Source organism: Haliotis rufescens, unplaced genomic scaffold (assembly GCF_023055435.1).
Source record: "Haliotis rufescens isolate VD_foot unplaced genomic scaffold, xgHalRufe1.0.p SCAF_6, whole genome shotgun sequence".
In the NCBI taxonomy this organism is placed as follows: Eukaryota; Metazoa; Mollusca; class Gastropoda; order Lepetellida; family Haliotidae; genus Haliotis; species Haliotis rufescens.
The window spans coordinates 49,899,773-50,007,622 of NW_025964334.1; the positions used below are offsets into that span (position 1 = coordinate 49,899,773).

Here is a 107,850-nt window from a genome sequence, read left to right on the forward strand (position 1 = left end):
ATGGGAAATAGTCAAAAACATTTTTGCTTGTTTTTATATTGGTTGGCTGGTTGGTTTGTTGTTTAACACCGCACTCAGCAATATTCCAGCTATATGACGGCGATCTGTAAATAATCGAGTCTGGACCAGACAATCCAGTGACTGATATCATGAGCATCGACCCACACAATTGGGATCGATGACATGCATCAACGCCTTTTACGGCAAGCATGGGTTGCTGAAGACCTATTCCGGAAGATAAAGATCGGAATCTCCACGGGAATCATCCAGCAGGGAATGGCTACTGTGGCTGTTAACCTTCTAGCACCTCAAAGACAGCTTGGTTTAAATACTCCCCAGGGAGCTGAGAAATAAAATCGACTGTCCACAGGTGATAACAGTGTTAGAACATACACCGAAACGTCGCTCTTAATTGTAATAAAGAAGTTGTTCATCAGTAAATTCTTATCCTTACTTAGTACTCCAACTTCTAAATGCCTATCAAAGACGTTGCCCACAGGTCGATTGACCACGGTAATAATTTAACACAATGTGCATCCCTTAGGGCATGGATTCGGCGCATTATAAACATTCGTATGTGCACACTATTCCTAGTGTAGTGCGTTTGGTTGTTTGTTGTTTAACGCCGCACTCAGCAATATTCCAGCTTTATGACGGCGATTTGTAAGTAATCAAGTCTTGACCAGACAATCCAGTGATTGACATCATGAACATCGATCCAAGCAATTGGGATACGATGACATGCATCAACCAAGTCAGCGAGTCTGACCACCCGATCCCGTTAGTCGCCTCCTAGATTAGTAGTTGTAGTAGTAGTAGTAGTAGTAGTAGTAGTAGTAGTAGTGACTAAACTGATGTTTTGATCAGATAAACGTTAATTTTTCAACATGTTTTCAAGATCAGAAAAAGCAACCAGCAGTTATCTATTCCTCATGAAATAATGAGCAAAGGCCATTGCCAACATTCAAAATTTATTTACTCGAGAGAGATTATCCGTTTTTCTTTGTTGATGGTAGTTCAATCTTTTTTTCCGTAATGCAAGAGGTTGCGGAGAAACATATTCAACCAGAATCAAGTGCTACACCCATTAACGAACCTACGTGCGTCATGTGTAACCCCTACATATACTCACAAAATGTGAGTATTTCGAAACCCTATCATTACTAAGTGTAAAGAGAACCTGGTAATCTATTGATCATGTGTTTGTGTCGAACTTGCTGAAGTCTTAAGCGCATGTCACACAAAGGACACTAGTGTATAGCAATGTTTAATTCCCAAATACGGTCGTGCACAACACTATCTGGCTGTTGCCACAAACAAACCAAACGACGTTGATTTCCCCGAATTGATCCTGATAACACATGCGCTACAACAGGCTTGACTTCCGCATTGAGCTGCCTTTGCTTTGAACCCGAATCACCCACACGTTTTTGTTTTTCATTTTAACTTGTTCAAAGTGCAAAATTGTGACAGATGTAATCCAACCTAAAGGTAGTCAATACTAATGATGTATACATATTGAATTTGTTACGTTACGCAAACACAACCTTAGACCAGGCGCGGGACGTTGCCTTTGAGAAGCGCCAAATACGTTCTAAATGTATACAAATGTTTAATTCCTTTTATAATAGGGCTGTACATAAAGCTGTCAAGTACGAAAGCCTATTGGGGTCAAAATTGAAATATGGAAAAGACACGAAACGAAATTCGTTATAACGGCAAAAAGATTCGTTATTACGAAATGAAATTCGTTATTACAGCAATAAATTCGTTATTACGAAAAAAAGATTGGTTATAATGAAAGTGAATTCGTTTAATGCCGTTATTAGGAAAAAAAGATTCGTTATAACGAAATTATTTCCGAATTAACGAATCTTTTCCCGTTATAACAAATTTAGTTGCCTAATAATGAATCTTTGTTCGTAAAAACGAATATTTTTTCCGTTATAACGAATTTGTTTCCGTAATAAAGAATTTTTTTCCTTTATAACGAATTTCTTTTCGTGTCTTTTCCATATTTCAATTTTGATCCCAATAGGCTTTCGTAGTCAAGCTTTTATCGCGAACGTGAGACAAAACATTTTAATGTAAAGTATTGCTGGTTAGAGAGTCGACATATATAGATGGTAGCTGGTTCCAGGCAACGAACTTTGTAAGTGTTAGTTACAAATGGCAAAACAACCTGATTCGCAAATATGCATATAGGTTTTAGAGATTACGTACCACCACGTCGTAAATACAGTGTGTTTGGATTCACAAAGCAATCGTTGCGCTATGACTGTCAAAACTCTACGTTTAACTTTATGAGTTGTGAAATTAGCCCCAGGGCTATGAGAAGAAAGTAACCATCATATACCAAACTAACACAAAGCAGAATTGCACTATTGAAAATTACTAGCCGCCATAAAAATGTCATGTGCTATTAGCAGATAAACCCAAATATTGTCAGATTTATGTTACAAGTACTAGTATTTAATTTGTCAGGATTGTAAACGTTAAACTCCCTGCTTTCAACATTCGAGAAAACCGACACATGTTACACATTGAATTATATGTTCTTAAAATACTTTGATCTGACATAATTATTAAGAATTAAGAGTAGAATACACAAGTGCAGGTTCTACAAGGACAGGCGGCTACGGGAGTGAGTGAGCGAGTGAGTTGGGTTTTACGCCGCTTTTAACAGTATTCCAGTTATATCACGGCGTGTCAGCTTAATGTGGGAGGAAAGCCCGAAGTGATGCATGTCTCAGACGTTTACCACTTCGGTGAAACCAACGAGCACGGGTATGGTGCTGACAAACCTTCAAACATAATCGGGGCGAACCGGGATTCGAACCCACAATCATAGGTTTCTGGCGTGCCCAAGGGACGCAACTTAGCACAGCGAATCGCGGCGCCTTAGACGACTGGGCCACCCGTGCCCCCGGCGGCTACGGGAAGAGTATATTCATCATGATGATATTTTTGATAGAACATGTAAGGTTTTCTGTCTTGCAGTTTCACACAAGAAGTTATCCATAATAAATTTGAGAAGCACGAAAACCCTAAACTCGGGCAAGAGGATTTCACCGAATTGATATATGGTTGCGACCTGCGTCACAAAATGCTATTCTTCCTAATAAACTGCCATGGCACTTAAACCAAGTCCTCCCAAGAAAACACACACACTATTTCAACTGGGTCCTTGTGATAGATCTTATTCAAATAGAACAAAGTAGAGACTAATTAGGTATGGATATAGAATGCGTCACGTTACGCAAACACTACCTTACACCAGGTAGGGTAGATTGCCTGGAGTAACGTCACATAGCTTCGTATGTACATGCATTTCAACGAAGAATACAAGCATGGGTATATGCGCACTGTAACTGTTGTTGGGGCCAATTTGGAAAAGAAGGCTATCAATTTGAAACGAATTATTTTTTGCATTTAAAAAATAGGTACTTGAAAATCTATTTGAAACAAAATAATCGTAAAAATGGGTACTTGAAAGTTCCGCTTTGGCAAATTTTATTGAACCACTCTGCTTGTGTCAGCTTGATTACCTTGAGAAATAGTATTTGTGTTTTGTATTTCCTTAAGGCAATACTTTGAAGGAAGACTGTAATCGCCTACTCGTAGGGATATCAGGAGAAAAGCTGAACCGACCGCTGAAGATGCAGAGTTGGTTTGTTTGTTTGTTTGTTTGTTTGTTGTTTGACCCCACACTCAGCAGTATTCCAGCTGTGACGACGGTCTGTAAATAATCAAGTCTGGACCAGACAATCCAGTGACTAACGTCGTTAGCATCGACCTGAATATCATTGATGACAGCAGGTGTTCGCGAAAAGGGTAGGCATGTCCTGCCCGACCTGCAGAACCCGCAGAACGCATTGTGCATAACAAAGTTAGTGATTTTTGCCATGCGACGACGGCCTCCAAACAAAATAGAAAATCAAGTGACGAATCAGTAAACCAATTGACACGATAGTGCCTAGAAAGCGTCAACATGAACTAATTCCCAAAATGATTTGAGAGAGCTATGCAAGAAACACTTGAGAATATTGGCTGCTTAACATATTTCCATATCATGTCGGAACAAAGCCAAGACAGAGTCTCTCGGAGAACACATTTGCTGACACATAAGGGTTTCCACTTCACGCACGCATACGCACTTGAGGATTGTTCGGTTATATGAGGTGCAACTACTCTCTCTGTTATTTGTTTTATTGCCATTGTAAACATAATCTTGTTCGCAAATACAGAATCAAATATTAAGGGTTCCTCGTAAAAGGTATTTATTTTTAGTTTGAAATATCCTTTACCACATGGAATCATGTCTTGTTTGATTTGGGCATATAAGGAGGCAGAAGTTGGTGTCTTTTTGGTTTTGGTTTGTTGTCTTACATCGCACTCAGCAATATTCCAGCTATGAGACGGACAAGACAATCCAGTGATTAATATCAGGAGCATCGATCCACGCAAATGGGATCGATGACATGCATCAACCAAGTCAGCGAGCCTGACCACCCGATCCCGTTCGTCGCCTTTTACGACGAGCATAGTCGCCTTTTACGGCAAGCATAGGTTTCTGAAGACCTATTCTACTCCGGATCTGTACGGGTCGTTCCCGTTAGTCGCCTCTTACGTCAAGCATGGGTTACTGAAGGCCATGTCTAACCCGGATCTTCACGGATCTGTGGGTTTACTGACAGTTCACAATATTCGTCACTGCTTTCAGTAACAGTAAGACACCACATTTATCGGCAGAGTGAGTGAGTGAGTTAAAATTTATCGTCATATCGGCAGTATTTCAGCCATATCGTGACTACCAAAAGTTATACATAACATATACATATAAACAATAAAAGCCTGTCAACAAAGGACAGTAAAACAACTAGAAGATCACAGAATATTATTTAAAACTAGTATACAGCCATTAAAAGATTTCACTATACCTAACGATGCAATATAAAAAAGGTTATAGATCGCCAGCAACTGAAGATAGATCGCCTCCCTTGGGACCATGGGGACTTACAGTACCCAAGCATGGACCCAAGCAGGATTTACACCATCCCTCCAGGTGTTGGCGATGGCTGACACAATTAGCCGAACATTAAAACAACACATATTCTACGATTAAAAACGCGGTAGCAATAAATACACTTTGAAAGCCATTAGTATGTTGCACAGGGGATCCTGACATGACGCCGTCGCTGAACACTATGGTCTGGTAACAATCTCCAGGTTGCCGTCACGATACTGTCCAACAGCGCAGACCACGCGTCGCCGCACTCAACGAAGATCGTTATGATCAGGAAAAGACGGCTTGTGCTTGTAATTAATGAACGCTAATGTCACAGCACAAACTTAAGCGACGAGGTAATGCGTTCAGTTGTGGTATCCCGCCGTGATATCGGATTATTGCTAAAAGCTGCATAAAAACATACTCACTCACTTCATTTCTGGTTACTTTCCTACAACAGACCCCACGGATCTTGTTTCAACACTACCACAAACACAACGTATCATCAGTCGCTTTCTGTAGGTTTAACTCTCATACAAGAAATAAACGATGCCGTTATTTTGAAATACCCCTGATAATTTGGATCCCATTTCTGAGTTTCATAGCTTGATATTTAATCATGTCATGTAATAATGTCATTTCAGTAGACCTATCATATTAAAATTAACATTTGATTTATAAATAAACCCCATTTTCCAATTGCATGTTTTTTCTATACTATCGGCTATCATGTGGAATGAACAAGAAGATAAAGTCATCAATATCATTAGTGATATAGAACCACACATACTACCTGACTAAGACTCTCTGAAATAAAGATCAATAACCTTCATCCCTGCCTCTGATGGTGCCCATGATATACAGCAATCAGTGTTTCCCATTTGGCATGTCTTGTGTCTGGGGTAATTTTTCATTCCAAGATTGTGTTATAAATCCAGGTCTGATGTTGCAAAACGCCATCTGACAAAGGATTAACCGATAATACGTTGATTGATTATTCTATGTTATCTTGCGCGGTTACTTTGTCAAAAATAAATAGGTTAACTCAAGCAGACGGATTACCACCACATCCGGGTGTGAAGTCCTACGCAAAAACAACAAACTTAATTTTATAAATTAAATTGTTACAAAGACACGTTACATTGAACAAGTTTCTTTGCACATATTCAGATGTCTGGATAGTATTCCTTTCTGTGGTTATTTACGAATACATTCCTCGAACAAGGTAAAACTGCCTGCTATTTTACGTAAAACGTCTGTCGGTTGTAATTACGATGTTCTTTTTGTTTTGTTTTGATTTTTGTTTTGTTTTTCGTTTTTGTGTTTTTTGTTGTTGTTTTGTTGTTTTTGTTTTGTTTGTTGTTGTTTTGTTTTTGTTTGTTTGTTTGTTTGTTTGGGTTTTTTTGGGTTTTTTTGGGGTGGGGGCGTGAAGATCCGGAGTAGAATAAGCCAACAGCCAACAGTATTTATCAATTTTCCTTTGCCTTTGGAGAGGCCCATGACATAATGCACTAATTCCACTCGAAACAGCTCTCCTTAGGCGTCACCATAAACACGATGCCATAAACGACCGTTGCTAGACAAGGAAACATTCCCGCAATAAATGACTTATGTTGACCATAGAATGATAGATTACACACGTTCAACGTGGTGATTTAAAGTACGCTTGCGTATAAGAGTTTTTTGTAAGCGCAAAGTTGCTATGAATCTTATCTTTGGACTTCCTTGTACAACTTTGAGAGGTCAAGGCGGTCATTGCACTACACATCGTAATTAACAATTCGAAATAAAATATAAGTTACTGAGAAAGTCAAAATACATACTTTCAGTGACAAAAACAGTAAGGCATAGGCAATTCAGTGCAAACTGTATTGGTGTCAGTTTAATAGCGAAAGCCTTTTATTATCTATGACATGCTGAATCAGTATGGCAAATAATTAGTATAGCAATGTTATTTTATATTTTATTGATATGGTGCATTATCTTTCATGGACAGGCGTCCAATATCAGGGACATACACTGAGAAAATGTAAAAATTGTAATTATTTGAGTTTGTTTGTTGTTTAACGCCGCACTCAGCAATATTCCAGTTATATGACGGCGGTCTGTAAGTAATCGAGTCAAGACAATCCAGTGATTGACAACATAAGCATCGATCCACGCAATTGGGATCGATGACATGCATCAACCAAGACAGCGAGCCTGACCACCCGATCCCGTTAGTCGCCTCTTACGACAAGCATAGTCGCCTTTTTCGGCAAGCATGGGTTGCTGAAGACCTATTCTATCCTGGATCTTCACGGGTCTGGAGCACACAATACTGTACTATCTTTTGTTGACTACCCTTTTAGATGAAACAAAAATTATTAACGATGAGCCAATTTTCTTTGTACACGCCAATTGACACGGCGTTTCCAGCTACATGTGTATAAGTGAACACATGAGTTAGTGAGTGTGGTTTTACGCCGCTTTAAGCAATATTCCAACAACACCACGGCAGGGAGAGGGGTAGCAGAAATGGGATGCACACATTGTACTTATACGGGGAATCGAACACGGGTATTGGGCGTGACGAGCGAACACTTATCCACTCACTATGTTACAAATGTAATCTGCTTGTTTTTTGACATTCGTGTTGTTCGTTGTTCTCATTAAAGGCAGAGCATTTTTTTAAGTACTGAACTTACGTATGAAAGAGTCTAGTAATAGCTTTTGTTTAATTGTTCCATAAAAAAATGTTTGCAACAATAAACTTACATGTCATACAAAGTAATACTTATATGACAATGAAAATAGCTTGGTTACTTGTTACTTCCATATAAACAACAGACGCGTTTTGTTTGTTTCTTGTTTAACGCCGCATTCAGCAATATTGCAGCTATATGACGGCGGTTTGTAAATAATCGAGTCTGGATCAGACAAACCAGTGATTAACATCATGAGCATCGATCCGTGCATTTAGGATACGGATCATGCATCAACCAAATTCAGCGAGCCTTACCACCCGACCCCGTTAGTCGCCTCTTTCGACAAGCATAGACGCCTCTCACGGCAAGCATGGGTTGCTGAAGACCTATTCTCTACCCGGACCTTGGGCGGTGGGGTAGCCTAGTGGTTAAAGCTTTCGCTCGTCACGCCGAAGGACCGGATTCGATTGTGAAGCCCTTTTCTGGTGTCCCACGCCGTGATATTACTGGAATATTAAGAAGTTAAAAACAATAATCACTCACTTCACGGGATCACGGATTCACCTATCTTCAGACACGTGAAGATCAGGGGTACAATAGGTCTTCAGCAACCCATGCTTGCCCTAAAAGGCGACTATGCTTGTCGTGAAAGGCGACTAACGGGATCGGGTGGTCTGGGCCGCTGTCTTGGTTGATGCACGTCATCGATCCCAATTGCGTGGAGCGATGGTCATGATACCAATCACTGGATTGTCTGGTCCAGACTCGATTATTTACAGACCGCCGTCATATAGCTGGAATATTGCTGAGTGCGGCGTTAAACAACAAACCAACCAAACAACCAAATCGAATTACGTTTTAAAGTCCCCTGACCTGCAACACTTCGTGCTTCCTCCCAGCATTAGGTTGGTGCGCGAGAATATACCGGAAATAAACTTTAAAGCATCGTTAAACCTTACTCAATACCCTACCCTAAAACTTATTGCCTTGGGTAATATGCGTCCCAGGAGAATTGGTACAAAATGTCGTGTGCTCTTGCGAGCTTATTTATGATCGCTTCTGGGAAAAATCCACTGGGAGTGGACTGTGGAAACGTTATCTCTCCAACTGTACAAGTGTTCCTGATTGCAACATGTGACATAGCAAATTACCTTTATCGTTACTTAGTTGGTATAAATTGTTAGCACCGCAAGGCCGGCACTGTCGCACCCCAGACTCTCGTCCTCTCTGCTAGCCTCGAGAGAAGTAATTTTCTTCTTCATCAAAACGGGTATGTGGTTAGTTTTCCGTTGTTGACATGGTATTATGGTTAACTTCGAGTAAATAGAGGAAAATATTGAATTTTATCACCTAACATTGATAATCGTTTCATTACATTTGAAATAAGACTAAGATTCTAAAGCAGATTAAAACGCCGAACTGGTTAATTGCATATAATATATGCATACAATCATTAGCATAACAGAAACATAACTATCCACTCAAAGTCATTCAAACTTATGTGTCATTCAAAACTGATTTTTTTTTTGAATTGATGATCCATATGACTCATATGTATTCAGTCATGTATCCACAGGTTGTGACTCTTTCATCTTCACACAGAGCAAAACATGCAATTAATATGCCAACTGTCTGGGTTTACCTCCTGACGTTTCTCTTTTTCAACAATTGTTCAGAGTACGTACGTGATAGTTTAGTTACAATATGGGGGCGGTCGGGTCGCCTGGTGGTTAAAGCGTTCGCTCGGCACGCCGAAGACCCGGGTCGATTCCCGACATGGGTACAATGTGCGAAGCCCATTTCTGGTTTCCCCCGCCGTGATATTGCTGGAATATTGCTAAAAGCGGCCTAAAACCACACCCACTCAGTAACAATAGGACATCTGTCAATCGCCAAACAAATTGATTCGTTACTATTTGTGTACCTGGAATTGTGTCATGTTTGACTTATTGTACAAACACATATTATGAATGCAGCAAGACATCTTTATATCTTACGCAGGGCACCTAGAAAGACGCGTTTTATGAAGTACTCTTATATATTTTGGTGACAGTCTACTTCCATATATTATGGTGACAGTCTACTTCTACATAAATGGTGACAGTCCACTTCCATATATTGTGGACACAGTCTACTTCTGTATATTATGGTGACGGTCCACTTCTACATAAATGGTGACAGTCCACTTCCATATATTGTGGACACAGTCTACTTCTGTACATTATGGTGACAGTCCATGTCTACATAAATGGTGACAGTTCACTTTTACATATTATGGACACAGTCTACTTATGTATATTATGGTGACAGTCTACTTCTACATATGATGGTGACAGCCCACTTCTACATATTATGGACACAGTCTACTTCTGTATATTATAGTGACAGTCTACTTCTACATATGATGGTGACAGCCCACTTCTACATATGATGGTGACAGTCCACTTCTACATATGATGGTGACAGTCCACGTCTACATATTATGGACACAGTCTACTTCTGTATATTATGGTGACAGTCTACTTCTACATACAATGTCGACAGTCCACGTCTACATATTATTGACACAGTATACTTCTGTATATCATGGTGACAGTCTACTTCTACATATAATGGTTACAGTCCACGTCTACATATTATGGACACAGTATACTTCTGTATATTATGGTGACAGTCTACTTCTGTATATTATTGTGACAGTCTACTTCTACATATAATGTTGACAGTTCACTTTTACATATTATGGACACAGTATACTTCTGTATATCATGGTGACAGTCTACTTCTACATACAATGGTGACAGTCCACGTCTACATATTATGGACACAGTATACTTCTGTATATCATGGTGACAATCTACTTCTACAAATAATGGTGACAGTCCACTTTTACATATTATCGACACCCTTCTTCTGTATATTATCGTCACAGTCTACGTCTATAGATGGTAGTGACAGTCTACGTCGATATATGACGATCACAGTCTACGTCTATATATGATGGTTGCAGTCTGCTTCTACAAATATGGTCGACCCGTGAAGATGCGGGGTAGAATAGGTCTTCAGCAACCCATGCTTGCCGTAAAAGGCGACTATGCTTGTCGTAAAAGGCGACTATGCTTGCCGTAAAAGGCGACTATACTTGTCGGTATTGTGACAGTCGACGTCTTCATGCTATGGTCACAGTCGACTTCTACATAGTATGGTCACAATCTTCAGTCTACCGCTATATGCGATGATCACAGCCTACAGTCTACCGCTATATGCGATGATCACAGCCTACAGTCTACCGCTATATGCGATGATCACAGCCTACAGTCTATTGCTATATGCGATGATCACAGCCTACAGTCTACTGCTGTATGTGATGGTTGTAGACTACTTCCCCCTGTGATGATTTAAAGCAATGTGGACGAGGACAACTTGACATGTTTCAGTGAATACGACTTCCAAAGTTCTAAATCTGCTCCATGTCACAGAATGTCAAAAAATGTTGTTATGCTATTCATGAGTGAAAGATATTGGACTCAAAATTGAGCTCACTCACATGTGTAAAATGTCTACTAAACGAAGCAACTCAGGTCTTAGACATGCACCATATGGTGGCGACAAACCTAGAAACAAAATCATGGCAAACCCCAAACCCCCAATCATACTTTTCTGAGGGATGCAGCTCTAAGGGACCCGCATTGCTTCGCCTTGGACGACTGGGCCACCCGTGCCCCCTATATTCAGGTGAAACTACACACAAAAAACGCCATTAGCTGGTGCGAATTTGGTACACATATGCAACATCTGCCCTCCCGTTATCATCCGTCGTGATGAAGGTCAAGGCTGCTATTCGGGTCTCCCTCGATTTTGTCAGATCATTAATAACAACATTTAACTTATACAACCATCAATATATTTAAAAATGAAAATATGTGGATTTATCAAGTTGTCAATTGAATATATTTCTTTTTCCAGTATTACGGTAGAATAATCAATCAGTCACGTTATGTCCGCCGACGCCTATGTGGGCTCCTCTGTGCTGTGTTGCTTCAAGAACAAGCCACGAAGCTCCTCGCCAAGAGCTGAGCTAGTGTCAGTCACTTCTTCAGCACCTAACAGCAAGATATCCCGGAACCGAGTGGCGCCGCTCGCGGCTAGGTCGTGTCCAGTGACAAAAGAAGCCTCTTTGAAAAACTACGTGGATGGAACAGTTGCCGTGGACACGCTGCATCAGAAGCAGCTTCAGGTGTGTTACTAGCTGTGAAACTATTGTGATCATAGCGTGGTAGTAAAATAGTTGTAATATTCTCGGGATCATGTAGTCATAATTAATTAGTTGTAATCATGTCAGTATCATGTGGTCATAATAACCTTGTTGTAACATTGTCAGTGTCATGTACTCGTAATTGACTATCATTCAACCGTGAATGTAATGTCATTATTGGTATATGTGTGTGTGTGTGTGTGTGTGTGTGTGTGTGTGTGTGTGTGTGGCTGGGTGTGTGCGTGGGTGGCTGTGTGTGTGTGTGTGTGTGTGTGTGTGTATGTGTGTGTGTGTGGGGGGGGGGGGGGTGGGGTGGGTGGGGGGGGGGGGGGGGGGGTGGCTGTGGGTGTTATGGACCATGACAGAGAAACGATATAGTCTACAGCTAGTTGTTTAACAGTTCGCTCGTCATCCCGATGACCCAGCTTTGCTTCCGCACATTGCCATTTATTTGGAGCCCATTATCAATGTTTCCCGAGCTATGTGGCTGAAATATGTCTAGGAGCTGCGTAAACCTGCCATATTCATTCGTCATTATCCCTTGGATCTTTCAATAGTTACACGATTTGTAAATGCTTAATTTCCACATTAGGGAGTAAGCACCATAACCGTGCTCGTGTGTTTCACCCAAACTGGTATATGTATATGTCTGGTTTAATAACACAGTAAAGGAAGTCATCGACGATACCCACAGATGGGAAGACATAAAGTACCACGTGACCTGAAAACGTAACCATGAAGTCTCCTGTCTGCACTGGCCACCTGTGTTGGTATGTCAAATTGGGCTTATGTGAAGAAAAAACGTTTGCTTCTCAAAGCCACAGTAAACTAACTCATTCAATAATTTCATTTTACTTTCAGCCCGGGATCTGTACAAACAACCTATGTTTGGGTTCAACAATGTTGAACGACGACATGAAACACCCTAAGGCGCATAGATCAAAGGGGGATATGCTGACCGGTGCCAAGGACTTCTGTGACCAATATTACACTTCATTAAAAAGGTATTGTGGTAGAAGTTACAGTAGTTGTTATGACATCCATTGGTATTCAAAATACCATTGTTGATGCATGCAATGATGTTTAATATAAAAGGCCAATACAAGAGAACTACCAATCTCGATCACCCGCCAAAATCGAGTCAGTCTGGCGGTACAGACACTATAAAATGACAAAGGCTACGCAACTGGTATACGATGACATGCATCAACCAAGTCAGCGAGCCTGACCATCCGATCCCGTAAGTCGCCTCTTACCACAAGCATAGTCGTCTTTTACGACAAGCATGGGTTGCTGAAGACCTATTATACTCCGGATCTTCAAAGGTCTCAAAGCATGTCGTGAAGCAATGACCAAAAAGCTATTGTCTCAAACAAAATAAATATCTCCCAGATATCCAACCACCACCCCAAACCAAAAGAAACTCAACTGTCGGTCGTGACCATCCATTGTATCACAAGCAACATATGATCTCTACTTCTTTCTTTCCAGCTTAAACTCTGAACGTCATAAAAAGAGGTGGGCAGAAGTCAAAAATGACATATCGACATCCGGAACCTATGACATGACCTTGGAGGAGCTGACCTTCGGTGTGAAGACAGCATGGAGGAACGCACCGCGGTGTATTGGAAGAATCCAGTGGTCAAAACTGAAGGTGAGTTGTCTGCCCAGAGCAGGGAAATAACACTAGAAAATCATGTGTGTCTGCAGAAGATTTGACAGCACCGCATCAGTCGTAACAATAAGGTTCGTCTTTAGAAGGGATTTGATAACCCTGGGCCAGTTAAAACAGGAATGTGTGTCTGTAGACGGATGTGGAACAGTTTTTACCAACATGTAACTATGCTCGTGGGTTTCACCCAAACTGGTATATGTATATGTCTGGTTTAATAACACAGTAAAGGAAGTCATCGACGATACCCACAAATGGGAAGACATTAAGTAACACGTGACCTGAAAAAGTAACCATGAAGTCTCCTGTCTGCACTGGCCACCTGTGCTAGTATGTCAAATTGGGCTTATGTGAAGAAAAAACGATTGCTTCTCAAAGCCACAGTAAACTAACTCATTCAATCAATTTGATAGCACCGCATCAGTCATATCAACATTGTTCGTCTGTAGAAGGATTTGATAACCCTAGGACAGTTTAAACAGGAATATGTTTCTGTAGACGGATGTGGAACAGATTTTACCAACATGTATCTATGGAGAAGAAAATGGTAGCAGGTGGAAAGGGCTTTGTAGCAATCATTTTTGCATTGCAATATATTATATCTCAGGGTTTTCCATCAGTTAATGTATCTATTATTGTTTGTAGGTGATGGATGCTCGCCACGTGTCCACGGCTCGGGGAATGTTTGAAGCGATTTGTTCCCATCTTGAGTACGGCACCAACAACGGTAACATCAGGTAAATATATTCCCCGATATGATATTGTGCTGATGAAAGTACCAACGGCGTATGTGTATCCTCCACTGGTTGCAAGTAACACAAAATTGGATTTACTCAAACTATCTGGTCAGACGTCTTATATTTTGGCGTATATGGGTACTTTTCTTCGGATACAATAGAGGGAGATTATTTTATGACACAAATGTCAAAAGATGCTTTGAGCGCAAGCTTTTGTCCATACATCGTTGTCAGTTGCAGTGCAACGAAATACTCTCTTACCGCAAACCGTGCAGCGAAATTATCGCAGTAAAAATTACACTCTTATTATTATTGACCTACAGCGTTTATATATAATATTATTGTTTTAACTATTGTTGCTTTCCCTTTAACAATAAGAACTCCATAATGGGTTCCGGTGCTAGTTGGTTTCACTAAAATCATGAATGTCATTTTGCACTTTCCTCCCACTTTAGGGTTTACATGATTGCCATGATTCTCAAAAAATCAAATGATTTGCTTGAATTTTCCATGATGCCCTCCATCATATTTTCTGTCGTACACAGGACTACTACTACTACTACTACTCCTTTTTACTACAGGTCTACAATCACTGTGTTTCCCCAGCGTAAAGCCAGGAAGGAAGACTTCCGGGTATGGAACAATCAGCTGATCCTATACGCTGGCTACCGTCAGTCTGACGGCAGCGTCGTCGGCGACCCCGCCAACTTAGAGTTCACAGAGGTTGGTTTACGTTCAAGCTGCACAATATGGAAGACAGCCGGATGTGATTATAAAATTATTAGGTCCATTAGTATCGAGCACTGTCGAGTATTTTTTCTGCAACAAATCCAAAGACATCGGAATATCAAATGGTCAACCCCTTACAATATATCCCGTTGTTTTACCCATGAACAGATATGCGAGGCGCTGGGTTGGCGTGGGAAAGGCGGGATGTTTGATGTTCTACCACTCGTCCTGTCTGCTGGAGGCAACGACCCAGAAGTGTTTGACATTCCCGAGAAGCTTGTGCTGGAAGTGACGCTCAAACACCCAAGGTTGGAAAACACTTTCTCATGTTGACAGTGATCGTGAGAAAATCCACCAGTCAGTAATATATCAGTTGTAAGAGAGCGAGTGGGGTGGGCTTTGCACCACTTTTAGCTATATTCCAGGAACGAGTAGGAAAAAACGCGTGTTCTTTCATGGTAATAAGTTGACCCTTTTAGTTTTACATTTGTTGTTAATTTAAAAACGTTTCAGTACCATCTTTTCATAATCTAACAGGCTCGGAGAGTATATATTTTGGTAGGATATGTGACAGAACTATTCCGTTCGACGTTTTCATCATGGCATAACAAAATAGGTATTACATATTTCATATAAAATTAAAACGATTTGAAACGTAATATGCATGGTAATGCTTTTTTAAATTCATAGATCTGTTTTTAAAATAAAAAATACATACCCATCAAGTATTGAACAAACGACTCAATTTTATAGATACCAGTGGTTTGAGGAGTTTGGCTTGAAGTGGTTCGCATTTCCGGGTGTGTCCAAGATGCTGCTTGACTGTGGTGGGATTGAGTTTCCCGCAATCCCTTTCAACGGCTGGTACATGGGGACGGAGGTCGGGGCCAGGAATATATGTGACGTCGCAAGATACAACATGACTGAGGTAAGTAAAGTGCCACGTCGCTTATGTATGTTTTTCCGTGACGCGACTTCATACGTCATTCGGGAGGGTGATATACTGAGGACGTCTGTAACGCCGGTATGCACGACGTCATTCAGGTAAATGATGTTTTACGAGGACGTCTGTTAAATACAGAATCGCTCAGGTAGGTGATGTGCCGCGAAGACGTCTGTACCGCCGCAAGATACAACGACATTCAGGTAGGTGATATCTGATATGGTAGGGGACGTCTGTACCGCCACAACATACAACGTCAATCAGGTAGGTGATATCTGATATGGTAAGGGGACGTCTGTACCGCCACAAGATACAACGTCAATCAGGTAGGTGATATGTCACGGGGACGTCTGTACCGCCGCAAGATACAACGTCATTCAGGTAGGTGATGTCACGGTGACATCTGTAACGCCGCAATATACGTCACACAGGTAGGTGATGTGTCACGGGGACGTATGTACCGCCGCAAGATACAACGTCATTCAGGTAGGTGATGTCACGGTGACATCTGTAACGCCGCAATATACGACACAGAGGTAGGTGATGTGTCACGGGGACGTCTGTAACGCCGCAATATACGACACACAGGTAGGTGATGTGTCACGGGGACGTCTGTAACGCCGCAATATACGACACACAGGTAGGTGATGTGTCACGGGGACGTCTGTAACGCCGCAAAATACGTCACACAGGTAGGTGATGTGTCAAGGGGACGTCTGTACCGCCGCAATATACGACACACAGGTAGGTGATGTCACGGGGACGTCTGTAACGCCGCAATATACGACACAGAGGTAGGTGATGTGTCACGGGGACGTCTGTAACGCCGCAATATACGACACACAGGTAGGTAATGTGTCACGGGGACGTCTGTAACACCGCAATATACGTTACACAGGTAGGTGATGTGTCACGGGGACGTCTGTAACGCCGCAATATACGTCACACAGGTAGGTGATGTGTCACGGGGACGTCTGTAACGCCGCAATATACGACACACAGGTAGGTGATGTGTCACGGGGACATCTGTAACGCCGCAATATACGACACAGAGGTAGGTGATGTGTCACGGGGACGTCTGTAACGCCGCAATATACGTCACACAGGGAGGTGATATGTGACGGGGACGTCTATAACGCCGCAAAATACAACGTCATTCAGGTAGGTGATGTCACGGGGACGTCTGTACCGCCGCAAGATACAACGTCAATCAGGTAGGTGATGTCACGGGGACGTCTGTACCGCCGCAAGATACAACGTCAATCAGGTAGGTGATGTCACGGGGACGTCTGTACCGCCGCAAGATACAACGTCATTCAGGTAGGTGATGTTACGGGGACGTGTGTACCGCCGCAAGATACAACGTCATTCAGGTAGGTGATGTCACGGGGACGTCTGTACCGCCGCAAGATACAACGTCAATCAGGTAGGTGATGTCACGGGGACGTCTGTACCGCCGCAAGATACAACGTCAATCAGGTAGGTGATGTCACGGGAACGTCTGTAACGCCGCAATATACGACACAGAGGTAGGTGATGTGTCACGGGGACGTCTGTAACGCCGCAATATACGTCACACAGGTAGGTGATATGTGACGGGGACGTCTGTAACGCCGCAAGATACAACGTCATTCAGGTAGGTGATGTCACGTGGACGTCTGTAACGCCGTAAGATACGTCACACAGGTAGGTGATATGTGACGGGGACGTCTGTAACGCCGCAAGATACAACGTCATTCAGGTAGGTGATGTCACGTGGACGTCTGTAACGCCATAAGATACGTCACTCAGGTGGATGAGATCTTTCTCAGATGCTTAATTCGGTAAAATATATAGGCGAGGTACAGTATGTCTCACCTTATTATGCGCAACACAAGGTCTCATATTGTATTTGTATCTATCATTTTTCAGAAAGTTGCTATTAAGATGGGTCTGAACACTGAGAGTATCTCTTCACTATGGCGTGACCGAGCCTTAGTGGAGGTCAACATTGCTGTACTGTATAGCTTCCAGGTACGTGTGATGTTCTCAACCGACAATGACGTTCTTGGCCTGTCATCTGCAAGCGTCGGCACCCGCCGAGTCTTAAGCCTCGCTATAGTGTATATTTACCAAGTACATATTGCCTTTCCTTCAACCAGCACGTTTTATGCATAACTATAGCTTTTTAGATATATCCATTTTATGTTGTTTATATTGGTTCAAAGAAGACTCAAGTATATATAATTTTAAAAAAATCCATAATCATAAGAAATCTAGGAAAATTAAGAAAGATCTGATGAAAGCCGAGTCTATGGTACGATATTATAAGCATCATTTATGAATCACTATCAAATAGGTATGATACCAGGTGTTCGCTAAAAGGTCAGCGTATCCTGCCCCACCGTTTTCATCCATCAGAAACACATGCAATGGAAAGTCAATTGTTCACCTTAACAAACACGGGAACATGTTGTTCAAGCCAGAATCGGGAATTACAGCAGACATGATTTTGGTCACTGTTGTGACAAGTTTGAAACGTATTCCACAACTTGTTTTGAAAGTTCTACTAAGACATTGAATGTTGTTACCCTGATCAACCGGCAATACGTCCAAAGGCCACCAAATTTGTTTGACGATATCGGTATCAAATTGGCTGAGACATTTTGTTGGAAATACGTCAGGGTATTTATCTATATTTTAACCGATGGATCTTGGGGATATGCGAAAATCATTTACTGTTAAGTGTGAAATGTAGTGTTATGACATCCTAGTCGGTGACCTTTGCACTCCCCGAAATACTACCGTGAAAGTTCGTGATTCAAAGTTCATTTTATCTTCATTATGTTAAATTGAAATTTCTAATGAGACATTCTTGGACACGCTCGATTTCAATACCAGGCAATACCGTGCTTATAATATTAGTTCGTCGAAGCGTGTCAGATCATGTCTATTTCAGCTTGTCTGCTATTTACAGATTGTCTACATTGTTGATATATCGTCTTTGATGATGTCGTTCTCATTTTGCAACAGTCGACAGGTGTGACCATTTTTGATCACCACACAGCGTCCGAATCCTTCATCCAGCATTTTCAGACCGAGCAGCGTCTGCGAGGGGGGTGCCCCGCTGACTGGGTGTGGGTAGTGCCCCCGATGAGTGGGAGTCTGACAGATGTGTTTCATCAAGAGATGATGGTCTACAAGCTCAAGCCTTCATATGAGTACCAGGTAGAGTCTGGTGTCACAGCTTGATGCAAGCATTTTACTTTAAGTTGCCAGTGTCATCTGCATGGGTTCGAATTCGACAATCAAACTAGCTTTCTCGGTTTGTCTGTACCACACCTGTCTGGTATTTGAGGGATTTATCTGAATGGGAAAAGCCGATGACATTAGTGCCTTAGAAATTCTCCTACACTACAGGTGTCCAAGGATCTGTGTTAAGAGTATCTTAACTTTTTCTGGGACAGGTATTCCTAAAACTATCATGATTTATTCTCACTGACCAAATGAAAACGGAAGGGGTTAATTTAATTAATTGTGTTATAGATATAAATTTGTCTACTGGGGACTATTTAGAAATAATTCACAATGTCAACAATCCTATTTTGAAAAAGCATTATTTCAATATGTTACTGTGCTATTTATTTCGCAAATTGATCAACGCATGCGCATTTACCTTTTGTTCTCAATTCCTAACGCGTGGCACCATTCCCATGAAGACATGTAGTGCTTTGACATCAGGCAACGAGATTACAATGCAGTAAAGTCAATGTTTAAAGAAGGTTGCGACACTATTCCCATTCGTCTTTGCCGAAGGCAATGCAAGAAATGTTGTCCAAGAGGAACTCATCTTTGACGATTTGACGTCCCGTTATAGTTTCACATCCTCATATCGGCGATATAATGACTTTCATGTGCATTATAATGTTAGAACACCCTCAGACACAACAGTCACAGCCGTAGACATCCTTAAACTGACACAGTGTACTGAACCGCGTACCCCACTCAGTTTGTGTCTCAAGGATTGTTCAGTGGATTTCCTGATGGAAGTGTGTTGTGGGTCTAAAGAACGTTGTTTGGTTCTTCGTTTCAGAGAAAACAATACATGTCTTCCTGCAATGGCCGAAGAAATAGTCAGTCCCAAACAAATGACTGTAGGCTCGTGTCGCTAAGATATACGTACATGCGAATATGGCCAAATATATACATTATGACCGTCTTTGATATGACTATAAGTGTTAAACATGCGTGTGTGTGTGTGTGTGTGTGTGTGTGTGTGTGTGTGTGGCTATATATGACCCCATCGCATCGAGTGTAGGACTCTACATGCGTGCGTGTATTTGTTTCTGTCGCCCCGTCCAGTGTGAGACCCTTTACATTTGTTTGGTTTTTCGTTTGTTTGATTATGTGTGTGTCCTTATATACACTATACACCGTCCGTGTCCAGTGTAAGACCCTCTAAACGTGCATTCCAGGAGGACGCGTGGAAGGTTCATGTCTGGAAGGACAAGGGCCTGCATCAAAGGTACCTGGAGGTGCAACAAAAACGGTGGGTGGGTCTTAGACTTCCGATCACCATGTTAATCGTGAGATGGGCACTACTTCAGTAACCCGATACCAGCCAAAGGCAGGCAGTTTAACATAAACACATCATTAGGTTTCACCGTCATACACACATTATGTGACGGTTACAAAATTCATAAAGAATTTGTCGTTGGGTGAGAAGTTCTCAATTACTTGAAGCACTCGTAAAATACTACCAAGAATCTCTTTGTTTTTTTCTCATTAACAATATGTATTGTCATAGTGATGACTGTCCACACTGTCCACAGACTAAACAAATCTAAAGCAAATGCTGTGGCCAGCCACATCAACTGTGTCATCATGTACGCCACGGAGACCGGCAGATCAGAACGCTTCGCAAGGAGGTTGTGTCAGACATTCAAGCGTGCGTTTACTACCAGGGTAAGATTCTTGTGTCAGTACGCCACACGGTTGTGTCAGACATTAAGGCGTGCGTTTACTACCAGGGTAAGATTCTTGTGTCAGTACGCCACACGGTTGTGTCAGACATTCAGGCGTGCGTTTACTACCAGGGTAAGATTCTTGTGTCAGTACGCCACACGGTTGTGTCAGACATTCATGCGTGCGTTTACTACCAGGGTAAGATTCTTGTGTCAGTACGCCACACGGTTGTGTCAGACATTCAGGCGTGTATTTACTGCCAGGGTAAGATTCTTGTGTCAGTACGCAACATGGTTGTGTCAGACATTCAGGCGTGCGTTTACTACCAGGGTAAGATTCTTGTGTCAGTACGCAACATGGTTGTGTCAGACATTCAGGCGTGTATTTACTGCCAGGGTAAGATTCTTGTGTCAGTACGCCACACGGTTGTGTCAGACATTCAGGCGTGTATTTACTGCCAGGGTAAGATTCTTGTGTCAGTACGCAACATGGTTGCGTCAGACATTCAAGCGTCTATTTACTGCCAGGGTAAGATTCTTGTGTCAGTACGCAACATGGTTGTGTCAGACATTCAGGCGTGCGTTTACTACCAGGGTAAGATTCTTGTGTCAGTACGCCACATGGTTGTGTCAGACATTCAGGCGTGCGTTTACTACCAGGGTAAGATTCTTGTGTCAGTACGCCACATGGTTGTGTCAGACATTCAAGCGTCTATTTACTGCCAGGGTAAGATTCTTGTGTCAGTACGCAACATGGTTGTGTCAGACATTCAAGCGTGTATTTACTGCCAGGGTAAGATTCTTGTGTCAGTACGCCACACGGTTGTGTCAGACATTCAGGCGTGTATTTACTGCCAGGGTAAGATTCTTGTGTCAGTACGCCACATGGTTGTGTCAGACATTCAAGCGTCTATTTACTGCCAGGGTAAGATTCTTGTGTCAGTACGCCACACGGTTGTGTCAGACATTCAGGCGTCTATTTACTGCCAGGGTAAGATTCTTGTGTCAGTACGCAACATGGTTGTGTCAGACATTTAGGCGTGCGTTTACTACCAGGGGAAGATTCTTGTGTCAGTACGCCACATGGTTGTGTCAGACATTCAAGCGTGTATTTACTGCCAGGGTAAGATTCTTGTGTCAGTACGCAACATGGTTGTGTCAGACATTCAAGCGTGTATTTACTGCCAGGGTAAGATTCTTGTGTCAGTACGCAACATGGTTGTGTCAGACATTCAAGCGTGTATTTACTGCCAGGGTAAGATTCTTGTGTCAGTACGCAACATGGTTGTGTCAGACATTCAAGCGTACGTTGTTGAAAAAACGCCCCTTTGCTTTCTAAGCTAAGGCCATGACACGAGTGGTCAGTCGCCTAAGGCGCCGAAAGTCGCTGTGCAGAGTTGGGCACGCCAGAATCATGTGAGTGTGGCATCAATCTCGATCGGTTCGCCCCGAATATGTTTCTATGTTTCATATCCGTGCTTTTGAATTTCACCAAAGTGACCTGGGATTTGGGATTTCCTCCCACATGAAGCTGACACGTCTTGATATAATTAGAATACTGTTAAGAGAAGTGTTAAACCAAATTCACTCACTCACACAACAGCAAATTACATAATTGTCATCTCTGTCGATTGTCCACAGGTCGTGTGTATGGAGGACATCTGCTTCACTGAGCTGCAGGAGCAGAACCTCATCCTTGTCGTAACCAGCACTTTCGGCAACGGCGAAGGCCCCGAAAATGGAGAGGTGAGCATTGTTGGTTTGAAAAGTTTTCATAAGGGGTGGGTGAATGAGGTGGAAAAGGGAGAGGGGTGGGACAATCGCACACAAGAAAAGAAGTGGGTTGAACAGACACAGAAAGAGGGGTAGGGTGTGGAAGGGAAAGGGCGGTTTACAGATACAGATGGGAGCGGAGGCAGGATAGACAAATGCAGAAGAGAGAGTGGGGTAGACACCTTGGAGAGGAGTGGGACAGCCAGACACAGAGATAAGAAGAAGAGGCGTGGGGTAAACAGGAGATGTGAGTGGAAAAGATGGGGAGGAAGGAGGAGAAGGGAGGTCGGATAGACACGGAGATTGGGCGAGGAGTGAGACAGACACGGAAGGTGGAAAGGCCACACAAAAAGGGAGAGGAAAGGGAGAGGGGTGGTACATTCGCAGAGAGAGAAGAGATGTGAGATGACGCAGATAGGGGGAAATCAGAGAGTGCAACACACACACACACACACACACACACACACACACACACATAGAGATGGGGAAGAGAGAGAGAGTATAAGAGAGCAAGCTCCTTCCCTGTGTGTGACACTCTCGGTAGCATCGCTGCCACCAATGTGGACGCGGCTATTTGCCCTCTAACCCCAAATAATAACGTTAATACTTTTGTTTATGTCTTTGGGCATGCAAGCATAGTGGATTTTAAAAAAGGATTACGACTGACCATATTTCCTAGATGAATTTACCTATTTGTTTGATCAGATTGTTTCGACATTTCCGACGAACGGAAAATCAACAAACTTCCCCCTAACATTCTTACCATATAAGTTACATGATTGACAAAGAAAATAATTTAGCAGGGGTAAGAGTATTCGGCGTGACGGCAGCCATCACTTGTTTGTAAACATAACGGTCCGTCGGTTGCGAGTTCTCCACGTATGGTTGTAGCAGAGTTGTAAAGTAGGGGGAGAGACAAGGAGGGCGAAGAAGTTTGTGATAGAAAGAGGACGACAGAGAGATAGGGCACATATTTATGTACTAACCTGTACAGACTGTGACGTGAATTTATTTTGTCTCTTCCAGGCTTTCGCCAAGAGCCTGGAGATACTTAAACAGTCAAACAGGTTAGTATCACTTTCATAACTACTCATTTCAAAATACTATTACGTGTAAACACATAAATGAAATTGAGTGTAAATGTTTATGTGCAGAAGTGTTAGCATTTGTCCAACTACACTTTTCTTGCTGCCGACCATCTCATGTTGTCTTGTGGTCCAGAAACAAGGGGAGTGAAGCAGGAGACGATATCGAGCTTAATGGAAGACCACTAAAAAACATCAGGTACGTTTTTCTTGCTCATTTCTTCCTTTTCTTTTTAAAGATATACAACCAATATGTATCCTTTTGTAATAATCATCTTCCTTGAATTAGGACATTATACTGATAGGGAACGGCCAACATGTGTTTGGAATTAAAATCAGACTTAACGTCGTACGAACAGTATTTCAGTTCTCGTTTTGATTAAAAAGATACGGAGTGTTTGGACTGGGTTCGAGAGCATACCCCCATTTCTGCGCCTTCGGTCACTTCCTGGACTCGCTGCTGGGTGACCTCGGGGGTCAGAAGATCCTGGAGACGGGGGAGGGGGATGAACTGAGTGGGCAGGAGAACTCCTTTAAGACCTGGGCACAGCACGCCTTTAAGGTGAGATTGAGATATTAAGCATACGTACAGTATTGATAGGTTAATACAGTAGTGAGTTGGATTAGGTTTGGTGCCATTTGGAGCAGGGAAATACTCACCACTAAGGAGAGGTGCTTGTTCTTGTCCAGACTAATGTCGCTTTTATAGCACCAGCTCACTGACATACGTATAGAGTGCCGCAGTACCAAGCTCCCGATACAATTTCCTGACTCGTTTTTTATCCCCTTAATGCGGATCGCCGGGTAAGGTTAATTTACAGTAAGTACCATATTTAATTTATTTGGTATACTGTGGCCAGGGGATCGAACCACCGACATTCTGCTCCCCAGGCAGACGCTCTGCCCACAAGACCACAGAGGTGGTTTCTACCTTCATGATGAAAACCGAGTACATTTTCTGGGTGAATCTAAATTCCGAACCCACAACTAGCAGATCCTGATATATCAAAGCGACTTTACTTTGTCTCCCCTTTGTCACACTATCGTTGCCAAATTGTCACGGATTTGAAAATGAGGTCGGCCCATGATCTTCATCAATTCTTTGTCTTTCTATACTCCGAAAAGGAAAATATATAGAAGCCATCTTCAGCCTTTTCGTTGTGGCTTTGAAGGTTCTGCCACTTGATTCCTGGACAGGGATTATTCGTAAGTAGGCGGAAACCGAGTGGATGGGATGCAGGGGATGCACTGTTGTAGACACCTTACCCGTAAGACCCGCCAGCACAAATCTCCTAAACAACCCCTCTAAACTGCAGGCTTCCCTGACGGCGTTCGACGTGGACAGCGACATGGACATGACAAACCTCACCGGGGACCTGTCCACTAACGACGACACGTGGTCGGCCGACAGATTCCGTATAGCAAAACTTCCTGACGGGGATGAGGGTGACTTGTTTAAAGGTAAAGTGAAACCTTGCCAATCCAGATACGTAGCCTATATACCTGTATTACATGATGCGGCGTAACGCAATCTTAACTCACTCACTCACTCTGTCGTATCTTCCTTCAGTTCTCGGCAAGATCAGCAACAAGACTGTCGTGCCGTGTAAGGTCCTAGAGAGAAGACAGCTCCAGTCTCAAACGTCTCCGTATGTACTTTCATTTTTCCGTCATTTACCGGAACCCCCTTGTCAACATATACTCAATTTCAGAAGTATCATGTTTAAGGCAGGTTCCATCAAATAAACATGTTTTTAATTTAGAGAATGAAAGATTATTTAATACGTATATTTACATTGAAGATGTTCATATTTCAAAACGGTAAATGTATATTTCGTTTTCTTTTATTGTAAAACAAGAAACGAACAAACAAAAACACAATATTCTGAGTTAATATGTTTGGTTTAGTAGAGTACCATCATCACATTGTCCTTATGCTTAAGTTGTAAGCTAACACTTATATTCATTAATGAATATATTGCTGAGAAAATATAAATTCAGTACACTGTGAACTGCAAGATGTTTTCTCCAGCAACAACAATAGTTTAAAGCATTGAGTTTTCAGTATTTTATAACCAATATTAACAGCTCCTAAACAGTTGGGAGAAGAAGTTCGCTAGGAGCCAAATGGGACCGTGAGCGGATGACCTATAGACTGACTGTTTCCATCTTCACTTTTCTAACAGCACAGATCTGAAGAAAACATGAGCTCTAATCATGGAAGACCGCCTCCGTGGTCTAGTGGTAGAGCGTCCGCCCGGAGAGCGGAAGGTCCGGGGTTCGATCCCCGGCCGCGTCATACTAAAAGACGTTAACAGATGGTACTTGTTGTTACCCTGTCTGGCGCTCGGCATTAAGGGGCTAAAACAAGGACTGGTCGGCTGGGAGTCAGTATACTGTGTCTGAGTGGGGTAATTAAGTTAAACTGGGGCATGGTATCTCAATGAGCTAGCACTATAAATCGGCATCAGTCCGGACTAGTACAAGCAGCCACACAAACACATACACGTACATGCACGTCGCTATATAACTGCAATAATCTTGGACGCGACGTTAAACCCCATTTCATCTCTTCTCACCTCTAATCATGGACAATTGATTGGCGTCTTTGCACAATCATAAAACTTGTAAATGCCCATATATAATATGGCTTACAGCATAACTATTCCATTACTATTGTTTATTATACACTCACAAACGTCCCACAGACGTCTCCTGGTTCATATTACCCTCTTGCTATTGGTAAAGGCCCAAAAGGTCCTAATATGCCTGAATGTCTTTGACACTAATGAGACTTATGGTGTTCGTCCAGGCGGCAAACTATCCTGGTCCGGCTCGAAACTAATGCTGCCACTACCATGAAGTACAGCCCAGGTGATCACTTAGCCATATTTCCCTCAAACTCCCCGGCAATGGTGGACGCCATCTTGTCTCGCCTACACGATGCGCCCCCTGACGGACAAATCATGCGGATAGAAATGATGCAGGAGGAGACAACCACACGAGGTAAATTTAAAACCATTAATGTGCAAACTAATTTGAATGTTAGCCATTCGGTTACACTTTACCATAAGAATAAGATTACTCGGATCTTTAATCTGTCATTCACTGAACCTTAATATTCAAAGGCTCATGGGTGACCCAGTCGTCTTGGGCACATCAGTTCGCTGTGAAGATTTGCGTTCCATAGGCGTACCTGACACCATGGTCATTCTTTCGACCTGATCACATGTTATGTATCAGGTTTGTCAGCCCAATTCCCGTGCTCGTGGGTTTTCAAGGATTTTGGTTCTTGTTTAACGCCACATTCAGCTGTATGAGGGCGGTCTGTAAATAATCGAGTCTGGACCAGACGATCCAGTGATTAATATCATGAGCATTGATCACATGCATCAACCAAGTCAGCGAACCTGACCACCCGTTCCCGTCTCTTACAACAGGCATAGTCGCCATTTACGGCAAGCATTGGTTCCTGAAGACCTGTTCTACCCCGGATCTTCACTACTCACTCAGTTGTATATTTTGTTGTATTTGGCGTATTGACAATATAATATTTCAGGCACTGCGAAGAAGTGGGTGACATGGGACAAGCTGCCGGCCTGTTCTCTAAGAACAGCCTTCACCCGGTACCTTGATGTGACCACGCCCCCCACCCAGGACTTCCTGAAAGTGTTGTCCAGCTTGGCAGTACGGAACCAGGACAAGGACAGACTTGACCTTCTGACCACTGTGAGTCAAGTAACGCCGCATTCAGCAATATTCCAGCTACATGACGGTGGTCTGTAAATAATCGAGTCTAGACCAGACAATCCAGTGATTGACATGAGCATCATTCTACGCAATTGGGATAATATGACATGCATCAACCAAGTCAGCGAGCCTGACCACCCGATCCTGTTAGTCTTACGACAAGCATAGTCGCCTCTCACGGCAAACATGCACGGGTTGATGAAGACCTATTCTACCCCGCATCTTCACGGGTCATCTTATATGATAAACATAGGAACCAAATGATGCATCATTTGTGTAATTGTGGTGAACCTCTTATTTGAATGCTAAATGAAAGAAGTTGAAGTGAACAAAAAACGATTTTAATGCCCAAAAGTGTAGTAAGAGAAAATATATTATAACCTTTAGAACTGTGCTTCTTCAATATAGCCTGATCTGGAAGAGGCCGGGGTATTCGATTAATTGTTTCACCGTCTCGGGAGTACTTTACAACAGTTATTTGTACCAGGGCAACTTCATACATTGTTACTGCGATAGTTATTTGAACCACAGCGTCCATAAAGAAATTTTGTAATTTTACTTCCTCGCGTTGCAAGCATCAAACGTCACTCTCATCATAAATAAGCATTTTATTGTCAATGGCATGTACCAGACGTTCAATTCTATATTTCAGAGGATGAATAGCGTTGTATGAAACATCCCCGTGACGATGTGCCATATTTCCTCAAGGCTGTTCCGTTAATACTGTACTATTTCCAGGATTCAAGCGTTTACGAGGAATGGAGGGATACGAAGACGCCGACCCTCGTGGAAGTGTTGGGGGAATTCCCCTCCCTCCGGGTACCCGCCTCGCTGCTCGTCACGCAACTCCCCTTACTGAAACAGCGTTACTACAGCATCAGTTCTTCTCACGACGCCAACCCCAAAGAGGTCCATGCCACTGTTGCCGTGCTAAAGTACACAACGCAAGGTAATAGTTTCCAAGTCAATACGACCAGGGACTGTTTCCATTAATATTTACTTGTATATACGTTCATTGGACGATCGGGGCGGTCGGGTAGCCTAGTGGTTAAAGCGTTCACTCGTCACGCCGAAGACATGGGTTCGATTCCCGACATGGGTACAATGTGTGAAGCCCTTTTCTGGTGTCCCCCGCCGTGATATTGCTGGAAATATTGCTAAAAGCGGCGTAAAACCACACTCACTCACCCATTGGACGATCATTTTCCACTGATAGAGATTCATAATATAATGAAATATGAAATTTGTAAGTAACAACTGTAAAACGTAGAATGGTAAATCTTTAACATAATAACATTTTCCCGGTAGATGATTATCGATAAAAAATCTCTCCGAGTAGCGATGTTTAAACGGTTTATGATCATGAGACGGGCATCATCGATACATGACGGTTGGTTTGTTGGTTTGTTGTTTAACGCCGCACTCAGCAATATTCCAGCTATATGACGGCGGTCGGTATAAATAATCGAGTCCTGGCAAGACAATCCAGTGACTGACATCTTGAGCATCGATCCACGCAATTGGGATCTATGACATGCATCAACCAAGTCAGCGAGCTTGACCACCCGATCCCGTTAGTTGCCTCTTACGACAAGCATAGCTGCACACATGTAGCATACATGTAGCATACATGTAGGTTGCTGAAGACCTATTCTACCCCGGAATCTTCATGGGTTCATGACCTGACTAAAAATAAACACACGCGGCATTATAACACCGGTTGATAGAGGAACGTGGAGTGTACATACCTGTTAGGTATTCACGACGCAGTTGATTACTGATATATTTGATTGAGTGACGAAAACTTGTAAATGTAAACGCAATTCAAAAAGGGGAAATACAATAAATATTTGCCATTGCAGGTGGCGTGGAACACGAGGGTGTGTGTTCCGGTTGGCTAAACAGACTGGAGGTCGGACAGGTCATCCCGTGCGCTATCAGAGCGTGAGTCATCAAACAAATTGCATCATTTCCAATTCGTCATGATAGAGTTATCATGACAAGGTTTTTTTGTCTGTTTGTTGTGAAACGCCGCACTCAGCAATATTCCAGCTATTTGACAGCGGTTTGTAAATAATCGAGTCTGGACCAGGCAATCTAGTGATTGAAAACATGAGCATCGGTCCACGCAATTGAGGTACGATGACATGCAGCAACCAAGTCAGCGAGCCTGACCACCCGATCCCGTTAGTCGCCTTTTACGGCAAGCATGGGCTGCTGAAGACCTATTCTACCCCGGATCTTCACGGGTCTCACATGGTTTTAGCAAAATTGAAATTCAACACGACAGCGGACACATATATGAGTTTAAACAGTTATATCCATCTCTGTCTGTGACAGCGCCCCCAACTTCCGCCTACCAGAGGACAAGACGCTGCCGGTGATGATGGTGGGACCAGGGACAGGCGTCGCCCCCTTCAGAAGCTTCTGGCAACAGCGGCAGATAGAGATGGCCAGAGGACCTGCTCCGAACAGTGAGTCCATAAAATACACCTGGACAAAACTTTAGTGGCCCCTGAGATAATGAATGATGACATGTCACCATAATTAACAACTGTAATTGAAATTATGATTATGATATGAATGGTGTTCCTTCATAAGGGACCCGTGAAGATCCGGGTAGAATAGGTCTGCAGCAACCCATGCGCTTACGACAAGCATGAGGCGCCTAACGGGATCGGGTGGTCAGGCTCGCTGATTTGGTTGATGCATGTTAACGATCCCAATTGCGTGGATCGATGCTCATGATATCAATCACTGGATTGTCTGGTCCAGACTCGATTATTTACAGACCGCCGTCATTTTAGCTGGAATATTGCTGAGTGCGGCGTTAAACTACAAACAAACAAAAGTTAACTCTGCAATTGGTATTACAGCTGTCAGGCTAACTCTCCGGGGCCTGTGAAATCTTACAAAAATGGTGCTTTGTCTCAATGAGATGTGACCTACGGCACTGCTCATCCTCGCGATCAAGACACATCAAGAAAGGTCTGGTCATTTTTTTAGAGGATAAATGTGACCCTGAAAAAGTAGTTTGTCAGATGGACACAAACACCCACTCACTCTACGCACGAAGGTGCACACAGTGTGCTGCCAGGACATTCTACTCGTATATATTAAAATTCATTGTTTGGTGACATGTGCTGCATTTATTCTGTAATTTCTACGACTGGGGTATTGTTTTTAATGCACTTTGGACGCCAGTCGGTGATATTAGGGTGACTTGAGGTTGTGTTCTTTGCATGGTCTGCTATTGGACTCTTGTCTGTTCTTTTCTTCAGACTCAAGTCGACGAGGTTGGGGTGACATGACGCTGTATTTCGGCTGCCGGTCGTCGAGCCAAGATCACGTGTATGAATCTGAGCTGGCGGCCATGAAGACACAGGGAGTGCTAAGCGACTACCACGTGGCCTTGTCACGCGAACCAGGCACACCGAAGGTGATATCATCCTCTCTGTCGAATTTCGGTCATTTCCCTTTTTTACTATCAAAATGGAAGGTCACGTCAAACAATCTTTTAACCTGCCAGCACTAGCATCAAAGATTATCGTTTAGTAAGGCGAGAACATCGTTGAGCACGATCTGAAGTCCCGAACAAAGCAAGTTAATAGTGAAATGGTCCATCTCCTCCCCACCTGATAGTGAAATGGTCCATCTCCTCAACACTTGATAGTGAAATGTTCCATCTCCCCCACACATGATAGTGAAATGTTCCATCTCCTCCCAAACCGATAGGGAAATGTTCCATCTCCCCCACACGTAATAGTGAAATGTTCCATCTCCCCCACACTTGATAGTGAAATGTTCCATCTCCTCCACAATTAATAGTGAAATTTACATCTCCTTCCCACCTGATAGTCAAATGTTCCAACTCCTTCACACCTGCTAGTGAAATGTTCCATCTCCTCCCCACTTGCCAGTGAAATGGTCCATCTTCCCCACACTTGATAGTGAAATGATCCATCTCCTTCACACCTGCTAGTGAAATGTTCTGTCTCCTCCCCACCTGATAGTATAATGTTTCATCTTCTCCACAACTGACAGTGAAGTCAAATATTCTGTCTCCTCCACAGATGTACGTCCAGGACATGTTGCGACAACAAGCCAAGTACGCCTACAACACCATGGTCAATTCCGGCGGACACATCTACATATGCGGCGATGTAGCAATGGCCGAAGATGTCAAGCAGACCCTCGAGCGGATTCTGAGTGAGCACGGAAACCTGACACCAGAAGCAGCCAGAGACTATATTCGCAAAATGAGGGTACGTATAAAGACTGGAAGCAGCCAGATCCTGTTCGTCTACTGGGAGTAAATTCACACACTAACAGCAGGCACGGACCATCTTCCTAAAATGAGGGTTAATATAGTTATTATAGACTATTTTCGCCTTGAGAGAAAAAAACAGAGATTGGAATAATGTATCACGGATTTGGTATTTTATCTGTTGAAAATTCATACTGAAAACTGATAAAACTGAGGTACTGATACATATTTCAGAGTGACAAGAGATACCACGAAGATATATTCGGTGTTGCCCTGAAGAAAACGAAAGTGGAAAACAGGTCATCTGCCAAGACGAAAGAGCAGGTACGGTATGGTGCCTCTCAATGAATCATCATTAATTCCTCTGATGCCATTACACGCCATTACCTGGGACCTTTCTTCACACAATGAATTTTTGTCAGGGATCTTTTTAAAGGAAATATTTGTAACAAAACGATAAAGAGAACGTTTGAGGGACAAAAGTGTTTAGCACCTCCTGCCAGGGAAAAAAGTGCATGTCTGTAAGAAATTCCAAACCATGACTTTACAATTAATATCATCTTTCCTCGAAACATATGTTTCAATCAGAGGTGGTTATTGTGATGTGATACGTCTTACTGGCAAATCGGAATCGAGGATTTTCCCAATTCAGCATTTGAACAAATGCTGCATTTGTTACACGTCTCCATAACGAATTACGACTTGTACCTCTTGGCCTCTCGTGTCCCGCCCGGCTGAATCACGGACCTGCTGAGAATCACCTGGTGACGGCATATGCGCAGCCCGTGAAGATCCGGGGTAGAATAGGTCTTCAGCAAACCATGCTTGCCGTAAAAGGCGACTATGCTTGTCGTAAGAGGCGACTACCGGGATCGGTTCGTAGGGCTCGCTGACTTGGTTGATGCATGTCATCAATCCCAAATTGCGTGGATCGATGCTCTTGATATTAATAACTGGATTGTCTGGTCCAGACTCGATTATTTACAGATGGCCGTCATATAGCTGGAATATTGATGAGTGCGGCGTTAAACAACAAACCAAGCAACTCAACATTACTATTTCACGCCTTACATTGCTCACTTCGTTATTTTGCAGTCAGCATCTGTAGTGCTCAATACATCTCAAAGTTCACGACATGTCCCCAAAAGAAGTCAAACATCCACATAGGAATCCGTTGTGATAGTAATACAAGGTGAGTAGCAATAATTTTATGATAATTGTTCACGTTAGATTTTTCGGACGTTGACCTGTGCATGGTGAGAGACAGCATTTCATGCATATTGTAATCAATAGAAATCAATAGAAAAACATAGTGCATTTTAATAATTTATCACCCTTTTCATAGAGGACAGTAAAATGAATAATCACATATCACAGATTTATATTGGAAACTAGACAACATCAGTCTAATACATAACATAAAAATTAGGCCACCACAGGGGACTTATGGCACATCTGCCTTCTGCATGATACCCCATCAGGACCTCTGCTACCTACCCTAGCAGCACCATCCCATCACAATCACAAGTGATTGTTTGCAAGTTTAGCAAGAGATCAAAAATAACAAAATACTGCGACTTAAACAGACGATAAAAAATATACCTTGCATGGCGTGGTCTTATTACCTTCTCAGGATGTTCAGTTATGTTGTCACAAGCATGCGTCATAACGAGTTATCCATCGTCTGTACCTCCGCTAGTTGGTCCCATCATCGGTTAATTTCTTCTTCTCTGTTCATGGCGCTTAAAGAAGCAAGTTATTAAATTTGTTAAAATGTTGCTTTTTAAAATCGTTAAGAATGACTTTCTGAGAACCTTGTAGGAAGTATGACTGAAACGTTCGAGGCCTGACTATAATGTACTGCGTTGATGGAGTTAGTTGCAACATTACTTTTCAACATAACTTCCCTCAGGACATAAAGTCCACATACTTCTGACAACGATGCTGGAGTGGCTGGATCCCACTGGTGTAGAAGGCTTCCTCCTAATGATGTAAAAAGCCCTCCACAGCAGATTTGCGTAATGGATGCCAGACCGTTCTTCCTTCAAGTTTGGACAGAGGTGGAACTGACAGTGTTTAATCTGGTGAATACGGAGAAGTACAATGATTTCAAAGTCACAGTCATTATTGGCCATTGATGGTCTGACCTTACAGGTGGACGTCCACCAGCAGCAGGATGACTGGAGATCGCCATGCCAGCTGATGGAATAGACTCTGCCTTCGTCGTCTGATTAGACGTTAAATGTTTCTATTGGTTTGGCTGTTGTATACTTTCTGGCACCCAGCATGCTGAAAGCTTCTTCATGCCCAGCTCATTACTTAAAATGTTCTCATCTCTCATGACTGATGCCTACAGTATTGTTCGTTCGTTCGTTTGTTGTTTAACACCGAAGTCAGCAATATTCAAGCTATATGACGGCGGTATGTAAGTAATCGAGTCTGGACCTGGAAATCCAGTGACAGATGCTATGAGCATCGATCCACACCATTAGGATACGATGACATGCATCAACCAAGACAGCGAGACTGACCATCTGATCCCGTTGGTTGCCTCTTACGACAAACATGGAAGCATATTTTGCTGAAGACCTATTCTACCCCGGATCTCAAAGGGCCGCCTACAGTATTGGCTATGTGGCATGTGGTGGGTGGTCTCTCATCCATAATCATATGATGTATTTTATCAACACTTTCTTGCATAGTGTCAGTTGAAGGTCCTCGATGATCTCCCGAGCCCTCTTGAACTCTTCAACTCCGCTGCCCACCTTGTAACAGAGCATCATCCCCTGATTTTAACACCATGTCCGCTTAAATGGCTGCTGGCTAGATATAACATTTATGAGTTTACCTGGTGAGCAATAGGATATTGGTTCCTTCTGCATTTTTGATATTACATCTTTATTTCAGAAAGACACAACCTATATTTGAAAGGATTCTTGATATCCATGTGTAAACGATGGTTCTGAAGTACTTATGACATTCTTTCAACTTCGATGAAATAAAATAGGAAGCATGGACAGACGCCGTGATGTTAGTAGCCTTGTGATCGTTCTGTCGAAGTGCATGTTGAACGTAAAAAGGCAGAACATGTGTGATCTTCGTCGAGGTCAGATTTAAAGAGATCTTAATATGGTGATCAGGTTGTTCGTGATGTTACATCCAATCTCTTGTCTTTTGATGCAAGATATCCGACTTATCATTTTCGTACCCTCAGGATCCTGTACATGGTTCATTATTTTTTTTTATTCAGACTGGAAGACGCTCAAAGGGACATAATCGTCGGCAGATCTTCTGATGCCAACAGACTAGCTGCGAAGTGGAGATGCAAGGATTGTCAGGCACCGACTCATTGGGCGTTTGTGTCAACTGATAGCGATTCATAATACAGTGAAATATCAAGTCTATTAACGACTGTAAATCGAAGGATAGGAATGCAAATTTGTACATTTTACTGATATATTGTATTTGAATGAAGATAATGTACGTGGAAGAACGTTCATTGAAATGCAATGCAGAAACAATCAAGTACCATCAAGTACATCCACATATCCTTAAACAGTGCAACACTCCACGTGGTATTAGTGGCAATACACTAATACACTGTACCATCTCGTTTCCAAACCATATAGGCGACTAACGGGATAAGGTGGTCAGGCTCGCGGAAATCGTTGAATTCATATGGTTACAAACCATGGAGCCGTTCCATGATGCGATCTTAGGGCTGTCGTAAATCAATGCTAAAGTAGATTCGATGGGCCACCGTCAGAATGCTGTCTGGGAAATGTATATTAACAGTTCAGAATGTTCTTACTTCAGGAAAGCCCTTTCCACTCACTTGGTGGACGCCCTTATCAAATCTGTTGAACTGTGCAGTTGGTTGTGGCATATTGCAGATTGTACATGTTTCAAGAAATCCAACATGATCAAACGTAATATTAGTCACGTATAATGACAACTGTACCCTACAAAATGTAGATGTTGAACCCAAATTCCTTATTCCCTGGTCTACACACTCCACTTGTGCTCAGAGTGTCCTTTATAGGGGTGTTATTGTTTACTACTACTACCCCTACTACTACTACTACCTTGACTAAAAATAATAATAAGAAGAAGAATGATCGAAACAAGCTGCAGTATGACTGTTCCAGGATCACCGAAATCATCTTTGCTGCATTTTATATTCTAATCTGGACAAAGGACAGTAAAAGATTGGTTGATTGGTTGGTTTGTTGTCTTAACATCGCGGTCAGAAATATTCCAGCTATATGACGGCGGTCTGTAAATAATCGAGTCTGGACCAGACAATCCAGTGATTGGTATCATGACCATCGATCCACGCAATTGGGATCGATGACATCCATCAACCAAATCAGTGAGCCTGACCACCCGATCCCGTTAGTCGCTTTTACGACAAGCATAGTCACCATGGGTTGCTGAAGGACTATTCTACCCCAGAATCTTCACGGGTCGACAGTAAAAGAACTAGAGTATCACAGCTATAGATATAAAAATAGTTTGTAACTATAAAACTTTGACTAATCAGTACAATACATTATAAAAGTAGGCTAGAGATCACCAGCAACAAAAGTTAAGCCACCATACAAGGGACCACGGGGACTTACGGTACATCTGCTTCCTGCGTGGTACCCCAGCAGGATTTACACCATCCCTCTGGCAACTGATGATTGTTAGAAAGTTTAAGCCAAAGCATTTAAAACCAAACAAGCGTTCTGCGATTAAAACCATGGAAATTGACAAAATACTTTGAATGAAATGGGACTTATGTACCCTCTCAGGGGACAATTATTTTATCAGTTATATAATCATTTTTACCAAATTAAAATCTATTAATCTATCTAATAATTCAATTTCTTTAAAATAAATAAATAAATAATTAAATGAGTACTTATCTGATAAAAAAGATCCTTGATGGATGAAAAATGAAAATAATTATCCCTTATGATGGAAAAATCAATAGTCTTTCATCACAAGGGACACAGAATGGAGGATAATAATAATTCATGTGTATAATGAGAATGGCCAATATTACATCGTCGCATAATGACTTCAAACCTGGACTGACAACCCAAGTAGGTGTAACCGATAGTTGGTTTGTTTGCATGTAATTTATTAGTACCACCTTGGGTGTCCCACTTCTTTTGCATTAGAACTTTGATATAGAATCTAATGACAGGCTTGTAGTCACTGTATGGTAACAGAAGTGGTGTCACAGAGAGCCACCTTCGCTGCAGCATCAGCCATAGTGTTACCCATGATTCCAACATGACGAGGCAAACAGTAAAGGACGACGTCGTATTTGCCAGTAGCATGGTCATTGTATAGTTCTAAAATATCTAAAGTGAATAGATGACTTGTAGGGCTAGATTTTATTGCCTGTAGACACGATAATGAATCTGAAAAGATGATGAACCGTTTACGGTTGGACTGTTTTGGGATATATTCCAAAGCAGCTAATATTGCTTTGGCTTCAGCGGTGAAAATTGAGCTATGGTCTGGCAATCGGGATGGTACGGTTTTGGATCCCATGACAGCAGCACTTGAGACTGTGCTACCATCCTTGGATCCGTCTGTAAAAAATGGAACGATGGGATTCATATTTATTTCTAACTTGTAAATATTCTTGTTGATATATTAATTTATTTGTGTCTGATTTTTTAAAATGTGTAAGAGTACTGTCTTGTTCCGGTCTGATAATTTGCCAAGGAGGAGAAGACAAAAGCCTGAAAGGAGAAATATTATCCTCTTGTAAAGCATGTCAAGACTCATGATGAAAACAAGGCATTCCAAAGTTTACTCAAACGAGCCAAGGGTGTGGGACATAATCGTAGTGTCAGTGCTGATTTTGTCGATGGCTCTGTACTGTCCAGCAATGAGTGTCAACCAAGCGAAGTGCCATATCAAATCGGCCAAGACTGTTTTTCAAGGAGAGGATATCTGAACGACCACTGCATCGAGTTCATGTGCAGTGTGTTGAGCCCTGCAGAGTCCATCGCTTGGATGAGGTCGGCTGGCTTGAAAAGTGAAACGGAAGGGTTTCTTTTTGCTGCTCTGGACCAGTCACTTCCAACTCGAAACCGTCAATATGTGATTTTGCTTCAAAATGTGAATATGAAATATAGATTATGCAATGAATTTAATGAGACTGTCCAACACATTGTCATAATTTCTGAAGAATTACATCGATTCAGTAATCACGTCTTCCACCATTGAAAACTTATAAGCGATATTGAAGATGATGGTGTCTTATATGACAATCGCATAGATATGTCATGACGCCATTAGTATTGTGACGTCATTATACATAACGTCAACAATGATGTTTCTGTTACATCAAGAACAGCTCTTGCCATAAACATGAGGCATTAATTCGCTACATATTAGTACAATGTCACAGACGACGTCAGGCACAATATCATACTGGTTTGCTAAACGATGTTGTGATAAAACGTCACAGTTTAACACGCTCAATGTTTGTTTGATGTTTAACGCCACACTCAACAATATTTCAGCTATATGATGGCGATCTGTATATAATCGAGTCTGGTCCAGACAATCAAGTGATTAATAGCATGAGCATCGATCCGCGCAATTTGGATACGATGACATGCATCAACCAAGTCCCGTTAGTTGCCTCTTACGACACGCCCTATTCTACCCCGGATCTTCAATGGTCACATGTAAGCGTGGCAGTAAACAATATATATATATGGTTATTGTTACTCATCCTACATAATACATTTAAATTGAAATAAAATAAAATTATCATTGCATGATTTCGGAAACTTCAGTTTGTCGTTTGTTTGTTTGACTAATGGGATCGGGTAGTCAGGCTCGCCTACTTGGTTAATGCATGTCATCGATCCAATTTGAGTGGATCGATGCTCATGTCACTGGATTGTCTGGTCCAGACTCGATTATTTACAGACCGCCGTCATATATAGCTGGAATATTGCTGAGTGCGGCGTTAAGTGAGTGAGAGTTAAAATTTAACCAGTAATATTTAAAATGTATTATACAGACCAATTTCTTTCAAGTAATTTATGATGAGATGCCCGCTGACACGGGAAAAGAGATCTTTTAGATTTACACTTTGATAATGTGAATCCCTTGCGATTGCAAAGTCCACACAGTCAAGCAATATATGCTTGACGGTGAACCTTTCATCACAAGGTTCGTCCTCATCTGTCTTAAGAAGATATTCGTGTGTAAACCGACTGTGGCCAATACGACATCGTCGTAGAACGACCTCGCCATGTCTTGACTGACAACCCAAGTAGGTATTTTACTGTTATACTGCATTATGCCACTAGCGGCTGTGATGGTGTATAACATATTAGAGTAATCTCCCCTGGCGACCTAGCCGTCGGGACCCCCTGTTTTACCGGATGTACCACCCGCGTATGTATGGCAATAAATACAAGACGGAACACAGAATGTCGTTCTCCATTATTTACTCGTCAGAGGCAGCAACAGCCTAGGGCTTGTTCAAGTGCTGCAAATCATCCCTAAAGCGTGAGAATATTACGGGTATGACCGATTGTTGGTTTCAATTCGTGTAGTTTATTGCTTCCTACTTGGGTGTCCCACATCTTTTGCATGAGATCCCGAGTATAAGATTTGATGGTTGGTTTGAAATCACTGTACGGGGTCAGAAGTGGAGATAACGGTTTGTCAAGAGCTGCTTTAGCTGCAGCATCGGCTTTTGAGTTACCTGTTAAGCCTACACGACTTGGTAACCAGCAAAAGACGATGTCACTTTGGCCAGTAAAAAGATCATTATAGAGTTCTAAATTGTCAAAGATAATATGGTGATGTGGTGAGACACTTTTAAGTGCCTGAAGGCAAGATAACGAAACAGAGAAGATTATGAAATTTTTAGATTGGTCTTGTTGAATATAGGTCAAAGCTGTTAGGATAGCTTTAGGATAGCTTTGGCCTCAGCATTAAAATTGAACTAAAATCTGGGATTCTTGAGGAGACAGTCCTGGATCCAGTGATGGTGGGTGGCACTTGCAACTTTGCCACCATCCTTGGACCCATCTGTAAAAATGGACCTGTGAGAATTATATTTGGAGCGATATTGGTTAGAATCTATATGATTGTTGATATACCAAAGGATTGGTATCCGACTTTTTTAGATTGGTTAAAGCGAGATCTACTTCTGGCTTAACCATCTGCCAGGGAGAAGACAGAATACGGTGAGGTGATATAATATTTAAATCTATTTTAGCTGCAGTGATGTGTGGTTGAATTCTGATTCCAAGTGGTGGAACCAGCTTTGATAGATTTTGAAACAGGTTTTCATATTAAGGGTGGAAAACACAATTGTTTGCAGGATTAGATTTTTTTGAGTGCAATTTAGTGATATATTGCATTGAAAGTTTAATGCGGCGCAGTTCGAGTGAAGGTTCATCTGCCTCCACATACAAACTGTCCACGGAGAGGTCCTAAAAGCTCCAAGACAGAGTCTTAGGCCTTGATGGTGTATAGTATCCATTTTTTCTAAATTGCTTTTGCAGGCTCCACCATAGACAATGGAACCATAGTCTAGTTTGGAGCGTATTAACGATCTGTACACGTGAAGGAGGGTTGTCTGATCCCCTCCCCACTCGGAATTTGAAACTATTTTTAACAAGTCGAGAGAAATGTTGAAATCGTCTACAAAAAGTGAACCATCAACGCGGCGTTAAACAACAAACCAAACCAAAACTATAATTGACATATTACCCTATTTATTGAGCCCTGTAAACATCCTCAATAACAACATGATAACCCCCCTCCCACTATCTTGCTGAAGAACAGTTTTTGGTGTGCAGTTGATCTTGTATGTCCATAAAAAATAAGTTAGCTTGAAATATCCTTTGGAAGATTACCATACTAAGTGTCAGGGACGCTTAATAGGGCAAACATGATATTAAATATATGCTAATAAATCAGAAACATGTAGCAGGAAATTTGAAGACACGAAACGCGACTATGCTTGTCATAAAAGGCGACTAACGGGATCGGGTGGTCAGGCTCGCTGACTTCGTTGATGCATGTCATCCTTTCCACATTGCGAGAGTCGATGCTCAAAATATCAATCACTGGATTGTCTGGTCCAGAATCGATTATTTACAAGACCGCCGTATATATATATATATATATTTGGAATATTGCTGAGTGCGGCGATAAACAAAAAACAAACGAAATCCAACCTCACATTGTAATCGACAATTTTTTTTTACTAGACAAAATCAAATAATATATATTAGGTTCAATAGTGTAGTGCCAATCACCAGCATTGGCCCGACAGCGCACCGCTGCAGTTTGCCGATGCCGATATTGCCGGCGATGGCCGATGCAGGTGTGCTAGCTGGGAATTATAGCTAGAATATTGCTGAGTACGGCGTTAAACAAAAAAACATTTTACAGAACTATTTTGGATTTACAAATTTACATCAATCTTGCTCAAATGCATTTCATTCAAGAGAGCACACCGTTGATGTATTCAATTACAGTTGTATTTTATGTGAGCTTCTTTCACTCCAAATCATCAGATTTTGCTTCGCAAAAACTATATAGTTTCACTAATATATTTTACATAAATTTCATTTATCAGGATATGATGTTATTGCATGTTGATTTCAAATAATGATATGTCTCAATGCCAGGTATCATGATTTATGATCAATCTGGTAACACTGAAATTTAACAAATCCTGAACATACATTTAACAATACCCCTGCAAATTAGAATGTAAATATGTTTCCAATAGACATTTTGCAAACAGTAATACACGTGGTCAATGATATTGGTTGGTTGGTTTGTTGTTTAACGCCGCACTCAGCAAAATTCCAGCTATATGACGGCGGTCTGTAATTAATCGAGTCTGGACCAGACAATCCAGTGATTGATATCATGAGCATCGATCCACGCAATATCAACCAATTCAGCGATCCTGACCACCCGATCCCGTTAGTCGCCTTTTACGACAAGCATAGTCACCTTTTACGGCAAGTATGGGTTGCTGAAGACCTATTCTACCCAGGAATCTTCACGGACAGTCAATGATATTACCCACATGGTAAACCTCTACATAGATATATCCAGCATTACAAGATATTCTGTGACCCAAGATGAATTCTTTATCCATATCCTTAGAAATTCAGGAAAGGCTTCCCTGAAATGTGAACCATACTAAACAGATTTCTATGAATATAAGAACCTATATTTAGTGTTGCTTCAAGTTCAACACATCAAAAAGACAAAGACTAATTAAGAATTGACCTTCACTTTGTGTAAGTTCATTGGTGTGTGAAGGTTAATACTCCATGGCCAATGAACTCACACAAAGTGAAGTTCAATTTTTATATTTTTTCTTTTCAAGTGTTACGGTACACATACCTTTTATTGCAACAATCTATCAACATTGTTATACGTTCATATAGTACACGGCCGACCTCTTTCGACTTCCTGTTTACATATCCATGCACCTTAGAAAAGTAGTTCCATCAAAATAGATTCAATAAATAAACAGAACACTATTTTTGTCATTTATAAAGTTTAATACTTTGCAACAATTCATAAACTGTTAACAAAACTTTAAGAACAATTTTTGACAAACATTGGTGAAACTGTAAATCAGTTTGGCGGTGAAAATCGCGTACTTATACAGTGAAGCAAGTACTTTGCAAATCGTGAGAGCGGTCGAGACGGAATTTGTGTCGCCAGTTTATTGTTTACAAGCGAAGTTAAAGTTGAAGGGGCAGTTGTGAAAACTACTTCGGGACATAAAGTTGCCACCTGTGACGGCAGGTTTTGAAACATTGGCAAATGCTGAGCTGAATGCTGTGCATCATTGCCTTCTGACGGCGGCCTTGAAACCGTCGCAGATGGCTGCCGATAGGCGGCTTACTCCAATCCAATGTTTCGAAGTACAGAACTAACCATGTACTGTTGGCCAGAAGTGCCCTGACATAAACATGATGTGACGTAATTCAACGGTGGCGTCACTCAACGCTTGAGTAGCAGTCGCCCTGTCACTGTGGGGTGTATAGATGTGGCTCAACCAAGCTTCTTGGGAAACTGTACGGATAATGTTCCCGTATTGGCGTTTGGAGAGCGGTTTAGAGGAGAACCACACATTTGATTTTGGAATACAGAACAGACTGACTGCATCAGGATGGGATTTCTCAATGAGCAATTTTAGAGACTTTACGGGACAATTATATGTGCCTGTCGCATACACGCGTTTGTCAGCCGCATGGCTTTCACCATCATCAAGACCCCCTGGTTAGGCCTTTTTTTGGCGTGATGAATGGCTACGTCAAACGAAACTTTCTGCAAAACACGTTAGGGTATCATGATTAAGATATTCTCTGAAATTAACGATATCTCCCTTGTCAATGATCGGCTTGTGCATCGTTGCCTTGGACAAGCCAGCTCTGACATTTTGTTTCATGATCAGTTGACCATTCGACAAATCATAAGCCCTGTGAAATGCCTTATCTTTCACAATGTCAGTATCTCCTCCGATAACCCTGAGATGCCTTTTGAGTGCAGACCGAAGGTTCCACATTGTGTTTTTGTGATAAACATCATCGGACTGAGACTTTGTTCTCGGTCTAGTCTCAGCATAAAATGATCGCAGACTTCTGGCAAGCTCTTCTGGAGATATGTTAACCCAATCTGTTTGGATTTTACATGTTTGGAAGGACCAGTCTGAAATGAAAGTATGTAAATTTGATTAATGTAGATATGTGGCCATTACATCTTTTTAACTTTTATATAAGTTTTTAATGTTATAGGATTGTACGTTGGTTGGTTGGTTGGTTGAATTGGTTGGTTGGTTTGTTGTTTAACGCCGCACTGAGCAATATTCCAGCTATATGACGGCGGTCTGTAAATAATCGAGTCTGGACCAGACAATCCAGTGATTAATATCATGAGCATCGATCCACGCAATTTAGACCGATGACATGCATCAACCAAGTCAGCGAGCCTGACCCCCCGATCCCGTTAATCTTCACGGGTACGGGTTTTTTTTTTGTAGGTTGGACCTGTATCACTGTTTATCGGACCCGTGAAGATCCAGGGTAGAATAGGTCTTCAGCAACCCATGCTTACCGTAAAAGGTGACTATGTTTGTCGTAGGAGGCGACTAACGAGATCGGGTGGTCAGGCTCGCCGACTTGGTTTTTTGGCATGTCATCGTTTCCAAATGGGCGTTCTTTTTCAATTTATCTTTTCACTAACGCGCTAGGTGCGCTGATCCGGACGGTCGAACCTTAAACTGACGGCGCATGTGGTGTGCGCGGTACGAGCACTACATGTGACTATGACGCATATAGACAGTTAACCAGTATAACCAGTTAACCTTCACCTCTATCGGCAACGGTCGCGCTGGTGTGTAGACAGTATATCTTTTCGCCTTAACAATAATTTACCTATTGTCGTGTCCGGAAATAAATGTTCCGTGATTCAATGATAAATCAGGGATGACCACGACTGATTATATTGTATAGTTAACCACTAGATAGCCGTTCGAAGCGAGGTGGTGAGATCAACTGATCGTTCATTTCAGGTCGCTTTGTTGACGTTTTTCAATCGGTACTGAAAGAGTTGCCCTTGATGTTTGAATATCACACTTTTAAAAACGAAATAGATTTTCATTGTACACGTTCCCATATCTATGTTGTACTATCGCCGTGAAGGCAACATCATATGCATACATTTCAGTACAGCGATTAGGTGATGCGGTACGCGAATTGTGAAGGTTTTATGCAACGTAAAAGTTGCCAGTAGCCTAAATGTTGTGAATTTTGACAGCAACACATGTATTTATCAGGTTTTCAAGATATTGTAAAAGAAACAGGCACTGCGAAATTATGTCATCAACTAGATATCATTATATAATTTTCAATCTTAAAGAAATTGAAATCTCTGAAATCTATTTAGATATTTAAGAGTCAGTTGGTGCATGTTGTTATAAATGATTTTATGGATGAATGGTGCCAGGTTTTTGCCAAATACTACCATGATTATATTTCAATTTGATATATATTAATATGGCCTTTTTAATTTTAAAAATTAGAAAACACTTTATACATTAGTTTAAATACATATTCAAAGGTTCGTTTACAACTACAATTTTTTATCTTATAAACTGGAACAATAAATTCATACTTATTTCCAATCGCTATAATGATGATTCTATTAACATTGCAGTGTGTACATCCAGTGTGTACATTGTTTTGACAATCACCAGATGATTGTGATACAGATAGAGCTCATTCTTAATTTCATTAGGCCTTGCTTTTTGTTTCCTTAAAGTAAACTGATGTTTCGAATTCCCACATAAACAAATTATTAATGTTATTCTATTTTCTCTTTACACCAACAGATATCTGCATTGCACAATTACTGTTATTATTTTGTTTGATGTCTTGCTATACTTGTTTATGTATACTAGCATAAGATTACACATGCATGACTTTTTAGCAGTCACTATCTGTTAATGAACTGCATGTTATGTCAATAAAGATATGTGACATGAAAAAGGACTAGTATAATACATTCATGTTTGAAGAACCAATCAATTCACCGTGGGAACATTTTTAATTACTTACATAAGTTACTAAGATATTAATAAGAATAAAATAGATTGATATTAAAATAAGATTGAATTAAGGAGTCATTTCAGTAATATGTATACTGATTTAAAATGTAAGACAGTATATACATTGCTTGCGTGATTCGGTCAATATACATATGCCTGATTATAGACACTGGCTGTAACATTTATAAGTATAATCTGTTATATGCAAAAACAAATAACATTAATAATTAAATGCATTTTCGTGGAATGATTGTGGGGTTAAGTTTGCTTTTATGCCATCATCAGAATATTTTATTATAAACTTTCTAAAATCATGTTTGCTATATGATAATAATATTTAATAAATAGACTTAGTACTGTAGAAAGCTTGAAGTACTGTTGAATGAAAATCAGGATACATAGCTACAGCAGGACCGTGTATGGGTCGTAAAAAACTTATCAACATAATGATAAATATTATGTTACTAAAACTAAAAGGTACAACTATGATTTACATGTATTTATGTATCATACACGTCTTTTGGGGTAGTCAGTATGATTTGTACAAATCTCTGTAATTTACAACCATTTTAAGAGCATGAGTATCAGAATTCTGTAGGATATGATGGATCAATGAATTAACACCTGTGATGACCACTTAAAAGAGGGACACATTTTGTTCTGGGCAGAATATATGCGTAGATCTCTGAGTGAGTGAGTGAGTTAAAATTTTAAGTCACATCGGCAATATTTCAGCCATATCGTGACTATCAATAGTTAAATATAATACATATATTGAAACGGATATAAAAACCTGTCAACGAGGGACAGTAAAACAACTAGACTTATCACAGCAATAAATTTAAAACTAGTATGTAATCATAAAATCAATAGCACTAAACATATACATTACATTATAAAAACGGGCTATAGCTCGCCAGCAACTGAAGGTAGATCACCATACTAGGGACCAAGGGGACTTACAGTACCTTTGCTACCTGCATGGACCCTAGCAGGATTTACATCATCCCTTCTGTCGCTGGCGATTGTACATAATTTTAGCCACAATTAAAATGACAGAAATTCTACGTTTAAAAGCGTAGTAAATGTAAATATTCTGTGAATGATACGGACTTACGATATCAGGTAGATCTCTTATTTCAAAGTTTATAATGACTGGTATGTATATTAATAGCAACTGAGCCAGTGATTGCTTGATAGACATGTTATTTTAATTTTGACATAAAAGTAACATTTAAAATCAGTTGTTTTATTCTAAATGTTATATTTCTTCTTCCATTATTTGTAAAGGCACGGATGCATACAAACTTTAGATCAGTGGTAAAGGCCTGTCCAATATGTCTGTGTGCTGCAAATGTGGGCGTATCTCCAATTTATTTACATTGAAGTCCATGGAAGTATGATAACTATACATTGCTTGAATGCCTGGAATTGTCGTGGGAAGTAACACAAAGGCTGATAAATAAATGAGCTTGCATTTTTCATCGATGCGATATGTTAGCCCAGACTGACAGAATGCCTCGTCGTTTTCTGAAGTTGAAAATACCGTGGCAATATACCGTTTTTCATTGCTATTTCCCAGCTATCTTCTATCGTGACAATTCGTCTTTTAGCTGAAGACTTAACAAATGTTGATATTCTAAACTAATAATCACTACAAAATATGTGCTTGTTAGAAATATTCAGTTATAAACGAATGAAGTTGCAACTGGGTAACGTAGACTAGGTCTGACTCCTGTGATGGAAAAGACGAAGCTTTGCAAAGACAGCAGAATATCCTTTCGTCGACCATAAGAACAGTATATATCTTCACAAAGGTAGGTTGGTTGGTTGGTTTGTTGTTTAACGCCGCAATTCGCAGTATTCCAGCTATATGACTATATCGAGTATGGACCCGACAATCCAGTGATTAATTTCATGAGCATCGATCCATGCAATTGGGATCGATGACATGCATCAACCCAAGTCAGCGAGCCTGAAAACCCGATCCCGTTAGTCGCCTTATACGACAAGCATAGTCGCCTTTTACGGCAAGCATGCACGGAAGCGTAGTGGGGCCATGCTGATTATTTATTTTTTTGGTCTAAGTATCTCCTACGTAGGACTTAGTATCTCCTACGAAGGACTTGGTATATCTTACGTAGGACTTACTATCTCCTACGTAGGATATAGTATAGCTAGGTTTGGTTAGGTTAGTTGTTGTTTAACGCCACACTCAGCAATATTCAAGCTATATGATGGTGGTCTGTTACTAATCGAGTCTGGACCTGGCAATCCAGAGTTTGACATCATGAGCATCGATCCACGCAATTGGGTTACAATGACATGTATCAACCAAATCATATTGCCGAGTATGGCGTTAAACAAGCATCACTTATTTGTAATTGGTTTGAGAAAATTTCCATGGGGGTATGGGCCATGGGATGAGTAATAGGACTGGGACTAATAATCTGAAATAAATACAAATTAGAAACGTTGAAATTCCCATATCAATTGCCGGAAAACATTTCCATAGTCTTAATAATTTGGACGGATTTAAGCCCCTTACGTGTTATGACGTCAGAACACTATAGATGTCAACAAAGCAGACGGCGCTCTCACAGGTACAGACACTGCTACCCTTGATTTTATGGATTTTACCCTAATAGTATCTTCATCACACGTGTTCAACTTAAAATGTAACATATATATTGGAATTAAAAACCAATACTTACGCCTGGCAGTTTGAGACGGGGCATTTTGCATAAGCGATAGCGGAGGTGCTTCCTGAGAAGTTGGCTCCCTTACTCTCGTTACTTCCCTCTTCATAACGCGAGAAATTAAGAACAAACTGACCGTTCAGGTATAGGTGAGGTTCGAATATAGGTAACCCGGCGATACACGTATGTGTATGTTTCTGTGTATAAAACATTGTGGCTCTAGTTCCAGAATTAGTTGAAACCAAGAAATAATATGTATCTAATGAAACCACAATATGGATAATATTGACCGTACTAATTGCAATAGGATTATAAGGACAGAATTTAAAAAAATGTGAAACAAAAGCATTTTGAAACACTGAAAAATATGTCCAAAATACCAATAAGGAACGCCTTAGTTTCTGCATTCGCTTATTTATACGTGAAAAAAAATCACATGGTAATTTGAACTTTACAATTTATTTTATTTGCTCGAAAATCTTTGATATAAAAAATGTCTCATAAACCTTCTTGTTCTGAGAGTGTTTCAGGCCACAATTTGAAGTTTGTTGGTTTGTTGTTTAACGCCCCACTCAGCAATATTCCAGCTATATGACGGCGGTCTGTAAATAATCGAGTCTGGACCTGGCAATCCAGAGTTTGACATCACGAGCCTCGATCCACGCAATTGGGTTACAATGACATGTATCAACCAAATCATATTGCCGAGTGTGATTAATATCATGAGCATCGATCCATGCAATTGGGATCGATGACATGCATCAACCAAGTCAGCGAGCCTGACCACCCGATCCCGTTAGTCGCCTTTTACGACAAGCATAGTAACCTTTTAGGGCAAGCATCGGTTGCTGAAGACCTATTCTACCCCGGAATCTTCACGGGTCTTGAAGTTTGTAATCAAAGCAGAAGCCCGCAGAATTGATTGATCAACTTCAAGCCATGAGAATGTCGATAAGCTGTTTTCTGGTAGTTTCAAAGCCCTGTCTTGACCCTTGTAGAACATGCCCTTCAACAGTCATTTCTTGGATTAGCTAAGCTTGTATCACTGCGATAATATTGTTTGTTTGTTTGATGTTTAACGCCGCACTCAGCAATATTCCAGCTGTATGACGGCGGTCTGTAAATAATCGAGTCTAGACCAGACAATCCAGTAACTGATATCATGAGCATTGATCCATGCAATTGGGATCGATGACATGTATCAACCAAGCCAGCGAGCCTGACCACCCGATCCCGTTTGTCGCCTATTACGGCAAGCATGGGTTGCTGAAGACCTATTGTACCCCGGAATCTTCACGGCTCCACTGCGATAATGAGTAGCATTGGGAAATCCAGTCTACCATCTCTAAGTCAGGGTGCAACTATAAGCAGCGAAGCAATATTAAAGGTAAGCAAAAAAGGTAATGTTGATTTATAAGATATTTAAAGAAGTCAAACGTTTGCAGAAAGGATGTGCATGGAATCATTCCGAGGTGAGTGAATATAGTGATCTTCACGGGTGATTATTACAGTACAGGTGAACATACAGCAGTGGGTGTGAACATTTCAACAATAGAGTCACTGTCACATTACACGACTACCTATAGATTGTGACATTTGCAGAGTTAGTTTCCTGTCTCAGTCTAAACTAACTTACTACACTCTGCAGTGTAATCTTGGCAGCTTGGATTTCAGTGTGGATGTCTCCATTAGTAGGATTTCTTAACTGAACGATTCGGAGACATCAGTCGGGCAGCTGAATACAACCCAAAGGAAGAAGAGAAAGGTGATGACCCGTCTGTCAAACAGGAGGCTCTGAAAATGTATGGCGTTGTTACCGGAATGCTTCCGGCTGGAGAGGTCGTCAGGATTTTGGATCCGAAATGACATACATTTTCAGTCACACTTAATCTTCATCTGCTACAAAGTATTCAGTACAATAATTTTATGAAACTGAAATAATATATCTTGTAACTTAAAACTTTCACTAACTTCCAGACGGCGGTCTGAAAAAAAATCGAGTCTTGATCAGACAATCAAGTGATTTGACATCATGAGCATCAATTGGGATACGATGACATGCTTCCCACAAGTCAGCAAGCCTGACCACCCGATCCCGTTAGTCGCCTCTTACGACAAGCATGGGTTGCTGAAGACTTATTCTACTCAGGATAATCGCGGGTACGGGTTCTATTATCATGAGATGAATAGTGGGCAAAAGATGAATATGATTACATGAAGACTTGTTGATAAATTATATCATTTTATGGAATGTCTTTCTTATTGTTGGACTTATTGGGTGTAATGTTTATTTGAAATTGTTAACAAATAGGTGTGCTATTTGTTCTTCCTCTGGCAGAAATGGTACTGTCTGTAAACATGCAAATATATGGGATCCGGGGTAGAATAGGTCTTCAGCAACCCATGCTCACGATGAAAGGCGACTATGCTTGTCGTGAGAGGCGATTAACGGAATCGGGTGGTCAGACTCGCTTATCAATCACTGTATTGTCTTTTACAGACCGCCGGCATGTAGCTGGAATAATGTTGAGTGGTGCGTTAAACAACAAACAAAAGAAAGCAAATATATGGATTCTGTTATTGCATTCGGCACTCGGCAATATTCTAGCTATGTGACAGGTCAGTATATAGTCGTGTCTGGACCAGACAATTCAGTGGTTGACATCATGCTCGCTGACTTGGTTGATGCATGTCATCGTTTCCAATTGCGTGGATCGATGCACATGATATTAATAACTGGAATATTGCTCAGTGCGGCGTTAAACAACAACCAAGCAACTAACAGTGCTAGGAGCGTGGAACAACCCCTTTTCACGTACATGTATTTTCAGTAATTTTCAGAAGGAATTTAAATTATGGCGAGTAGTGCAGGTTTCATTGAACAGTAACAGTTACATATCTATGAATCGTAATTGTCCTTTTATTTTGTGTCTCAAATGTTTTAAAATTCAAGGTCGACCTGTTTCAAGAAAACAAACAGCACGCATGTATTCTACTCACATCCAACCCAAGTAAAGCAACCTGACTACATTTGTAGGCAGATGGCTGTGATCCGAAAATATATGCAGCCACGTCAACACAATCACTGTGACAAACCATTGCACAGATTAATCGTCACATATCCGAAACGCTTTCAAACGGGCCCGATCCGAAAGTATGCATAGCGAGTGAAATGACACAACGTTTATCAGCGAGCTGAATACCACAAACCAGCTGTAGATTCGTCATTTGCAGGGAGAACAAGTCCGCTCGGTACGACCAGTGTGTTTGTTGCTAGCAAAGGGAGGGAGGTGCGTGCGTTCCTGTTGAACATAACGGTGTAAACAATTGACTAGACTGGGGGATTGGCAAAGTTGTATTCATGAGCGACATACGGAGCACAAAGCGTCCGGTAAACTTGCCTTGCTGGTTACCATACCCCTTCAATCACAAACTGCCATGACAAACGTTAAATTCGGATCCCTCCACCATCCCCGAGATTAATCTATAATATCGGATCCCTAATGACATGGCGGATCGGCAGAGGCAAATTAACACGTTATGGAGTTGGATCATTTAGTGGCAGCATTTCTCTGTCGTGAGGCGAATAACTTGCCTATGGCAGTATCGGATCGGATCAGATGATTGGATTGGAGGAGAACGCGGACGTGTACGGCCACAAATAGTGGCTCAAACCACCAGTTTAACAGTTTTGATAGAGAGAGATGGATACCAACAACTGTAGTTGTTCATTTAAGCATGAGTGTCGTTTGAATAGGCGAGTTGAGCCAAAATCCCCTTCGATTGTCCATAAACATACTTCAGAGAGGATACTGAAACAAATGTACGATTCAGTCGGGATTTTCCGCTCTATGCTGACGGTGAAGATTTGTATATGTCATTATACTCACAAATAACAAATTCCTAACCAGCTGTTATGGGTACGGAACTTTGGGTCTTTTGCCAGATTTTGTGTGGTGAGAATAATTAGGAAGGATTCTATAATTCCAGTGTGCATATGCAATATCTCATATCCGCCTTTGACGCTTGGAAATATTTGCAGGGGTAGGCGAAACACAAATGTGTGTAATATTTGCTTTTAGAATTCCGATCTGATTTCAAACATGGCGACCAGGACAGCCATATTGAAAGTATACATAATACGTCTTCTACGCAGATTGCTGATGGACATTAAGCAAAGTTTCACTCACTCACCTTGGGAATTCTGTGTTATTCAGGTCCCCTGCAAAAAGTGTTCTATTGCTTTAGACGTTTAACACAAAATAGACAAATGTTCTTCATGAATTTGAGTAACATTAAGAACAAAAGTGCCTCCCTCATATGTATGTGATGGACAGAATTGTTCACATGTTCACAGATCGATCCAACAATGATCCTCCTGGTGGAGGGATCCGAATTTAACGTTTGGAGCGACAGCTTGTGATTGAAGAGTATGGTTAACGAGCCGGCTAGTTTACATGTCAGTTTCACATGATATATATTTATCATATGCACTAAAATACCAATCCACCGCCGAGTCAATTGTTTACACCATTATGTTCAACAGGAACTCACGCTTCTCATTTGGCGCTCGACAACTCACCACGCTACATACCACTTGCCTTGTGTCAGACAGACAGACGTACAGGGTATACGCGGCTGTTTTCCGGATACCATCCTCAGCAAGTTTCGGATCCCGTCCACAAGGAAAGAATGGGTTACGTGAAGATTAAGCTCATTGTGAGTCGACCAGCGCAGTTTTGCCGCTACGGTTGTTGATATGTTCGGATCGGGCACCTTAATGTTCTGTACGCGCAGTGCATGTACAACGCTGATGCCCAAACAGGACTTCAGTGCTGTGACGGGCAGGGTTTGACATTTAAGTAGAATCTAATGACACCAAATTGTAGTATTACCCATTTCAATGAAACTTATGTTTCGGATCGTCAACTATCTGAAGATCCGGGGTAGAGTAGGTCTTCAAAACCCGTGCTTGTAAGAGGCGACTAACGTCAGGCTCGCTGACTTGGTTGATGCATATCATCGGGTCCCAATTGCGTGGATCGATGCTCATGATGCCAATCACGGATTGTCCGGTCCAGAGTCGATTATCTCTAGGATCGAGAACTTGGTTAAGCGGGGATCTGTTTTATTTTAATTTGCTGTAGCGATAACTAATGTTTACATGATAACATGAAAAACATGACTCACCCACCCACGAAAACTCCAAACACAAACCAAAGAAGCAAGCTCACACAAAAAGATACCATTAAATTAATTAGAACACACACACACACACATGAAAATCCCAAATCGAATATAACACACCATGGAAAAAAACAATCTGTACAGCTGTTTTTTTAATCACGTACATGTATACACATTTTCATCCCCAGTATTATCCGTGCGTTCATCAGTACATATCATAAACTAACTGTTATACGAAAAGAAGTATTGCTTAACTGAAATAAGAATTAAGACCTTTAGAACGTTATTTTTATAACAATAATAGCTCTATAGTTTTTAATTGTTCATTTGAAGCATTGAATGGATCGCTGCTGAGTCTACTATTTGTACCCACCATATCCGATACTTGTCGCGTCAATTTGAATACTGCCATACACCGTGCATACTTTCGGATCGGATCGTGTGTGAGTTTCGGATTGCCGAAGATTAATCTCAAACGGAGTCGGTGAATGCAGCTGTGGGAGTGATTTGTTGGTATTTTCGGATCCCACTTTTGTATTCGCGGCTTCGGGAGGCAAGGCTCATATTTCTAAAATTGATATATCACGTAGCATGTGTAGTCGGATCTGGATGATGTATCTTAACTAAGATAGTGGACCGCTTGAATGATGTCACACACTTGGCCTGATAAACATTTGGTTGATATTGTATGTGTATGTTCATTCTCTATATTGTGTTTTAAAAACCTTAAAGCCACAATGTCGCCTATTATATTTGACTATACGAGTGGGCGAGTTCGTTTGACGGCGCTGCTATCAGTATTCCAGTTATATCATGGCGTGTCAGATGAATGTGGGGTAAAACCAACGAGCAAGGGCATGGTGCTGACGAAACTAGAAATAAAATAGAGGTGAACCGGGATTCGAACTCTCGATACTGGTTTTCTGGCGAGCCAAAGGGGCGCAACTCAGGGCATTGCGGTTCCGTAGACCTGACTACACGAAGCGATCCACATTCCAATTGTGTAGTTCAAGGAGGCTTTAAATGAATGAAATATTTCAGAAAGAATGTCTTTAAGAATACTCATTTTTATCAGTTTTGTTTTGTAAGTGTTCATTTAAGAATAAATAACATCGTTAAACGGTTAGTCAACTTGTACAACTTATTTTTTTATTGATTAACAATTAGGAATAATCCGCTACAAAATAGAAAAGACATACAAGAAGTTAAAACAACTATCATTTTAGAAGACCGTTCACATATTTATTCTGGGATAAAGATAATCATGTCATCATATGTCGAATTTTACCTAATTTACTGATAAAACGTATGCTACAATGGTATACCTCTTTTTCCATCTATGTTTTGTAAATGCTACCCAGTTTGAGAACTTGTGAAGATCCGTGTATAATAGAATTGGTCTTATGCTACCCAAGCTTGTCGTAAGAGGCGAAATGTGATGCATGTCATCGTAATCCAATTGTGCAGATGGATGGGCATGATGTCAGTCACTGAATCTTCTGGTCCAGACTCGATTATTTACAGACAGTCGTCATATCCTCTGCACATCCAAACCGGGTGCAAATGTTTTTTTCCGCCCATAATGCATTTGGAGCAGGTCACGTAAACTCTTTTGGAAACCATAACGTGTATAATAGTTATATGGAAAGCTCTTGGAATTGTGAATGCGACAGTGTCACTAAACTTTATCGACCCGTGAAGATTCCGGGGTAGAATACGTCTTCAGCAACCCATGCTTCCCGAATGCGACTATGCTTGTCGTAAAAGGCGACTTACGGGATCGGGTCGTCAGGCTCGCTGACTTGGATGATGCATGCAATGCGATCCCAATTGCGTGGATGGAAGCTCATGATATCAATCACCGGATTGTCTGGTCCAGACTCGATTATTTACAGACCGCCGTCATATAGCTGGAATATTGCTGAGTGCGGCGTTAAACAACAAACAAACAAACTAAACAAACTAAACTTTATCTGAAAGAAAATATTTGTATAGCCATTTGAAGATATGAAACTAAACTAAATTTTCAGTGACTTTTAACTGTCTATGAAGACCAATGTCGAAAACCCCTGACAGTATAATAAATGCCGAAAGAACAGTAATCTCACTACATACAAAGCAATGGTTTATCATTAAAGTAAAGTAACTTCCTTATGTGTGTAGGCATTTGTGTTTTGTTTCCAACCTTTGTATTTGAAAAGGTATCATGAATTAGTAATCTATTTGATTATTAGCAAAGCAGAACGTTTTTTCAACACAGGCGGTCGCTGCACGTCCTCTGCAGGGGCAACAACAGCCTTATGTGACACTTCAAACTTTGTATTTTGTATACAATATGACTGACCAGCTGGTCATATCATGGAAAAACTAACTAATATAGCAATCCCTATGAGTTAGTGTTTTACGCCAAAAGGTAGCATTTATTTACTTTACGATACGCGTGTATGGTCGTGGGACCATTACATTAACATAAATATTCATACTCACAAGGCGTGCGGCGCTGACTATGTTCTCTTGTCACAACTAGATCTCTTCTGGAGAGGTAAGTAATACTTGAAATTTAGAGTAAGGGGCCGGCCCTTCCATATACAGAGTGTGAGTGTGTGTGTGTGTGTGGGGGGGGGGGGGGGGGGAGGAGGGGGGTGTTGAGCAGCAATGAGTAACAAAAATGCCGTACATAAAGTGCACTCACGAATGTTAAGAATTTTGGCAAAGTTTGTTGAATGTCGCCGTTCTTGAAGAGTGAAAATAGTGTTAGAAGCTCGATCAGGTAAATCAGGTCGAAAAAAGCCTTTGGATCGTGACGTTCTTATATAGGCACAGACAGCCTACCAGAAACTGTCGTCTCGCAACTTTTCAAACGATCTGGTCTGCCTTGTTTGAAAGCAAACCAGGAGCAGACGTCTCTAAATGTTACTCGCTGTCACCGTCAACCCTCGACATTTTACTAGCACACTAATCACACGCTGTTTCAGATAATTACAGATGAAAAAAAGTTGGTTGGATGGTTGCTTAACGCCGCACTCAGCAATATTCGAGTAATATGACGGCGGTCTGTAAATAATCACTGGATTGTGTGGTCCAGACTCGACTATTTACAGACCGCAGTCATATAGCTGGAATATTGCTGAGTGCAGCGTTAAACAACAAACAAACAAAGAAATCCTAAGATAAACCTCAAAAGGGAACGCTCTAACTTTGGCGGTTAAAACTTTATATCATAACAGTGGCTCGTGTAATGTTAAACTGTCACAGGTTGCATGGAAATGGACAACTATCTTGTCATTTTATTCACACTCGCTAAAATGTCTCAGGTGGCACATGTGTACCTGTGAATAGTGGCTATTGTGAGGCGTAAGGTAAGTTATAAAGGCACTAAAAGTCTCTACATATTGTTGTATCTGCATGGTGTGAATAGAATTGTAAGAAAATTGCTGACTGGTAGGGTGATAGTAGTATAGTCAGTATCCGCCTGGTGAAATGCAATCTAACCACTATGTTCAAAAGTAGATATACGTGAGGGAATAATGTGTATAATGATTGGGGTAATAAACTGACTTAACTCTGATTGTGTTGTGGTACGGTACCTTGGTTTACCTCACCTTCCCGGCCCTCAGCACGGAATAAAAGGGATTACAGTAAACTACGGTTATAACGAACTCAAAGAGACTTCTAATTTTAGTTCGTTATAAACGTAGTTCGTTATAAGCATACATACAGCATAACTTCAGCAAATAGCCGGGACCAAAAAGTAAGTTCGTTATATCCGTCAGTACGTTATAAGAGTGTACGTTTTAACCGTAGTCTACTCTATTTGTAGGGCCTGGGTGAACAAGGAATATGGTATTACACTGATTATGTCAAGTCAGCTGTAGTTTAGTTTCATTACTGACACTAAATATTATTTTAAATGAAGTAATGATAAGAAACAATTTTATGGAGATGTTTTCAGTAGATGACCGTAAATATGTTACAATGTTTAGTGGACAACCTTTTCACTATGGCAAACGTTTAAATTTACACGAAGTTTATTCCTAACGGTCGAGGTACTCAGTAGTTGTTGTACATGGAGTGGTGCAAAGAACCAAAGAACTTAAACAGACAACTTGAATGCTCTTGACATGTTCAAGCGTCAGTTGGTTGACGGTTCCAAGTCGCTACAGGAGTACCTAGAAAATGTGTCTCTAATTACCGGGTTGCTAAACTTGTCATTAAGATGCATTTCATTATGGAAGATCGACTGGGTGGTCAGGCTCTCTGATTTGGTTGATGCATGTCATCGCATACCATTTGCGTAGATTGATGCTCATGATGTCAATCACTGGTTTTTCAGTTCCAGACTCGATTAGTTGCAGACCGCTTTCATATAGCTGAGTTCGGCGTTAAACAACAAAAACAAACAATGTAAACAATTCAGACTTTGTCTCAAACAGCTCTAGGCTTCGTTTCAACAAACAATCAAACAAAACAGATACAGCCTCGGTGTGTACTGGCAGTGTGTTTTTAGGACAAATTAATATGTACAGTTATTGCCAATATTTGTGTCATGTATCTACGTATGACAGTGGGAAACTGGATTTGAATAGTGTACTACTCGCATTTTAAGACATTATTTTCATATCAGTTCCGTGTTCATAGGACCCGTGAAGATCCGGGGTAGAATAGGCCTTCAGCAACCAATACTTGCTGTAACAAGCGACTATGCTTGTCGTAAGAGGCGACTAACAGGATCGGGTGGTCAGGCTCGCTGACTTGGTTGATGCATGTCATCGATCCCAATTGCGTGGATCGATGTTCATGATATAAATCACTGGATTGTCTGGTCCAGACTCGTTTATTTACAAACCGCCGTCATATAGCTGGAATATTGCTGAGTGCGGCGTTAAACAACAAACCAACAACCAACCAACCCTGTTCATAGAGTTACCTTTTCAAGACGCATCAATTTTAAGATTTACAGTATAGTATTATGTTCTGAACATCATCAATATATACTGATTCCATTATCCGTTTCTGTTTGTATACGTAAAATACACCACGTCACATACACCCTCCCGTGTTGCTAGCAAATGGTACGTCCCTTATAAATATTATTTACATTTTTAAAAATTTAATATGTTCAAATGCTAGATTTTTATTTATTTGATATGTTCAAGTGCTAGATACCAACGTGGAGATGTCTTTGAGAACGTTACTTGACTGCAAAGGGAACCCCTACACACTACTGGACGTAGATGGAACATACTTTCCTGACAGTTTCAATGGGGAAACTGTGAAGAACATTTCCAGCGTCAACATCCGTGACGATGATGTGCTGCTGTGTGGCCACGCACGATCAGGTATCTATGGAGATGTACACTTGGAACCACAGTTTGAACTCATTCTAAACTACATAAAATCTCGATGTATGAATAATCTTCAGAGACTTCAAATTGTCCTCGCCTTTGTTGATAACAGTGCATTGCTATCATCTCGTGTCATAAAGAGCAACATGCCCACTTGCTGGTGTAAATGTGTTTGACATTAATCGATGTGGACGTGTAAAGAATCCGAATGATTACTGCTGTTTTATAGTTATGACTTCAACTTTCTAATAGTCACCTTTCCCTTCATATCGAGCAATATTCCATCAGCTCAAAATTTGGTGTTAACACAACTTGTGAGATACAATGGAGCATGCCCTTTCCAACAAGATTTCAAAAAGCGTCACACCACTACTCTTGCTCAAAAGTTGTTTGTTCATTGCCACAACATTCAAGGCCTCAGTAAAGCTTTCAAAAAGAAAGACATGTTTACTCCAGGTGAGCAATTAACTTGCCTTTGCATGTGTTTGTGACGGGTGCCACCCGTGGGGCAGAATACGCTCACCTTTTCGTGAACACTTGGTATCATCGCTTTTTAGATAGTCATTCATAAACAATAGCTTATGATATATCCACAACCGTACGGTCGACTCTGCTTTTGACTCTGCAGAGATTCCTTTTGAATATGGAAATGGTTTTGTCGGTTTTATTATTACGATAGAAAAGGCACAAATACATCATCTAATACGTGATAGATGCTAACACTCCAGGATGAAGACATCAAAGTTGCGGTTACATTCAAACTCTTTCACAACGTGTTCGCATTGCGAGGTATCTTGGATATTACGACTTGTGTTTCAAATTTCAGGAACACATCTAACATTTGAACTGATCCATATGCTGATAAGAAGAAAAGCGGAACTGAGTCCTCTTGAAAAGGAGACTCAGACGCTAGAATTGCAACCAGAAGAGGTTGTGAGTTGTCTCCCATCACCAAGGATTCTGAATACGCATGTCCAGTTTCACTTATTGCCAACACAAGTGCGAAAGAAGAAAACAAAGATTATCTACTTGATGCGAGACCCAAGGGATGTGATCGTGTCTCGATTTGTTGTGACGAATCAATATAGGACAAATGAACGCACAATGGTGGGATTTGATGAATACCTGGTAGCTTCGGTTGAGGGAAAAGGTACCCTAATAGACTGCTATTGGTTTGAACTCTGGCGAGACATTAGCATATATATTGAGACGAGTTGGTTTTATTTTTTAAAATCATTAAGTAGCAAAACTAGAATGACTTCTGTTTTGGATGTAGATCAATGTGATTATTTCTCTAAGTACAGAGAAAGTTCATGTAATAATAACATCTATTTTAAAGGAAACAAATATCCAGTGTTATCACATTTTGTTAAATGTGGGACATCCATTTTTTTATTTTCTTGTTATGCAGGGAAGATATTTCTGTTGGTGAAGCCAGTATGAATCATATAATCGAAATTTTATTTTTCGTAATTGTTCCTCGTGTAAAGTAATAGTCGAATCTGTCATTTAGCTCATACACATCAATAAGACATCGCCATGATTGCAATTGCCTGGTATTAGGATTGCTGAGTTAGGTTGCAGATCTGAAGTATGGATATATGAATACACTGTTGAAAATCTGTTGTAGTTGCCTGGGGCTCCTGGTTCGATGATGTTATATCTTGGGAGAAAGTTATGAGTGAGTCCGACCATCCAGTGTTGATTGTCAGATACGAAGAGACCAAGCAGGTAGGATGATGATGATGATGATGATGATGATGGTCGAGATTTAAAGAGCGCTTCCGGAGGACGCGATTTCGCACTCAGGGTATATGAACGTATGAATAATTTACAAGTGCATATCCATCATATTATTCCCCATGAAGGGGTTAAGGGTGAGTGAGGGAAGTAAAATAATAACACTAGAGTCATGGAGATATTTTAGAATTTGGACCTTGGACTTTTAGTTCTGGGTATTGGACGTTTAATTGAGGGATGTGTCTTTCGTATGTGAAGGTGGGGATGTTGGAAGTTCAGGTGTAGGGTATTAAGATCATACCGTTATTATTGAATTCATGAGGTAATTGCGTAGGTGGTAATAGATGGATGATTTAGTGAGGAGTTGGTTAATTACAGTTACGTTTTCCAATCAGTTTTATTTAAGGATTGACTGTGTATTTTTTTCGGTTCATTGAGGTATGAATCGAAAAACCGATGTGCAAACTGTATGAATCTGTATAGCGGATTCTTACAAAAGTTGGGGAAGTGAATGCAATAAGACGTGACCAATTCAGGTAATCAGAATGCAGGAATTTCAGCGAACACAACGAAAATTTTATTATATGCGACTATTTGTATATTTGTTATTTTGCACTACAGTATTCCATCTTCCCAAGGCAAGAGAGTTAACTGACTATAAAAGTCCATTTTCCACCCTTTCCGAACTAGGCTGGTATTATATGGTGTTACATTTTGGCTGGACTAACGAGTCTATGCATAGTCCAATCAAAATCGCGCAACGAAATCGAAATCAGGTTCGTAAACTGTCGTGTAGATTTGGATCGATTGCAGGATTTGCGAAGCATATGCACCGCCAACTCGTTGTCAGCAGACATTTTCCAAACCTTTTCATGTTTTTAATCAAGGTGCTCACGTGATTTGATGCACTTCGCGATGTAAGACCCGTTTTATCACAATATAGATCTTGATTATCGATCAGATCGTCTTGACTCGGCGCCGCCATTTTGTTTGAAACAAATGAAAGTGACGGAATCTGATTGGTCCATAGGAGAGGCTAAGAAGGGACATAACTCGTAATAACCACTGGTGGCGCTACGATAAAGCCCAGGAATTCCAGCCTAGTTCGGCAAGGGTGGAAACTGGACTTTTAAAGTCAGTTAACTCTCTTGCCTCCTGAAGATGCAGTATTCCAACTACTGCTCAACTTATAAGTTTTCCACTAGTTCTTGATTCACACAGATGTCCCTGTCAAATGTTAAGTCGTATATATCATTCAGTCTGTAATCGGTGTAGGATTACACGGGATTAATCACTCGATCTAATTTAGTTATAACATCCCCCCCCCCCCCCCCCCCCCCCCTACGATGAGCAGCAGAGACCTGGGGACCCAGTCTAATCCCTTTCCCCAAGTATCCAAGGATCCGGCCACTTAATAACGTTGTTAGAGACAGGATATTTTGTCAGACACTTTTTTTCAATCTTATGTCTGTGTAGGAGCTGGGGCTAATCTTTTCCCAGTAAATTCTGGTACAATTATTTTTTTTAAAAGAATCCCATCTTCAGTCTGTGCTTATTGAAAATTTAATATAGGTAAAATTTGAAAGTCTTTTCTACATACTCAGTCACCAAACTAATGTTTCTTTCTCTGGTATGGCCTATAGTCATTAGTTGGTGTTTGATATATTTCAGAATCCGTTCCGTGTGATCAGGAGTATTTCAGAATTTCTCAACATAAAGTGTCCAGATCAGCTAGTCCGTGACATAGCTATTCAATCTGATTTTAAACACATGAAGACAGCAAAGGGAGACATTGCTGATAAACGAGATGGTGAGGCCATCCACTACAGAAAAGGTAAGTATAATTCCGTGAAGTATCAATCATGACAGTCTATAGGAACAATATTTAAAGGAACCCCCAGATTTATTCAGAAATGGTATTGCAAAATCCAATCTCATTAAAATCGGATCTTAGTTCTCGCTGTCGCTAAACAAAGATCTGAGGACGTCCCATTACGGGTCACTTCAGAACGACATCTGACCAATCAAAGCGTCGCTTACCAGAACATGAAAGTGACAGTCGGAATGAGTTTTCTAATCATGCAACCTCGAAAACGTTAACACGGGGTATTCCGAACGACAGCTATGGACTGATTCCGTCTATCTCTCGCTATCGCGGGATAAACATTTGAAGAGAGGAGGCGTTGCACAGTACGTGGGAAGTTCTGCAATACAATCGCAACTATATATTAGACATTTCGGAATGTTTTAATCAAAAACTGTGTCAACATATATTTCAAGCGTAGTCTGAAGCTGGAGAAAGCTGCAATCTCATTGCCTGATATCGAGATCTGGTTATTCGATTCAGTGGTCGGTCAAAGTTCGCGAAAGGTCGTTCTGACGTGACCCGTGATGGTATGTCCTCAGATCTTTGTTTTGCGGAAGCGAGAACTTAGATTCTGATTTAAATGAGATTGAGTAAAATCAATATCTGGTCTATGCCCCATATGAGCATCGATGCAGGCACGACATCGAATGTGTATAATGAAAATCAAACGCTGGAATCCTTCGCCAGTTTCCTTGTAGGGTCTGCCCAAGGTGTTGAATATTCTGGGAAAGTTGGGTCTCTTGAGAACCCTTCAGCCAAGAACATTCCAAAGGTTGGTTTGTTGGTTTGTTGTTTAACCCCGCACTAAGCAATATTCCAGCTATATGACGGCGGTCTGTAAATAATCGAGTCTGGACCAGACAATCCATTGATTAATATCATGAGCATCGATCCACGCAATTAGGATCGATGACATGCAATCATGTCTAATCATGTACACATTTTAGTAATTTTCCTTTGTACCCGACCAATAAACCATGTGTAACCAGGATCTGTCAACGTGGACGGCATTTTTGCATGTGCAATGTGCTAAGTTTGAGCGAGTTTTCTATCCGCCATTCGGTGACTGTGTCTCGTGCAACAAATATGGTCATTTCTAATAGCTGAAATGGCAGGGGTTCCCTTACATATCGTTCATAGTATATAATAAAACGTCAACGCCAGAGAACAACCAGTCTCGAAACAGATTCGAGTCGGCGTAAAGGGCAACATAGCGGTTAACATTAGAGGAATGGATCACTGAAATCTGTGATGACACCAGATGTTCGCGAGACACGATTCTAATATTTTTCTGGGGTTTCAAATCACAACATCCCATGCCTCTGATGGACCTATAGTCAGTATGGCCTGAACTAATATCTCTCATTTTAGATTAAGAATAAAATATACTTTGATATGTAATAACGTTGGCAATATTTGAAAAGCAATGATTGTTCTTGTAGATACCAACACCGATGTTTAATATGCCTTTGCATCTGTTTGTTGCCACCGGTGGGACAGGATACGCTAAACGTTTCCCGAACACCCGGTATCATCATTATTTGATAGTCATTCTTAAAGAAATTTTCATGATATAGTCGGAATCGTACAATCGACTCTGCTTGTGATAGCATAGTTTGCAGCTTCAGTCCTTGATGGTTACATTTCACACATTTTGGTTGGTTGGTTTGTTGTTTAACGCCGCACTCAGCAATATTCCAGCTATATGACGGCGGTCTGTAAATAATCGAGTCTGGACCAGACAATCCAGTGATTAATATCATAAGCATCGATCCACGCAATTGGGATCGATGACATGCATCAACCAAGTCAGCGAGCCTGACCACACGATCCCGTTTGTCGCCTTTTATGACAAGCATAGTCGCTGAGCTACAATCGAGCATGCTCTTTCCACAAGATTTCAAAGAGCGTCGTGCGACTCTTGCTTAGACGTTGTTTGATCAAGGCTGTCCACAACATGCAAGGCCTCAGTGAAACTTTCCAAAAGTTTTGTGGTAAACATGTGGAGGACATTAACAAATTTGACGCATTCGTAACAAAAATGATGTCCGGTGCAATTCCCTACTTTGACTGGTACCACATGTTCCTTTGGTATCTTAGGTGAACAATGCACTTGCCTTTGCATGTGTTTGTGACGGTGTCACCAGGATATCACTGTTGGTATCATCACTATTGGAAAGTGATTCATGAACACATGCTCACGATATAGTCGTAATACAATCGACTCTGCTTCGGCAGAGATTTCTCTTTAGTATGTAAAGAGTTTTGTATCTTTCATTTACTGTTTTTATGACTATGTAAAGGGTTTTGTCGCTTTTATTAAAATTATTCCTTTCATCATTTTAGGCATTATTGGCGACTGGAAGAACTGGTTCACTGCTGTCCAGACAAAGGACTTCAATGACATTTACACGCAGAAAATGAAGCATTCCAAATTTTATAATTGGTACTTGTAGAGCGTGTTTGTGGTGTTGTTTACAAAAGAGAATGTCGAATGTCCTAACATTCTATGCTTCATTAAGCTGATGAGTAAGTAAGACTTACAAGAAGGTTTACAAGAATGAATTTTTCACATTGTGTAGCTCATGTGGGAAATCGAACCCGGGCCATCAGCGTGACAAGCGAGCACGTTCACCACTAAGTTATGCACGGGCTTCAAGAGTGTAGAGATGATTTGTGTAATTCAAGGAAGAGTCCTTGAAACATATATCAAATAAATATGCTTAGATTAAGATACTGTATTGGATCTCTTGAAAATAAAACACTCACAACGAGATTTTGTTAGTGCTTTATTGATATCAGATATAGAAGAACCACACTCCCGAATAACAATTTATATTATTTTGAATATTTATTTATGACTATATTGAACAAAAGCGATTAGTTCTTTGCATGAAAGATTCTCGAACGAAATCGGTTTGACGGTTGAGTCGTGGGTGCATGGGGTCGTGTGACGATCATCCTAGCAGTCGACGTTGTGAGCGTAGTCGCAGGTTTGGATGTCGTTGTTCCACTTCATGTCAGATGGACAATTCTGCTCATACACGCGGCCTCCCTCCACACAAATCAGGAAGCGGGAGCAGTCCCGGGGGTGGCGCTGAAACATCCCCAGGGAGGGGTCACAGCTGTTGACAGGAGGGACGGGCGCCTGAGTCGCGGTGAAGCTGCAGACGTTGATGCTGGCGTCGTAAATGGTGCCAGGCCCGCATGACCTACGAACGGCAACTCCGTGAGCGCATTGGTAGAAGCGTGTACCGTCGGTAGCGTGAGGGTGGTACTTTATTTCACCAGCGGGACATCGATCTGAAAATTATGTGTTACTTTATAAAAATAATAATTAAAAGCGAACATTTCAGTCATGTTATTTGTATTTTGATAGGACACTGGGAATACGTTGAAGCGGAGAATACTTGAATCCGGAGATATTAGTTTGAATATGTTGACGTTGAGATACTTGACCCAGAAATCATAACTGGCAGTCCAAATAAGTGGTTGGTTGGTTTGTGTGTTGTTTAGCGCCGCACTCAGCAATATTCCAGCTATATGACGGCGGTCTGTAAAATATCGAGTCTGGACCAGACAATCCAGTGATTAATATCATGAGTATCGATCCACGCAATTGGGATCGATGACATGTATCAAACAAGTCAGCGAGCCTGACCACCCGATCCCGTTAGTCGCCCGACAAGCATAGTCGCCTTTTACAGCATGCATGGGCTGCTGAAGACCTATTCTACCCCGGACCTTCACGGGTCCCGAGTAAGTGGGTGAAGCTTTACGCCACATTTAGCAATATTCAAACTGTATCACAGCGGGGTGACATTGCATTGAAGTGTTTGAGGGGTTCGAATACGAGTCCTCGCCGAAACTAGTTAATGCTTTAACAACCAGACTAATCCACACCCACGCTTTGAACAGCTATGCGTTTGTTATCACGTGAGGTAAAGAAATAAGGACAGTCACACCTACAAACCTAGATCAGTCTTTACACTCAAGGTTTAAGTTATATATACCTCTTTACTTCATAAGCCGCCAATAATTTCATTAACATATATCCGTTGATGTCGCTTACCGCCGCATGCGTCTGTGTTACAAGTATTCGTTCCGTTCTCCTTGTCGACACCAGAGCAGTCGGCGCCACCAAACTGAGGCACTGGTTTGTTGCAGGACCTCTTCCGGTGCTGGTTGATGGTCCCCCCTCCACACAAGGCCGAACAGTCTCCACCCTTCCAGGCTCCCCACTCGGACCACCCACCGTCAACTGTAATGCGGCATGATGACAGCAGAATGAGGGCAAAGCCGGAATTATGATTTACAATTGTATTGATTTCATTTGTCGGGTGGAATAGGCTACCGATAAATATGTGTTCGATGGTAACACAAGGATGCCTCAAGGTGATATGCATCACGATACATTCTACCCCTTAGGGGACTCGACCTGGGTCGACAACGTGCGAAATCTTTTACCACCAGGCTAACCAATCGCACCTTAATGTTGTAGTTTGTTTGTTGTTCAACGCCACACTCAGTAATATTCAAGCGGTCTGTAAATAATCAAGCCTGGACCAGACAATCCAGTGTTTGACATCATGAGCATCGATCCGCGCAATTAGGACCTATGACATGCATCAACCAAGTCAGCGAGCCTGACCACCCGATCCTGTTAGTCGCTTTTACGACAAGCATAATCGCCTATTACGGCAAGCATGGGTTGCTGTAGACCCATTCTACCCCGGATCTTCACGGGCCACTCAATGTTGTAAGTGAGACTGAGTGAACGTTTTGGTTTAACGCCATTTTGAACTGTATCTATGCTATATAACGTGGTTGCAGCTGGGTGTGAGAGCAAATGTGATACAGGTCTTTCACGCTTTCACACCACGACTGAATGTATGGTTCTGACAAACTTTAAAATATGATACGAGCGAACTCTGATTCGAACCCACGCTCACAGATTTCTTGTGCCCCACTTAATGTTTATTGGAAAAAATCAAAGGCAAAACTTTGTACAGATTACTATTAATCTACGTAGATGTAGAAATATAGTAAATTTGATGCAAAAAATAATTTCATCAACAAAAGCCAGACGGGTACCAGACCAGGTAATAGCCCTGGGAGAAGGGCACAATAGACACGCCAGGGAATTTATGAAAAAAAAGTTAGTCAAAGAGAATGCTTGAAAAAATAATAATGCGTTCGACTGCTGATAAACGGAAATGGTCTGCATCAAACATGACATTGTTCCGATGATGTTTTTTATTACAAAAACATATTTAGGCTCATAGAATTAATGAAAAAAATATTTCGTTTTGCAGATGTAGTTGAAATGCATCGTTTGCATCCATAATGCCATATAGGTAAATTATGGTTTGTGTATTATTTCTACTTGACTATAGATATCACCTAAACTGAACATTTAAACGACGATACGCATAATTAACGTCTAAAATAGTAAAGTGATTGTAGAGTAGGTGTATCAATTTGCATTTAAAATATCAATTTACTCCTTTCGAACATTTTCTCAACAAACACCAAGCCGTCGAACGACCTCTTTTACCACCACAGCATGGTAATTACTGTCGACATAACGATAACATAGACTGAATAAGTAGGCGTTCAGTAGTATTTCTTTTCATTATAATTACCCGGCTTATGCTTGATGGATAGAATGAATTGTCATTGAGAGAGTAAATCCATTTCCAACACGGACATTTGACAGCTGAGATAAAAATTGTAACTCAAGAAGTTTTGTTTGTTTGTTGTTTAACGCCGCACTCAGCAATATTTCAGCGATATGGCGGCGGTCTGTAAATAATCGAATCTGGACCAGACAACCCAGTGATTGATATCATGAGCATCGACCCACGCAATTGTGATCAATGACAAGCTTCAACTGAGTCAGCGAGCCTGACCACCCGATCCCGTTAGTCGCCTCTTACGACAAGCATAGTCGCCTTTTACGGCAAGCATGGGTTGCTGAAGACCTATTCTACCCCGGATCTTCATGGGGCGCGAAAAGGAACACCACCCACTCACAGAGTGTGCATACAACAGTAACTATTCTTTTGTTAAAATCCAGTGATTGAAAATATGCTTCATAAAGTCATAAGCCAATACAAAAAGAAAATAATATGACGCTGTTTTATGTTTCGTTTTCTGCCTCTTAGGAAATTAATCAAATACATCGTAAACAATAATATTAAACTCAGTCCAGGCTTAGCTATCGGTTGGTTGGTTGGTTGGTTGGTTTGTTGTTTAACGCCGCACTCAGCAATATTCCAGCTATATGACGGCGGTCTGTAAATAATCGAGTCTGGACCAGACAATCCAGTGATTAATATCATGAGCATCGATCCGCGCAATTGGGATCGATGACATCCCGTAAGTCGCCTTTTACGACAAGCATAGTCACCTTTTACGGCAAGCATGAGTTGCTGAAGACCTATTCTACCCCGGAATCTTCACGGGTCCTTAGCTATCGGGAACTCACTAGGGCAAGGCTGCTCGTTACATGCGACGACGTCTACTTTACGGCAGCCCCCGGCACACTTGTGTCCCCCATTGCTTGGGGCAGGTGCGGTGCAGGTGCGGTCCATGGTAATCTCCTTCTCACCCCCTCCACACGTCTCCGAGCACTGGGTCTCACTTATGGCAGACCAGGGTGACCACTGTCCATGTGCTGCAAGATCAATGTAACTCCTTTCGACTTGCGAACATTTACTTCAATAAAAACCAAGCTGTCGAACGACTTGTCAATCCCTTTTATCGCAACTAGCATAATAATTACAGCGAACAAGATCAATGTTACACAATGAACTTCAGATCGCTTACACAATTAATGAATGGACCGATCTCATTGGGGCAACTGTTCTAACGACGCTTATTCTATTGTTATAAATATTGGATATTATTTGACTTTTAATATATTCAAATATGACGTTTCATTTACCGTGGCTATTGAAGCTCATATTCCATGTTGGTCAATTCGTTCATTTGACATATTCACAAATTTTATAGATAACATTTATGAGAAATAATATATCATAATATTTTCTTTTGAAAGATGGAATATTAATGTTTCAGAGAGAGATAAAAAACTAGGTATGTATAGACTCTAAAGTGAAACTTACTGCAGTCTTTGTAGCGTATCTCCGTCTTGTATCTAGAAAGGTACACATAATTTCTCAATATAGACATGTTTAAAATTGTTCACAGAGCCGATGACGACATTATGACATTTGATAAAATACATATTACCACATCAATACCACATCAATATGGGACCCGTGAAGATTCCGGGGTAGAATAGGTCTTCAGCAACGCATGCTTGCCGTAAAAAGCGCCTATGCTTGTCGTAAAAGGCGACTAACGGGATCGGTGGTCTGACTTGCTGACTTGGTTGATGCATGTCACCGATCCCAATTGCGTGGATCGATGCGCATGATATAAATCACTGGATTGTCTGGTCCAGACTTGATTATTTACAGACCGCCGTCATGTAGCTGGAATATTGCTGAGTGCGGCGTTAAACAACAATAATCCGAATATTCATGTTTATTTTGTTATCACTTTCTTGTGACTACCTCCGTGGTCTAAGTGGTAGAGCGTCTGCCTGGACAGAGGGCGGTCGGGGGTTCGATCCCTGGACGCGTCATACAAAAATACCTTAAAAGATGGTATTTTTTGTTACACTGCCTGGCGCTCGGCATTAAGGGTGCTAAAACAAGGACTGGTTAGGTGAAACCCTGCATATACAATATTATCTACAATATTATCACAACCATATCGTTGACGTTAGGTTATGACATTAACGAGTTACCTGTATCTCCAACACCTGCCCCAGCCGCGCCAGCCACATCGAGTCTTGTACACCTCCAGGTAGTACTGTAGGTAGGAACACCTGTATAAAACAGTGAGATAGGGTTAACGCCGCTTCATCAGACAAGATTTCAGTAATATCACGGCCTATCGGGATGTCCTGCCGAGCTTTACTGGACCATCCCTGAATGAATTCTGAATGAAACCCCTACAGCAAACTGTGTAGACATGACGGATATATACTCTATACTTGTTAATGCCTTTTTGACAAAAAGGAATTTTTTTTTACATTTCATTCTAATTAATACATAAAAAGTGTGTAAAAATATATTATGTCAGCAAAAAGAATGGATTCGATTTATCCCCATAAAAATCTCCTATTTTACCATTGATGTTTAACAACCTCACTCCAGATGATTCGTGTACAGTATTCATCACAACAACATTTTATGTATTTTTACTTAATATTAATTTTTTTTTATCGCCTATTGTATGCACTTTGTTGATTTCAATCTTATTACGGGGCACGGGTGGCCCAGTCGTCTAAGGCGCTGCGCTTTGAAGAGTTGCGACCTTTGGGCCCTCCAGAAACCTATCATTGTGGGTTCCAATCCCGGTCCGCCCCGATTATGTTTCTAGGTGTGTCAGCACCATACCCGTGCTCGTTGGATTCACCGAAGTGGTAAACGACTGAGAACTGCATCACTTCGGGCTTTCCTCCCACATTAAGCTGACACGGCGTGATGTAACTGGAATACTGTTAAAAGCGGCGTTAAATCCAACTCACTCACTCAATCTTATTATTTACACCACAGTCCGCTGTCTGTGTATGTTTATGGAATGGGCGTTGTAAGTTGGACAGCGTTTGCCAAAATGATTTGACCTTTGAATGTCAATAAAATATGTTTAAAACAATGTCTTTGGATAATAAGAGACTAATACTATTAATATTCTGGCACTGGACTTGGGATTTTTATCAATTTCTTTCATTGCATTGACTGCTTCGAGACATTCAATTATTTTCTTTGTATTAATTTCAGAACACCTAGCACCTCCAGAGAAATCATGTCGCAGTATTTTCTGGAACACATTTTATTCTTCAAAACCTATTTCAGTTTATAACATGAGATCCAAACAGAGATTAACCTGTTAAAGATATTTCTAATTTGTCCTTAATGAATACAACATGTGGAATGCTTGGTAACACGGTGGTAGTATGTAGATTTCGTTCATAGGATCACACCTTTTCTAATTCTTTAGCTCGACATTGTACAATACGGTGGAGTTGATTTGTACTAATTTTGATGGTAGCCGATTCGCGCCTTACGCTGTGCATTATTTCGGATCTGACTCTTAAGAGTGACACGATCGACTCGATTACATACAGGCGGCTGTGACGTAGCTTGGATAATGCTGACTGCGGCGTAAAACTACATGCAGTCTCTACCTACAAACGATGACATTTAAACAGTGGTATGTCAAAGTGTAACCTACCTGTCCGCAGCAGAGACGTGGCTAGCTGCAACAGCCACCAACAGCAGGACAGACACCAAGGCGATGTTCATTGTGACAGACGCCCACACATGTACCTATCCCTTGCTCTGCAAACTGTCCTTTTTATAGAAGTGGTAATTACAAACCCAAAGTATTGAATTCTGCTGACATATCTTCAAGTTCACGTGCTTCTGACAAATGTCCTTATTTTGCATGAGAGATGAGTATTATTGCTTACCTTTGATACTGAGATTTATTTTGAAGAATTTTGATTATCGGCCATCTAGCCCACCTTGAGGTTCTAATTTCATACCAACGCGTTGGTATAATGGAGTTATGTCAACGTATGAGAATATGACTGTGAGCCAGTCATGTTCCTCGCTTCATTAATTTATGTTCAACTGACTTTGTACAAAGACGACCCCAGTAAGTTGATACTGAGAGAATGAGCTGCATTGAGCATTATAGAAATCACCTCTGTTAAACAATCATATAATGATATTTTTCATAGCGACAAGTCACACATTTTAGTGATAGTATTTGTATATATGTCCTTACATAGTGATGTTTAATTTGCTTTGGGTAAAACCTCATATGATGACGGCTCATTTTAACTGAAGTCATCATGTACGACTGACATTGATTGTGAAATATAATGGGAGAAACAAACATGAAGAGACAACGACCACCCTTTTCACATGTTCTGAGAAGAGAGTAGATATATGGCCTTAAAAACCTTCTTGTGTTCAATTTCTCTTATATATCTCAATGATAAAAGCATGGGGCAGAACTATATTCATGTTATCGATAAAATTCAAATTTACTATCCCCACTTATATAGTTTATCATATCATGATCCTTGAACAAGTTATGATATACCTATATTGGTTTATTTATTTATGGGAAATTGAACGAACTTCAGACTCAATGATAAAAGCATGGGACAGCACTAAATTCATGTTATCGATAAAATTATAATTTACAATCCCTACTTATAGTTTATCATATCATAATCATTGAACCACTTATAATATACCTATATTGTTTTATAAATTTAAAGGGAAATTGAACGAACTTCAGATTTCATTGCAAGTGTATGTCACGAATATATTTTTACAGAAAATCTTGTTTATGACTAACAATGATTTTAACAATTAGCAACGTCATGATTATACGTGTCCTTATAACAAAGTAGACACAATTTACAGATAACTTCTTTATTTTACTGTACGATAAGATTAATTTTGTAATTTTATCGTCAAAGTAAGTGTCTTTATAATGAGATCGATTTGCATACGAATACAACATTTGAAAATGTAAACATACGGCCGCATCATAAATATATAGAAACGGCTCTTTTTGTGGGAAGATTCATGCCATTTAAATGACATAATTTTGTCACAGTGAACATAAAGACCTTTTATTCTTTATGTGATATAGAGTTATATACATATCTTACTTCGATGAAGGGCGGTCGGGTAGCCTAGTGGTTTAAGCGTTCGATCGTCACGCCGAAGACCAGGGTTTGATTCCCGACATGGGTAAAATGTGTGAAGCCCTGTTACGACGTAAATTGTAATAAAAAGGTAAATTGTAATACTTGCAGCAAATTGTGATAATTTTGACGTAAATTGTAATAACAACGTAAATTGTAATAATATTTGACGTAAATTGTAATACGCAAATTGTAATAAAAATTGACGTAAATTGTAATAATCTCTACTTGCGGTAAAATGTAATAAATTCTTACGTAAATTGTAATAACCTTGCTACCGTAGTGTCCAAGACGCCAATTGACTAGAAATGATCTTTGTCAGTTGACCTTGCGTTTCACATGTACAATTCGAGAAATACTGTCACAGTGTATGATGACAAACGTACAAAACTGTTAAGTTAGGGATGGTTGGTATAGATTTTATCGTACACTCGTCATTAAAGGGTGGTGTCAACATAGTGAAAGAAATTTATTGGAAGTGATGTGATGTTTGTGGCATGCTATCATCTACGTAGAAGATACTTTCATCTACGTATATGATAGTATCTTCTACGTAGATGATAGTATGCCATCTAGATACTATCGTCCACTTACATACTTTCATCTACGTACATGATACTGTCATCTAGAGTATGTAGAAGTGCAGTCATATATGTGATACCAATGACAGAGCTCACATTTACTGTCATTACATACACACCTTCATGCGCGCACACACACATACATACACACATACATACATACATACATACATACATACATACATACATACATACATACATACATAAACACACACACAAACACACACATAGATACATACCTATGTGTGTATGTGTTTGTATGTATATGTGTGTGTGTTGCTGTGTATATGTGTGTTTGTGTGTATGTATGTATATGTGTGCTTGTGTGTGTGTATGTGTGTGTGTGTATACTGATGAGGGCATAGTATTGGAGATAAATATAATTTGATTTCTAACTTAGTCACTATTCTTTCCATTGGAATGTTAAGAAGGTATGCTATAATTTCAATATTTTATTGATGTTAGCTTGAATTATTTTAATCCTCTTAAACCCCCATAGAAGATTATCCTCTGAGGTAATTTTTGTCCGTATATATGTCACAAATTAGTGATAACTTATGAAAAACGTAATTATCTGTTTCGAAAATTATGTACCGCATTATACGTGAGGTACCAAATTTGGTATCAAGGTTGCTTGGCGCAATCCACCAACGATTGCCGAGTTTAATGATCTTAGAATACTCTTCGTATAAGGTCAAAGAGAATATTTACGTAAGTGACAAAACCCTTTTCATTATAGATTTTCAATCCTTTCAATTTTGATTAAAACAGATTTATTTCAGCAATAATTGATTGCAACATTCTGATGCTCTTTGAAGCTCAACAAGACATGCCCGAAGATACCGGATATTATTTGTGTATGCTTTGAATTATGATTTCGTGCCGTTATCATGATGGATTCTGTTTTTGTTGTTGGGGCAAGGAGTTATTATCCCAGCAAAAGTTGTTAGTAAGTTGTTGTTAGTTCTTCATGACATATGAAAGGAATCCAGACAGTTACATTTATTCATTTATTTCATTAAATATACTTCTTCCTATGAAAGGAAATATTTTTCTGTTATATTAATGATCCATATGTTAATCATACATTGCTAAAAATATTGCATAAGTTAACATGGTTTGTATTTATTTATTATTATTTCTTTATCTGTGAGAAGTTCACAGAGATCGAGAATACACGATATATAGTAGTATATGCAATGTAGGTAAAGAATATCCACGCCCCTCTTTTGATATTAATATAAACATTGTACATAATGTTATGTATTAAGTATTCTTCTTTCCCATGCATGGGAAATCTATGCTGCATTCGCTGACGACTGTTTTATTTCATTTGACATTGCACAGGAGATCTGTCACAAATTTGTTGTATTTGAATTCTTCGTCAAAATATAATACAAAACACACAGAGTATCTCTCAAATAAATAAGAAAACTAAGTTCATTCTAGAAATTAATCCTCTTCTGGACAACCATAGAAATGAAATTCCAATGCGTTTATATATACATATAATTATACAACGATGTACGATAACGACCTCAATCCTCCCCCACACCCATACTTTAATGACGATTGTACGATAAACCCTGTACCAACTCTGACAAGGATAGGTTCTAGTCATTTAACGCCTTTGACACTAAACTTATAAGGTTATTACAATTTACGTAAAAAGTTATTACATTTTACCGCAAGTGGAGATTATTACAATTTACGTCAATTTTTATTACAATTTGCGTATTACAATTTACGTCAAATTTTATTACAATTTACGTTGTTATTACAATTTGCGTCAAAATTATTACAATTTGCTGCAAGTATTACAATTTACCTTTTTATTACAATTTACGTCGTAACAAGCCAATTTCTGGTGTCCCCCGCCGTGATATTGCTGGAATATTGCTAAACGCGGCGTAAAACCATACTCACGCACTCACTACTTCGATGAAACAACACGAATAATGTTGAAGTGTCCGAAGTAGTGTAATTAGCAGTCACAATTACACACAACCTGCCAGGGTGCTACTTAACTGATGAGACCCCTGAAGATCCGGGGTAGAAAAGGTCTTCAGCAACCCATGCTTGCCGTAAAAGGCGACTATGCTTGTCGTAACAGGCGACTAACGGGAAAGAGCGGTCAGGCGGTTCCTGACTTGGTTGATGTATGTCATCGTATCCTTGTTTGTTTATTTGTTGTTTAACGCCGCACTCAGCAATATTCCAGCTATGTGACGGCGGTCTGTAAATAAACGAGTCTGGACCAGACAGTCCAGTGATTGACACCATGAGCATCGATCGACAAAATTGGGATATATGACATGCATCAACCAAGTCAGCGAGCCTGACCACCCGATCCCGTTAGTCGCCTTTTACGACAAGCATAGTCGCCTTTTACGGCAAGCATGGGTTGCTGAAGACTTATTCTACCCAGGATCTTCACGGGTCTCGATGACATGTAATTAACTTCGTCACCGATGTTCGTGCACCGGATTCATTAAGTCGTCTTTTACCACAAGGTTGAACCCATTCTTACCTGAACACTATGATATTTGTGACATTTAAACATCAAAGGTAATTACAGTTCATGACCCTGCATATTCTGGTCACAACATACTCCCTCTGCCTTACGTAATGTATTCATTCACACGACCGAGTCACAATAATATGGCAATGCAATCATCCATTGTCATGAGCGGAAACATTCCGCGTCGGTGTAAGCAGTTAATGGCATCTGGGATCGAATTGCACGGTGACGGGGAGAACTATCCCATCAGTGACTATCCAATCCTCGAAGTTCTATTCCTATATGGAAAACAGGTTTGGAGTGAGTGCAGATTGTGGTCGCAATCAGCAATATTCCGGTCACTGATACGAAACGATAGGTTGGGTGCATTAACAATAATACATGCTGCTGAGGTCAGTCAGGTCACGTTTAGCTGCATGATTGGTTGGTTTGTTGTTTAACGCCGCACTCCTGCGTTGTTCCTGCGTAAATTCTGTAACAAAATTAGCATTCCAGTCAATCAATTAAAACTTTTACCTGTGTACCGCGAAGGCCATTGACCTATAGTACATGATAATACAAATCCGTATATGAGTTCAGTCTTATCACTGCGAAATGAGCTTTTTTCTATGCAATATCCAACAGATACTAGTAATAATTATAGTTGGTTGGTTGGTTGGTTTGTTGTTTAACGCCGCATTCAGCAATATTCCAGCTATATGACGGCGGTCTGTAAATAATCGAGTCTGAACCAGTGATTATTATCATGAGCATCGATCCACGCAATTGGGATCGATGACATGCATCAACCAAGTCAGCGAGCCTGACCACCCGATCCCGTTGGTCGCCTTTTACGACAAGCATAGTCAATCACCTTTTACGGCAAGCATGGGTTGCTGAAGATCTATTCTACCCTGGAATCTTCACGGGTCAGAAGTCGACTCTCACAACATAAGATACTACTGATAGACCTAATTTACCCCCAGAATCCCCGTGGAGTTTACCGTGAATGCGAAGACGTGATGAAGTGCAAGATGTTAATAGAATACCTATCATTTGACAAATTCATTTAATTTTAACCGAAAGCAAAGTCTTTACTTCTATTTTCTATGATGTGAATACATCTTTTACCTAACTGTCAGTAATATTCAAGCAAAAGAGTGGCATAATCCGAGTATGCGCCATGCAAACCATTGAATGACATCATAAGTAACGACCCACGCTGTTAGGGTACGATGATATACAATCAGCCAGGTCTGACGTCGTAACACCCCCCACCCCACTCCTAGGGCAAGGCATTTTGGACTTTCTAGGAGAAGGAGTGGGTGCCTTTCTAGGAGGAGTGAGTAAGAATTGAACTACGCATTGGCAAAATTACAGCCATAAAGCGAGAATATGTAAACTAAGGACACAAAACAGGTTTGACACTACACAAATCTTTTTTTAAAAGTTTATTTTCATTTTAACAGGAAAAATTTATCATCCGCTTCCCACGTTCCGTTCAAAGATAAGGGTCCGTCTAATCTGAATGATGCTGAACATACAATGGCATTTTGTAAAATACACTTTCCGTTGTCTCACAGATATCTAATAATGTTATGAACACTCAACGCTACGTTTGGTGACTCAAAGCACTTGGACTGAGCCTTTGTATCTGTCTTCAAATATCGACCCAGCCATCTTCTGTCTATATACATTCTCAAATTCTTCATACTGTTTGACCGTGAACACTTCCTTCCAACCACCCACTGAACCTATCAATACAAAAGAAAAAGCGAGAAAGTGTAAATACAACATATACAGAAATAAATATGTCCAAACCACATCTGATGGAATCAGTCAGAATAAAGTGAGTTTGTGATTAACTCTACCATCCAGTCATGTGATTCAATGGTTCCATGAGATTGCAACTGCGCATGCGCAGACCCGTGCAACCTCGTGTCGTAGATGCGACAACACTAAAATATCTCACTTGGGATACATTTCGTTCTCCGATTTTGTTTTTTTGTGAGGTTATTTGGTTGACAATTACTCAGTTTATTGCAGTTCCCGAGTTGATCGTATTTATAGCAGTTTCACCGTTGGCAGACCGTGGATTTGTCATAGTTACCACTTGAATATCGTATCCACTGTATCTCGTGGTTGACCGTGTCGGCAGCCTGTATTGGGGACGGCATTCGTAACACGGTCCCCAAGGAGGACAAATCTAAATCCAAGGGAAGATCTCAAGAAAAGACTCTACGAGCTCTAAACCTCGGTTAGCTCGGAGTACCCTTAGCTAATTCCGGAACTTTGGTAACAGAAATATCACTTATGCTCAACAAACTAAAGAAAGTATGTGGGGGGCTTTCGCAACTGGGGACATCTTTCAAATTAGTGGAACAGAAAATTGACAATCAACAAGTTAACCCCTGTAGAGAGAATGATTACTTTCCGGATTGTGAGTTGTGCAGATGTGGAGATGATTCCGAGGGACTGTGTGCTCACGCCTGGGACATTTTACAGTGCCCAAGAAAGATGTGCTTAGAAAATGTGTTCAACCTCGCAGGATTCTTGTATTACATATGGGGAGGATGAATTCTCTAAGTTTAGACAAATTCTCGGACTCACTGAGGGATGGATAGTCTGAGCCTATTGACCCCGAGTAAGCAGACATCATCAAAGTTTTGTTTGTTTGAAAACTTCTCCTGATGGCGACAAACCCAATAAAGAGCGTATAAAATCGTTCCGCAAACCCGAGAACTGAGATGGGCTTAACGTTCCGGAATTAAACACGATTTTGTGGGATAACATATCTGGATACTCACGGAATATTGAAAAAGCCCTTAATATACACTTGCCACTGGGTTGGTTAAAAGTGCGACGGCAGTATCCCCTGATTTGGACATCCTATTTTGGTCTGAACTGTATAAACAAACTTTTTAGCGCAACACCTGGAAACGACGAACAGGTAAAATTAAGGCCGAATTGCGAGATTTGTTTACATCTTTGGGATTTTAGGACTATCCCCAGAATCGGCAAGAGATCGTCCACAGCCTATTACAGGCGATCGTATGGTGCCAAGCAACGCGAGGCAATACTATGGGAATAGTCACCAAGGCAGAGGTAGACCTACCATAGACAGCAGGTTTTTTCAGGAAACCTTCCTCCCAGATTCCAGAGGAAAAACAGCCCGGGGGAGACAAAGGGAAATAATTACAGTCCACAAGATCAGTGAGTAAGATCACATTTGTCAGGAAATCTGAACATGAGAACGCAACAGGAATAAGTGTAGCCCTTATCTAGCCAACTCAGACGTGGTTCACCCATCTGCTTTCACTTCCCGTTGACAGGAGGCGCCACGGGTGGCCCGGTCGTCTATGGCGCCGCGATTCGCTGTGCAGAGTTGCGTCCCTTGGGCACGCCAGAAACTTATGATTGTAGGTTCGAAACCCGGTTCGCCCCGATTATGTTTCTGTTTGTCAGCACCATACCCGTGCTCGTGGGTTTCACCGAAGTGGTAAACGTCCGAGACCTGCATCAATTCAGGCTTTCCTCCCACATTAAGCTGACACGCCTTGATATAACTGGAATACTGTTAACAGCGGCGTTAAACACAACTCACTCACTCACTCACTCTTGTTGACAGGCCAAGGGAAATAACTGATGCCAGGAGCAAGCTATTTCTATCTGGGAATCGAAAACCCTCAGATCAAGAATCTGCGCCTTGCAGCTGTCATGGCGTCAGCCGTGCCTGAGAGAACAGTGGCATCTCAACAGACGTTATCGAAGTTCTGTGGAACTCGTGGAAACCAAGTACCAGAAAGCAATACAAATCATTTTGGGACAGATGGTAGTCAGAGGCAGCCAAGATGTTCTGTTTGAGGGCATTGGTGAACACCCTGTGATTGTTAGATTTCTGAAAGATGTGTTCTTATCCAGACTAGTTACACCCAGATAATCAGAACTTTGGAATGTTAGACCTGTTTTAATTTTCTCAGGAAGCTTTCACGCTGAAAAGACTTTCGGTGAAGTAAGTAATATTGTTGTCATTGGTTACAGTCCAGTGGGGCCAGACTCTTTCATTTCTTAACATTGGAGGGATTGTTGCCACTACATAAACTGCCCACTGTACCAGAGCAGCCTCAGCCACAGCTATGCACAAGTTGCGTTTTACAGTTGGATAAATCCTCGTCAATGCTAGGTGGAGTTCAGAGCGAACGTTTGCAAAATACTTCAAAGAACCTGTCTGTTTCTGTTCTTTGTCCCCTTTATTGGGTAAGAGTCGTGTTGTTTAAAGTTTCAACAGATTAGCAGCTTTGAAGTCTCTTGGAACCCCAGAATCCATGACTGGATGGAAGAATTAGTAAATTAAAGGATACTTAAGTTGAACTTTGATTGGAATTCTTCTAGCCAGCCAGGAGTGATGAAAGAGTAACGTGCCCACTCAAGGTTCCCCTCCCTTGGTCCTTTTGTGTATTGCCAATATGTCAAATCTTCCCTTTGACGTCTGTTTGACGCATGCGCAGTTGAAATTTCATGTTACCCCTTTGTCACTCCTGACTGGCAGATATAATTTCAATCAAACCTCAACTTTCAGGTAAGTCTTGTATAATTTATTACTTAACGCCATAGGGGCGGTCGGGTAGCCTAGTGGTTAAAGCGTTCGCTCGTCACGCCGAAGACCCGGGTTCGATTCCCGACATGGGTACAATGTGTGAAGCCCATTTGTGGTGTCCCCCGCCGTGATATTGCTGGAATATTGCTAAAAGCGGCGTTAAACCATACTCACTCACTCACTTAACGCCATATCAGCAATCTTGGAGCTAATCACAGCGATACCAAATGTAAAGCGTTCTGTTGCTCTGTATCTATGGAAATTATCCACTTACAGGTAAGTCTTGTTTAATTTATTACTTAACGCCGTATCAGCAATCTTGGAGCTAATCACAGCGATACCAAATGTAAAGCGTTCTGTTGCTCTGTATCTATGGAAATTATCCATATGTATTGTCTGTATTCTCTGTAATATATACTCATAGTATGAACGTGTAATGATGCAAATATTCTATTGGTAGCATTAATGTAGTCATATACAGCCTCGACCAAAATCGACCTGAATGAAGGAAACATATTCCACCATTTAGACACCAGCCGCTCTCCCAACCCCCCTCCTTCCCCTTAACCCTTGATGTACCTTTCCTATACACCTACCCTTGTGATAGTGACTGTTTTTGCCACCCATGAGCCACTCGTATGGAAGTTTGTCCTTCCGCATTCTCTCCAGGTGACACTTGTCGACTACCGCACGTAGAAGGTCTTCATTTACCCGAATGCAGAGAAACTCAGCTAGCTTGCGCAACTCGTCCACTGGATTCTGAAAATTCCACAAATGCCAGTGATAAAAACAGTTTAACTGAATATTATCAAAATACAATAAAATCATGACTCAACAGTTTGTTTACCACATGGTGTCAGATCCCTCACTGGTCCCGGGAGCGCCGCCATGCTTTTTTTCCTCCTGATCAGATGTGACTCTCGTGGGACGGAACCACAGCAAACGCTTCAGACAGCCAAAACATTCAATGTTAGGAAATCTCACTTTTGTGATATATGGCACACTGTTCCAACAAGAAATGGATGTGTGATTTGTTTGGAGAGAACATCAACCATATTAAGATTTTTATTCAGAAATACCATAAGATTAATAGTATTTTACGAGTACATTATCCATAAACTAAGTTTCCGATCCTCCGGAACTAGTGCTTAAAATTGTGATATCTTACTTTTTTCATGTCTTCGTAATACCAGAAATAGACATCCAGGTTGGGGTGTTTGGGCAGTTCACGCTCCCAGTCTCTCACATAGTCAAACCAACTTCCCCAGTCCACTGCAAACATAACATGAGGTCAACTTCAGTTATAACAGATATTTCAAACGGGGCAATTAATACATATTTTTCAAACATGTCAGTAGGTTTATATTTGTAGATTCTCATATCGACGTTGTTTGACTAGTACTCATTCTCGAATATCTACCGAAACAGATCACTTGAACGTAAAAGGCAAGATATTGGTGCAAATTGGTTGGATTGATCACTGAAAATCATTGATGACATGTGTTCGCGAAAAAAGGTGAGCTGTGCTTTTCCACTGGTAGAAAATTCATTAACACATTCCAAGTTGCATTAGTGTTCTGATCACAAGAAGGATAAAAACGTTTTTGCTCAGACAATTTATATTTTATTTGGCGCCTGTTTCTTGCGATCGTGGGATCCTTAAGGGAGTCATGTGGAAAAGGTTTTCAAGGTATGCTGTTCATACGGGTTCGTGATAGAATCGCATCTAAATGGCCAATTCCCTTTCACTGATTTACCCACCTGAACTAGGCGTAATCGAGTCCGGCGACAGTTTCATATTTCATATCTATGCATGAAGATTCAGAGTGACATTATTGTCTCCATACGACTGCATGATAAGAGAGATGACTTTTCACAACTTATGAGGTACAAACGAGTTTGCTCTTTCCACCAGGATTTCAAAGAGTGTCATACGACTCTTGCACAGGAGTTGTTTGATCAGGAGTTCAACATTCAAGACCTTGGTTGGCTGGTTGGTTGGCTGGTTTGTTGTTTAACACCGCACTCAGCAATATTCCAGCTATATGACGGCGGTCTGTATATAATCAAGTCTGGACCAGACAATTCAGTGAATGACATCATGAGCATCGATCCACGCAATTGGGATCGATGACTTGCATTAACCAAGTCAGCGAGCCTGACCACCCAATCCCGTTAGTCGGCTTTTACGACAAGCAGAGTCACCTTTTACGGCAAGCATGGGTTGCTGAAGACCTATTCTACCCCGGAATCTTCACGGGTCCCATTCAAGATCTGTATAAGTATCTAAGAATGTTTGTGATAGACATGTCGAGGACATATCCAAAGTTGACCAGTGACCAAAGTGATGTCCAATGCCATGCCCTATTTTGCCTTGTACCATTTGTTCCCGTTTTCTTTTCAAGCGATCAATTGACTTGCCTTTGCATGTATTTGTGACGGGTGTTACTGGTGGGTCAGGGTATGCTCACTGATAGACACCTGCGATTTTCTTATGTTCATGGAAATGGTTTTGTCAATTTTATTTCATTGTTTGCTTGATAGACGAAGAAGACATGAACATGAATAAATAATTTTGTTCACTTACATTCGCCATAAATACACAGAGGAAACCAGTCTTTCCACGCCCCCTTGTACTCATAGTGTGGAAGCAGGGTCTGCATTCTATGCCATGAAACAATGGCATCTCGAGGATCTCTTAGTAAAAACACTACTTTAATTTTCTCAGTTTTCAGGTCTTCGGGCATTTGGTGGAAGAGTAAGTGGGTGTTTAAAACTCGCGGAGAAGGTGTGTTATCCAGTGTGCTGTGAGGTACAAATTCAATCATGTCCTCTTCTTTTTTCTTTCGTATGGTTTCAGTGTTATTGTTGATAAGCATGCAGATCATTTCATATGTCCAGTGTGTGCCTGATGAAAAGAAAAGTCGGAATGTTAATGGTGTTATAACATTCTAACATCCAGAGAATAACGCTGAATGGAACCATATCATAACATTCCCACAACGTATTATACACAATTAAATTATCACAATGTAAATTACAACGCTACCACCACGAAAGTACAACGTTCCCATCACCGTTGTGACGACGTGAAAGTGACGTATCACAACATTAGCCCACAACGTTATGATTACATAAATGGGAGTCCACGATACAGCGTGTCATGCCACAACGTTGGAATACAGCTTGCATATAATAGCGATGAGAAGTGACTTTTTTATGCTGCTTTTGAAGTCTTTCATTCATCACACCAGCATGGTTGTGTTACCTAACAAAAGGACTCACCCGACACCTATCGATCAATGTTATGTGCTTGTTTGTTTGTTGTTTAACGCCGCACTCAGCAATATTCCAGCTATATGACGGCGGCAATGTTGTGAAACGCTGGGAATTGCATAAAGAATTTGAACAAATTGCAAATAGTTATACGTGCATTTTCATCAATCTGTCGGCATTATTGGAATATTTGATGCAAGATTGATTTAAATGCACGTATGACTATTTGCAATTTGTTCAAATTCGTCATAAATTCGAATGACGGAAAAGGAATTGGTGAATGCAATTCCCAGCGTTTCACAAGGGACAGATAATCCGTCATTCATTCTGAAGAAATTTCAGAAATCTGGAGATACCTAGATCGCAAGTGAAGACATCACCTTTAACGACGACGTCGCCTTTAACCGGCTATAACGTCATACACAATCGATGACGTATATGCATTGTAATCAAGTTCAGCTCAGTGACGGCTGATTCTGTGCCTATGTGGGTTAATATTCTTTCTTTATAAGCATGCCTATTCATGGAAAAATATAACAAAAGGAGTGTTGAACCATACTGGATATAACCAACATTTTCCAATTGGTTGTAAATAGTAATCCATGGGCCGTATCTTTCCACGGCGAATAGTAGGCATTAGATCACCCTGTACGATACATATGAAAGAAACTAACATACAACTATACAAACGTTAGCAACTCATGATGCCAACATTCTGTGTACACACAGGTATTCGCAAGTCAGATTTTGATTGGAATTAACATTTACAACTAAATCATTCATAGTGTAGGTACTTGAAATAATGTCTGAAATAAATAGAATTCATTATGCATGTAGGAACAGAATATGTTATATGATACCATTTATTTTCAATTTTCCAAAATTCATTTTTTTAAATTAAATGTAATATTATCATAAAACTGTCATTTACCGCATATATCATTACATTTGCTGATGCAGGTTAGACATGCATGTACGCTTAGATCACACGACAGGGCATTTTGACGGCACACTCTCCTTGAGAGGTGACGTGGCAGTGCTAGATTTGGAATGATCGTGTGCATGAGGGATTTCAGTTACATTCTTGAAGTAAATTATATCATCATAGTTGCTTCAAGAATGTAACTGAAATCCCTAATGCACACGATCATTCTTGAAGTTGATTATATCATCATAAGTTTTAGAGAAACCACAATGGCGTTCTCCATGAGTCTAAAATAAATTAAACCAAAGAAGAATAAGTAGTTCAGTAGCACCAACCATCAGCCAAGTAACAACTGCGGTATTAACTAGGTGTGCTGGAAAATTGTTTTATTATTTCTGTCAGAGCACACCTCAACACATGGTTTTACTAAAAGAGTCGTTTGGTGTTTTTCATTTTAGAAGCGAGCTTAAAATCATTACAGGTGGCTGTCCCAGATTATTTTGTTTGGGCATTCACTTCTCACTATTAGAGTGTATGAGTTGGGTTTAACGCCGCTTTTAACATTATTCCAGTTATATCACGGCGTGTCAGCTCAATGTAGGAGGAAAGCTCGAGGTGATGCAGGTCTCAGACGCCTCTCTCTCCCCCCCCCCCCCCCCCCCCCCCCCCCCCCCCCCCCCCCCTTCTCACTATTAAAAGAATTAAAAGTATTAAGTATAAAGAGACATTACTGGAATATACAAGCGTATGGGTTGTCTGGAAGTTGTTTGGTACAGCTGTGCCAGTTCAGCGTGGTACACGTTGATAACATTTAACAAAACAACAGTTCAAGACTGTCATTACACTTCCATGCAATATGCTGACTGAATATTGACTATGAACCTCAATGCCAGAAAACAGAATAGCAAGAGATTCCATTGGGCTAAAAGGCAAAACACGGTGAACATTATATGAATGGATCACTGAAAATCAGCGATGACACCATATGTCCGCCAACAGGGTAAATATGTCCTGCCCTGTACCTGCCACTCACGGCCACTGATTAATATCATGAGCATCGATCCAAGCACTTGGGATCTATGACATGCATTAACAAAGTCAGCGAGCCTGACCACCCGATCCCGTTAGTCGCCTTTTACGACAAGCATAGTCACCTTTTACGGCAAGCATGGGTTGCTGAAGACCTATTCTACCCCGGAATCTTCACGGGGCGCAACTATGACCCATAGGGTCCATAAACATGTATTGAAATGCAAAAGTACCTGATCTCATCCAGCCTAGAAGAATAATGTCATCTTCTCTCAGGGCCAGTTTCGGAACCTCTCGAAGCACCTCCTCCGAATATGCCGGAGGTATTCGCACATCTCCAACTTGTCGAAGTAACAAACTTACCCCCGCTCTGTCCTTTACTTTAATTATTGACATGCTCAACAGCCTGGCGTCTGGAGATGTAAAAAACATGATTAATAGTTGTCTTGGTTTTATACAACATATTAAATGCACTGTAGCTTTGTGATTTGGTTGGTTCTCTTTGTTGATTTCTAGCGTGTTTTCGGCACGAAATGTATTGCCACACATCCTTTGAATATTGTAATAACCGCAAACTTGCATTTTGTAACCTATAATTGTAGGTACTATTCTATGATTATTAGCTTCCGCGGTGATGCGGCCGTCAAACCAGCTGTTTCAATCAGAGGGGGTTTATTGAGATTTTATAGCCTAATTCCTAATTCATGGTAGAATGCGCTATTTCTATCCGCCACTTAGGGGCATGCTCAAAAGCATTAAACCATTATAACCCCGATCAATGAATCAGTGTGCCCTCGATTTAATTCTCAGCTCCCAAGGATTATACAACCAAGCTGCCTTTGATGTTAACAATCACATTACAATCTCTTCTAACAGGGTACTCATTCACTGCTGGGTGAACAGAGGCATATGCCGTGAAGATTCCGGGGAAGAATAGGTCTTCAACAACCCATGCTTGCCGTAAAAGGTAACTACGCTTGTCGTAAAAGGCGACTAATGGGATCGGGTGGTCAGGCACGCTGACTTGGTTGATGCATGTCATCGATCCAAAGTGCGTGGATAGATGCTCATGATATTAATCACTGGATTGTCTGGTCCAGACTCGAGTATTTACAGACCGCCGTCATATAGCTGGAATATTGCGTCGTTAAACAACACACCAACCAACCAACCGAGGGGGTGAAATGGGGTTAAACGTCGCGTCCAAGATTACTGTACTTATTTTGGGACGTGTGTGTATGTGTGTGTGCGTGCGTGCGTGCGTGCGTGCGTGGCAGCTTGTACTAATCCGGACTGATGTCGACCTTAAGCTCTAGTCCACTCAGATACCATGCCGCATTTTAACATGAATATCCCACTCAGACACAGTATAATGACTGGGTAACAACAAGTACAATGTTTTAACGTCTTCGGGTATGACGCGGCCGGGGATGGAACAACGGACCTTTCGCTATCCGCACTTGACCACGGAGGCGGTCACAGGCATATTCTGACCAACGTCACTTGCCCTAGAAGAGTTTAGCTGCATGTGCTTCCGTTTGGGCAGGACTGACACTGCCGATAGCATTCAAAATCACGTGTCACCACCTTGAAGTTTGACCACTGGAAGAACTCCATGAAAAGATATTCTCAAACGACAATAACCTTTGCACAGAGACAGATCACAGACAGTGGCAGATTCGCGCGGCTGCTAACAGCGTGTTTTCAGGTCAACATGTTTGCAGTGAAGCGGTTTATAGTGTACAGCTAAATGAAAAGATAACACATTCAGGTCAGGGAGAACAGAACGTTCAGTTCTTTACCCTACCCGTTTTAGCATATGACCTCACCGTTGCGTTCGCTGTTATTGTTTGAAGGGCATTCCCATTATCCCACCCTATCAGATCCATTGTCACTTCAGTTAGCAATTTGAACAGGTTAGAACTTACTTTACCTTGGCTGCACTATGTCTCAAACATGCATTAATGTAAATTCTCTCTTAAGTTGGACAATGCACCCCACGGGAGACTGTGATTTTCCTGTGTCTCTAACAAAAGTAGTTATACCGTTGCTAAAAGCCTCAGACATGTCAACATGTTTCTATAGAAGGTATTCAAAGACAAGTGAGGTGAGGTGAGATGGGGTTTGCGTCGCGTTCAAGATTAGTGCATTTATACAGCGCGCGCGCGCGCGTGTGTGTGTGTGTGTGTGTGTGTGTGCGTTTGCGTGTGTGTGCGTGCGCGATAGTCAGGACTAATGCCGGTTTTATATTGCTAACCCGCTGAGATACCATGCCGCAGTTTAACATAGATACCCCACTCAGACACAGTATACAGACTCCGAGCCGGCCAGTCCTCGTTTTATCCCCTTAATGCTGAGCACAAGTGGGTCGGACCACCAATCTTCCGCTCTCCGGAAAGACAAGTATAATACACTAACCACAAGTGGTTATCTGTTTCTAGGTTTCTCAGCCTCTAACCATGCTTGTAGGTTTTACCCAAATGGTAAGTGTCCAAGGACTGCATCAATCCGGGGTTTCCTCCTACTTAAAGCTGACACGCCGTAATATAACTGAAATATTGTTAAAAGCAGCGTTAACTTACACCTGATCGACTATGTAGCATACGTTTAGTACTTACAGGTTGCATGAATGTGAAATTGCAAGTGTCACTGGAGGGCGCTGATGACCTAAATACATCTGTATTAGCCAAGTTGTCAAATATGGCATTATCTAAGCGTGACACGTGCACTGGTTGTGAAAATCGTCAGTGGTGTTGAACAAGTTCAAGCTATATAAGGGTGAGAAAATCTTTACCGTAGTCATTTGAAATCACAAGTCTACAAACTCTTGATATTTCTCGTCTTAGTGGCATAAACCCATCATTGTTCTTATACAAAAGCCTGGATGGGATCTTTCAGATACAGCTTATCTTAACTAGCATTCTTGGTTGATGCATGTCATCGATCCCAATTGCGTGGATGGATGCTCATGATATCAATCACTGGATTGTCTGGTCCAGACTCGATTATTTGCAGACCGCCGTCACATAGCTAGAATATTGCTGAGTGCGACGTTAAACAACAATAATCCGAATATTCATGTTTATACTGTTATCACTTTCTTGTGACTACCTCCGTGGTCGGCGTTAAACAACAAACCAAACCAAACCTACTGTTAGATCTCATACAATTATTGTGTATTCTAAATTTGGCGGTCGGGATCGAAAACCGGACCATTCACTCTCCGGGCAGAGGCTCTATCACTGGACCCCGTAGGCGATCTGGCATTCAAAGAACATTTGTCACTTAGTTCGACTACAATTGCTAACTATCGCCAGCGACTGAAGGAATGGTGTAAATCCTGCTTGAGTGCGGTAAGTCCACAAGACCCTAGTATGGTGGGCCATCGTTGTTGCCGGGGATCTACAGCCCGTTTTTATAATGTCTTGTCATGTAAAGCAATATCTTCTTATGGTACATACTATAACATCTGATAGAAATCTGCGATATACCTAGTTATTTTACTGTCCTTTGTTGACATTTTTTGTATGTAGCCTAAATGAATTTGTATGTAAAACCTTTCACAGTCACGATATGGCTGAAATACTCCCGATGTGGCTTTTGATTGTAATTCTCTCACTCAATTTGCATGTGTTTCTGTCTGGCACCACTCACCTGGTGTCATCACTCTTAGATAGTGGACCCGTGAAGACGCCGGGGTAGAATAGGTCTTCAGCAACCCATACTTGCCGTAAAAGACGACTATGCTTGTCGTAAAAGGCGACTAACGGGATCGGGTGGTCAGACTCGCTGACTTGATTGATGCAAGCCATCGATCCCAATTGCGTGGATCGATGCTCATGATATCAATCACTGGATTGTCTGGTCGAAACTCGATTATTTTTCAGACCGCCGTTATATAGCTGCAATATTTCTGAGTGCGGCGTTAAACGACAAACAAACTTTGATAGTGATTCATAAACACATGCTGACGATATAGTCGGAATCGTAAATCGACTCGAGATTTCTTATGAATATTCACATTCAAATGTTCATTATATGAAAGATCTTAGGCCCAAATACAAGAACTGCATACAGTAGAGTACAGTGTCATTTTACAAATGTATTCACATGCTTAATGTGAAGTACGTTTCTGGTTTATTTGAAATAAAACATAACAGATTTTAAATCTTGATACTTTGTTGGACTGATGGCCGAGTTACATATTTATTTTATTATTTCGAGTATCTTTTAGGGATGGTCACAGAAAGGTGCAATGATACATATCTTCGATCTTCTTCAAATATTGGATTTGTCGATCCTATTTTTGTCGGTGTAACAAATGTGTACATGTCAGTACTGTACGGGATCGCCCTGGATTCCATCTACACAAAGTCAGGAACTTTCATAACGCTGTTGGAAACTAGAACCTTCCATTCTCTTCCGGTAGATATCGTCAAACTTTGCCTTCTGTACGGGCGTGAACATATTCTTCCAGTCTCCCACAGCACCTGCATGGAGAAAGCATATCATGAGACAGTGGGTGTGATCGCTGTTCTGAGTTGGTTTGGGTTTTCATGGTCCGATCACCTGTCGCTGTAGTCTTGTCATGCAATTAGCGAGGGAGTGAGTTAGTTGTGTACGCTACTTCAGATAAAACGCGAGTGAGTGAGTTGGGTTTAACGCCGCTTTTAACAGTATTCCAGTTATATCACGGCGTGTCAGCTTAAGGTAGGAGGAAAGCCCGAAGTGATGCAGGTCTCAGACGTTTACCACTTCGGTGAAACCCACGAGCACGGGTATGGTGCTGACGAACCTAGAAGCATAATCGGGGCGAACCGGGATTCGAACCCACAATCATAGGTTTCCGGCGTCCCCAAGGGATGCAACTCTGCACAGCGAATCGCGGCGCCTTAGACGACTGGGCCATCCCTGCCTCCGCGTTGGCTTGAGTTTTCCTGGTCCGACCACCTGTCGTTGTCGTCTTGTCATGCAATGAGCAAGTGAGTGAGTTAGTTGTGTACACTACTTTAGATAGAATACGAAATGTCAGCTTTATTTGAGACGATTGTCCAAAAGGATTTAGAAAATAATAATTACCACGTTTGTGAATTCTTCAAGCGTGGGTATGGTGCTGAATAGTGTCTGCTATAGTATATTTATTGTGCTTAGTATATTAAATGTGTTATTCCAATTACATCATATGCAAGTTAGGATTTTATCATACATTGATTACGACAACTTTGGTTTGAATTGGGAGGAGTCGGGCGCTGTGTATGCAGCCACAAATGATCATGTTGTTTGTTTGTTGTTTAACGCCGCATTCAGCAATATTTCAGCTGTACGACGGCGGTCTGCAAATAACCGAATCTGGACCAGACAATCCAGTGATTGACATCACCAGCTTCGATCCACGCATTTGGGATACGATGACATGCAACAACAAAGTCAGCGAGCCTGACCACCCGATCCCGTTAGTCGCCTCTTACAACACAATGCAGCAATTTACAGTAATACAAACCTTTTCTATATTGGGCAAGATTTTCATTCCATTTGTCTGTTATCTTATCCTTTTCACTCTTCATTCTACTGAATGTAGACTTATGAACAACTTGATCAATAAAATCTTTCGTAACGCGTTTATCCAGGAATGTTGCCAGTTTTCGTACTTCTTCATGTGGATCCTGAAACGACATCACATGTATTACTTTCATCATATATTATACCACCAATAGTGAGTTGGCTTTAAAGCCGCTTTGAACAGTATTCCAGTTATATCACGTACTGTCAGCTTTATGAGAGTCCGAAGTAATGCAGGTGTCAGACGTTTATCACTTTGGTGACACCCACGAGCACGGGTATGGTGCTGACAAACACAGAAACATAGATTCGAACCCAGAGTCATAGGTTACTGGTTTGCACAGGGGACGAACTCTTCACAGCAAAGTGCGGCACCTTTGACGACTGCACCACCCGTGATCCCCTAAACTAACTACAGAGTTATAATAATGAGGAAATGCGTCACCAACACTTATGCACCTACTCCATTGGGATTAAGGCTTAGAATATGTCTCCAGCAACCCAAGCTAGCATCATTTACACAATTGACCGTATTTAACCTAAATTTATTTCCAGTCATGAAAAGGACGCCCCCTATTCTTACTTCTTATATGATCAAACAATTATACAGTCACACCATGTGGCGACAGTGACAATACGTGCTTACTACCACGATGCCAGACCGTTAATTATTATCTGACACAGATACGGGTTTTATTCGTGAGAAACAGAAACGCCTTTTTGAAAAAAGAAAGGTGCACGTTTTTGGGGAAAGGAATGTGTGCATTGTTTGGTTGGTTGGTTGGTTTGTTGAATGGTTAACGCCGCACTCCGCAATATTCCAGCTATATGGCGGCGGTCTGTAAATAATCGAGTCTGGACCAGACAATCCAGTGATTAATATCATAAGCATCGATCCACGCATTTGGGATACGATGACATGCAACAACCAAGTCAGCGAGCCTGACCACCCGATCCCGTTAGTCGCCTTTTACGACAAGCATAGTCCCCTTTTACGGCAAGCATGGGTTGCTGAAGACCTATGCTACCCCTGATCTTCACGGGTCGATGTGTGCATTGAGTGTCAACACATAATTAGTGAAATTGGCGTTTTGTAGCCAAAAAGTAGTCAGTGAAGTGTAATTTTGTTGATGCATGTCACCCAAATGATTCAGGGTTTTTTATACGTCTACAAATTTGCTCCTGCAATCCAACCAATGGATCAGCGTATGAATTATTGTAAAAATACCTTTTTAAGATCTTCGTAAAATACAATGTGCAGAAAGCGTGGATCTATGGTTTCGCATTCTTTTTCATATGAGCGAATGTGATCAAACCACGTACTCCACATAACTGCAATGGAAAGCATACGGTTAAAAGTATAATTTTTGAAGTGATTATATATACAGAGACAGATACGTACTGATACAGCTACTTCTCTCCAATGGAAGTACATTGTATGTCTTGTCGATCCTGATAAATAAGAATAATCTGATGAAATGTGTAAATTGACATACACCCATGAACATGCCTGGTGGTGGACTACTGCAGAGTATTATTTTTGTAAATTGATAAAACATACTCACACTGATCAAATCTGCCAGAGAAAGAGTATTGCACTGATCTGTATTGCATTTATAGAAGGACAGGGCAGCTTGATGTGGAGCAAAGTCCGAACTAAAGCAGATTTCTATGTTTACCATTTTGGTGAAACATTCGACCACTGGCATGCTGCCGACAAACCTAGAAACATGATCATGATCTAGCCTGCCAAAGGGGCGGAAATCTGCACAGAGAGTTGCGGTGCCTTTGACGCATTGGCCTTCCGTGTCCCCAAGAGAAAGAAACTATAATAGTTAAAAGTAAAGTTTTGTCCAAGAGAAAGAAACTATAATAGTTAAAAGTAAAGTTTTGTCCAACTACAACGTCATTAAGAAATTGTTTCCAAACTACGCACATTTCTCACTCATGAACAGATGCAGCCAATCATCCCAAGAACCCTTATAGGTATTGTTTGGAAAGGCTCTGTAGTAATAGAACCAGGACACTGCCACGTCCTTGGGGTCACGAATGATGTACACCGTCTTCACGTTCCGATGTTTCAGGTCTTTGGGCATGAGCTGACGCTGGACGTGGCTTGTGAGTATTCTCGGGGAGGGAAGACATTGGAGGTCTGCGTCGGGTACGACTTCCAGAACACCGCTCTCCAGGGTGAAGGGCACGTTGTCGGCACTGCCAGACACCAGCATGTTGACGATCTCAAACAGCCAGTGGTGACCTGAAGGAGAACGGCATTATGTCTCCGGTTTTTTTTGTTTTAATGTTACTTAAAACATCTTGTTTAATAAAACACTTGCCATGTCAAGCTTTTCATAAGGGTTATCTGTTTGGTAGCATTTTTAGAAGTTGATAAGTAACAGTAAAGACAAAAATAACTTCTTTATTCTATCATTTTGCGACCTTACGGTATACTCTCATATGGGGGTATGTCAACGCCGCAATATTCAAGCTATATGACGGCGGTCTGTAAATAAGCGAGTCTGGAACAGACAATCCAGTGATTGATATCATGAGCATCGATCCACGCAATTGGGATCGATGACAGGCATCAACCAAGTCAGCGAGCCTGACCACCCGATGCCGTTAGTCGCCTTTTACGACAAGCATAGTCACCTTTTACGGCAAGCATGGGTTGCTGAAGATCGATTCTACCGTCTCTCTATTCTCTATTCTATTCCCATATGGGGAATGAGGACACGCATTGCATACAAAAGTATTCTAAAACATTTGCTGTTAATCTCTAGCTATATAGTGAGTTGGTTTAACTCCGCTTTTAACAGTATTCCAGTCATATCACGGCGTGTCAGCTTAATGTGGGAGGAAAGCCCGAAGTGATGGAGGTCTCAGACGTTTACCACTTCGGTGAAACCCACGAGCACGGGTATGGTGCTGACAAACCTGGAAACATAATCGGGGCGAACCGGAATTCGAACCCACAATCATAGGTTTCTGGCGTGCATAAGGGATGCAACTCTGCACAGCGAATCGCGGTGCCTTAGACGACTGGGCCACCCGTGAGCCCTCTAGCTATATAAATGTCAGAATTTTATTTTTTTAAACATTCACTCAATACGTTTCTTAACATACCAATAATAATAATAATACATTTTATGACAGTTATCCTAACATAAGGTAGAGATACAACTTTTGGGACAGCGTGTGAATCTCATTTCTTGTGAGTGAGTGAATGTGGTTTTACGCCGCTTTTAGCACTATTCCAGCAATATCGCGGCGGGGAACACTAGAAATGGGCTTTACACATTGTTCCTATGTGGGGAATCAAACCCGTGTCTTCGACGTAACAAGCGAATGCTTTAACCACTTGGCTACTCGCTCTTTATTTGACAAATCGTTTTCACAAAGTTCGCATGATCTATTTATTGAATCTGGTAGATATACAGGTATCCAAAGTGAAGAAGGAATCTGTCAGCTGCGCGACTTAAATAGGAATAAAGACGAGTACCGATCTGTATTTATTACCCATAGGGGCTAAAATATGCTGCGTAATATCTTTTTGATTTTTGCACAGTATGCAATTAGTGATTCTCGAAGCTAAAGCTCGGAACTTAAAACATTAATTTCACCCGTGACACTCGTCACTCGTATCTATTCTACCTTTTTCTATAATTATTACTGACACGTGAAGATTCCGGAGTAGATTAGGTCTTCAGGAACCCATGCTTGCCGTAAAAGGTGACTATGCTTGTCGTAAAAGGCGACTAACGGGATCGGGTGGTCAGGCTCACTGACTTGGTTGATGCATGTCATCGATCCCAATTGCGTGGATCGATGCTCACGATGTCAGTCACTGGATTGTCTGGTCCAGACTCGATTATTTACAGACCGCCGTCATATAGCTGGAATATTGCTGAGTGCGGCGTTAAACAACCAACCAACCAACTGTAATTATTACTAGTATCTCTTGGATATTGCATAGAAAATAGCTAATTTCGCAGTGATAAGACTGAACTCATACACGGATTTGTGTTATCATGTACTATAGGTCAATGGCCTTCGCGGTACACAGGTAAAAGTTTAAATTGAGTGACTGGAATGCTAATTTTGTTAAAGAGTTTACGCAGGAACAACGCATCACAATGGTTAGGCTACACAATGGTGGAACTTGTCATGGAAATTGTAAAAAAAGAAGAGTTTGGAACCTATGTCCATCTTGTTGCCATGGAAACGTAAAAAATAAAAAATTCTAAAATTTCTAAACAGCAAATGGCAACAGTTCAGCATGTACCTGACAGACCTGCAAAGTTTGATGAAAATATATTGAACGGTTTATATATATACGAACCCTACCCTCACAGAACCTAAGTCCATCTTGTTGCCATAGAAACGTAAAAAATAAAAAATTATACAATTTCTTAATAGCAAAAGGCACCAGTTCAGCATGTACCTGACAGACCTGCAAAGTTTGATGAAAAAATATTGAACGGTTTCTAAGCTGTGCTCCGGAAACGAACCCTACCCTCACCGAACCTAAGTCCATCTTATACATGGAAACGTAAAAAATAAAAATTTATAAAATTTCTTAAAAGCAAAAGGCACCAGTTCAGCATGTACTTGACAGACCTGCACAGTTTGATGAAAAAATATTGAACGGTTTATGAGTTATGCTCCGGAAACGAAACGTGGCGGACGGACGGAGCCCGTTTCTATATCCCCCGACAACTTTGATGGGCGGGGAATAATAAAACTCGTTACATTACACTGAACACACTGAAACATCATTATGTACCTTCACACTAAAGAGTCTCATATCTCAGTCTCACAACACCGGGAACAATGACCCAGGGGCGTGTTACGACCTGTGCCTTTCACAACGCTTATCAACCCACCTGACCTGGGATATCCGTACAGAATTATGTCGTCATCACGGAGAGTGACATTTGGGATATTTCTCACCGTCTCCGCACAGAGTGGGTCGGGATACCACACCCCGTCAACATCCAGCATTGTCAGGGTGTTGCCACTCTTGTCTGTTACTATGCTCTCCGCCATGTTATGACCCCAGTCTCGCAGCAAAGGCAGACGCCAGGTCGAATAGTATGGCGGCATAGGAGTTATTTATAGCTCAAACCCTGAACTACAAGTAGGTCATCTCCGGCAGTTTGAATGTTAGTTACAAATCAACGGAAGTTAAATTACCACACAGGTTGGTTGGTTGGTTTGTTGTTTAACGCCGCACTCAGCAATATTCCAGCTATATGACGGCGGTCTGTAAATAATCGAGTCTGGACCAGACAATCCAGTGATTTATATCATGAGCATCGATCAACGCAAACATGTATATAGATAACAAGCTGTACTTGTATTAACGCACCAAGAGGCACCAAACATCTCACACTCCGTCTGTGCCATGTAGTGTGTGTCTTCTGAAATATGAGGTGAGGTGAAATGAGGTTTAACGTCGCTTTCGATAATATTATATGGCGACATGCATGCGTGTGTGTGTGCGCGCGCGTGTGTGTGGCTGCTTGTACTGGCCCGGACTAATGCAAGTTTTATAGTGCCAGTCCACTGAGATACCATGCCGCATTTTAACATGAATGCTAAACAAAGTATACTGACTTCGAGCGGACCAGTCCTTGTTTTAGCCTCTTAATGCCAGCGCCAGGCAGGGTAACAGCAAGTACCATCATGTAAGGTATTTTGGTATGACGAAGCCGGGAATCGAACCGCTGACTCTCCACTCGCCGGGCAGACGCTCTATCCACTAGATCACAGAGGCAGTCTGAGTGTTGACGTGGTAGATGCGCCTCTCATGCATATAGGCTGTCACCACGCCGAGTCCTGGGGTATTTTCCAGTAATTGCAGTAACAGCGACATGATGCAGTAACGCTGTTATTACATCGTCACTGTGTAACTGATCGGCAAACGAAAGGACTGAAATACTTTCTAAAATTATAGTGTGTGTTCAAGCCCCGCTGGAAATACGTTTTCCGACAAAATTTGAAATCATTCACTTTTGTGTCAACATATGTTATTACAGGCCTTTCAGCATATTGACACAAACATATACAAACTGGTGTGCAAATATGTACACAACAGATTCACAATGTATGATATTCTCCTTTGACAGGGGGGCGCGGGTGGCCCAGTCATCTAAGGCGCCGCGATTCGCTGTGGAGAGTTGCATCCCTTGGGCACGCCAGAAACCTATGATTGTTGGTTCGAATCCCGGTTCGCCCCGATTATGTTTCTAGGTTTGTCAGCACCATACCGGTGCTCGTGGGTTTCACCGAAGTGGTAAACGTCTTAGACCTGAATCACTTCGGGCTTTCCTCCCACATTAAGCTGACACGCCGCGATATAACTGGAATCCGGTTAAAAGCGGCGTTAAACCCAACTCACTCACTCACTCACTTGGGCACGCCAGAAACCTATATTTGTGGATTCGAATCCCGGATCGCCCCGATTATGTTTCTAGGTTTGTCAGCACCATAACCGTGCTTGTGGGTTTCACCGAAGTGGTAAACGTCTGAGACCTGCATCATTTCGGGCTTTCCTCACACCTGAAGCTGACACGCCGTGATATAACTGGAATACTGTTACAAGCGGCGTTAAACTCAACTCGCTCACTCACTCACTCGCTTTTGACTTACTTGACTACAGCATCTGTGCTGTTTGATACCACCATTTATGAACTGATTTTATGAGTGAAAGAATAGTATTCACCCTTTAGAATCAATATGTCATTGTATGTGATTGGTAGTTTAAATCATTTTTAAATCATGCGACATATATGTAGCAGATATTAACAAGCATAATGTTTTTTCCTGTTTTGTTTTTTCATATTTCTGAACGCCACATAGCAATATTACACAGAGCCTGACCACAAACTCCATTTGGTCCCCCCTTACATGGGATTCTAACGACCAAATCTTGCCCGGAATCCTCAAACTTGGAATATGTATAATTCAAGCTGACAAGCTGTATTTGTAATGGTGTATTGGAAAAGTAGACATTATGCCTGGTATGTTATAATATGAATGGTGTCATTGTGTGAATCTTTGACATCTTTGATTACAGTAGGAACCAAATAGTCATTGTCACTTTTACGGTCAATTATGCTAAAGATGAAACAATATTGCTTCATTGTGTCATGTTCTGGTTCTAGTACACATTTTGGTTACGCTTAATGTCATTTAAAGGGGATGGCCGCCTGAGGTTATTAGGTAACAGGGACCCTATGGGGATTCCGGGTTAGAATAGATGCCCAGTAACCAATGCTGGTTGTAAAAGGCGACCAAATGGATCGGGTGGTCAGGCTGGGTGACTTGGTTGCTTGCGTTATTGAAACCCGTCCAGGGTGCACAGCCGGCCCAGTCGTCTAAGGCGCCGCGATTCGCTGTGGAGAGTTGCATCCCTTGGGCACGCCAGAAACCTATGATTGTTGGTTCGAATCCCGGTTCGCCCCGATTATGTTTCTAGGTTTGTCAGCACCATACCCGTGCTCGTGGGTTTAACCGAAATTGTAAATATCTGAGACCTGCATCACTTCGGGCTTTCCTCCCATATTAAGCTAAAACACCCTGATATAACTGGAATAATGTTAAAAGCGGCGTTAAACCCAACTCACTCACACTCACTCATCCTCTGCGAGGATCATTGCTCACAATATCGATCACTGGATTGTCTGGTCCAAATTCGATCATTTACACGCCGCCGTCATTAGCTGGCATGATTATTGCTCAGTGAGGCGTTAACAACAACAGCAAACAAACAAAACAAAACAAACATATTACCAATGTACTGTCTTTATTGTAGCATTAAATTTCATATTACAACACATCAACGGGACCTCTGTATCTTGACTCAAATTTAGACCCGGTCATATTCTGCCTATAGAGCTTTTCAAACTGTTCATATTGTTGAACTGTGAAAAACTCTTTCCACGTTCCAGCTACACCTGAAATATCCCAATGATATGTTTCACACAAGACCGACATCACGTGAGCCATAGTTTATGCGATTTCAACGTACAAGCATTACGTTATAACATTCAAGGCCTCAGTAAAGCTTTAAGAAAGGTTTATGGTAGACGTGTGGAGGACATTTCCAAATTTGACAATCAATGGCGAAAATGATGTCCGACGCAATTCCCTATTTTCACTTGTACCATATGTTCCCGTGTTTTTTTCAGAACTGACTTGCCTTTGCATGTGTTTGTGACCTGTGTCACCGGTGGATAAGGATACGCTCACCTTTTCGCTAACGCCTGATATCATCACTATTTGATAGTGATTCATAAACACATGCTCATGATAGAGTCGGAATCGTACAATCGAATCTGCTTTATGCAGAGATATATATTGGATATGGAAAGGGTTTTGTCACTTAATTTACCTTTTGCCGGTTGCCTTTTTACAGACGCAGTTAGCCAAATTTCAACTTTGTTACAGATGCCTGTAGATAATCGAACCTGGGTCGGTCACACCTCTGGTTAACAGTATGAATAACTTCCAACGCTTATGGGTACGATGACAGGCAACAAATACTAGGCCTGGCCACCCGGAAAAAAATTGTTGCCTCTTAGGGACATATTCCAACCGGGATCCACACAACGTTCTTAATTCTCACCTGACTATATTGTTGACGTCATCAATAGAGGGGGAAATCTGTATTTGCAAGGTTTGGGTTTATATTTGCCACGCGTGTCTATTAAGCAGACTGATGACCATATATTGCAGGGATTTCTCTGTGTGCTTCCACAGCAATGTGGGGCACGGGTAGCCCAGACGTCGTCTCACAATAAGGCGCCGCAATTCGCTGTGCAGAGTAGCGTCCCTTAGGCATGCTAGAAGTCTATGATTGTGGGTTCGAATCTCGGTCTGCCCGGTTGCGTTCCTAGGCTAGTCAGCATTATGCCCTTGCTCGTGGGTGTCACCACAATGGTAAACGTCTGAGACCTGCGTCAATTCGGTCTTTTCTCCCACACAAAGATTGCAAGCCGATATATATAACTGGAATACTGTTCAAAGCTGCATGAACACACCCAACTCACGCCCTTTATGGTGAACATTATCTTGCCAAATACAGTCGAGTTTTGTTATTTGGCGTTCGACAACAAACAACAACACTCAACTAAATGTGTGTATTTGGCAAGGTAATTTTCACCATAAAGTACACACACACCGCGTTTTATCAAACAGAGTAAAATTAATGTAGGCAGAATGCATGAAGTAAATACCTTTCTCGTAGTGTATGGATTGGCCATTTTCCAACGCCTCATAGGGGAATTTGTCGCATCTCATTCTCTCCAACTGACATTTGTCTATGATGGCCCGAAGCAGCTCTTCTGTTGTGTTGGTGCCGAGAAACCTGGAAACCTTACGTAACTCCTCCAGAGGATTCTAAAGTCATCAAACAGGAATTCAGTACCTCGGAATGTGATGATATGGAAGACACCGGCCCATTGTACATTACAGCATGAGAAGAATTTCCATTCGTAAGAAAACATATTTTGCTATAAAAAAGTAAATACATATGAATTTTTGATACAAAATGTTTGTTTGTACTAATCCTAATTTTTAACCTTTTCTGTCATCAAATCTATGTGTTTTAAGATTAGAAAAATGTAAGATTTGGTCACACACCTATGACTGTCAATTATCATGCACCTTGCCTTAAACCTAAAAAGATCGAACAGTCAACATGTCCAAATTTTCAAAACCATCTTCAGCTAAGTCATATTGATGATGATTGTCCTTATTGATAATAATATTATCTTCCTTATACAATAACCTTAACCAATATTTATAATTTTGATATACGGATGAACTTGCATTGAACAACGACCTAATTCACCTCTCGCTGCGATTCTGGGAGAGATATATTGATATATTCAGGTTAATGCCAACTTCTTCTGCTCCTAGCTTACTCATTTCATAACCAAAACAGCACATGTCAACGAAATTTAAGTCTGACGTGTTGCAGATATCAAATGTTATCTTATGTTCTCACCGACCTCTCGAGATATAATTACACACACACGTAAAATGAATACATATAAACACATACCCCTACAGACCAATCAATACAGCAAACAAATAGACATCGTAGATACATGCATACGAACATACAAATAACAACAATCTCAATAAAAGTAATCAAACCGTGCAGAGTTTAAAGTTTGCCTTGTCAATACTCAATTATTTTCAGACTGCAGTGATCTTTAATATTACTTATTGCGGCGTTAGCAACATACATTCATCATGTTTACTGGACGGCGGTATCATATTATTTTTAAAGGGTTTCTATGAAATGCATAAAATATGTAGAAACAAAGCTTAGTTTCAGTTTCCAATATCATACATACTTTCTTCAGGTCTTCATAATGCACAAACTGTACATCCAAGTTTCGATATTCTTCGAACACTCTCTCCCAGTCTCGAACGTGATGAAACCATGTACCCCATGACACTGTAAAAGTAGCATAAAAATGAATGAATACGTGAAATATGCAGGTACAAAAATCTCTTCTACACCTGGTCCATTTAAACACTTCATTCAGTTTCTTCCTTTTCATACTTTTCAGTTACTGTTTTCCAATATCTGACTGTTACTTTCTTGATATTTGTAAAGTGTGTGCCTTTCTCAAGCACCTTACCTTCCATACTTTTTTCAAGATGAACATTATATTAGATGCTGGAAAAACTTACGTTCCTCGTTCAGACAGAGGGTATACCAATTTTTCCAGTGTCCATCATATCCAACATTTTTCCGTCTCCTCTGTAATGAGTATAAAGACACATGTGCATCTCGTGGGTCTCTCAACAAATACACCACTTTGCACCTCTTCGTTTTCATGTCTTCCGGCAGGTACCGGAAGCGTAAGTGAGTGTTCAAAACTCGCGGGGATGGTAACGCATCGAGCATGCTCATTGGTTGATATTCCAGCATGTGGTCTTCTTTCTTTTTAGGAATTGTCTCCGTATTATTGTTGACAAGCATGCTGATCATTTCAAACATCCAGTGTGTACCTGTGTATTACAAACATTAGTAAATATACGTAAATACATGCCTTTCACCTTGTTTTGAACAAATCATGGATTATGACTGAAAGAGATCTTTTAAAAAACAGAACACATAATGTAAACACGGATTTAAAATATTTTTGTAACATTTATCATTCATGGTGATACCTGATCTCATCCAATTCGCCATCACAATGTCATCGTCTCTCATTGTCAGCTTCGGCACTTCTCTGAACACTTCCTCGGGGAAATCCGGGGGTATCCGGAACTTCCCGACCTCTCGAATCATCATGCCATGCCCCTCACTGTCTTTTATTTGTATCAAAGGCATACTGGATGGCCGAAACTAAATTGAAAATTGGGTGAAACATTGTTTTTGTTTGGTCATTGATTTCTTTCCTAGGTTTTAACGCAACTGGTGAATGCGACAATATAGCTTTTAAAATATATGGATCGTCAGTGTGTATTTCAGCATGTAGAATGACACAATATGGTATTTCAGCATGTAGAATGACACAATATGGTATTTCAGCATGTAGAATGACACAATATGGTATTTCAGCATGTAGCATGACACAATATGGTATTTCAGCATGTAGAATGACACGATATGGTATTCCACTGTATCTTTACTAACATGTACTAAGAATATTTATATATCAACAGATTGCGTCCTCTATTTATATCACTTACGTCAACCACGTGATAGATATATTACCTTTTTAAAAACACAACGAGCCTGTAGTGTGTACCTGCACAGAGGCGTCCATTGCTATCATGTCCTACTAACACGCTTACAGTCAAGGACGCGACCACAGGCCTTTCACAGCGCGTATGTGACAGCGCATAAGAAGTAACCTGTCTCTTATCATGGATCGGTCTTGTATTGTAGTCCTCGCCGCTTGAAACAGATTCCCAAAATATAGCGATTATAAATTGCTGCATTTCGACTCCCTACATGGATACAATCCGGATAAGAATTTGTCTAAACAACTCATTGTTGTCGTAAGAGGCTACAAACGAGATGGTTAATGCTAGCCATCATATTCCAAATGCGTTGATTAACGTCTCGATGCCAAATTGTCTCGTCCAGATTGGGGATTGTAGGATCGCCAAAGTGTATCATAACTAGGGGAGGCTTGTGTGTGTGTGTGTGGGGGGGGGGGGGTGGTTGTGTTTAAAAAAAATAAGACAATTCTAAAGTTTGAAATTTGAACATTATTTACAGACTAGTTATTTATTACAGGGAGGAGGTGTGAGTCCTGAAAATGTATTAAGTGTATTTCGGGTGGGTATAAAAAATACATAAACTGGGGGGTCAGAGCAAAATATGATACAGTCCGTCATATGTAATATTGATCTGTATCCATAATTGCGTAGATTGATGCACACAATACCATTCACTTGATTGTCTGGCCCAGTCTCGACTACATACAGACCGACGCCGAGTGTATTATTAAACGTATCTATAGATCATATGCAATAAAAACGGTGTCTGGCGGAAACGGGTGTACGGGGTGATATATTTATTACGAACTTAAATATTGCACATTATTAAAAATTCAACGTTGAAAAAAAGACATTGTAAGTATAAGGGAGGCTTATGAATATAAAATTGGTAGCTGCTGATTCGACCATAGACTGTTCTCTTTAAATGCAACCTGGCTATAAAGTGTGCATTTCTCTCCGAGACGGAGTATATGAAATGATAAAATGCCGATTTTAAAATCATGTTCATAATAGCATGTTAGAAATACCTGCATTCAAATCTAGCTTCAACCTCGGATCAGTTTAGGTGAGGGGATCCAGCGAGACGATCGACTCATCGAGACATGTCATGTTGGCCATGTGATTGCATACGAGTTGCAAATGGTTTATCTGCTTTGAAATTAGTTGTCATTTGAACCGTTAAGCTACACCATCTCTTCAATTTCGGAGCACGACATATTCACGACACGAGATGTGAATCGGTTTGGTGGACGCCATTTCTAAAGACTGCCCACCACGTCGAAAGGGCTCTACTCTATTTTACAAGATGAATTTCACGATAGTAAGTAGACGCGGCGATGGTTGTTGTGATGATCTTTCGACATAATTGTTCATTAGTGATGCTCTGAATCTACATAGTGCCACGATGCTTGAACTACTACTGCTTACCTTAACGTACGATAGATAATAGACAACTGCAAAAACCCATCGATACAGTTTTGAGATACATGCGTAGTGTGTCTATGCATCTCTTGTGTTTTTGTGCAAAATACGTGTGTCTACCGGGAGTTAAATATCCGTCTGAGGGTTATGTAGATGTTGCAGAGTGAAGTTGCACATTGTCGTGAAATGGCGTTAACACTGACGGACTACTTCCACATTCCTGGGTGAACCCCCGGGAATTCTCTATCACGAAGACATACAGAAGCGTTCTTTCTAATCATTTAGACCCTTTAATCTGAACCTTTAATCAGAGAGTTTAACGGCTTGATCCTTCACGAATATCCTCTTTTCGACCCATCCCAGTAAACATAATGAAGAAATGCACATTTATATCAAAACTATTGTAGTATCGACTCGACCCGTGTCTTCACTGACAGTTACAGTCTACAGCAATCTATTTCACACATCTTTATAATCACTTTTCAATGATCGGCCAATTAATCAATGATGACCAACACACGTCACCGCTACAGATCCATTAACAACTTCGGAAATGTCTCTCGTCACGTGTATTGTGTCCGCAATTTTGGCGTCTTGTAAGTGTCATTCTGGCACTCGGCATCAAGGGGCTAAAACAACGGCTGGTCGGCTCGGAGTCAGTATACTGTATCTGAGTGGGGTATTCATGTTAAACTGCGGCATGGTATCTCAGTGGGCTAGCACTATAAATCGGCTTCAGTACAAGCAGCCACACACACATTAACACACGTGCATGCACGTCGCTATATAAGTGCAATAATCTTGGACGCGACGTTAAACCCCATTTCACCTCACCTTACCTCAACAAATGTGCGTTGTACTGAAGTGAAAGGAGCGCTTTTAATATTAACAGTTGACTCTTCAGCCGGAAATACAGAAACATAGAAACAGTCATAAAATCATGTCCTTCCGTACACGAACACAATCAAACACAAACAGACAAATATGACTGTGTACATATGGTTTGTTATAGTTAAATAACCACATTTAAGTCTCTTCATGTTTTAAAGAGTGTTCCTGGTGTATTGTCGTGCCCCATAACTCTTTTAATCATTTTGGAATTTCTTAATCACATTCATAGTGTTACATTTTTTTCATTTAAGAAATGAACGTCAGTTTGGATGGGTTCATTGAAGTGTGAACGATTTAAAAGCGCTGGTTAAATTGTGTGAACCTCCGAGCTTGCGATTTTCTACTTTGTAGTTTACTAATCTCGCCGAATAATATCGTCACAATGATTGCCTACTTTGAAGTTCTCTAGTTTCGCGGAAGAACATTGCGACTATGTTATTTTGTCGGTATTTGCCAGCTCTCGGTCACATACGTTTCCCCACTCATACTCAGTCACACAAAGAAAAATAGTTATTTGAATATATACAACATAAGCTGAAAATATGTCAACATCAACATAACAATATTTGGGATTAATCTAACAGAAAAGTGAACATAAAATATAAACATGAATTGATGCGAGGTTAACTTCAAGTGTGCATTTATATATGACGTCACATAAGTTTGTAAAGAGGTACATTTTGAGTCGAACGAGAGTATAGGGATGAAGAATATGGAACAGTTATGGAAAACACCCCGAGGCATGAACCCTCCAATGGCACTAGTAAATTGGGAATATGACTGATTTGTGAAGGTGTTTGGAGAATTGCAAAACAATTTGGACGATATGGCATGGACAATGAAGTGCTCTGAAACTTCTGTGTTTTGTGTTAATTTTATGTATCAGAGTGTGTTATATTTGGAGTTTTGGATTTGTGGTGTGAACTGTAATACTTTGCACAACTGGTGTTTCTTGTCACCTGAAGACCGCCTCCGTGGTCTAGTGGTAGAGCGTCCGCCCGGAGAGCGGAAGGCCCGGGGTTTGATCCCCGGCCCCGTCATACCAAAATACGTTAAAAGATGGTACTTGTTGGTACCCTGTCTGGCGCTCGGCATTAAGGGGCTAAAACAAGGACTGGTCGGCTCGGAGTCAGTATACTGTGTCTGAGTGGGGTATTCATGTTAAACTGCGGCATGGTATCTCAGTGAGATGGCACTATAAATCGGCATCAGTACTAGTCCGGACTAGCACAAGCAGACACACACAAACACAAGAAAATGCACGTCGCTATATACATGTAAGTGCAATAATCTTGGACGTGATTCTTGCCGGAATCAAGAACTGAAATACACCTATTTCAAGACATTCGATAAGATTCTGAGACTACGTGAATGCACTTGCTACTTATTGCAGCGGACACTTATGTGACCCATTGTATTGCCTGTTTTGATTGTAATCCTAAAACTGTGTGTTTCAATATTATTTGTTGATTATGCATAGATAGTGTGTGGTCATTTATTGATTTAACAATAAAGTAATGTACGTGCCCTTAATGCAGCCATCCTCAGTACAATAGGCATGGGCACTAACATTTACTAAGTATTCATATGATGAAAGGTATGAAGTAGCCCTGAAATGCCCAGAATAAAGAAGTTATTCATAAAAAAGTGTCATGTATTCATTTTTTTCCAACTTCCAACGTTACGAATGAAAAGGTTATAACATATCTGTTTGTTTTGTCGTACGTGAATGTAAATCTCCCTTGCGTCCGACCAAGGAATTGAACGAGTTATTTTTTATTTTGGCTTCAACATCATTTTGCTGTACTTATCTTATACCGACAGCAGAATAGGTGATGTTTCCCGATTTATGTTATCGTTAGAGATACCTGCATCTTCAAGAGATGCATCGTTGTACCGTTGTATTTCACATAATTTAATTTCATATTCATTTACGAATTCACATACGGTGCCTGACATGGACACACTGTGTGAAGACCCTTCTTGAAAATGATGCCTTAACCAAACTCACTCAGTCAAATGATGAACTAATGAAAGGTTTTCAATTGACGGGCATAACCCGTCAATTCAATGCTGCACGGTTACTATTTTGTCCCTTCTACCTAACTTTTACCATGGCAGCCGATACGTGATGAAGGCGGGCTGATCATGGTTCAACAACTCATAATGACCACATACCCCTACGTGGACCGCACGCA

The 107,850-nt window shown here is 41.0% G+C and overlaps 6 protein-coding genes across 9 annotated transcripts; 2 read left to right on the forward strand and 4 right to left on the reverse strand.

The window, feature by feature from the left end:
- The first annotated feature begins 8,862 nt into the window (after window positions 1-8,862).
- Window positions 8,863-36,088, forward strand: LOC124112147 (nitric oxide synthase, brain-like). The gene is made up of 28 exons (XM_046472127.2): window positions 8,863-8,965; window positions 11,662-11,932; window positions 12,812-12,954; window positions 13,442-13,604; window positions 14,268-14,359; window positions 14,941-15,082; window positions 15,257-15,396; window positions 15,842-16,016; window positions 17,943-18,044; window positions 19,044-19,238; window positions 20,486-20,559; window positions 20,843-20,975; window positions 22,616-22,720; window positions 23,774-23,814; window positions 23,969-24,031; window positions 24,220-24,394; window positions 25,149-25,293; window positions 25,403-25,481; window positions 26,645-26,838; window positions 27,392-27,561; window positions 28,321-28,531; window positions 29,445-29,526; window positions 29,923-30,056; window positions 30,864-31,021; window positions 31,656-31,847; window positions 32,084-32,173; window positions 32,945-33,041; window positions 35,100-36,088. The coding sequence occupies exons 2-27, from the start codon at window positions 11,693-11,695 to the stop codon at window positions 33,014-33,016; spliced, it is 3,510 nt and encodes a 1,169-aa protein (XP_046328083.2). The 5' UTR covers window positions 8,863-8,965; window positions 11,662-11,692; the 3' UTR covers window positions 33,017-33,041; window positions 35,100-36,088.
- A 19,800-nt stretch (window positions 36,089-55,888) lies between these two features.
- Window positions 55,889-65,083, forward strand: LOC124112148 (sulfotransferase 1B1-like). Its single transcript, XM_046472128.2, has 6 exons — window positions 55,889-55,898; window positions 58,513-58,695; window positions 59,528-59,851; window positions 60,332-60,432; window positions 62,113-62,275; window positions 64,655-65,083. Exons 2-6 carry the CDS (start codon window positions 58,533-58,535, stop codon window positions 64,762-64,764), a joined length of 861 nt encoding a protein of 286 aa, XP_046328084.2. The 5' UTR covers window positions 55,889-55,898; window positions 58,513-58,532; the 3' UTR covers window positions 64,765-65,083.
- Window position 65,084: 1 nt separating this feature from the next.
- Window positions 65,085-71,730, reverse strand: LOC124112149 (hemicentin-1-like). The gene is made up of 6 exons (XM_046472129.2): window positions 71,621-71,730; window positions 70,128-70,208; window positions 69,439-69,470; window positions 68,799-68,987; window positions 66,381-66,569; window positions 65,085-65,611 (listed from the first exon to the last, which is right to left on the reverse strand). The coding sequence occupies exons 1-6, from the start codon at window positions 71,689-71,691 to the stop codon at window positions 65,271-65,273; spliced, it is 903 nt and encodes a 300-aa protein (XP_046328085.2). The 5' UTR covers window positions 71,692-71,730; the 3' UTR covers window positions 65,085-65,270.
- A 5,903-nt stretch (window positions 71,731-77,633) lies between these two features.
- LOC124112150 (sulfotransferase 1C4-like) lies at window positions 77,634-88,734 on the reverse strand. Of its 4 annotated transcripts, XM_046472131.2 has the most exons (6): window positions 88,642-88,734; window positions 86,257-86,436; window positions 83,381-83,701; window positions 81,962-82,065; window positions 81,390-81,552; window positions 77,644-77,950 (listed from the first exon to the last, which is right to left on the reverse strand). In XM_046472131.2, the coding sequence occupies exons 2-6, from the start codon at window positions 86,417-86,419 to the stop codon at window positions 77,823-77,825; spliced, it is 879 nt and encodes a 292-aa protein (XP_046328087.2). In that variant the 5' UTR covers window positions 86,420-86,436; window positions 88,642-88,734; the 3' UTR covers window positions 77,644-77,822. The 4 variants fall into 4 exon arrangements, with proteins under 4 accessions (XP_048242627.1, XP_046328087.2, XP_046328086.2 ...); XM_046472130.2 differs by lacking the exon at window positions 88,642-88,734 and having other exon boundaries at window positions 86,257-87,022; XM_046472132.2 differs by lacking the exon at window positions 88,642-88,734 and having other exon boundaries at window positions 86,387-87,021.
- Window positions 88,735-90,039: 1,305 nt separating this feature from the next.
- On the reverse strand, window positions 90,040-96,691 carry LOC124112123 (sulfotransferase 1C2-like). Its single transcript, XM_046472102.2, has 5 exons — window positions 96,469-96,691; window positions 93,519-93,839; window positions 92,811-92,914; window positions 91,524-91,686; window positions 90,040-90,513 (listed from the first exon to the last, which is right to left on the reverse strand). The coding sequence occupies exons 1-5, from the start codon at window positions 96,686-96,688 to the stop codon at window positions 90,398-90,400; spliced, it is 924 nt and encodes a 307-aa protein (XP_046328058.1). The 5' UTR covers window positions 96,689-96,691; the 3' UTR covers window positions 90,040-90,397.
- A 2,684-nt stretch (window positions 96,692-99,375) lies between these two features.
- On the reverse strand, window positions 99,376-103,428 carry LOC124112152 (sulfotransferase 1B1-like). The gene is made up of 6 exons (XM_048386268.1): window positions 103,330-103,428; window positions 102,779-102,958; window positions 102,296-102,616; window positions 101,953-102,056; window positions 100,825-100,987; window positions 99,376-99,543 (listed from the first exon to the last, which is right to left on the reverse strand). Exons 2-6 carry the CDS (start codon window positions 102,939-102,941, stop codon window positions 99,416-99,418), a joined length of 879 nt encoding a protein of 292 aa, XP_048242225.1. The 5' UTR covers window positions 102,942-102,958; window positions 103,330-103,428; the 3' UTR covers window positions 99,376-99,415.
- Between the last annotated feature and the right edge of the window lie 4,422 nt (window positions 103,429-107,850).

Bases quoted from the DNA above. Each gene is read 5' to 3' on its own strand.
- LOC124112147 (XM_046472127.2), top strand. From the start codon at position 11,693: ATGTCCGCCGACGCCTATGTGGGCTCCTCTGTGCTGTGTTGCTTCAAG. The intron at 14,360-14,940 runs GTAAATATATTC...TTTTTACTACAG, and splicing joins ACCAACAACGGTAACATCAG to GTCTACAATCACTGTGTTTC. The intron at 16,017-17,942 runs GTAAGTAAAGTG...ATCATTTTTCAG, and splicing joins CAAGATACAACATGACTGAG to AAAGTTGCTATTAAGATGGG.
- LOC124112149 (XM_046472129.2), bottom strand. From the start codon at position 71,691: ATGAACATCGCCTTGGTGTCTGTCCTGCTGTTGGTGGCTGTTGCAGCT. The intron at 66,570-68,798 runs GTGAGTTCCCGA...GCCGCATTACAG, and splicing joins TAACGAGCAGCCTTGCCCTA to TTGACGGTGGGTGGTCCGAG. The intron at 65,612-66,380 runs GTAAGCGACATC...CATAATTTTCAG, and splicing joins TAACACAGACGCATGCGGCG to ATCGATGTCCCGCTGGTGAA.
- LOC124112152 (XM_048386268.1), bottom strand. From the start codon at position 102,941: ATGCCTTTGATACAAATAAAAGACAGTGAGGGGCATGGCATGATGATT. The intron at 102,057-102,295 runs GTAAGTTTTTCC...CTACTTTTACAG, and splicing joins CCTCTGTCTGAACGAGGAAC to TGTCATGGGGTACATGGTTT. The intron at 99,544-100,824 runs GTATTTACTTCA...GGGATATTTCAG, and splicing joins ATCCATACACTACGAGAAAG to GTGTAGCTGGAACGTGGAAA.
- LOC124112148 (XM_046472128.2), top strand. From the start codon at position 58,533: ATGTCTTTGAGAACGTTACTTGACTGCAAAGGGAACCCCTACACACTA. The intron at 59,852-60,331 runs GTACCCTAATAG...AATCTGTTGTAG, and splicing joins AGCTTCGGTTGAGGGAAAAG to TTGCCTGGGGCTCCTGGTTC. The intron at 60,433-62,112 runs GTAGGATGATGA...GATATATTTCAG, and splicing joins GATACGAAGAGACCAAGCAG to AATCCGTTCCGTGTGATCAG.
- LOC124112123 (XM_046472102.2), bottom strand. From the start codon at position 96,688: ATGCCGCCATACTATTCGACCTGGCGTCTGCCTTTGCTGCGAGACTGG. The intron at 93,840-96,468 runs GTGGGTTGATAA...GTTCTCCTTCAG, and splicing joins GTACGGATATCCCAGGTCAG to GTCACCACTGGCTGTTTGAG. The intron at 91,687-92,810 runs GTATTTTTACAA...ATGTCGTTTCAG, and splicing joins TTTACGAAGATCTTAAAAAG to GATCCACATGAAGAAGTACG.
- LOC124112150 (XM_046472130.2), bottom strand. From the start codon at position 86,605: ATGCAAGTTTGCGGTTATTACAATATTCAAAGGATGTGTGGCAATACA. The intron at 81,553-81,961 runs GTAAGATATCAC...TGGAATTTTCAG, and splicing joins ATTACGAAGACATGAAAAAA to AATCCAGTGGACGAGTTGCG. The intron at 77,951-81,389 runs GTAGGTGTATAG...TTGTATTGATAG, and splicing joins AAACAGTCACTATCACAAGG to GTTCAGTGGGTGGTTGGAAG.